This window comes from Ovis canadensis, chromosome 7 (assembly GCF_042477335.2).
Source record: "Ovis canadensis isolate MfBH-ARS-UI-01 breed Bighorn chromosome 7, ARS-UI_OviCan_v2, whole genome shotgun sequence".
In the NCBI taxonomy this organism is placed as follows: Eukaryota; Metazoa; Chordata; class Mammalia; order Artiodactyla; family Bovidae; genus Ovis; species Ovis canadensis.
Window position 1 is genome coordinate 36,831,661 of NC_091251.1, and position 140,187 is coordinate 36,971,847.

General features: G+C 43.1%; 6 protein-coding genes, 9 non-coding genes and 2 pseudogenes across 23 annotated transcripts; 8 read left to right on the forward strand and 9 right to left on the reverse strand.

Annotated features, from left to right (window-relative positions):
* Positions 1–12,663: 12,663 nt before the first annotated feature.
* LOC138443997 (ribonuclease 7-like) lies at positions 12,664–13,179 on the reverse strand (annotated as a pseudogene).
* Positions 13,180–47,258: 34,079 nt separating this feature from the next.
* Positions 47,259–49,093, forward strand: RNASE1 (ribonuclease A family member 1, pancreatic). The gene is made up of 2 exons (XM_069597770.1): positions 47,259–47,548; positions 48,282–49,093. The coding sequence occupies exon 2, from the start codon at positions 48,307–48,309 to the stop codon at positions 48,745–48,747; it is 441 nt and encodes a 146-aa protein (XP_069453871.1). The 5' UTR covers positions 47,259–47,548; positions 48,282–48,306; the 3' UTR covers positions 48,748–49,093.
* Positions 47,897–59,436, reverse strand: RNASE6 (ribonuclease A family member 6). 4 transcript variants are annotated; one of them, XM_069597759.1, is made up of 6 exons: positions 59,166–59,394; positions 58,121–58,581; positions 56,411–56,654; positions 51,934–52,158; positions 51,366–51,790; positions 47,897–48,563 (listed from the first exon to the last, which is right to left on the reverse strand). In XM_069597759.1, the coding sequence occupies exons 2-3, from the start codon at positions 58,574–58,576 to the stop codon at positions 56,463–56,465; spliced, it is 648 nt and encodes a 215-aa protein (XP_069453860.1). In that variant the 5' UTR covers positions 58,577–58,581; positions 59,166–59,394; the 3' UTR covers positions 47,897–48,563; positions 51,366–51,790; positions 51,934–52,158; positions 56,411–56,462. The 4 variants fall into 4 exon arrangements, with proteins under 4 accessions (XP_069453860.1, XP_069453858.1, XP_069453857.1 ...); XM_069597756.1 differs by having other exon boundaries at positions 47,910–48,563; positions 51,366–51,475; positions 59,166–59,436; XM_069597757.1 differs by lacking the exon at positions 51,934–52,158 and having other exon boundaries at positions 47,904–48,563; positions 51,366–51,475; positions 59,166–59,436.
* Positions 59,437–70,019: 10,583 nt separating this feature from the next.
* Positions 70,020–70,900, reverse strand: LOC138444343 (epididymal secretory protein E3-beta-like). The gene has a single exon (XM_069597764.1). The coding sequence runs from the start codon at positions 70,850–70,852 to the stop codon at positions 70,361–70,363; it is 492 nt and encodes a 163-aa protein (XP_069453865.1). The 5' UTR covers positions 70,853–70,900; the 3' UTR covers positions 70,020–70,360.
* Positions 70,901–77,060: 6,160 nt separating this feature from the next.
* RNASE4 (ribonuclease A family member 4) lies at positions 77,061–101,055 on the reverse strand. 3 transcript variants are annotated; one of them, XM_069597769.1, is made up of 3 exons: positions 98,976–99,079; positions 98,760–98,864; positions 77,061–78,288 (listed from the first exon to the last, which is right to left on the reverse strand). In XM_069597769.1, exon 3 carries the CDS (start codon positions 78,269–78,271, stop codon positions 77,828–77,830), a length of 444 nt encoding a protein of 147 aa, XP_069453870.1. In that variant the 5' UTR covers positions 78,272–78,288; positions 98,760–98,864; positions 98,976–99,079; the 3' UTR covers positions 77,061–77,827. The 3 variants fall into 3 exon arrangements, with proteins under 3 accessions (XP_069453870.1, XP_069453869.1, XP_069453868.1); XM_069597768.1 differs by lacking the exons at positions 98,760–98,864; positions 98,976–99,079 and adding an exon at positions 100,974–101,055; XM_069597767.1 differs by lacking the exon at positions 98,760–98,864 and having other exon boundaries at positions 98,976–99,116.
* Positions 81,946–99,112, reverse strand: LOC138444342 (angiogenin-1-like). 3 transcript variants are annotated; one of them, XM_069597762.1, is made up of 3 exons: positions 91,493–91,663; positions 84,517–84,727; positions 81,946–82,561 (listed from the first exon to the last, which is right to left on the reverse strand). In XM_069597762.1, exons 2-3 carry the CDS (start codon positions 84,547–84,549, stop codon positions 82,097–82,099), a joined length of 498 nt encoding a protein of 165 aa, XP_069453863.1. In that variant the 5' UTR covers positions 84,550–84,727; positions 91,493–91,663; the 3' UTR covers positions 81,946–82,096. The 3 variants fall into 3 exon arrangements, with proteins under 3 accessions (XP_069453863.1, XP_069453864.1, XP_069453862.1); XM_069597763.1 differs by lacking the exons at positions 84,517–84,727; positions 91,493–91,663 and adding an exon at positions 98,976–99,112; XM_069597761.1 differs by lacking the exon at positions 91,493–91,663 and having other exon boundaries at positions 84,517–85,840.
* On the reverse strand, positions 86,623–99,024 carry LOC138444344 (angiogenin-2-like). Of its 2 annotated transcripts, none has more exons than XM_069597765.1 (2): positions 98,917–99,024; positions 86,623–87,235 (listed from the first exon to the last, which is right to left on the reverse strand). In XM_069597765.1, exon 2 carries the CDS (start codon positions 87,215–87,217, stop codon positions 86,774–86,776), a length of 444 nt encoding a protein of 147 aa, XP_069453866.1. In that variant the 5' UTR covers positions 87,218–87,235; positions 98,917–99,024; the 3' UTR covers positions 86,623–86,773. The 2 variants fall into 2 exon arrangements, with proteins under 2 accessions (XP_069453866.1, XP_069453867.1); XM_069597766.1 differs by lacking the exon at positions 98,917–99,024 and adding an exon at positions 90,935–91,022.
* On the forward strand, positions 87,489–89,033 carry LOC138443998 (cytochrome b-c1 complex subunit Rieske, mitochondrial pseudogene; annotated as a pseudogene).
* Positions 99,470–99,541, reverse strand: TRNAP-UGG (transfer RNA proline (anticodon UGG)). The gene has a single exon. It is a non-coding gene; the product is annotated as a tRNA-Pro (tRNA).
* On the reverse strand, positions 100,658–100,747 carry TRNAY-GUA (transfer RNA tyrosine (anticodon GUA)). The gene is given in 2 exon segments: positions 100,658–100,693; positions 100,711–100,747. It is a non-coding gene; the product is annotated as a tRNA-Tyr (tRNA).
* An 865-nt stretch (positions 101,056–101,920) lies between the features above and the next one.
* Positions 101,921–101,993, reverse strand: TRNAT-UGU (transfer RNA threonine (anticodon UGU)). The gene has a single exon. It is a non-coding gene; the product is annotated as a tRNA-Thr (tRNA).
* Positions 101,994–122,570: 20,577 nt separating this feature from the next.
* On the forward strand, positions 122,571–122,652 carry TRNAL-UAG (transfer RNA leucine (anticodon UAG)). Its single transcript has one exon. It is a non-coding gene; the product is annotated as a tRNA-Leu (tRNA).
* A 1,544-nt stretch (positions 122,653–124,196) lies between these two features.
* Positions 124,197–124,278, forward strand: TRNAL-AAG (transfer RNA leucine (anticodon AAG)). Its single transcript has one exon. It is a non-coding gene; the product is annotated as a tRNA-Leu (tRNA).
* A 3,184-nt stretch (positions 124,279–127,462) lies between these two features.
* TRNAY-GUA (transfer RNA tyrosine (anticodon GUA)) lies at positions 127,463–127,552 on the forward strand. The gene is given in 2 exon segments: positions 127,463–127,499; positions 127,517–127,552. It is a non-coding gene; the product is annotated as a tRNA-Tyr (tRNA).
* Positions 127,553–128,130: 578 nt separating this feature from the next.
* TRNAY-GUA (transfer RNA tyrosine (anticodon GUA)) lies at positions 128,131–128,220 on the forward strand. Its single transcript is given in 2 exon segments — positions 128,131–128,167; positions 128,185–128,220. It is a non-coding gene; the product is annotated as a tRNA-Tyr (tRNA).
* Positions 128,221–130,890: 2,670 nt separating this feature from the next.
* Positions 130,891–130,981, forward strand: TRNAY-GUA (transfer RNA tyrosine (anticodon GUA)). The gene is given in 2 exon segments: positions 130,891–130,927; positions 130,946–130,981. It is a non-coding gene; the product is annotated as a tRNA-Tyr (tRNA).
* Positions 130,982–132,688: 1,707 nt separating this feature from the next.
* Positions 132,689–132,778, forward strand: TRNAY-GUA (transfer RNA tyrosine (anticodon GUA)). The gene is given in 2 exon segments: positions 132,689–132,725; positions 132,743–132,778. It is a non-coding gene; the product is annotated as a tRNA-Tyr (tRNA).
* The last annotated feature ends 7,409 nt before the right edge of the window (positions 132,779–140,187 follow it).

The following is a 140,187-nucleotide window of genomic DNA, read 5'->3' on the forward strand; positions in this document are numbered from 1 at the left end:
TTCCTGCCCCTGTTTCCTTCCTCCCTCCTCATGTGTGTTTTCCCTCCTCTCCTCTCTGTCTGCCCACAACTGCTATGACCACACTCCCTAAACCTAGGGCTCTGTCCCTCTCACCCTGCAACCTAGTCCTCTTTGGATTCATTCTGCCCCTCATGCCTCCCATTCCTTGCTCCATCTCTTCTCCCTCACATCGATCCTTCTGTGTCCCAGAGTCCCTGTGTCCCTACTTATTTCTCTGCATTTCATCCCATCCATGACTCCATCCCCATCTCCTCCATAGCCTCATTTTGTGCCCCCAGCCCCTAGCATCTCTCTCCTCTCTCCCCCGTGTGTCCTCATCCCTCCACATTTAGTCCCTCTTTTGTCCACCTTGTCACTCACCTGAGGGTACTCTTTTCTGATCAGAACCCATACCTTCTCTGTCTTCTCTCCTCACCCATGTTCCACTGTAGGCCTCACCTTGTCAATGAGTCCTCCTGTTGCAATGCCAGCTCAGTGGGACACAGCTTCCCTCCACTGGGCTTCAGATCTCTGAAGGCCTCCTCTCACCATGAACTTCTTAACAGCTGGCCTGGCCTGTGGTTGCCTTTATTTGGGTGTGGGCTGGGGAGCAGCCCTGGATCAGGAAATGAGTCAGGTTCATGCCTTTCCACTTACATATTCCAAGTGAGTGGATACCTATGGAGCTAGTATGCCTGCCTAAACATCTTCAGCAATGAGGAAGCTTGAATCCTCACACTCAAAGAATAGATTTGGCCCTAGCCACAAGATTTTAACAAGTCTGTTAAAACACCTTGCCTAAGTGTCTACACTAAATGAGAATGGTCATTTATCATCTCCTATACACCTCTCTGGTTCTGATTCTGGGAAGAGCCATCATTGTGGTGATAAAGATTGCTTTTTTCTGACCTGGGATACAGATGCAATAACCTAGAAGGTTACTTTGGATGGCTTCTTGTCATCAAGAATGAGTGATGGGAGAGGGATGATGACACAAGGCAGAGAGTGATGTGGCAGCTGAGTTGACCGTTGGAGATGCTGTGTTCATGTCTGGGAAGAGACATGCAGTCTGCTGAGACAAGAAATGTTCATTGCTCATGGCCGGTATGACTCCAGCCTTGCAGTATCCCAAGCCCTCCTTCTATTACTCCAAGGCTGTTGGAAGAATGAGATCATATCATGCCACTCTTTTTTAAGCTGAAGTCAGTGGTTTCTTTTGAGCCCTGAAAATTTCCAAACCCAGGATCTCCATGCAATAGCTTGAGTCAACAGATCCACCCGGAGGAGTAAATCCTTCAGTGATTTCTCTGGAGAAGATGCTTACGTGCAGCTGCTCTGTGTAGGATTACCAAGAACAAGAATGAATGACCATATGGAGGGTGGAAGGAATGGAAATTGTTATATATCTAGGCCTGGAAAAGTAGCTGATATAAAGGAAGTCAGGAGCACCAGACTCAAGGACAGACGTACAAATCTGATGACAAGCCACCTCCGTTCTATTCTGAATGAAGTCCTGCAAAAGATTTGAACAGTTCTCAAGCAATCACTTGAATGCTGCTCCTGACCACAGTGTGCGAAGAGTTTTCCCTTCCTGTTCCTCACTGATTCCTGAGTGCAGCTCTGTGATGGAGGGAGAGTAGGGGCTGTCATTGTCTGTCCCCTTTTCTGTCAGTCTACATTTCCAGATTCTAGAGCCTGTGCCCCTTCCTGACCCAAATGTGAGTGAGCCACTGTATTCTCATATCTCTCTCTTTCCCACAAATCTCAGACATGAAGGAGGGGATACGCTTCTAGAGCAGAATGTAAGCGCATTAAAGAAGGGCACAACAGACACACAGAGCCTTGTGGGTAATTCTGTGAAGTTTATTTTGTCTGCACCGGGAGTTTCAGCAGGTGGTGCTCATTGTAAAGAACTTTCCTGCCAGTGCAGGAGACTGTAAGAAACGTGGGTTCAATCCCCGAGAGGAAGGCATGGCAGCCCAGCCCAGTATTCTTGATGGGAAATCCCATGGACAGAGGAGCCTGGTGGGCTACAGTCCATAGGGTCACAAAAAGTTGGGCAGGACTGAAGTGACTTAGCATGCATGTAGGGAGCTTCATTAAAAAATTTTTAAAAAAATTTTTAATTGGAGGATAATTGATTTACAATATTGTGTTGGTTTCTGTCATGTATCAACATGAATCACCCAGCTGAGCCAAACTTAAGGGAGGCTGGGGGCTTGTGCAGTGAAGACTGATGCTGATAGCCAGGGTGGATGGTAGAACTGGACCATGGTTGTAACTGTGGGCCTTGGCCAATGAGCATAGCCCATAGTGCTAACTCAGAGCTTAGATGGTCTCATGCAAGTGAACTAGAATTGGTGTTGTGGTATTGTCCTGTGATCTCGTGCAACAGTGAAGATCGTGTGACCACAGGACAAGGTGACCGCAGACTCTGTGTCTGTGTCTGACCATTGGGCAGTTCGTATAATGAATACAGTGCCTTTCCTATGAGACTGCAGGAGGTTACAGGCATTTGAACTGAGCTACTATGACAATTCATCCCAAGTAATGTAGGAAAGGTTACATTTTTGATGGTACAAATATGAACTACATGAGCAAGCACTGTGTGGAGAAAAGTACTTCATCCTTTGCATACCATCCTGTAACACTGCAGCGTTGCATTGAGGGTCAGTTCAGTCCAGTTGCTCAATCATGTCCAACTCTTTGTGATCCCATGGACTGCAGCATGCCAGGCTTCCCTTCACCATCTCCCGGAGCTTGCTCAAACTCATGTCCATTGAGTCAGTGATGCCATCTAACTATCTCATCCTCTGGTGTCCCCTTCTCCTCCTGCCTTGAATCTTTCCCAACATTAGAGTCTTTTCTAATGAGTCAGTTCTTCGCATCAGGTGGCCAAAGTATTGGAGCTTCAATTTCAGCATCATTTTGTACATATACAAAATATATGTATACTACTACTACTACTAAGTCACTTCAGTCGTGTCCGACTCTGTGCGACCCCATAGATGGCAGCCCACCAAGCTCCCCCGTCCCTGGGATTCTCAAGGCAAGAAGACTGGAGTGGGTTGCCATTTCCTTCTTCAATGTATGAAAGTGAAAAGCGAAAGTAAAGTTGCTCAGTTGTGTCCGACCCTCAGCGACTTCATGGACTGCAGCCTTCCAGGCTCCTCCGCCCATGGGATTTTCCAGGCAAGAGTACTGGAGTGGGGTGCCATTGCCTTCTCCAAAATATATGTCTATGTATAGCTGATTCATTTTGCTGTATAGTAGAAACTAGTACAACATTATAAAGCAACTACACTCCAATAAAAGTTAATTTAAAAAAAAAGAGAAAGCAAGCCAGGAATCCTGCTGTATAGGAACCATGTTTCCTGTGAAAAGAGGGGTATATTCTGCATCCCAGCAACTAATAACACACTCCCTCCTTGCTCACCCAGCAGGCTGTCACTGTGGTTCTAGCTCCTTTTCCCTCTGCTCCCCAAAGTCTGTCCTGTGTCCTGGGCACTAGCTTCAGCTCTAGAGCTCCTTGTCTTACCCAGTATCTCTGCTGTGACTCCTGTCACAGCAAACTGATCCAGCTAGTGGTCCTGGGGCTCAGGGGCAGCTGGTCTACCCCCATCCTTGGGACTGGAGATATAGAGCAGTCCCTGTGGGTGGGGCCAGCAGAAGCACGAGGGTTCTAAGACCTGAAGAAACCCGCAGACTGGCACTGGGCCCACTTATGCAATGAGCCTCTTTGTTTCATCAACTGCCAATCTGCATGTACTCAGGGACACACCACAGTTGCTTCTCTTGTAGCAAATCTAATTCCAGGTTCCTGTGCAGGGCACAGCTCTGCCACTGGATCTGGACTTCTTAAATGAAAAGTATCACTGGCTGCAGAATGGCCTTAGATTTTATAACTCAGCTTGGGGGAAACGCACTGAAAGACTCAAGTACATGAAGACAGGCTCAGTACACAAAGCAAATAGAGTTAGAGAGGTTTGTTTGCACAAGAGTAACCCAGGGCAATGGCACCCCACTCCAGTACTCTTGCCTGGAAAATCCCATGGATGGAGGAGTCTGGTGGGCTGCAGTCCACGGGATCGCTGAGGGTCGAATATGACTGAGCGACTTCACTTTGACTTTTCACTTTCATGCATTGGAGAAGGAAATGGCAACCCACTCCAGTGTTCTTGCCTGGAGAATCCCATGGAAGCAGAGCCTGGTGGGCTGCTGTCTATGGGGTTGCATAGAGTCGGACACGACTGAAGCGACTTAGCAGCAACCCAGGTCTTCTTTCGCTTTAGTGATCATCCTGGTTCCCTCTCATGCCAACGTTCTTTATCTCCTCACCTCCCTGTGCTGGAAACTTGAATTCTGAGATTCTCATTGCTCAAAATCTTATAAGTAATCCAAGAAGTTTGTGACGCATAGATGAGTTTTTGTTATTGTTATTGTCATATTTTTATGCTTTCCATGCATTAAATTCACTTTCTCTTGTTTTCACCCTGGCCTGCTTACTGCAATCACTTCCTGTGAAGTAGCATAGTCTAAAAACACCCAGAGGAAAGTCTGTAAAATCTGTCAGGACTTTTCCATTGTGATATATTTTTTCTTTTTAATTTTGAAAAAAAAAAAAAAAAGAATTTACACAACAGTTGAAAGGAGAGTCTATGAGCTGTTTTTTCTTGAACTAACTGAGACAAATGAAGATGGATGCCCACCACTTCCTTCCTAGGTTTCCCTCATAGCTCAGTTGGTAAAGAATCCACCTGCAATGTAGGGGAGCCCAGTTCGATTCCTGGGTTGGGAAGATCCCCTGGAGAAGGAAAAGGCTATCACGTCAGTATTCTTGGACTTCCCTTGTGGCTCAGCTGGTAAAGAACTCACCCACAATGCAGGAGACCTGGGTTTGATTCCTGGGTTGGGAAGATCCCCTGGAGAAGGGAAAGGCTACCCACTCCAGTATTCTGGCCTGGAGAATTCCATGGACTATACAGTATGATAGAATCAGACACAACCGAGCGACTTTCACTTCACCTTCACCTCACCTCCTTCCTCTCCCTTCCACTTGCCAAATATAGCAATGTGTATTTTGTACAAACAAGGGCATTCTCCTACTTCATCACGATCATCAAATAGCCATCAAAATCAGGAAATGATCCTTGGTTCATGACTACCTCTAATCTTCAGAGGCACAGTCACATTTTGCCAATTTCCTCGATAGTGTCCTTCAGAGCAAAAAATTTCCATTTAGAATAATCTGCTGCTTTTAGTTGTATGTCTATTTTTCTTCAACCTGGAGCAGTGCCTCAGTCTTTTCTTGACTCTGGTGATTTTGATAGTTATTTTGAAGCTATACCTCTCTATGTGGGTTTGTCTGGTGTATCCTCATGACTAAATTCAACATGTGTGTCTTTGATAGAAATGTCAAAATGTTGCCCTGTTATTCGTATTGTACCTTGTTAGGTGGCACTTGACATTTAGACATTTGCCCTGTTAAATATGTGATTCGCTTTGATCATTTATTAAGGTAGTATCTGCCAGGCTTCTACATATAGTGACTATTTTCCCTTTTGTGATTAGTAAGTGTTGGGGGAGACAGTACTTTGAAACTATGTCAATATCCTGTTCTTCATCAAACTTTCAACTTATTCATTTATTTATTGTACAAGTGTAGCCTCATGGTTTCTCACTTTTTTAGTAGTTTATATTATCTATTATTTTCATTATTTATTTTGATGCTCAAATTGTCACAGATTTGGCCATTGGGAGCCCCTTAAACTGACTTCTGTGTCCTTTTGACATATCTCCATCATTCTTTGGGTACTTCCTTGCTGTTTTTGGCACAAAATATTCTAGTCTCCTCTTTTGTGCTCCGTGTCCTCGCCCTGGGGTCAGCCATTTCTTCAGAAAGCCCTTTCTCCAAGGTTCTTTTAAGGATAGTTATGGTATTTAAGCCAAATTCTGGCTAAAAGCTAAGAATGCTTGTCACTCTTGGGGTGTTGCTATTCCCAGACTCTTTGAATGAGCAGATAGAGGGACTTTATGAATGTAAGTTCACACGCAGATTTACCTCTCCATTTTATATCAGCATTGAAAATTATGACTAGGCATTGTCTGTTCAAGTTTCAATCCACCACACAAGTTTCCTTCTAGTTTCTTGTCCTCTACATTAGGAACGCTCATTCCTAAATGAGAAAACTGGGTCAGATTTTTCTTTAAATAATTGTGTATTCCTAAAGAGTTCCAGAAAGTGTCACAGTGGCATGAGGATTGTTTTGAGCTGAAGACATTTGGGAATTAATTGGCAAGCACAGGACAGTGCTTTCTCTGTACTCCCCTTATATCTCCGAATATACTGAAGGCATTTAATTTTATCATAGCAAGATAGGAAATTGTGTGAAAATACACAGAATCCACTTCCTGCTGATCTGTGATGGGAATTCAGTAGGGTAAGGATAGGGGGGTGGGTGTAGCTGAGAACTTTCCCCTCTGTGTGTATCTGTATTTCTGGACTAATGTATGTGAATGATTTGTTCTACAGTCAGTGTTTAGTTGCTAAGTCATGTCCAACACTTTTGCAACCACATAGACTGTAGCTCACCAGGCTACTCCCTCCATGGGATTTCCCCTGTGAGAACATTGGAGACGGTAACCATTTCCTTCTCCAGGGTATCTTCCTGACCCAGGGATCAAACCTGCCTCTCCTGAGTTAGCAGGCAGATTCTTTACCACCGAGCAAACCAGGTAGAACTGAAGGCACTTGGTGAATAGATTCATAAAAGCAACTTTGGCGCTGTGAAAAGCATAAAAGTCTTAAGAAAATAGATTTGATATTGAGATCTTACAGTGTCTTTCTTCCTGGGAAATATAAGTGGATTTTTAGAAGAAGAAATACTTACAAAGAAAACAATTTTTAACTGAGGGAGATCTTAGATACCATCTTTCTACACTCTTTCATTTCTCAGAAAATAATACTAAGGACCATAGAGATGACACCACTTAGCCATAGTCACCGCAGGGTCCAGCAAGGGAACTCTGCTGGCCCAGCTGGTAGAGGGAGTTGGAGTTCCGTGATCACATACTTTCCCTCATAAACATGTATGCCAAGTGTGAGATACCCTCTCTTATTTGTAGAAAATACCCAGAGCCCTGCTGATGTCTGCCTTTCTAGCTCCCTTAGGAGAAATAGAATTACATTGAAACACAAAAGCAGTTGAATTTGGGGCAGACCCTGGAAAATGAGCGAGATTAAGAATTAGCCCTTCTGGAGAAGTGAAACACTCAGGTCAGGGAATGATTACAGGCTGGATCCGATTGCAATGAGGGAAGGCATCAGGACTGTTTAATTCAAAGTTCAAAGAAGGTCAGCCAATAGGTCAAGACACTGAACTTAGTGACCCCATAATAGACCTCACTTAAGTAAATGTGAGACTTATCCCCTAAACTCGATAAAGCTGACTCTCTTCACCTTAGATGCCGGCATGACTTCCCAACTCACGTGGTTTGTCTCTTGACAATACCCCCTACCTAAATAATATCTCCCACCACAGGGCACAGCAGGAAGAGCTGGAAGGCTCGAAGAAGGGGATTATTTCACGATGAGAGACTGTAGCTATCTGGGAGTCCATTCCGAGAACGGGTTCCCCGCCCACGGCACGCTGGGCAGCACAGTGCAGTGAGAACCCTGCCCTGGGAGTCGGGGACCTGAGACTGGAGCTGAGCTGATGTTCCAGCTGCCTAGACGCACCCTTCCGACCTTGGGACCACTGTGGCCCTCAGTCTACTTGGGTGTATGAAGCTTGTGTGCAGTTCATCCTTGAGTTCAGGGTAACTGTCTATATCTTTTATGAGTTGAAGTGTTTTCTGTGGCACCAAGAGACTTCTACCCCAGCCTGCATTTTATTTTTGTGCCATCACCTGCCTTCTCCAGGCCACATGGAAAAATTTGCCCTTTTCTAAACACACAGTGCAGAGAAGGCAATGGCACCCCACTCCAGTACTCTTGCCTGGCAAATCCCACGGATGGAGGAGGCTGGAAGGCTGCAGTCCATGGGGTCGCTGAGGGTCGGACACGACTGAGCGACTTCACTTTCACTTTTCACTTTCACGCATTGGAGAAGGAAATGGCAACCCACTCCAGCGTTCTTGCCTGGAGAATCCCAGGGACGGGGGGCGGCGGCGGGGGGGGGGGACGGGGGGGGCCGGGGGGGCCTGGTGGGCTGCCGTCTATGGGGTCACACAGAGTCAGACACGACTGAAGTGACTTAGCAGCAGCAACAGCAGCAGCAAACACACGGTGCTTTGCTGAATGTGTCTAGTATCTCTTGCTGGCCTTTTTTCTGAATTGCCCTTGCTCTACTCTTAATGATGGGGTGGGAACCCCATTTATGCTTAAACGTGTTCCCCAGGGAACTCTGCTCTTGAACCTTCCCTGATTCCCCCTCACTCCACCCTATTCCTCTTGTTGCTTTTTGATAACTCCACCCTCATCTCTCCTGGAGTTCTTCTCAAGGTCTGGTTTGTATTATGATTTGAGGGGCTGCTTCTGTTTGGGAGAATTCTCAGCACTTGGGTCTTAAATAAAAGTCCATGATTTAGTTGCTTAGCCCCTCTGAGGAGAAGACAAGTATGTGGCTCTGGGGGAGAGTGCAGATCTGACATTCCTAGAGTCCTCAGGTGCCCTGCCCTCCTCTCTTACCAGCTGTTTTCTTTCACACAGGTGTCCTGATCAACAATTAATGCCCCTGTGATAAGCCACCAGAAGAACTGGCACAAGTGGCTATCCCTGATATGAAAGGTGGGGTCACTGGGGCTTGCTCTAGGAGAGAAGCAGGGCCAGGAAGGGGAGGACTTTCCTAAAATAGTTGAAACCCAAAGACCACTGAAGAACCCAGGTTAATTAGATAATTAGATAAGCAGATCTTCTTCAATCAGGAACAGCAGAAACCTGTCTTTCTTTTCTCAGATACCCTGGGCAATGTCTTACCTCGTTTTAAGAAGACCAGGACTGGAAACTGGAGGGGGAAAGGACATATGGAGGATGTGTGTGTCCTTGGGCTGAGGAAACACTGATAATGTGGAGAGGCTGGGATGTGGAAGCGGGAAATGGGGGCCCAGCCCTGTGTGCACCCAAGTCCAGACTATGGACTGCACCTGGCAGGTCACAGGGGAGTCAGAGCCACCCTCTGGGAAAGGGCAGCCTGTGCTCAGGTGTTGGAACCCCTCCCCCTTTTATCTTTTGAGTGCACCTCGTGTCTTGTGGATCTTAGCTCCCAGACCAAGAATGAAACGTTGACTCTTGGCAGTGATAAGACAGAGTTCTAACCATTGGTCCACCAGGGAATTCTGGGAACCCCTTTCTTTCTCAGTTTGTGCTGCTCGGTGTATGAGGGTGGGATGGACAGGAAGAGGCATGGGAAGTCTTGCAAAATGGGGATCATCAACAGGAACCTGCACAGCCTTGAAAGCCATTTGTCCTCTTATAATTGATTTGTCATGAGAGGTGAAGTGTTGGGATGTCAGCAGGAAGTGGAAATTGGGAGAAGACTGTACAGTGTTTCCCCGGGGAAGGGCCTGCTCAGTAAAAGCTGATAAATGCATAGATTTGTGACAGGCTTGACGGGCCACTTGGGCTGTTTCACTCCTAGGGAACTCCCAAATTACCTCCATCCACGATGACCTCTGTCTCCACGGAGTTGACTTCAGAGGACCCAGAACCCAGAGCCCCACTCCTGAAGAGGTGCCAGGAAAACTGTATAACCTGGGAGGGGGGCAAGTGCGCTACCTGAGAGGAGAGTGTGGGGGTGTGGCTGGGCCTGGCCACAGCCTCTCTAAGGAGGTTCTTTGGGGCCTGGGGCCCAGTGGTGTGGTAAAGTAGTTCTAACCTTCCTGGGTTAGAACTGCCTCTGAATTTAAGGGGATTTCAGGGGTTAATTTCCAAGCACTCTGCAAAGGGAACAAACATGAACTTCCCTTCACTTTCTCACTTGGGCCTGGGATCAGCCAGTTGCTGATGTGGCTTCACGATGTGATGTGGTCTCAGGAGCCTGCCTTGAACACACCACCCCTCACAAGCATGAAGACTGGGGCCCTGGATAGTTCAGTCATGTTTGGTGACAGGAAGAGTGTGGATATTGCAAAGAGTGGTAGGAACCCTGACACTGCACAGTCCCTTCTCCAGGAGGATAAGCTCGGAATCCCAAGGGCTTGGGTATGTCAGTCATATTCAAACTTTTTGAGACTCAGGACACCATCCCCTTGCTTCTCATTTGCCTGCAATTGGATGTCCTCTGCAACATCATCCCCTTTACACTCAGGCTTATCATCAGTCTTCTTGGAGAGATGTCAGAGTGTCAGAAACTCTATACCTCTATTCAGGAAAAAAAAAAAAAAGATCCATGAAGATCCATGTATATCCACTCTGGTCAAATGAAGTTGTTTAATACAAAGATCAAAGTCTTATTCTGTGTTTGGAAATTAGGCTTAATTCAGTTTTACTGGGCTTCAGATGGTTTTGGATTCTTAAGGAGGAAGGTAAAAGAAGAGAAAAGCCAGGAGCTTCTGCATAGCGATGTGGAAGAGATAAGCAGGGGAGGAAGCTCAGAGAGGGAGGCTGAGATCTGGAGACAGAGGAAGGAACTTCTTTGAGGAAATCGTATTCCTGTCCCTCCTATGCCCTTACATATTCTCCTCTTGCTTAAATGTTTGAGAATCAACTCTTAAGCGTTCATGTCCAAACACTTTCAGTGTCTGAGTCCGAATGGAGGGAAGGGAAAGGAAGAGTTCCCAAAGGATGAGATCTTAAGCTGGAGATCCCTGACTCTGCCTCTCTGCCTGTGGCCTCTTGCCCAGTTCTTCACTCTGACCTGTCACATGGGGTCGCACAGAGTCGCACATGACTGAAGCGACTAAGCAGCAGCAGCAGAGCTGAGGAAGAGACCTAGTTTAGGAACAAGAATAGCTCTTTGCATAAATCCCACAGACTCATTTTCCAGTTCTTCTCCTCACCCCCTGCCTTGTCATCCTGCCATGAGAAAACGGGTTAGGGGAGAGAAGTATGAGGAACAAACCAAGAATCTACACCCCTAAGTTTTTTGGGGATAAGATTCCAGTAAAACAGAAACAAAAATTTGAGAGATCACCATCTTTCTGGAGCTTAGACTACTAATGTATCACCCGAACCCATCCCTGTTCGGGCGCCACTTACTGGGGAGCAGCCCCTGTTGGATCCAGGGTATTCGAAGTGTGGACGGCATTGGAGATGACAGATTTATTTATTTAGAGATATAGGAGATAAGGATTTATTTAAAGATATAGAGAGAGATAGAGAAAGAATGTTGCAGTTTAGAAAATAGAGGAGAGAAAGAGGCTGATGTTCCTTGGTTTACGCAGAAAGCCAATAAAGTCCCAAGACAAGGGACTTACACCGTTCACATAGGCCACAGGTGCCCACTTGAATAGCGGAGGGTGCCTCGCCTTGGGCTCCCTCTCACGTGGGTCTTAGAAGCCTGGGCAGAGAAGTGAACACAGCAAGCCCCTGTGCTCCAAGGGATCAGCCTGAAAAAGAGAGTAAGAGAGAGAAAGAAAGAAAAAGAATTGACATGGGGAGCCAAGCAATGATGAGGCGAGGCCCAATATTTTATTTTTCCAGGGGGCTTATATACCTTAAGCTGGAGAATACATAGAGAATAATGGAAATACAAAGTCATGCAGGGTCAGCAGCTCTGACCCTTATCGAGACCAGGCTTTCTCTCTGCATAGCTATCTGTATACACAGGTCTTAGGTGATTTACATCATCTTCTGGTCAGGAGGCCTATTAGCATTTTATGGCCCTTTTCTGATAAGGGTCCATCAACCAGAAAACTTATTTTCCCTAAAAGTGTTGTTCTTTCCAAAGTCTGGTGCCACTCTCAGAAAGCACTAAATAAAGTTACATTCTTACATAGCAAGGATACAACGATTTATAACAAAGAAAGAGGAGTACAGTGATTTATAACAAAGAGAAAATTCATTAACTCTAAACTCTAGTACTGCTAACATTAAAACTACTATAATCCTATTTCTGCATCCCAATTACATTGATTAATATCCTAACCGGTGCCTAAAAGATAAAGGATATGGAGGACTGGTGGCAATCATTAACTCAACAATGAAACACTTCACCAATATAATTCTTAGCTCTTTAAAAGGCTCTATACCTTTAAGATGTTTTAAGCATCTCATGCCTCTAGTGGTTGGGAGGCTGTAAACAATCACATGCGTGGCTGTAAAAGTTCAGGGAAACCTGTCAGGCAAGTTAGAGAGCCATCAGAGGGGTTTGAGCTGAGACACTCCTTTTATATGCAGGAGACTATTAACTGGAGCTCTAAGTTAACTTTTTCCAGAGAAAGGTGGTCAGGGATAGCCCCCTGTTAATGTCAGAGGAGTTGGTGAAAGTCATGAAATAATAAAACAGACAGATTCTGCTTTTGGGGTGTTCCCTCAAGACCTGACTCGCCCTGCCCACCAGGTCTCTCCACGTGACCTTGTCATGGGTGGGATCTCCCGTGCTGGCTCCTGGCACCCCAGACCCCCACCCTCTCAGAAGAAACTGAGCTAGGAAGGGCCCCAAGAGATGTCACAAGAGAACCAAATGAGCAGAGGAGGAGTGGTCCAGAGGCCTGGAGAGGGAGCTACAGCAGGACCCAAGGCCAAGGAAAGACAGAAATATTAAGGACCTTGTCCAGATGGACACAAACTAGCTTGAATTTCTTAGAGTCCTTTTTCTCAGGAGGCTCATAGGCCACAATATAAGAAGCATTCCTTTCCTCCTTATTGTACTTATTGCACTCTGGTTATCTCTCTGAGGTGAGCTTACACTTGGTCAGGGATACAGGCGTCTGGCTCTGGTGGCAGTTATTACGGCCATTCTTGCAGGCTGTGTTGGGAGTCTGACAACTGGTAGTCACACTGGAGATGGACTCATGCAGGAAGGTGTTGAGGTCTTTGCATAATTTGCAGAATTTGTTGATTTTGCGCATCGAGGCGTTGCAGCCTTGAGGACTGGGCTGCGCATGCTGAGTTTCAAACCACTGAGCTGGGTTCATGTTCCTGGGCCTGGCGCTGACTGGATCCTCAGTCACCCACAGCCCCAGCACCAGGAGCAGCAGCAGAGGGCAGAATCCTGCTCTGGCTGGCGCCATCTCTCTTAGGGGGCACAGTTAGAAGGGAGGAGTGGGGTTTCTGGGGATGGAGAGCAGGAGGTGGAAATTAGCCCTCCCGAACCTGCTCCTTCCAGCTGATCACCGTCTCCCTCCCCCTCTGTCTCCTTCCTCCCTCTGTCTGTGTCTTTCTCCTCCTGTCCTCTCTGTGTGCACACAGCTGCTATGACTCCACCCCGTAAACCTAGGGCTCTGTTCCTCTCCTTCATTCATTCTGTCCCTTATGCCTCCCACTCCTTGCTCCATCTCTTCTCTCTCCGTGTCCCCGAGTCCCTGTGTCCCTATTTGTTTCTCTGTCTTATCGGCTCCATGACTCTATCCCCATCTCCTCCAGATCCCCATCTCCTCCAGAGCCCCATTTTGTGCCCCCAGCATCTTTCTTCTCTCTCCTGTGTGTCATCCCTCCACATTGAGTCCCTTCTTTGTCCACCTTGTCACTCACCTGATGGGTTCTGAGTAGAACCCATCCCTTCCCTGTCTTCTCTCCGCACCCACATCCCATTGCAGGCCTCGCCTCTTCCACAAGTTCCTGTGCTATGGTACCTGCTCCATCGCACACACCTCCCCTCTGCTGGGACTCAGATCTCTGAGGGCCTCTGCTTACTACAAACTTCTTAAGAGCTGGCCTGACCTTTGGTGCTTCTATTTGGGGGCAGGCTGGGGAGCAGCCCTGGATCAGGAAGTATATCAGTTCTGTTCGGTCGCTCAGTTGTCTCTGACTCCTTGCGACCCCATGGACTGCAGCATGCCAGGCCTCCCTGTCCATCACCAACTCTCGGAATTCACTCAGACTCATGTCCAATGAGTTGGTGATGCCATCCAACCATCTCATCCTCTGTCGTCCCCTTCTCCTCCTGCCTTCAATCTTTCTCAGCATCAGGGTCTTTTCAGATGAGTCAGTTCTTCACATCAGGTGGCCAAAGTATTGGAGTTTCAGCTTCAACATCAGTCCTTCCAATGAATATTCAGGACTGATTTCCTTTAGGATTGACTGGTTGGCTCTCCTTGCAGTCTAGGGGACTCTCAAGAGTCTTCTCCAACACCACAATTCTAAAGCATCAATTCTTTGGTGCTCAGCTTTCTTTATAGTCCAACTCTCACATCCATACATGACTACTGGAAAAACCATAGCATTGACTAGATGGACCTTTGTTGGCAAAGTAATGTCTCAGCTTTTTAATATGCTGTCTGGGTTGGTTATAACTTTTCTTCCAAGGAGCAAACATCTTTTAATTTCATGACTGCAGTTACCATCTGCTGTGATTTGGGAGCCCCCCAAAATAAATTCTGTCACTGTTTCCATTGTTTCCCCATCTGTTTGCCATGAAGTGATGGGACCAGATGCCATGATCTTCATTTTCTGAATGTTGAGTTTGAAGCCAACGTTTTCACTCTCCTTTTTCACTTTCATCAAGAGGCTCTTTAGTTCTACTTCACTTTCTGCCATAAGGGTGATGTCACTTGCATATCTGAGGTTATTGATATTTCTCCGGGCAATTTTGATTCCAGCCAGTGCTTCATCCAGCCCAGCATTTATCATGATGTACTCTGCGTATAAGCTAAATAAGCATATAAGTTAAATGCAGTACTTGGATGCAATCTCAAAAATGACAGAAGGTTCTCTTGTTCGTTTTCAAGCCAAAACATTCAATATCAGAGTAATCCGTGTCTATGCCCTGACCAGTAATGCTGAAGAAGCTGAAGTTGAATGGTTCTATGAAGACCTACAAGACCTTCTAGAACTAACACCCCAAAAAGATGTCCTTTTCATTATAGGGGACTGGAATGCAAAGGTAGGAAGTCAAGAAATACCTGGAGTAACAGGCAAATTTGGCCTTGGAGTACAGAATGAAGCAGGGCAAAGGCTAATAGAGTTTTGCCAAGAGAACACACTGGTCATAGCAAACACCCTCTTCCAACAACACAAGAGAAGACTCTACACATGGACATCACCAGACAGTCAATACCAAAATCAGATTGATTATATGCTTGGCAGCCAAAGATGGAGAAGCTCTGTACAGGCAGTAAAAACAAGACTGGGAGCTGACTGTGGCTTAGAACATGAACTCCTTATTGCCGAATTCAGACTTAAATTGAAGACAGTAGGGAAAACCACTAGACCATTCAGGTATGATCTAAATCAAATCCCTTACTATTATACAGTGGGAGTGAGAAATAGATTTAAGGGACTAGATCTGATAGACAGAGTGCCTGAAGAGCTATGGACGCAGGTTCATGACATTGTATAGGAGGCAGGGATCAAGACCATCCTCAAGAAAAGGAAATGCGAAAAGGCAAAATGGTTGTCTGAGGAGGCCTTACAAATACTGTGAAAAGAAGAGAAGCTGAAGGCAAAGGAGAAAAAGAATGATATACCCATTTGAATGCAGAGTTCCAAAGAATAGCAAGGAGAGATGAGGAAGCCTTCCTCAGTGATCAATGCAAAGAAATAGAGGAAGACAACAGAATGGGAAAGACTAGAGATCTCTTCAAGAAAAATAGATATCCCAAGGGAACATTTCATGCAAAGATGGGCACAATAAAGGACAGAAATGGTATGGGCCTAACAGAAGCAGAAAATGTTAAGAAGAGGTGGCAAGAATACACAGAAGAATATACAGAAAGATCTTCGCAATCCAGATAATCACAATTCTGTGATCCCTCACCTAGAGTCAGACATCCTGGAATGCGAAATCAAGTGGGCCTTCGGAAGCATCACTACGAAAAAAGCTAGTGGAGGTGATGGATTTCCAGTTGAGCTATTTCAAATCCTAAAAGATGATGCTGTGAAAGTACTGCACTCAATATGCCAGCAAATTTGGAAAACTCAGCAGTGGCCACAAGACTGGAAAAAGTTAGTTTTCATTCCAATCCCAAAGAAAGGCAAAGCCAAAAATGCTCAAACTACTGCACAACTGCACTCATCTCACACACGAGCAAAATAATGCTCAAAATTCTCCAAGCCAGGCTTCAACAGTACATGAACCGTGACCTTCGAGATATTCAAGCTGGATTTAGAAAAGACATGGGAACCGGAGATCAAATTGCCAACATCCATTCATTGGATCATCAAAAAAGCAAAAGAGTTCCAGAAAAACATCTACTTCTTTATTGACTGTGCCAAAGCCTTTGACGGTGTCGGTGTGGATCACAATAAACTGTGGAAAATTGTGAGAGAGATGGGAACACCAGACCACCTGACCTGCCTCCTGAGAAATCTGTATGCAGGTCAGAAAGCAACAGTTAGAACTGGGCATGGAACAACAGACTGGTTCCAAACTGGGAAAGGGGTACGTCAAGGCTGTATATTGTCACCCTGCTTATTTAAGAGAGATAGAATGAGGTAAAACATAAAAGAGTTGAGTTTGGGGCAGAACCAGGAAAATAGAGAGGGATTAAGGATTAGCCCTTCAGGAGAAGTGAAGCACCCATGATGAGGGGGGTTGAGGGGTGAGAACACTGGCTGGATCAGGTTGCAATGAGGGAAAGCATTAGAACTGTTTAATTAAAGGCTCAAAGCAAGTCAGCCAGTAGGCTGAGAGGTTGAACTGAGTAACCCCATGAAAGACCCCACTTAAGTAAATGTGAGGCTTATACTGTGCTTGATAAGACGGAATCTCTTCACCTTAGATTCCAGCATGTCTTCTGTTTCCATGTGATTTGTCTCTTGACAATAGCTCCCACCTGAATAATATCTCCCACCACAGGGCACAGCAGGAAGAGCTGAAAGGGGGAAATCCAAGGTTAGAAGAAGGGGATTATTTCACGATGAGAGACTGTAGCTGTCTGGGAGTCTATTCCGAGAACGGGTTCCCCGCCCACGGCACACGGGGCAGCACAGTGCAGTGAGAACACTGCCCTGGGAGTCGGGGACCTGAGACTGGAGCTGAGCTGATGTTCTAGCTGCCGAGACGCACCCTTCCGACCTTGGGATCGCTCTGGCCCTCAGTCTACTCGGGTGTATGAAGCTTGTGTGCAGTTCATCCTTGAGTTCAGGGTAACTGTCTATACCTTTTATGAGTTGAAGTGTTTTCCGTGACATCAAGAGACTTCTATCCCAGCCTGCATTTTATTTCTGTGCCATCACCTGCCTTCTCCAGGCCACATGGAGAAATTTGCCCTTTTCTAAACACACGGTGCTTTGCTGAATGTGTCTAGTATCTTTTTCTGGCCTTTTTTCTGAATTGCCCTTCCTCTACTCTTAATGATGGGGTGGGAACCCTATTTATGCTTAGAAGTGTTCCCCAGGGAACTCTTTGCTCTGGAACCTTCCCTGATTCCCCTTTACTCCACCCTATTCCTCTTGTTGCTTTTTGATAACTCCACCCTCATCTCTCCTGGAGTTCTTCTCAAGGTCTGGTTTGTGTTACGACTCGAGAGGCTGCTTCTGTTGGGGAGAATTCTCAGCACTTGGGTCTTAAATAAAAGTCCATGATTTAGTTGCTTAGCTCCTCAGGAGAAGACAAGTATCTGGCTCCGGGGGAGACTGCAGATTTGACATTCCTATGCAGATTTGACATTCCTAGAGCCCTCAGGTGCTCTGCCCTCCTCTCTTACCAGCTGTTTTCTTTCACACAGGCATCCTGGTCAACAGTTAATGCCCCCGTAATAAGCCTTCTTCTGGTGAGAAGAGCTGGCACAAGTGGCTATCCCTGATGTGAGGGGTGAGGACTGGGGCTTGCTCTAAGCAGGAGGAAGGGTCAGGGGCGGGGATGGTGGTGGTCTCTTAAAATGATTGAAATGGAGAGACCACTGAACAACCCACACTAATTAGTTAATTAAATCTCCTCCAATCAGAAACCACAGACACCCAAATCTTTCTTTCCTCAGGCACCCTAGGCAATGTTTGATCTTGCTTCAAGAAGAACCAGGGCTGGGAACTGGAGTGGGAAAGGACGTGTGGAGAATGTGTGTGTCCTTGGGCTGAGGAAACAGTGATAACGTGGAGGCTGGGATGTGGAGGTGAAAGATGGGGGCCCAGCTCTGTGTGCACTGGTGTCCAGACTATGGACTGCACCTGGCGGGTCACAGGGGAGTCAGGGCCACCCTCTGGGAAAGGCAGCCTGTGCTCAGTGTTGGAACCCCTCCCCCTTTGTATCTTTTGACTGCACCTCGTGTCTTATGGAATCTTAGTTCTCTGACCAAGAATGGAACCTTGACTCTTGGCAGTGAAAGGACATTGGTCCACCAGGGAATTCTGGGAACCCCTTTCTTTCCCAGTTTGTGCTGCTGGGTGTATGAGGGTGGGATGGACAGGAAGAGACATGGGAAGTCTTGTAAAATGGGGATCATCAACAGGGACCTGCACAGCCTCGAAAGCTTTTTACCTCTTTGCAGTTGATTTGTCTTGAGAGGTAAAGTGTTGGGGTGTCGGCAGGAGGTGGAAATTAGGAGAAGACTGAACAATGTTTCCCTGGGAAGGGGCTGCTCAGTAAAGGTTCATAAATGCAAAGCTTTGTGACAGGCTTGATGGGCCACTTGGGCTGTTTGACTTCTAGGGAACTCCCAATAGGTTACCTCCATTCACGGTGACCTCCGTCTCCATGGAGTTGGCTTCAGAGAACCCAGAATCCAGAGCCCCACTCCAGAAGAGGAGCCAGGAAAACTGCATAAGCTGGGAGAGGGGCAAGTGCCCTACCTGAGAGGAGACTGTGGGGAGTGTGGGTGGGCCTGGCCACAGCCTCTCTAAGGGTTCCTTGGGGCCTGGTGCCCAGTGGTGTGGTAAAGTAGTTCTAACCTTCCTGAACTGCCTTTGAATTTAAGGGGATTTCAGGGGTTAATTTCCAAGCATTCTGTGAAAGGGACAAATGTGCACTTCTTTTCACTTTCCCATCCAGGCCTAGGATCCACTAGTTACTGATGTAGTCTTGGGAGCCTTCCTTGAACACTCAAGTTGGTCCTCCCATCACCCCTCAGGAGAACGCAGACCAGGGAGATAGATAGCTCAGTCATGCTTGGTGACAGGATTCCTGAGCTTGGAATCCCAAGGGCTTGAGTATGTCAGTCGCGTTCATATCTTCTGGGACTCCAGACACCATCCTCTTGTTTCTCATTTGCCTACAGCTTGATGTCCTTCCCAACATCATCCCCTTCACACTCAGGCTTTTCGTCTTCTTGGAGAGGTTTTAGGATGTCAGGAACTTCATTCCTCTGTTGCAAAAAAGTCCCTCTATATCCACCCTCATCAAATGAGGTTCTTTAATAAGAAGATAAAAATTGTATTCTATGTTTAGAAATTAGGCTTAAAGTATATGCTCAGTATGCTTTCTAAATGGTTTGGGGTTCTTATGGAGGAAGATAAAAGAATAGATAAAGCAGAGAGCTTCTGCACAGAGATGTAGAAGAAATGAGCAGGGGAGGAAGCTCAGGGAGGGAGGCTGAGACCAGGAGACAGAGCATAGCTTTGAGAAAGATGCATCCATGCCCCTCCTGTGCCGCTCAGACCTAGCAAACCTCTTCTCACCTGATTGTTTGAGAATCAGTTCTTAGACATTTATGTTCAAACACTTTCAGTGTCTGAAGCCACAGTGAGGGACAGGAAAGGAAGAGTCCCCAGATGAAGGAATCTTCAGCTGGAGATCCCTGACTCTGCCTCCCTCCCTGCAGCCTCTTGCCCAGTTCTGCTTATGACCTGTCACCACTCGTAGGTCAGCTTTAGACAGTCTGTGGAGTCTCAAGGAGTCAGAGTCGACTGAGCGACTGAACAGCATGCACGGCCTAAATACAGAGTTTCCGGGAAGAGGATCCCGCAGCAGGATGGAGCTCTGTAAAAGACAGGAAGAGCCAGCGCCGGGAGAAGTGCTGCACATTATCTCAGCTTAGCCTCCACCCCGTCCTTTCCATTCTCCACGTAATTAATCGCTAAAAGCTAGTCTTTCATCTCCTGCGCCCACGTGCTCTAGAGGCAGTTCTCCACCACTAGAGAAGCTTGTACACTGCAACAAGAGAAGCCTGTGGGCCACAGTGAGAGAGTCTACACACAGCAATGCAGTTAAAAGCAACCAAGCCAAACCAACCAACAAAAATCTTGTCTTTTATCTCAGGCTTAGAATCGCACGTGGAATTTCTGGATGGAAGAAAATGAATTAAAAGATGTCATCTTGGTGAGGTTAGCCAATTTCCCTCTGGGGGAAATTGGGCATCTGGACTGTAGAGGGAAGCAGCGTGGGTGAGGTCAGGGGCAGCACTGACTTCAGATATATCTGTGGGTCTTCCTTCCTTCTTTTCTCCTCACTGCCCTCTCCTTCCAATCACTGGTCACCTCTTTGTCTGCCTCCACTTTTCCATCTTTTCTCCTTCTAATTATTCTCTGCTTCCTTACTTTCTGCATGTGACAAGGAACTCTGAAATATTAATGAGTGTGTGTGTGTTTGGGGGGCTGTCCTTGAGATTTTACAAACTTTCCTTGTAAAATAAAACCCTCACCCTCTACATACTCCCTTCTTTGCAGTTTTAAAGATCATGTGGAAATGAACAAAACCACTCAGATGGGAACAAGAAGAGCCAATTTATTTAGTTTATTGTAGTCAGAAATCTTGAAACTCCCTTGGACTGCAAGGAGATCCAACCAGTCCATTCTAAAGGAGATCAGTCCTGGGTGTTCTTTGGAGGGACTGATGCTAAAGCTGAAACTCCAGTACTTTGACCACCTCATGCAAAGTGTGATTCATTGGAAAAGACTGATGCTGGGAGGGATTGGGGGTAGGAGGAGACGGGGACGACAGAGGATGAGATGGCTGGATGGCATCACCGACTTGATGGATGTGAGTTTGAGTGAACTCCGGGAGTTGGTGATGGACAGGGAGGCCTGGCATGCTGCAATTCATGGGGTCACAAAGAGCTGGACATGACTGAGTGACTGAACTGAGTCAGAAATCAGCCACTATCCCTTTTATTTGTCAAAGACTCAAGAGCAGGGAAATGGGAAACCTTTATGGTGGAAAAAGAAGTTTTCAGATGTGCCCTAATTGGAGGCTGCTGGCATGGAGCTGAAAGTGGGTTAACTAGAAGCAGGACGACCTACAGTTAGAGATACATATTTGGTTTTTTCCAATAAGCCCTAATATAGGGAAGCAGAGACAAAAATTAGGAAGCTTTAGCTTAGTAATCTAGACACAGCTGTTTGAGGCCAATAGACCATCTATTTTGCTAACTCTAGCAGCTGCTCTTAATGACACTACCTTTGCCCTGGATGGAATATTATTGTTTGGCTTCCTGGACTGGTTTATGATGTAGAGTAGGTTTCCTGGATTTACTGATGCTGATTGTGGATCAGAAGTTTATCTTAAACACAGTCTGGCTGTTGTCTGTTCATGTATTTTGGTCTCTCAGTCCCTCTTTGTGTTCATTCTCTCACTTCCAAGAGGTTGTTCAACTTGTGAAAAGCAAGAATTCCAGATCTTCATTGCTCAGGAACAGTTCTGTTATCTTCACAGTCAACTGTATTGTAAGATCTTCTTGATCTTTCTATTTTTGTAGATGATCATCATGGTGATCATCTGATCAGAGGGGGGCTGCAATAATAGTCTCTCTGAGGAGCTTCAAAACCGGAAAGTCCAGCTGTCCAACCCAGGCCAAGAGACATATTCCATAGGTCACGAAGCTCAATCTTAGACATCCAAATAGCTTTTCTTTAAAGACAATGGAAGGCCTGTTAAATTTGCCTATTTCATTGACAAGTACAACAGGAAGTATTAGTACTGTCCCAGGCATCACCATGACTAGCCAACAAGAAATCTTAAGCAATGTGATTGTCCGTCACTACTCATGCCAATGAGTTGAGACTGACCTCTAATCCATCTAAGGCAAAGGTTAGTGTTATTAACAGCGGCTGCTAGAGTTAGTAATAGGCTTATTATTTTTTAAGATTTTATATTAAAGTGTAGTTAATTTATAATGTGAAAGTTTCAGGTGTACAGCAAAGTTATTCAGTTATACATACACATATATCCTTTTTTTTTTTTCGCTCCGACTTTTTTTTTTTTTTTCATGTCCGACTCTTTGCGACCCCATGGACTGTAGCCCACCAGGCTCCTCTGTCCATGGGATTCTCCAGGCAAGAATACTGGAGTGGGTTGCCATTTCCTTCTCCACATATATCTATTCTTTTTCAGATTCTTTTCCCATATAGGTTATTACAGAGTATTGAATATGGTTTCCAGGCTATACAGTAAGTCCTGGTTGATTACCTATATTATTTATGTATAGTAGTGGATTTTTTAATCCCAACCTTCTAATTTATCCCTTCCCCTAGTAGTAGGTTTCTTAAAGGTTTTCTGTTTGTATGATTCCCACTGATGGGAACACTTTTCTGATTATTCAAATAAAAATGAGCCAGTAACTCACCCAAGTATTAATAATCCAGAATGGTGTCATCTTGGCTTTGTATCTAAGTAGGAATTTGAAGACTATAAATCAGTCTTGGTGACTTATAGAATTACTGACAAGCCTTGTAATACTATTCCTAACGATCATGAGGTGTTAGTCTGAGGCAAACAGGACTAGGAAGTAGTATCCAGGAGAGGTATGCAGAGATCCAGGGAAAAAAGTGCTGTTTATGACATGAGGTTGGAACCAAGGCCTTACATAACATGTTTGAATTTCTACTAGTCTCTTTCAGGTTTGGCTCACCACCCTACAGATTGTTGAGTTCAAATTTAGAATTTTCTAGGGTCTGAACAATAGATTTTATTAACTGAGGGTCTTTTTCTGGGAGAGAGTGCGTGCTGGGTCACTTCAGTTTGTGAAGGACACTAGCAGAGTCACCGGTTGACTTGTTTGGAATCAATTGTTCAAGGGGGTGCAGGTAGAAATGCCGTTGACTGTGATCACCTGTGGCCTTATTTGATGAAACTGGAATTGCTCAGAGGGCTTTATCATGGGAATCTGGTGATTGTTGGTATAGTCAGCCATCAGTAAGACTGAGAACAGTCTTGTGGCTACCACTTGGGATCATCTGAAAATGGCAGTTGAATGAGTATTTCCTTTTCTTTTAAACTTCATTGAGATATAATTAACAAATAAAATTGTAAGATATTTAAAGTTTACATTGTGACAATTTGCTCTATGCAAGCATTGAGAAAGAATTCCTTCCATTGAATGAATTGACATGTATCACCTGATGCATTCATCATTTTAGAATGAGTCTATTCTGACCTAACAATTATAATGTCAGGAAGAAAAGAGAAAAAGGCTCTTTATAGGTGAATGACAATAAGCGATCTATAGAAAATAATATGAATTATAAGCAAGCAGGTAAAAAAAAAACACAAACAAGAATTGGATAGAAGTTTTGGTCCAACATACTGGCTAGAGGCTGTCCACTATCTGTGATCATCTGTTCCAAAGGTCTTAGGCTAGCTGTCTACTTCTGAAGATCAGTGGTTTCTGAAGGATCTCCTAGAATCCTCGGTTTGAGACTTGTACTGAAATAGCCCTCTACTTACATGGAATTCTAAATTGCTTTAGTTGTGAATTGTGAACCTAGTAATTGATTTCCTGTAGTTTTACTGCTGTATTTGTTGTTAACAGTATTTTGATAAGGTCCCTTCCTATGAGGTTCAAGAATAATTTTTCTCTGATGTGTCTTTTAATAGATAAAATCCTCTGATTGAAAATAATGAAGAAATTGTTTAGAAAGATGTTGTGGGAGTGTGGCCTTAATCTGTTGGTGACAGGACTGGGTATATAGCACAAGAGTCCCTCACAATATTTTGCCATATCTGCATATGCTAGGGATGAGTCTAGAATTAGAGGTGAAATTTCAAATGCATGTGCCTGTGTGTGTTAGTCGCTGAGTCATATCCAACTTTATAGGATCTATGGACTTTAGCCCGTGAGGCTCCTCTGTCCATGGGATTCTCCAGGCAAGAATATCAGAGTGGATTGCCATTCCCTTCTCCAGAGGATCTTCCCAACCCAGGGATCAAACCTAGGTCTGCTGCATTGCAGGCAGGTTCTTTACTGTTTGAGCTACAGGGAAGTCCCAACGCATGTGCCTTCCAGTTATCAATTCATAGGGGGATAACCTATGTATTCCTAAGAGAGTGGTCTGTTAGGCCGTAGAGATAGTGGCCAGGAGAAGCTGTGGTCAAGAAAGCTCAAGGGTTTCTGAAAATATTGCTAGTTTTTTTTGGCCACACCTTGTGGCTTACGGAATCTTAGCTCCCAAATCAGGGACTGAACCTGGGCCACCACAGTGAAAGTGCTGGGTCCTAACCATTGCATCGCCAGAGAATTCCCAATGTGCCAATTTTATTTTATTAAAAAATCTTTTTAGTGGGGTATAGATGATTTACAGCATTGTGCTAGCTTCATGTGTACAGCAAAATGAGTCAGTTACACATGTAAATGTATCCACTCCCTTTTAGACTCTTTTCCCATATAAGCCATTACAGAGCATCGAGTAGAGTTCCCTATGCTATACAGCAGGTCCCTGTGAATGTGAAAGTTACTCAGTCATGTCCAACGCTTTGTGACCCCATGGCCTTTACAGTCCATGGAGTTCTCTAGGCTAGAATACTGGAGTGGGTAGCCTTTCCCTTCTCCAGGGGATCTTCCCAATCCAGGGATCAAACCCAGGTCTCCTGCATTGCAGGCAGATTCTTTACCAGCAGAGCCACAAGGGAAGAACACACAGTTGGTCCTTGTTATCTGTTTTATATATAGCAGGGTGTACAAGTCAATACCAACCTTCCAACTTATGTCCTCCCCACCTTACTCCCTGGTAACCATATATATATATGGTTACCAGGGAGTATTTATATTTATTAAATATATATATATATATATATATATATATATATATATTTAAAGTCTGTAACTCTGCTGTTGTTCAGTCGCCAAGTCCTGTCCAACTCTTCGTGACCCCATAGACTGCAGCATGCCTGGCTTCCCTGTCCCTCACCATCTCCCAGAGTTTGCCCAAGTTTATGTCCATTGCATCTGTTACTGTTTTATAAATAAATTCTCTCATACCTTTTTTTAAGATTCCACATATAAGAGATATATCATATGATATTTGTTTTTCTTTGACTTATTTCACTCAGTATGACAATCCATCCACCATAATGGATCCACAATCCATATTGGTCCATCCACCAATATTGCTAATTATAATTTAAGGATGCTGTTAGTCCTTTACAGAGTTTCCAGAAGATTGTGCATGAAAAAAGGACAGCTTTCTTTATTTCTGTTTTTGCTATTATTTATTATTCTGTTTTTTTGTTGCCTTCAGTTTTTGAGTAAGAGGTAACACCATGGAGAGTTCCTTTATAATTGTTCCCATAAAGCTTGTGCCTCAATCACTTGATATTAAAGTCGGGATGCACCTAGAAGAAGACTCTAAATCAAGCAGCTTTTTTAGCAACTGTAAAGCCGTAGCTCTTGGGCAAAGTGAAAGTGGCTCAATCGTGTCCGACTCTTTGCAACCCCACGGACCATAGCCTGCCAGGCTCCTCCGTCCATGGAATTCTCCAGGCCAGAATATTGGAGTGGGTAGTCATTCCCTTCTCCAGGGGATCTTCCTGCCCCAGGAATCAAAACTGGGATCCCCTGCATTGCAGGCAGATTCTTTACCAGCTGAGCTACCAGGGAAGTCCCTTTGGCAAAGATATAATGCTATTAGATACAACTCATCCTGAAAATCTACATAAAATAACTAAAACATTTAAATCCCATGAAGTGTAGAAGTTAGGTGAGTATCTAAAGGTATCCAAAGGGCACTTGAGGCTTTGGTTCATGACCATGTCCAACCTTTACAATTTTCCCAGAATTCCGTTGTTGACAGGTAACAGTGACCCTGTTGGGACTCAGGGCAGGCTGGCACAGAATAGATCAAGGTGAAATATTGATTATTTTGAATTAAAATTACAAAGAAACAGCCAGTGCAAAAAAGAAACTCTGATCCTCTTCTTTGTTTCCCAGAAAGCAGTAAATAAATATCCCTTGCTGTCTAGGAGGCAGAGAGACATCTTTATCCCCAGAGATAAGGAAACCAGGGCTGAGAAGGCTGTAAAACTACCCTTGTTATTTCTTTACTAACCAACTGCCCCAAGCCCAAACTCTGTTCAGATTCTTCACTAAAACTAAGTTTCTTAGCTCTGTCCATTCCTCACCAATTTATTGTGTTTTTTTTATTTTTTTTTTATTTTTTTTTTTAATTTTAAAATCTTTAATTCTTACATGCGTTCCCAAACATGACCCCCCCTCCCACCTCCCTCCCCACAACATCTCTCTGGGTCATCCCCATGTACCAGCCCCAAGCATGCTGCACCCTACGTCAGACATGGACTGGCGATTCAATTCTTACATGATAGTATACATGTTAGAATTCCCATTCTCCCAAATCATCCCACCCTCTCCCTCTCCCTCTGAGACCAAAAGTCCGTTATACCCATCTGTGTCTTTTTTCCTGACTTGCATACAGGGTCGTCATTGCCATCTTCCTAAATTCCATATATATGTGTTAGTATACTGTATTGGTGTTTTTCTTTCTGGCTTACTTCACTCTGTATAATTGGCTCCAGTTTCATCCAGCTCATCAGAACTGATTCAAATGAATTCTTTTTAACGGCTGAGTAATACTCCATTGTGTATATGTACCACAGCTTTCTTATCCATTCATCTGCTGATGGACATCTAGGTTGTTTCCATGTCCTGGCTATTATAAACAGTGCTGCGATGAACATTGGGGTACATGTGTCTCTTTCAATTCTGGTTTCCTCGGTGTGTATGCCCAGAAGTGGGATTGCTGGGTCATAAGGGAGTTCTATTTGCAATTTTTTAAGGAATCTCCACACTGTTCTCCATAGTGGCTGTACTAGTTTGCATTCCCACCAACAGTGTAGGAGGGTTCCCTTTTCTCCACACCCTCTCCAGCATTTATTGCTTGCAGATTTTTGGATCGCAGCCATTCTGACTGGTGTGAAGTGGTACCTCATTGTGGTTTTGATTTGCATTTCTCTAATAATGAGTGATGTTGAGCATCTTTTCATGTGTTTGTTAGCCATCCGTATGTCTTCTTTGGAGAAATGTCTATTTAGTTCTTTGGCCCATTTTTTGATTGGGTCGTTTATTTTTCTGGAGTTGAGCTGCATAAGTTGCTTGTATATTTTTGAGATTAGATGTTTGTCAGTTGCTTCATTTGCTATTATTTTCTCCCATTCCGAAGGCTGTCTTTTCACCTTGCTTATATTTTCCTTTGTTGTGCAGAAGCTTTTAATTTTAATTAGATCCCATTTGTTTATTTTTGCTTTTATTTCCAGAATTCTGGGAGGTGGATCATAGAGGATCCTGCTGTGATTTATTTCTGAGAGTGTTTTGCCTATATTCTCCTCTAGGAGTTTTATAGTTTCTGATCTTACATTTAGATCTTTAATCCATTTTGAGTTTATTTTTGTGTACGGTGTTAGAAAGTGATCTAGTTTCATTCTTTTACAAGTGGTTGACCAGTTTTCCCAGCACCACTTGTTAAAGAGATTGTCTTTACTCCATTGTATATTCTTGCCTCCTTTGTCAAAGATAAGGTGTCCATATGTGTGTGGATTTATCTCTGGGCTTTCTATTTTGTTCCATTGATCTATATGTCTGTCTTTGTGCCAGTACCATACTGTCTTGATGACTGTGGCTTTGTAGTAGAGCCTGAAGTCAGGCAAGTTGATTCCTCCCGTTCCATTCTTCTTTCTCAAGATTGCTTTGGCTATTCGAGGCTTTTTGTATTTCTATACAAATCTTGAAATTATTTGTTCTAGTTCTGTGAAAAATGTGGCTGGTAGCTTGACAGGGATTGCATTGAATTTGTAAATTGCTTTGGGTAGTATACTCATTTTCACTATATTGATTCTTCCGATCCATGAACATGGTATATTTCTCCATCTATTAGTGTCCTCTTTGATTTCTTTCATCAGTGTTTTATAGTTTTCTATATATAGGTCTTTAGTTTCTTTAGGTAGATATATTCCTAAGTATTTTATTCTTTTCGTTGCAATGGTAAATGGAATTGTTTTCTTAATTTCTTTTTCTACTTTCTCATTATTAGTGTATAGGAATGCAAGGGATTTCTGTGTGTTGATTTTATATCCTGCAACTTTACTATATTCATTGATGATCTCTAGTAATTTTCTGGTGGAGTCTTTAGGGTTTTCCATGTAGAGGATCATGTCATCTGCAAACAGTGATAGTTTTACTTCTTCTTTTCCAATTTGGATTCCTTTTATTTCTTTTTCTGCTCTGATTGCTGTGGCCAAAACTTCCAGAACTATGTTGAATAGTAGCGGTGAAAGTGGACACCCTTGTCTTGTTCCTGACTTTAAGGGAAATGCTTTCAATTTTTCACCATTGAGGATAATGTTTGCTGTGGGTTTGTCATATATAGCTTTTATTATGTTGAGGTATGTTCCTTCTATTCCTGCTTTCTGGAGAGTTTTTATCATAAATGGATGTTGAATTTTGTCAAAGGCCTTCTCTGCATCTATTGAGATAATCATATGGTTTTTATTTTTCAATTTGTTAATGTGGTGAATTACATTGATTGATTTGCGGATATTGAAGAATCCTTGCATCCCTGGGATAAAGCCCACTTGGTCATGGTGTATGATCTTTTTAATGTGTTGTTGGATTCTGATTGCTAGAATTTTGTTGAGGATTTTTGCATCTATGTTCATCAGTGATATTGGCCTGTAGTTTTCTTTTTTTGTGACATCTTTGTCAGGTTTTGGTATTAGGGTGATGGTGGCCTCATAGAATGAGTTTGGAAGTTTACCTTCCTCTGCAATTTTCTGGAAGAGTTTGAGTAGGATAGGTGTTAGCTCTTCTCGAAATTTTTGGTAGAATTCAGCTGTGAAGCCGTCTGGACCTGGGCTTTTGTTTGCTGGAAGATTTCTGATTACAGTTTCAATTTCCGTGCTTGTGATGGGTCTGTTAAGGTTTTCTATTTCTTCCTGGTTCAGTTTTGGAAAATTGTACTTTTCTAAGAATTGGTCCATTTCTTCCACGTTGTCCATTTTATTGGCATACAACTGCTGATAGTAGTCTCTTATGATCCTTTGTATTTCTGTGTTGTCTGTTGTGATCTCTCCATTTTCATTTCTAATTTTATTGATTTGATTTTTCTCTCTTTGCTTCTTGATGAGTCTGGCTAATGGTTTGTCAATTTTATTTATCCTTTCAAAGAACCAGCTTTTGGCTTTGTTGATTTTTGCTATGGTCTCTTTTGTTTCTTTTGCATTTATTTCTGCCCTAATTTTTAAGATTTCTTTCCTTCTACTCACTCTGGGGTTCTCCAACTCTTCCTTTTCTAGTTGCTTTAGTTGTAGAGTTAGGTTGTTTATTTGACTTTTTTCTTGTTTCTTGAGGTATGCCTGTATTGCTATGAACTTTCCTCTTAGCACTGCTTTTATAGTGTCCCACAGGTTTTGGGTTGTTGTGTTTTCATTTTCATTAGTTTCTATGCATATTTTGATTTCTTTTTTGATTTCTTCTGTGATTTGTTGGTTATTCAGAAGTGTGTTGTTCAACCTCCATATGTTGGAATTTTTAATAGTTTTTCTCCTGTAATTGAGATCTAACCTTAATGCATTATGGTCAGAAAAGATGCTTGGAATGATTTCGATTTTTTTGAATTTATCAAGTTTAGATTTATGGCCCAGGATGTGATCTATCCTGGAGAAGGTTCCATGAGCACTTGAAAAAAAGGTGAAATTCATTGTTTTGGGGTGAAATGTCCTGTAGATATCAATTAGATCTAACTGATCTAATGTATTATTTAAAGTTTGCGTTTCTTTGTTAATTTTCTGTTTAGTTGATCTGTCCATAGGTGTGAGTGGGGTATTAAAGTCTCCCACTATTATTGTGTTATTGTTGATTTCCCCTTTCATACTTGTTAGCATTTGTCTTACATATTGCGGTGCTCCTATATTAGGTGCATATATATTTATAATTGTTATATCTTCTTCTTGGATTGTTCCTTTGATTATTATGTAGTGGCCTTCTTTGTCTCTTTTCACAGCCTTTGTTTTAAAGTCTATTTTATCGGATATGAGTATTGCCACTCCTGCTTTCTTTTGGTCTCTATTTGCGTGGTATATCTTTTTCCAGCCCTTCACTTTCAGTCTGTATGTGTCCCTTGTTTTGAGGTGGGTCTCTTGTAAGCAGCAAATAGAGGGGTCTTGTTTTTGTATCCATTCGGTCAGTCTTTGTCTTTTGGTTGGGACGTTCAACCCATTTACGTTTAAGGTGATTATTGATAAGTATGATCCCGTTACCATTTACTTTGTTGTTTTGGGTTCGGGTTTATACACCCTTTTTGTGTTTCCTTTCTAGAGAATATCCTTTAGAATTTGTTGGAGAGCTGGTTTGGTGGTGCTGAATTCTCTCAGCTTTTGCTTGTCTGTAAAGCTTTTGATTTCTCCTTCGTATTTGAATGAGATCCTTGCTGGGTACAGTAATCTGGGCTGTAGGTTATTGTCTTTCATCACTTTAAGTATGTCTTGCCATTCTCTCCTGGCCTGAAGAGTTTCTATTGGAAGATCAGCTGTTATCCTTATGGGAATCCCCTGTGTGTTATTTGTTGTTTTTCCCTTGCTGCTTTTAATATTTGTTCTTTGTGTTTGATCTTTGTTAATTTGATTAATATGTGTCTTGGGGTGTTTCGCCTTGGGTTAATCCTATTTGGAACTCTCTGTGTTTCTTGGACTTGAGTGATTATTTCCTTCCCCATTTTAGGGAAGTTTTCAACTATTATCTCCTCAAGGATTTTCTCATGATCTTTCTTTCTGTCTTCTTCTTCTGGGACTCCTATAATTCGAATGTTGGAGCGTTTCATATTGTCCTGGAGGTCTCTGAGATTGTCCTCATTTCTTTTAATTCGTTTTTCTTGTTTCCTCTCTGATTCATTTATTTCTACCATTCTATCTTCTATTTCACTAATCCTATCTTCTGCCTCCGTTATTCTACTATTTGTTGCCTCCAGAGTGTTTCTGATCTCATTTATTGCGTTATTCATTATATTTTGACTCTTTTTTATTTCTTCTAGGTCCTTGTTAAACCTTTCTTGCATCTTCTCAATCTTTGTCTCTAGCCTATTTATCTGTGATTCCATTTTGATTTCAAGATTTTGGATCATTTTCACTATCAATATTCGGAATTCCTTCTCCGGTAGATTCCCTACTTCTTCCTCTTTTGTTTGGTTTGGTGGGCAGCTCTCCTGTTCCTTTACCTGCTGAGTATTCCTCTGTCTCTTCATCTTGGTTATATTGCTGCGTTTGGGGTGGCCTTTTTATATTCTGGTAATTTGTGGAGTTCTCTTTATTATGGAGCTTCCTCACTTTGGGTGGGGTTCTATCAGTGGCTTGTCAAGGTTTCCTGGTTAGGGAGGCTTGTGTTGGAGTTTTGGCGGGTGGAGCTGGGTTTCTTCTCTCTCGAGTGCAGTGGAGTAACCCGTAATGGGTTACAAGACATCAAAGGTTTTGGGATAATATTGAGCTGCCTGTATATTGAGGCTCAGGGGATTGTTTCTGTGTTGCTGGAGAATTTGCGTGGTATGTCTTGTTTTGGAACTTGTTGGCCCTTGGGTGGAGCTTGGTTTTGGTGTAGGTATGAAGGCATTAGATGGGCTCCTATTGCTTAATGTTCCCTGAATTCATGAGTTCTCTAATGTTTTCAGGCTTTGGATTTAAGCCTCCTGCTTCTGGCTTTCAGTTTTATTTTTACAGTAGCCTCTAGACTTCTCCATCTATACAGCACCGATGATAAAACATCTAGGTTAAAGATGAAAAGTTTCTCCACATTGAGGGACACTCAGAGAGGTTCACTGGGTTATAAGGAGAAGAGAAGATGGAGGAGGTAGTTAGAGGTAACTGGAATGAGATGCGGTGAGATCAAAAGAGAAGAGAGCAAACTAGCCAGTAGTCACTTCCTTATGTGCGCTCTATAGTTTGGCCCGCTCAGGGGTATTTACAGAGTTATACGGGGAAGAGGAGAGGGAGGAAGTGGACAGAGGTGACCAGGAGGATCAGAGAGAGGAATGAGTGGGAGAGAGACAAATCCTGCCAGTAACCTGTTCCTTAGGTGTTCCCCACCGTCTGGAACACACAGAGATTCACAGAGTTGGATAGAGGAGAGATGGGGGGGGAAAGAGACAGAGGCCACCTGGTGGAGAAAAAGGAGAGTCCAGAGGAGGAGAGAGTGGTCAAGCCAGTAATCTCGCTCTCAGGTAAACTGGGGTAGTGAAGTTTGGGTTTTTAAATGTACAAAATTGGCAATAAACACCTAAGAGCAAAGATTAAAAATCTAGAGTAGAGTTTGGATTTTCAAAGATACAATATTAAAGAGAAGCAGAAGGAAAAAGGAAGAAAGAAAAAAAAGAATTATTAAAAAACAAACAAACAGACAATAAAAAAAAAAAAAAACCATCAACAACCATCCAAAGACTATATATGGTGTTTGCCTTAAAAAAAAAAAAAAAAAAAGGTCTTTTAAAAAAATTAGTAATAATAGGTTATAGAAATAAAAATTTAAGGAGAAATAGAAGACAACAATTAAAAAAAAAGTTAGAAAAAAAAGCAAAAAAAAAAAAAAAAAGGAGTGCTTTTAAAAATATTAAAATATATATATATATATCTTGCCCTTTCTGGTATTATGGGCCGTGTGGGATCACTTCCAAGGTGGTTCCCTCTGATTAACTTCTTCTGTTTGCTGGTTTTTTAGGATCACTAGTTCAGTCGCGCTGTGGGGAGGGGGGATGCTGCAAACAAATAGCACTGTCGTGTGCACACAGTATCTCTGCTCCGCTTGACCTGTCCTTTCTCGCGGCGCACAAACCGCTCCGGTTCTACGATGCTCAGCTGGGAACCGTCTGGGGCCGGCCCTAGGCTGCGTGCACTTCCCCGGTCCAAGCCGCTCAGGTTCGGCGCTCAGGCAGCCCTCAGAGGCACAGATTCGGCTGGAACTGCGCTTTGTGCCCTTCCCAGGTCCGAGTAGCTCAGGAGTTTGGCGAGCGCGGTCGCCGCGGCTTGTCACCTTTTCTGCCGCTGCTGCTCAGCTTTCTGGGCGGACTGCTGGCGCACCCCGTGAGGCAAATTGTGACTGTCCAGCTCCCCCAGAAGTCTTAGCAAAGGAGCCTGCTTGCAGTTAGGTAAGCAAAGTCTCTCCGGGTCTGCAGTTGCCCCTTTCCAGACCTTACGGCTCTGGCTGCCTGTCCCCGGCGGAGGATGGTCTGCAGCCGGCTTTTTCCGTTACGTCCTTTGTTCTGTGCTCGGTCCTGGCGGGGTCTTATGTTCGAGCTTTTCGCGTGGTAGCTATCCCACAGTCTGATTTGCTAGCCCAGGTTAGGTCGTTCTGGTTGCGCGTGGGGCGTTCCTGCCCGATTCTTACAAAGCTCTGCAGCCCGCGCCTCCCGCGCGTCCCTGCCCTGCCCCCACTTCCCAATGGCGGATGCAGGCGTCTGTGCTGCTTTTCCGCTGGGGGAGTTACTGTTGGGCTTGTAATCTGTTGGTTTTAATTATTTATCTATTTTTCCTTCCTGTTATGTTGCCCTCTGTGTTTCCAAGGTTCGCCACAGACTCGGCAGGGAGAGTGTTTCCTGGTGTTTGGAAACCTCTCTTCTTAAAATTCCCTTCCCAGGACGGGCTTCCCTTCCCGGGACGGAGCTCCCTCCCCACCTCCTTTGTCTCCTTTTTCGTCTTTTATATTTTATCCTACCTGTTTTTGAAGACAAAGGTCTGCTTTTCTGGTTGCCTGATGTCCTCTGCCAGCCTACATAATTTGTTTTGTGAAGTTTGCTCAGCGTTGAAATGTTCTTTTGAGGAATTTGTGAGGGAGAAAGTGATCTTCCCGTCCTATTCCTCCGCCATCTTTCCAGTTCTATTGTGTTTTTTTTTAAATCTCAAAAGTATAAAAGCTACCTGCCTTGGACTCTTCGTAGATCCTACTTCTTCTATTATTAATTAATTAATGTTTATTTTTGGCTGAGCTGGGTCTTAATGGCTACGCACAGGCTTTCTCTAGCTGTAGAGCGGGTGGGGCGGCTGCCCTCTAGCAGCAGTGCTAGAGCATCTCACTGTGGGGGTTTCTCTTACTGCGGAACACGGGCTCTAGGTTCACAGGGCTTCAGTAGTTATAGGTTGTGGTTTTTGCTAAGGCGAGTCTGACACTTTGCAACCCTATGGACTGTGGCGCATCAGGCTCCTCCGTCCTTCACTATCTCCCAAAGGTTGCTCAAATTCATGTCCACTGAGTTGGTGATGCTATGTAATCATCTCATCCTCTGCTGCCCCCTTCTCCTTTTGCCTTCACTCTCTCTCAGCATTGGGTAGGGCACAGGCTCAATTGCCAGGAAGCATGTGGGGTCTTCCAGATGAGGAATTGAACTGGTATCCCCTGCATTGCAAGGTGGATACTTATCAGCTCCTCTTCTATGAGACCTCTATATATACAAAGTAAATCTGTCCCCCTATTCCTGTTAATCTGCATTTAACCTACTTATTAGAATAGCCAAAAGAACTCAAGAGAGGTAGGAGGGACATGTTCCCATCCCTGGCAACTGGCACAATCAACATGATACTTCCCAGACTCCTCTTCCCCGGAGGCTGCTGCAGCTGAGAGATCCTGGGACATCTGACAAAAGCTGGCAGAAAGTGGGATTTCTTATCACAGCAACCTCCTGGATATCTGCCTGCAGGATTAAGTGGAAGGGAAGTAGTGAGAGTCCCTTTTCTCTCTTTCTAAATTTAACTTACCTGGAAAAAATGCTTTCAGGATTAGTTCCCTGGACATAGTGACTCTGGCATTGAGCCTTTTCTTCTCAGAGATGGTCACAGTTTGTCTTTGTCTTTTGTCATTGTCATAAGGAGGAAAGACTATGGGGCAGAACGCTGGCATAGCCCTATAGCCTGGTGTTCAAACTGGCCTCACAGACTGGGAAGTTAATGTTTCTCATCAGACTGGCATTTGTTTGGACAAACTTTGCTGTGGGTCTCCTATGTAAAGACAAGCTGAGATTTTTCCTTTCATCTTTTTCTATATCCTGAGAGCTTGGCTTTGTAACCAATAAGAATATTCTCTGTGGTCTCCACCATCCAAAGAGTACACTTACCAGGGTGCAACTTTGTGGGTCAACCCCATAGCCAGCTCTCAGGGGAGATTTTCAGGAGTCCAAGTCTATAAGGGGTTTCTGTCATCTTAATTTTTGTTGCTTTTTCAGTGTTCAGAACATGCCATTCCAGTAGCACCAGTACCTGGTATCACAGATTAGTGGCTCTGTCACTGGAGGCATTTCACATTCTCCTGGGAAACTAGAGACACCATTTTCACTACACCAGGTGTTACCGCCTGTAGCACTGAAGGCTTTTACTTTCTTAGACTAACTCTAGGAGTGAACTTTCTGGGTCTTATGAAGGCTGCATACTCTATTTTGAGATGAGGCATATGCTTTTGGTAAGCCATGGAAATGCATTGATTTGAGTTGCTATTTAAGATGAAGATCTTATTCATCGATGACCAGATAATGGATCCTTTGAATTGGCTATATTTAAGAGAAAAAAAATTGTTTTATCGAACTCTCTTTCTAAAACCAAATTTTAAAAGTGGATAAAACACAAGCGAAAAAATATATACTGGCTTACCTTGAAGATATTATGGTTTTGTTTCCAGATTATTCCAATAACGTGAATATTGGAATACACTGTCACACGATTTTTTTTTTGTTTCCCAGTACATATAGAAGTTATGTTTATACTGTACTGTTGTCTATTAAGTGTATGAAGCATTATTTCTAAAAAAAAAAAAGTGTATACCTTAATAAAAATACGTTATTGCTAAAAGATGCTAACCATCATTTGAGCCTTCAGCAAGTCATAATATTTTTGCTGGTGGAGGATCTTGCCTTGATAGCTGACTAGGGTGGTGGCTGCTGAAGTTTGATATGTCTTTAGCAATTTCTTAAAATAAGACAACAATGAAGTTTGCAGCATCAAATGACTCTTCCCTTCATGAACAATTTCTCTAGCATGCAGTGTTGTTTGATAGCACTTTACCCACAGTTGAATTTCTTTAAAAATTGGAGTCAGTCCTCTCAAACCACTGCTTTATCAACTATGTTGGTGTGTGTGCGTGCGTGTGTGTGTGTGTGTGTATGTTAGTCGTTCAGTTGTGTCCGATTCTTTGTGACCCCATGGACTGTAGCCCACCAGGGTCCTTTGTCCATGGAATTCTCCAGGCAAGAATACTGGAGTGGGTTGCCATTTCCTTCTCCAGGAGATCTTCTCAACCCAGGAATTGAACCTGGGTCTACTGGATTGCAGGCAGTTTCTTTACCATCTGAGCCACCAGGGAAACTATATTTGTATTATAGTCTAAATCCTTTGTTGTCATTTCAATAATCTTCACAATATCCACCCCAGGAGTAGATTCCATTTCAAGAAAGCACTTCTTTTGCTCACTCATCAGAAAGCAACTCCTCGTTCGTTAAAATTTTCTAATGAAAATGCAGCAATGAAGTCACATCTTCAAGCTCTACTTCTAATTCTGTTTCTGAACTTGGGTGGCCTTGACCAGCAGTGGCTTGAAGCAAGATCTCAGATTCTCAACCAAAGATTGAAACCAGGCCTCAGCAGTGAGAGCACTGAACCCTAATCATTAGACTACAAGTGCCAGCAGATAGTGAGAAGTCCCTGGCTTATCTGCTTTATAGAAATGAATTTCAACAAAGAGATGGAAGATAGTGAAACAGTGAAGTGTTTATTAGGAAAAAAGGTACATGTGAATAGATATACACCGGTAGGGTGGGATAGGGGTGGGGTGGCTCAGAGAAACAGTCTCACCCTTTGGTGGTTTAAATCACTTACAGGGAGTATTTCTTCCTGGTTTCCTCTGGCCAATCATCTTGCTTTGCCTGGCTCTGAGTCTCTCTTGGGTTGCCCCGCAGGCATGGCTTGGTTTCATTGAGTTAGACAAGGCTGTGGTCCTAGTGTGATTAGATTGACTAGATTTCTGTGAGTATGATTTCAGTGTGTCTGCCCTCTGATGCCCTCTTGCAACACCTACCATCTTACGTGGGTTTCTCTTACATTGGGCGTGGGGTATCTCTTCATGGCTGCTCCAGCAAAGCACAGCCGCTGCTCCTTACCTTGGACGAGGGGTATGTCCTTACTGCTGCCCTTCCTGACCTTCAATGTGGGATAGCTCCTCTCGGCCTTCCCGCGCCTATGCAGCAACCGCTCCTTGGTTGCTCCTCCCGGCCGCCGGCCCTGGCCTCGGGTGTGGGTGGCTCCTCCCAGTTGCCACCCCTGGCCTTGGGCTTGGGGTGGCTCCTCAGGGTCACTGCCCCTGGCCTCAGGCCAGAGAATTTGGAAAACTCAGCAGTGGCCACAGGACTGGAAAAGGTCAGTTTTCATTCCAATCCCAAAGAAAGGCAACGCTAAAGAATGCTCAAACTACCGCACAATTGCACTCATCTCACATGCTAGTAAAGTAATGCTCAAAATTCTCCAAGCCAGGCTTCAGCAATATGTGAACCATGAACTCCCTGATGTTCAAGCTGGTTTTAGAAAAGGCAGAGGAACCAGAGATCAAATTGCCAACATCCGCTGGATCATGGAAAAAGCAAGAGAGTTCCAGAAAAACATCTATTTCTGCTTTATTGGCAATGCCAAAGTCTTTGACTGTGTGGATCACAATAAACTGTAGAAAATTCTGAAAGAGATGGGAATACCAGACCACCTAACCTACCTCTTGAGAAATCTGTATGCAGGTCAGTAAGCAACAGTTAGAACTGGACATGGAACAACAGACTGGTTCCAAATAGGAAAAGGTGTACGTCAAGGCTGTATATTGTCACCCTGCTTATTTAACTTCTATGCAGAGTACATCATGAGAAACGCTGGATTGGAAGAAACACAAGCTGGAATCAAGATTGCCAGGAGAAATATCAATAACCTCAGATATGCAGATGACACCACCCTTATAGCAGAAAGTGAAGAGGAAGTAAAAAGCCTCTTGATGAAAGTGAAAGAGGAGAGTGAAAAAGTTGGCTTAAAGCTCAACATTCAGAAAACGAAGATCATGGCAGCTAGTCCCATCACTTCATGGGAAATAGATGGGAAACAGTGGAAACACTGTCAGACTTTATTTTGGGGGCTCCAAAATCACTGCAGATGGTGACTGCAGCCATGAAACTAAAAGATGAATTACTGCTTGGAAGAAAAGTTATGACCAACCTGGATAGCATATTCAAAAGCAGGGATATTACTTTGCCAACTAACGTCCATCTGGTCAAGGCTATGGTTTTTCCTGTGGTCATGTATGGATGTGAGAGTTGGACTGTGAAGAAGGCTGAGTGCCGAAGAATTGATGCTTTTGAACTGTGGTGTTGGAGAAGACTCTTGAGAGTCCCTTGGACTGCAAGGAGATCCAACCAGTCCATTCTGAAGGAGATCAACCCTGGGATTTCTTTGGAGGGAATGATGCTAAAGCTGAAGCTCCAGTACTTTGGCCACCTCATGAGAAGAGTTGACTCATTGGAAAAGACTCTGATGCTGGGAGGGATTGTGGGCAGTAAGAGAAGGGGACGACAGAGGATGGGATGGCTGGATGGCATCACGGACTCAATGGACGTGGGTCTGAGTGAACTCCAGGAGCTGGTGATGGACAGGGAGGCCTGGTGTGCTGCAATTCATGGGGTCTCAAAGAGTTGGACACAACTGAGCGACTGAATTGACTGACTGACTGAGTCTCTCTGTTATAAATTCAGAGTCCTCTCCTGTTTACGCAAATCTCTTAGCCAAGACGGATTTCAGCACAGAGGCCTGTGGGAAGGTTGACACCACCTATTATGCAGTGGTACGCCTTCTTTTTGGCCCCTGAGGAGCCTTTCTGCACATGTGCAGTTGGAAAGTTCTCCTTTACCTCAAGAATGAGAAATACGCAATCTCTTTATCTTTCTCTCTTTTTTTTTCCTTTTGAACTTTTCCTTTTGTGCCAACAAATGTACAGATAGTCAAAGTTTTTTCAATAGTCGTGTATGGACATGAGAGTTGGACCGTAAAGAACACTGAGCATGGAAGACCTGATGCTTTTGAACTGTGGTGTTGGAAAACACTCTTGAGAGTCCCTTGGACTGCAAGGAGATCCAACCAGTCCATCCTAAAGGAAATCAGTCCTGAATATTCATTGGAAGGACTGATGCTGATGCTCCAATACTTTGGCCTCCTGATGCAAAGAGCCAACTCATTGGAAAAGACCTTGATGCTGGGAAAGATTGAAGGCAGGAGGAGATGGGGACGACAGAGGAAGAGATGGTTGGATGGCATCACTGACTCAATGGACATGAGTTTGAGCAAACTGCTGGAGATGGTGAAGGACAGGGAGGCCTGGCGTGTTGCAGTCCATGGGGTTGCAAAGCACTGGACACAACTGAGTAACTGAACAACAACAAATGGAATATACCCGATTAACAATGTTGTGATAGTTTCAGATGAACAGGGAAGGGATTCAGCCATATATATATATACATGTAGCCAAGCTTCCCTTGTAGCTCAGTTGGTAAAAAATCTGCCTGCAATGCAGGAGACCTGGGTTCAATTCCTGGGTCGAGAAGATCCCCTGGAGAAGGAAATGGCAACCTACTCCAGTATTCTTGCCTGGAGAATCCCATGGACAAAGGAGCCTGGCAGACTACAGTCCATGTGGTTGCAAAGAGTTGGACATGACTTTGGGACTAAACCACCAACCATGCATGTATCCATTCTCCCCTAATCCCCCCTCCCAGTTCAGGCTGCTACATAATATTGGGCAAATTGTCATGTGCTATACAGTAGGTCCTTGTTGGTTATCCATTTTAAATATAGGTGTATACGTGACCATCCCAAACTCCCTAATTATCCCTTCCCTCCAGCAACCATAAGTTCCAGGTCTCTTTATCTCTTATCTGGGCAGGACTCAGCTCCTCCTTTCTCCTACCATGATCTTTGCCTTGGAGTATCTGTCCACAAAGGATAGACTTCAGCTACTCAGACTGGTGCCCATCTATCTCAGTTCTTTTGCTATTTTTACCACATCTGTAGTGACTGCCTCCACTAGGAGGGAGTCTTCATCCCCTGAAGTATGTAGGTTAATGAGAGCATATCCTGCTTGATAACCTCCAGTTTCAGTTTTAAGATATGATCTGTCAACAAGTAAAATTAGGTCAGGGTTATCAATAGGAGTCTAGAAATCTGAGATCCAAAAAGTTCTCTGTCTGAGATAAGATGATCATGAGGCTCCCCTTCTTTTGGTCAGAGAAGAAGAGTGGCAGGATTCAGGGTGCTTCAGTGGTGAACAGTATGTGAGATGTGAGAGTAATGGATTCTAATACCTTAGCTGGACTTGCTGGCTGGATATTTATACGAGGGCTCCATGTGGCACCATCTTCCTCACAGCGTGATGATTGGGTCCTAGTGTGGGTGTCCCACAACAGATAGGAAAGCCAGGCAGAAGCTGTCTCACCTGTTATGACCTGGCTTTTTATATATTTATTTTTGAACTTTTTATTTTGTATTGGGTTATAGCCAATTAACAATGTTGTGATATTTGCTGGTGAACAGTGAAGGGACTCAGCCATACATATACATGTATCCATTCTCCCTCAACCCCTACCATCCAGGCTGCCACATAACACTGTGCAGAGTTCCATGTGCTATACAGTAGGTCCTTGTTGGTTTCCCATTTTAAATATAGCCATGTGTTCATGACCTGCCCAAACTCTCTATCTCTTCCCCTCAGCAACCATAAGTTTGTTCTCTAAGTCTGTATCTTTCTGTTTGTAAATAAATTCATTTGTATAATTTCTTTTTAGATTCAATACAGTATTTTTCATTTGACTTACTTCACTCAGTATGACACTCTAAAGCTGAAACTCCAGTACTTTGGCCACCTCATGCAAAGAGTTGACTCATTGGAAAAGACTCTGATGCTGGGAGGGATTGGGAGCAGGAGGAGAAGGGGACGACCAAGGATGAGATGGCTGGATGGCATCACAGACTCGATGGATGTGAGTCTGAGTGAACTCCGGGAGATGGTCATGAACATGGAGGCCTGGCGTGCTGCGATTCATGGGGTTGCAAAGAGTCGGACACAACTGAGCAACTGAACTGAACTGAACTCAGTATGACACTCTCTAGGTCCATCCGTGTTGCTGCAAATGGCATTATTTCATTATTTTTAATGACTAAGAAATATTCCATTGTGTATACATACCACATCTTCTTTATCCATTCCTCTGTTGATGGACATTTAGGTTGCTTCCGTGTCTTGGTTATTGTAAACAGTGCTTCAGTGAACATTGGGGTGTATATATATTTTTGGATCATGTTTTTCTCTGGATATATGCCCTGGGGTGGGATTGCAGGGTCATATAGTAGCTCCAGACTTCTCTGGTAGATCAGATGGTAAAGAATCCACCTGCAATTTGGGAGACCTGGGTTTGATCCCTGGTTTGGGCAGATCCCCTGGAGGAGGGCATGGCAACCCACTCCAGTATTCTTGCCTGGAGAATCCCCATGGACAGAGGAGCCTGGTGAGTTACAGTCCATGGGGTTACAAAGAGTCAGACCCAATGGAGTGACTAAGCACAAGCACAAGCCTGGCAGCTCTATTAATGGTTTTTGATGGTTTCCATAACTTAATTAAAAGCTTAAGCATGGGAATTCCCTTGGTATTTTCAATGCAGGGGCCCAGGTTCAATCCCTAGTCGAGGAACTGGGATACCACAAGTAACTCCACATAGCCAAAGAACAAAACAAAACAAAAACAAAAACAAACAAGCAAATTAAAAAAAAAAAATCCAAGGGTTTGTCCAGATTGCCATACACAAACAGGCAAAATGAAATCTTACTTTGGGATGCCTAGGGGGTAGCCTATTGAAGAACCTTATTTGGGTCACTGAAAGCCTGTTCATATTTCTGCAATTCTGAAATCTTCTTGTTGGACCAACTCCCTGAAATTCTTCTTGCGCTGGAAAAGTGAAACAAGAATGACTTTTCATGCAGCTATGCCCAACACCTTAGTGGGACTCCCCTGGCAAATACAAACCTTCCTGTTGGGCACCTTTAGGGCAGGCCCTGTAACTTATTTCTGTACTTCACTGAGGTTGAATGAATGAATGAGCAAATTCTAAATTGGTTACTGTGAGTAACCAATGAAGATCTGTAGAGTTGATATGAAGGTTATTTTAAACTGAAGATATTTGAGACCCAGCAGATGCAGAAAGAAGCTTTTTCTGAGCTTCCCTTTCAGAATAAAGGCAGAATCTTCTGATAGTAAAGCTGCTATACATCCCTTTAGGGGGGAGTTACACCCAGGAAGAAAACAGATCACTCACACTTGCATTAGACAAACATTAAAACAAATTATTTCCCATCCCATTTATTCCCATAAAAGCTCATTTATCTTTCCTTTTGAAAATCCATTCATTTCTTGTAGAGTCCCTGTTTGCTCCCCTCTGCCCCATTAAGCTGATGTAAAGTATAAACCTTTTCCCTAGCAGTTCAGGAGCCACGTCTACGTTCTTCCATATGCATATGTATAAACTTTGTCATTTCTCTTGTTAATCTTAAGTCATTTTGTCAGTTCATTCACAGGGTTCCTAACTGTACATAAATGAGTACAGGAAAAGTTTTCCCTCCAATACCCCTCAAGATGGTATGAGTACAATCTAAAGACTAAGAGACAAACAAAACCTGGGTGGTGAGTGAATTATGGAATCGGAAACTAAAAGCTCACACTTTACCACATCTTCTTTGGCCCTACTTCCCCTTCCAAATTTAAACACATTAGAAAAGAAGGTTTACTTTACCAAAGATTTCTTGGATTTCATGTGGCAAAACAATTTAAAATTTTTCCCTTAAAGAATTCTGGTGGTCCAGGGGTTAAGAATTCGACTGCCAGTGCAGAGGACGTGAATTCAATCCCTGGGCCAGGAAGAGCACACATGTCTGTGAGCAACTAGGCCCCTAAGCCACTACTGCTGAAGACCATGCACAGAGCCTGTGCTCCATCACAAGAGAAGCCACTGAAATGAGGAACCCCTGCACTGCAATGAAGAGTAGCCCCACTCACTGCAATTAGAGAAAGCCCTCACACAGCGATGAAGACCCAGGGTTGTAAAAAACTGTTTATTTATTTATTTATTTTATTTAAAATCTCTTTAAAAAAATATTCTGTCCTTTCCATCAAGTTTCCTCTCCTCTCTCTTCCTCCTACCTTTCCCTCCCCATGGATTTGAAACTTCCTGCTGTTTTCAGCTCTGGATTTCAGCAAAGCAAAAGCCAGGCAGTTATTGACTCCACCCCCTATAGAAAGCAATTTCAAGATTACCTAGTTTTATTTAAACAGATTCCTTGTGGGAGGTTTTAACTCCACTCTCTGTGAATAATAACAGGATTTCTAAGCACTGTCTGCATCTTACCTGGCCTGTGTACTCAGTAGCGCAATCTTGTCTGACTCTTTGTGACTCTATGACTGTAGCCTGCCAGGCTCCTCTGTCCATGGGATTTCCCAGGCAAGAATACTGAAGTGGGTTGCCATTTCCTCCCCTAGGGATCTTCCTGATCCAGGGACTACACATGTGTCTCCTATGTCTCCTGCACTGGCAGGCAGGTTCTTTACCACTGAGCTATCAGGGAACACTGCTTCTTACCTTATTTTGTCTTAAAAATAAGTCTAAGAGAAATATGTTATTATCACCCCATTTTAGAGATGAGAAAACTTTCCCAGTGCTTAAGGTGATAAACCAGGATTTGGACTTGTTACTGAGTCCAAGCTTGCTCTGTTCACCATATGATAGGACAATATATCTGAGAGACTAGGTGTTGAGACACAGAATACAACTTTGTTAGGGGAGTGTGTAATTTCCTTGGTTATGTCTCACTGCAGCAAAGATTTGAAATGACAGACCAGTGTTACAGCTCGGTTACAGCTTAGTTTTATTCAGCAAGCAAAGGACAGTACACCCTCGAGGTGTGAGGGCAGGCAGACCCCAAAGGAGAGGCCTCAATCTGTCTTGGCTTCCTCCTTTCGTTCATTTGTCTCCTCCCCGCTGAGCCTGCCCCATGTAAATTGGGCTGGCCAAGAATGGGCTGTGTTTGTTTTACCAGTTCTCACTCCAGTCCACAGGTTTTCTTTTGTTTCATTTTTATGAGCTTTTCCCTTTCTTTATCTTTTAGCCACCACCATTTTTGACTCCTTTTTCCTATTCTAACTACCTAACAACAAGAAGATGGCAGACTAACATCTCAAAATAACCATTTTGTTGGGGCCTGGATGCCAGGTTCTTTTATGGATCAGAGATGAGGGGTGAGGTGAGGAAACAAAGTTGAAAGTGAAAGTGTTGGTTGCTCAGTCATGTCTGACTCTTTGTGACCCCATAGACTATAGCCCACAAGGCTCTTCTGTCTGTGGAATTTTCCTGGCAAGAATACTGGAGTGGGTTGCTATTCCTTTCTCCAGGGGATCTTCCCTACACAGGGATGGAACCTGGGTCTCCCACATTGCTGGAAGATTCTTTACTGTCTGAGCCACCAGGGAAGCTAAAGTAGAAAGACCATTGATTTCTTGCAAATACCTTCTAGAATGGCAAGTCCCAGATGGGGATATGCGAGTTTCACTTCCTTATAGACACGAGTGTTAAAGAACCCACCTGCCAATGCAAGAGACATGAGAGACACAGGTTCAATCCTTGGGTTGGGAAGATCCCCTGGACAAAGGCATGGCAACCCACTCCAGTATTCTTGCCTGGAGAGTCCCATGGACAGAGGAGCCTGGTGGGCTACAGACCATAGGTCATAAAGAATTTGACGTGACTGAAGTGACTTAACACAGAGACACAGCCTTTTCACAGGTGGTGTGAAATGGAATATCTCCTGCCATATCAATAAGCAAGGATGCCACAGGTATGTGCAATTCCGGCCACCCCCTCTCCCCAAATATGAATTTCTGAGCCACCCCAGGCAAGCAGCAGGCAAGTGGCACCATTATCTACACAAGGAACTTAAGAATGTCACAGTCCTTCACAGGTGGGCAGGGCCAGGTTATCTTCCTGTGAGCTAAACAAAGGCACTTCAAAGGGTATGACTTCCCTGGTGGCTCAGACAGTAAAGCATCTGCCTACAACTCGAGAGGCCTAGGTTCAATCCCTAGGTTGGGAGGATCTCCTGGAGAAGGAAATGGCAACCCACTCCAGTATTCTTGCCTGGAAAATCCCATGGATGGAGGAGCCTGGTAGACTACAGTCCATGGGGTCACCAAGAGTCGGAAATGACTGAGCGACTTCAATTTAGTTTAAGGGTGTGGGGGTGGGCAGGATTCTCTGAGGCAGGCCTTTATGTATGCTATAATAACAAAAGCAGCAAAAAAAACACAAGGATTAAAGTTACAGAAACAGATCCAGTCCAATATGGAGTCAAAATTAACCCTTCTTGGTTACAGACCGAGACAGTGTAAACCTAGAACCTAGAGATATTTTGATAATTCATGCTCCAGAGGGAGTAAAATTATTCTCCATAACAAAGTAATAACTGTATATGTGTACATATATCTGAGTCGCTTTGCTGTACACCTAAAACTAACACAATATTGTAAATCAACTATACTTTAATGCGAGTAAAAAGTGAAGTCACTCAGTGGTGTCTGACTGTTTGCAACCCCATGGACTATAGTCTACCAGACTCCTCCATCCATGAGATTTTCCAGGGAAGAATACTGGAGTGGGTTGCCATTTCCTTCTCCAGGGGATCTTCCGGACCCAGGGATTGAACCCAGGTCTCCTGCATTGTAGGCAGACACTTTATCATCTGAGCCACCAGGGAAGTCCATACTTTAAAAGTAAAGAAATAAAAACAAAATTGTCTCTCAGCAAATACAGGTTTCTTTCTGGGAGGAAATTCTACTGCTAAGAAATATGATGTTCTCTGTTTCTTCTCTAAAGGGGATTTTGCATTTGGCTTATCTCAAATTCCTCTCCTCCACTCTGGCCTACAGGAGGAGAGATCACTGTAGATAAGAATAGTCACACACTCTCTTTCAATGGCCCAGAAATGTAGATGAGGCCAGAACTGGGTGAGGTCACACAGAGGCTTCCTTTTCCTCCTCTGTGTTCAGGTACTGTCATCTTGTCCAGATCTAGGGAGCCTTCCAGCTAGGGGCAGCTGGACACCTCTCATCTCCTCGCCACCCCCTTCCTCTCGCCACCTCTTCCCCTGCAGATGCTGATGGGAGTCATGAAATTCTGGCCAAAGCGGCTTCAGGATTCCCGGGGAGAGAGAAGACATCTCATGCCTTCCCCTTCCCATGATTACTTGTTATGTGACTTTTGCTAACCTCCTCATGCTTCCCAGGTGGTGCTAGTAGTAAAAGAACCCAACTGCCAGTGCAGGAGATATGAGACATGAGTTTGATCCCTGGGTTGGGAATATACCCTGGAGGAGGGCATGGCAACCCATTCTAGTATTCTAGCCTGGAGAATCCCATGGACTGAGGAGCCTGGCAGGCTATAGCCCATAGGGTTGCAAAGTGAAAAGTGAAGTGAAAGTCATTCAGTCATGTTCGACTGTTTGTGACCCTGGAATTCTCCAGGCCAGAATACTGGAGTGGATAGTATTTCCCTTCTCCACGCATCTTCCCAACCCAGGTCTCCCACATTGCAGGTAGATTCTTTACCAGCTGAGCCACAAGGGAAGCCCAAGAATACTGGAGTGGGTAGCCTATCACTTCTCCAGAGGATCTTCCTGACCCAGAAATTGAACCGGGGTCTCTTGCATTACAGGTGGATTCTTTACCAACTGAGCTATCAGGGTCACAAAGAGTCAGATACAACTGAAGTGACTTAGGACACATGCATAGGCTATTTAGTGTGGAACACGGACTTGGTTGGAGCTTGAGCATCAGTGCTATTGTGGCTTTCTCTGCTGCTTTATAGAGAGAAAAGTTCTTAAAGGCAAAGGCTCACTATCCCCAGCAGCCCCCCAAAGAGGGTGTGCGTGCATGCTCAATTGTGTCTGGACTGTAGCCTGCCAGGCTTCTCTGTCGATGGACTTTCCTAGGCAAGATCTGGAGTGGGTTGGTATTTCCTTCTCCAAAGGATCTTCCCACCTCAGGACAGAACCGGAGTCTGCTGATAAGCAGGCGGATGGCTTACTACTGGGCCAGGTGCCCTGGGCAATTCCCCAACCTTTCCTCACATAACCTTGTTTCCTGTGGAATGAGACCAAGATGCTCCTCCCACCCTTCTTGGAAGCCAAGCCCCCTTTCACTGGTATAAGGTCCACACCTCTGGAAGAGGAGGATTGCAGAAACTGCCTTCTCACTCTCAGACATCAAACTACAGACCCAGGTAAGCAGCCCAAGAAGTGGTCTCAGGAGCTGCTTCTGCCTGAGGGTTTGAGAGGGAGGACCCAGGGTGAGTGAGACTAGCCTGAGAATCGGGCTGGGCAGACAGGGGCAGCGAGCAGAGTTGGGGTCAGGAATGGAGCATGCAACTGCAGAGCCCACGGGGTTGGAGGAGAAGCCTCCAGGTTGGGGGAGGCTTGACTCTCTTGTAGGAATATAATGGTGTCCTTCATGGTGTGGGGTCAGACACAGGATAGGGACTGAGTTTCCCTTGTGCTAGAGGACAACAGGGCTCTGTCAACTGTGGTCTGGATGAATACTGGTGGTTATTTTGGGGGTACAACTTGGCTTATTCAAAATCTGACTTATTTATTTAGTGGTTTATTCAAAAGGATCCCCTAATGAGCTGCATGAGTGCTGGGTACAAAAGTATTTTAATTTCCAAATGTATTTCATATCAAAAGACTTTCTGTAGTCAAAGACAGGACTGATAGGATTTTAGAACATTTTAGGGGTCACCACCCAAAGGGGAGGACGACACCTCTGTAGGGAGTGGGAGTCAAATGTTTGTGGGAAGAGTATACGTGAGTGTCTCCTTACCTAGAAAAGCTGTTAGGAACAGGGACATCTTTCTGGTCGACCGGCAGGGAGACTGTAAGCCAGGGAGGCTGCAGGTGGGAGCTGGGGTTCTCTTTCTAAGGCGATGCTTTTCCTCCTCTCCCCTTTTTCCCTGGCAGGTTTCTCCAGGGGAGAACGGTCATCATGGCTCTGAAGTTCCTGGTCCTGTTGTCACTGTTGGTCCTGGTCGGGGTCCAGCCTTCCCTGGGCAAGGAATCTGCAGCCGCCAAGTTTGAGCGGCAGCACATGGATTCCAGCACTTCCTCTGCCAGCAGCTCCAACTACTGCAACCAGATGATGAAGAGCCGGAACCTGACCCAAGATCGATGCAAGCCAGTGAACACCTTCGTGCATGAGTCCCTGGCCGATGTCCAGGCCGTGTGCTCCCAGAAAAATGTTGCCTGCAAGAATGGGCAGACCAATTGCTACCAGAGCTACTCCACCATGAGCATCACAGACTGCCGTGAGACCGGCAGCTCCAAGTACCCCAACTGTGCCTACAAGACCACCCAGGCAGAGAAACACATCATAGTGGCTTGTGAGGGGAACCCATACGTGCCAGTCCACTTCGATGCTTCAGTGTAGGTCTCCATCTGAGGCCAGAGCAGCAAGACGCACCGCTTCACCACAAAGGCACCTGCCTCTCCCCCCCGCCCCCCACCACCCCGCCGTGTTTCCTTGCCCTGGGGGCAATAGCTCAAGTTAGTTAGGGCTCTTATCTCTGTGCACCTTACCAGAAACACACATACAGGATTCCCTGGCATGAGGGCAATAACTCAAGCTAGTTGAGTCTTCTATCCAACCCACACTTGCTCCCCTGGCCTGCGTCTTGCCCCTGACGGTTTGGGGGGTGAGGAGTGGGTTGTGAGAAGGGACCTGTGTTAACCAAATCACTGCTTCTTTCAATAAAACATGCTTGAAACCACCTGAATTCCTGATGCTGTCCTCACCTGGGTATTTTTTGTGTGCTCTCTTGCCAGGGGTGAGAAGCGTGAATCTGGTTATCTGTGGTGAGAGGGGAATGGAATCCTTAAATGCCACCTCTTTTGACTTTTGGTTTTTACTGCCCTAAGATAATTCCTCTCCTTGTAGTTTCCTTGACACCCAGTATAAACGTGTGGGCGATTTTAGGATCTATAATCTGGGACACTGTCATGCTGGGTGAGCTGACAAGAGAGTGAAGCTCTCATACAAAAATCTCTGGCACAGAAGGAAAGAGCATGTGACCCAGGGGGAGACCCTGTTTGGCCTCAGGAGCAGAGGGAGACTATGAAATTTTGACCTAAGATTTCCATTTTCCTTTTTTTGAGGGAGCTATTACTAAATCAAAAAGATGGTCGTCTCTTACTTGCAAACATGGACTCCTTCATTCAGAAGCTGGAAAGGACCTCAGGGATCACCAAATGTGGGGAGGATTTCAAATAAGTAGATTTCAGCTTGTGGACCAACTCTAATTAGAAGTGCCTGCCTAGAATGTGTACAAAAATGCCTAGACAGTGATATGATGGAACAGTGGTCTCTACCAAAGGCTCCACAGACGTGAGTGTATATGTGCCACCCACTGACCATCCTTACCTAAAGAAAGCCCTGCCTTTTACAGAGGGAAACCTAAATCTTAGAAAGGTTAAGTGACCTGCTCCTGGCAGCTGCTAGTTACTGTCAGATTGAGATCAAACCCTGGGTGTCCTGGCCTTCCTGTCGTTGCCCTTTCTGCTACTGGAGTCTCCTCAAGGTGAAATCCCCCAGTCTCCCTCCTTCACTGAGAGCTGTGGAGTTGCAGCTTTCCCTTCCTGAGCTGCTGGGGGCTCTCACAGGTTCCCAGTGCACTTGGCTGCGAGCCTGCTCCCTTCTCAACAACTCTTTATTATATCCATTGAAAAGATTAGACTCGGCTTTTGTCACCGCTTAATCATTTCATCTGACTTCTTGTTTATGCTTGCATCTGGCTCTAGACAAGGTCATAGAACTAGAGAAAGATCCTTCTGCCAACCAGTTTGAGCAGTTCTGTCATCACGTGTACTACATTTATAAATGGTGGAGTTGATCATGTGTTTTTAGGTAAAATGAATGCTTAACCTTGGGGTCTCTGGGGGATAAGGGCAGATAGCTGATTCAGTGGCAGTAGGGATCTCACTCCTTACAGAGAGGATGGAGGAGGAAATAAAAAGGAAACTTTGTTTCTAGATCTGTTTTCTTTAGATAGAATTTTTCTTAAGTTCTTCTATTGTTTCCAAAACAGCAGTTCCTCTTTTTCCCTCCTCCTAGAGCTGAGAGAAGACTTTAGTGGAGGTTCGAACATTCACTTGGAGATTTGCTGCATCTATTCTGCATGGTCACCAGCTCTGACTACTGCTTCCCTGCAGGTTCTGGGCCAGTGGACCATGTGAGCCTCCATCTGGGGAATAAAGTGATAGGTGGTAACAGATGGTCTGGGTGCAGCCCTGCACAGCCAGGGAAACAGAAGGTGTGGGTGGGGGTGGGTTGGGAAGTGCTCTGAACAGGACACCGAAAGGGAAGCGATCAAGTCTTGTCCTAGAGACATCAGGCAGAGTCAAGGAGAAACAGCAGTTGTTGGGAGACAAATCAGAGATCTCTTTGTGGGGGACCTCCCTGGCAGTCATCAGTTAAGACTCCAGGCTTCTGCTGCAGGAGCCTAGATTCTATCCCTGGTCTAGGAACTAAGATCCCGCATGCCAGGTGGTGCAGCCAAAGAAAAAGGTTTCCCTTCTGTGGGGGAGTCTTGCTACCCCATAAATAAAGGGGTACAAACCTCTTCCAGAAGACTAAGCCAGACAGATTAATCTGAAAACTGAGGTGTTAACATGTGAAGATGGATGGGTATCTGCATCATGACAGAAATGACCATATTTAGTGATTCTTCTAAGAAAAGTTAAGTTAGTTAAGTCGCTCAGTCATGTCCGACTCTTTTGCGTCCCCGTGGACTGTAGCCCACCAGGCTCCTCCGTCCATGGGATTCTCCAGGCAAGAGTACTGGAGTGGGTTGCCATTTCCTTCTCCAGGGGATCTTCCTGACCCAGGGATCGAACCCAGGTCTCCTGCATTAGAGGCAGACGCTTTAACCTCTGAGAAGGATAGTGTTAATTTTCGGAAGATTCTTCAAACCAAACAAGCTCCATGAGTTCTGCATTCTTGGTGCACAGGTAAAATGCCTCCCAGCACACTCCTTGCTCCTGCAGTCTTACCTGTACCGACAGAACCACAGTGTCTTCTGCCTCTTTCCACAGGCTAATTTTCTCCTGCCTCTCTCTGTGGTAAATTTCCCTTCAATTCCAGCAGCCAATAGTCTTCCAGCCTGAAACAGATCAGTCAGCCACACCTTAACTGAGTCCTTCAATGAATGGAGTACAGGACCAGCACGTCAGGTTCTTTCTTTCCAAGCGCTGTCTCATCAGTATTTTGCACTTGAAAACGAAAGGTGGCTCCCAGTCCCCACTCTTGTCTCCTTAGTCTGATTCAGCCTTCCCACTCTTTGCAGAGCAAGTGGGAGCACTAGGGGGTGCTCATCTTCCTGTCTGTGATGAAAGGCACTTCAGTACTGGTTTGGGGAATTGATCACGAATGTGAGACAGCCCTCCATGGGCATGATTCGTGATGCATGGTGGAGGTCCTGGAGAAGGTACAGAATGAGAGTGAACTTCCTGTGGCCTAGACCGTGACACTCCTGCAAGCACTCAGAACTGTCCCAGGAGCTACTTTCTGGGGGACAAATCGCAAGCACGTCTGTAAAGCATTCAGTAAATTCCCACGTACTTTGGGTTTCTCTGTGGCTGTAACAAGCGTAGGTAGGATAGTTTCATCTCACTTCCTCAGTGCCTTTGAAATTTATTCAAGTTGTTGTGTGAATCAATGGTTCATTTCTTTTTATTGCTGTGGATGTTCCACAGCTTATTTATCCATTCACCTGTTGGACATTTGCACTGTTTCCATTCTGGGTGATTATGAAGATAGCTGCTTTGAACATCGAAGTACATATTTCTGTGTGAATTGGTGGAAGAATAAACACATCAATCAATAGGACAGCATAGACAGACCAGAGACATACCCACACAAATACAGTCAAATGATTTTTTAACATTTATCTTTGGCTGTGCTGGGTCTTTACGACTGCGTGCAGGTGAGTGGAAGCCACTCTCTCTCTAGTTGCAGTGTGAGGGCTCCCAGCTGCAGGGCTTCTCTTGTTACAGACTGCTGGCTCTAAGGTGCCGGCCCTCAGTAGCTGCAGCACTCGGGTCCAGCAGTTGCAGCTCACAGGCTATAAAGCAGGGGCTCAGTAGTTGCGGCTCATAGGCTATAAAGCAGGGGCTCAGTAGTTGCGGCACACAGGCTATAAAGCAGGGGCTCAGCAGCTGCGGCACACAGGCTACAAAGCAGGGGCTCAGTAGTTGCGGCACACAGGCTATAAAGCAGGGGCTCAGCAGTTGCGGCTCACAGGCTATAAAGCAGGGGCTCAGCAGTTGCAGCTCACAGGCATAAAGCAGGGGCTCAGCAGTTGCGGCGCACAGGCTATAAAGCAGGGGCTCAGTAGTTGTGGCACACAGGCAGCGGCTTGTAAAGAAACATGTTGAGGAAAGAACTGATTTTTTAAAAAATATCCCGTGTTATATTAATTTTTGAAGGAATTGCAAGACTACATGGAGACTGTAAAAACAGTAAGTACTGGGCACCATACTACTGAGTTTAGGTAAAATACCAGGCTTGCCATAGAGGCTGCCCACCAATCCTGAAAGCCCAAGAAAAGAAGATGGGATTCTGAAAAAGCAGAGCTCTATTTCTTGCGAGAAAAACAAAACAAAACAGATGTTCCTCCTACTCCTGAGTGACCTGATTTTGTTATAAACCTCCAGGTAGTCAACAGAACCCGGGGAAGTGTGCCATCATTTCTGATCTTATTTTCTCATCCTATTTTACCTCTAAGGCTCGTCTATACTTCCTGATACCACATTATAATCCCCTCTGTCTTTCTTCTAATCTCCTGTGCCTTCTTCATTGCCTGTACTGTCCCAGCTTCAAGGCTTCCACCTACCCAAGGTCTGACAGAGCAGATCCTTGTGGTGGGTCTAGAACTTAGAAGCTGCTATCTGTGAAATCCCCCAAACCACTGGTAGACACCACAAAACAGTTGTCCTAAGAGTAGGGAACAGGTTAAATTTATGCATTGTATCCTCACTTCAGAAAAGCTGTCAAACTGCATTTAAAGACCTAAACATAAGGATGCCTTAACAGATACAACTTGGTGACTAACCATCTCCACCATCGCTCAGTTCCTTGGGATGCTTACGAAACTTCTTTTTATAATCTCTTTTACAGCTTGAATTGTGTTCTCCCCAAATTTATATGTTTAAAGCCCTACCTTGTTGAAAATGTGAGATGCATTTGAAGTGAAGCGCTTTAAAGAAGCGAATAAATTAAAATGAGCCCTTAGGTGGGCCCTAATCGAGTGTGACTGGTGTCCTTATAATAAGAGGAAATTTGAACACAGAGAGCCACCATGGGTGCCAGACTGCTGTGGCAAGTCACTGTGGTGGGGTGGGGAGAGCAAGACAGGAAGTTGACAGCTGGTGAGAAAGGGGGCTATTTGAGGATTTTTTTAAAGAGGGCTAAAAAAACTTTCCTTGAAGCTTGTAATCATCCAAAAGGAAGATGGAACTACTTTTATGATATACCAGGAATTTCATTAAACCTCTTTTATATGTATGCTTGTGTCTGCATTAGGTCATTCGGGTCTTGAAACTGTTGTAGCCACGTGTTCCGGGAAACACACTCACTCAGAAGGACAATGCAGATAGTGGAGTGCAGTTGATTACACCGGCGGGCCCAAGGCAGAGTCTCCTCTTAGCCAAGGACCCCGACCAGTTTTTGTGGAAACCTTATATACCCTAAGTGTACTTGCTCAAACCCACCTCCCCTAATTCCTTGAAACTAGTCGGGACAAGGTAAAAGAAAGATACAATCAAAGTTAACCCATGATTCGTGTGTCACAAGACTAGATAAACAGTGGATATTTATCAAAAGGCCTGTGGTTGTATCCCGATAAACATAATGGAATTTACCACTTTGTTCTGTTACAGAGATAATTCTCATATTCTTTTAGGCAATTTCAAGTACAAGTCCTGAGGCTCTTTTATCCGGGGAGTCGGGGAGGGCGTCTGGTTTCCCATTGGTATGCCATTTCTATAGACACCAGGCACAAAGTTCAGAGTCCACTGGGAGGGTGACCACGTGTGTAGCGTAATGTTCGCAGCCTGGCCTAAGACGGAGTCCAGCTCTGTCTGTTTCCTCCTTCAAAACCACTCCAAGAACTAGTAATAATCACTTTCTGTTAAACATTCCAGTTTTCTTGTTTTTCTCCACTTAGCTTAAAGATACTATTGACTGGGTCTTTTTCACATTTCTGTACCTGGTGATTTTCAGGGTGTCAGACAGAGTGGAGTTTGGTAGATTCTATAAGTGAAAGTAAGTAGACATAATATCTTATCTTAGTGTCGACTTAAAAATTAGCCACAGCCTGAAAGTAGAGAGTGTTTTACTTGATGCGAATGTTTAGGACCCCTAGCCTGGGAGACAGCATCTCAGTAGCCCTGAGAGACTGCTTGGAGGAGGCAGGAGAGGGAGTCAGGCTATACACAAGTTTGCAACAAAGCAGACAGGCAGTCGGAACATCAAAGATGATTGTTAAATAAGGAAAAGCAGATATCAAGTTAAGGGGTTTAGTGTTCTATGTGTGGGAGGGCTTCCAAGGTGGCGCTAGTGGTAAAGAACCTGCCTGCCAATGACGTTAAGATGTAAGAGACCTGGGTTTGATCTCTGGGTCTGGAAGATCCCTGGAGAAGTAAATGGCAACCCACTCCAGTATTCTTGCCTATAGAATCCAAAGGACAGAGGAGCCTAGCGGGCTGCAGTCTATAGGGTTGCACAGAGTCGAACATGACTTAGCAGCAGCAGCAACCTACGTATGTATGCAAGATTCTGAGATTATTGAAGTCATTCCTTGCATATGCATCTCAGTTATCTGGGGCCAATATCCTGCATTTTTACAGAAATGTTCTCTTCTTGAATTCCCTTAGATCACACTGGAGGGCTATAATCACTGATAACTATGACATCCTTAAGTTCCTCATGTAGGGAGTGGTGCTGCTTGTTGGCATGACTCATAAATTCACATTTAGGGGCCGGAATCTCAGATAGCTGTGGCACTTCTTGCCCACCACATGGCAGGAAATATTTGATTTCATGTTAGTAAATGAGGCGTTGATTATCTGCACAGGTAAGTAACTTCCACAGGTAGTAAATGTTTGTGCTGAAATTGTTTTTTAAATTTTTATTTTGAAATAATTTCAGGTGTACAGAATGGCTGCAAAAATGATACAAAGAATACCTGTATACCACTTGTCTATGTTCTCGAAGCAGTAACATCTTTCCTATTTGCTTTACTGTTGTTGTTTAGTTGCTAACTTGTGTCCAGCGCTTTTGAGACCCCATAGACTGTAGCCCGCCAGCCTCTCTGTCAGTGGGATTTCCCAGGCAGGAATACTGGAGTGAGTTGCCTTTTCCTTCTCCAGGGGATCTTCCCAACCCAGGGATTGAACTTGCGTCTCCTGCATTGGCAGGCGCTTTAGCTTTACCACTGAGCCACCAGGGAGCCTCATTTGCTGTATTAGTCACATATTTATGTACAGATATACAGTTTTTCCTGAATGTTTGAGAATAAGTTATGGACTTGTTGCCCTTTTTCCTAGGAACACTATACATTTCCTAAAAACAAGAACATTCTTTTTACAAGGGTTGAATATAAGTATACTTATCAAAATCAGGAAATTTGCACTGAAACTATACTATTATCTAACCTGCAGACTATATTCAACTTTCATCAACTGCTATCTTTAACAAAAGAAAAAAAAAATTGGTCCTGGAACCAGGCTTGGCCCTGGGATGCCACTAGAGACATGGACTCTAAAACCCCTCGGGGCTTCCTGTCTTTTGAGGCTCATATCTTTGTGGGGCTCCCATATGTACATGTGTAACTAACATTGTTGTTTTCTTCTGCTAATCTGTCTTTTTATTACAGAGGGATCTAGGCCAAGAACCTAGAAGGGTTTGTGGAAAATTATTTTTTCTCCCTTACTCCTAAGACCTAAATTCTTAATCCCAGTCCTTCAGTTTCTAAATCAAATACCTATTCCAGGACACAGCTTCCGCTCAAACAAGGGTGTGGGCAGGTCAGACTCACCAGTGACAGACTGAATGGGCCCTCCCAGAGGACCTGGTCCAGGGCCTGTCCGTCACAGCACTTCCTCCTCACAGCACTTCTGCCTCTGGCACCCACGCATCCTCTGCCGGGGGCATCCTGTACTGAAGGCTGTTGGAGCCTCCCTGGACCCTGCCTCCCAGCTGCCAGGAGCAGCGCAGCACCGACTGCGACCACCAGGAACGCCTCCAGACACGGCTTCCTCCTGCTCCACGACGGCCACGTCCTTCATGATGGGTGATTAGGAAATAAGACACACAAGTCGAAAACGAGGTACAGATGTCATTAGGGTGAACCGCACGCACTTTCTCTTACCAAGCGCTGGAAGCCGAGGTACAAAGGGAAAGAAACCCTATGACACATGATATCATAGCAGGAACTGCGGCAAAAGATCAGGCACCCGCCGGAGTGAGCAGTGTGTCAGGAGCCAGAGTCTAAAGGGTATGATGAGTCTGACCCCTCAAAGGGACAGCTGAATGAATGTCACAACTCCCTTAGGCTGATTAAACCTCTTGTTACAGTAAACAAAGATGTATATGATTGAAAAAGAAAAAATTTGTTCCAAAACCCCAACGGGTAGAACAAAAATGTGTTCAGTCTCCCAGTGCTTCCCCCCTCGCACCCCCTCTCCTCCGTGATCGATACTTTCTCTCTGTTCATTCTAGTGGAGAATGGGAGACTTGACTCTAAGGTTACTGTGGATTATTATCACTATTATTTGTTTATTATTATCATTTTTGGTTGAGCTGGGTCTTTATTGTTGCTCACCAGCTTTTTCTAGCTGCAGTGAGTGGGGGCTACTCCTTGTTGCGGGGAGCGGGTTTCCCGTTGCAGGGGCTTCTCTGGTTTAGTAGCACAGGCTCTAGGCACAGGGGCTTCAGTAGTTGGGGTGCATGGGGTGAGTTGCTCTTCGGCATGTGGAATATTCCCGAACCAGGGATTGAACGCGTATCCTCTGTACCACCAGGGAAGGCCCCTTCAACTATTTATATTTAACACATTATCTGATTAAATATAGAAATAAATAGTTAAGATCTAGGGTGCCTCAGTTACCAGTGTTAGAACCTGTGTATGAAATGCCGTTAGCACTCTGTATCAGTGCCACCTCCAACAAACACAGACAATTATTTCAGGGGAAATATGTAAAGCTATGAGCAGAGTTTGAGGGCATGTTGAATTTTCTTGCTCTTTAATCCCAGAAACACAAGGAAGAGGGACATGGCAGAGGCCCCAGGTTGCTAAATAACCTCAAAGTTTGCCTAGAGCCAAAGTAGTTCTTAGAATGTTGGCAAATGCAGGCCTAGATAGCTCCAGGCTGGCATGACATGAAAGGGATCTCAAACATACTTATACACACACTCATTATAATGCAACCAAAAATGGTTTTATTGCTCTGAACACAATAGAGCAAAAGTTGGCCAAATTCCTAAGGTTAAAAATATGGAGGTCTGGACCCTCCTTTACCCTTTTATCTACTACCTTCCTTCAAAATACAGAGCTCCAAAGCAGAAAAGAATCTGACTTTTTTTTTTTTGTTCCAACTCTGGTCTGGTATCCTCATCACTCTAATTTTTCCAATACTCTCCTTTTTCCTTCTATGGGAACCAGGAAAATCAATAAGAGACAAAAAAAATCAGAGGAGATCATAAGAGAATTTGTGCTGAGCGAGAAGCAAAGTGATCTTTAAACAACCTTATCTAAGTGTACAGGAACCAAATGATAAGGGGGGTCGGTCTTCTGAGGAGGGTCACAGGCAACAATGAAGAACTTGTACTGGGCGTCGTCATGGTAGCGGCAGTCAGGATACCTTCCCGCAATGAGATTGCACTGAGTCAGGTTGACAGGCTTTGGACTCTGGTGACAGTTGTGCCGGCCATTCTTACAGATGATGTTGGGCAAATTACAGACAGCAGTCACATCCTGGAAGAAGTTGTGCAGAAAGGTGTTTTCAGGTTTACAATGCCGAGTGTAGTTATTGACACCACGCATTGCCGTGTTGCATTGGAGAAGCCTTGGCTGTATGTGCTGAATTTCAAACCAGCGAGCCTTGGTGAGACCTTTTGGCACAGCACAAAGTGGGCACACTGACCACCACATTCCCAGCAGCAATAAGAGGAGAGAAGAACGTCCCAGAAGATGTGGCCCCATCTTTTCTGTGCAAGGAGAGAGAAAATAGATCGTAGCAGTAGAAACAATAAGAGAGAAATTATTGCTCATAACCATTCAGATTTTTACTCTGCCTTTTAAGATTTCATAGCTCCTGTTTTTTTTTTTTTTAACCATCTTCTTTTTCACTTGAGTCTCACAATTTTGAAGAAACTAAAGCCCAGTGAGGAGGAATTTGAGGTAAGACAACTTTTACTCTGGTAGATCTTGTTCTCTTTGACCTGCCCTCGTGTGTTTGATGCTGCCCATGTCAGAAACCTTGTCTCTTCCCAGGACTTCCCTGGTGGCCCAGTAGCTAAGACTCTGAGCTCCCAGAGCAGGGGGCCCAGGTTCAATCCTTGGTCCGGAAACTAGATCCCACATGCCACAACTAAAGATCCAGCATGCCGCAATGAAGATCAAAGATCCTGCATGCGGCAACAAAGACCCAACGCAACCAAATAAATAACTAATTTTTATAAAGGAAAAGAAACCTTTTCTCTTGCTTCCTGAAACATTTATGCTCCTTCTATTTGACCTGGATCTCCCAGTTATCTTCACTGCCCACTCTCTCCCCAGCTGTGGGGCTTACCAGGTCTCCACGACGGGGCTCCAGCAGCAGTAGTTAGTCCCAGGACCAGAAGCTTTTGTCTGTTGTTCTCCTCCCAGGCATGCTAGGTCTGCCTGCGTGGGGAAGGATTCTGAACCCTAAGAAAGAGAAACCTAGAGCTTGGAAGATGAATTTCTTGTGGATGAAACACTTAGATTTTCAAACCTGCTGTTTAAAATAGTATCAATTACACTGTAGACATAGGGAGAGTAAGCTTATTTTAAAAACAGTGAGACTCAAAACATGAGGAACTGATCACTTCCTGATATGAAATGGTGTTTCCTTCCTTACTTGAACTTCATTTTTTTTTAATGATTTCAGTTCCTTAGGAGAAAATATACATGAAAATCTGATGTAATAACTGCCACATCCTTGGTATGTGAATTTCAACAACAGACTTGAATGAATTATTCATTTATGTGTATGCTTTTTAGGCCAGCTACTGGGCTACTCTGATTCATAAGCTCATGATAGAGATAGGTTAATGGACTAATACATAATATATTAATAAATATAAGTAGCACTTACAGCTGTGATCAAGGTAACTGTCTGGAGACAGTAGAAAGGAGGTAATTTTGGAAGGCACAACACCTGCTCTGAGTTTCGAGGATTAATTAGAAGTTAGATAAAGAAGATGGCAAGGGCATCCCAAAGAAGAAACTGTGAGAAGAGACCCATACATATGAAGCAGGGCACATTTAGGGTATTTGCCTGTTAAACCTTTTCGTACCTTTTCCTTGGGGCTGCAATATCCTTATTCAGAACCTATTGTCTCATAGAGGACTCACATAAAAGTTTCCTACATGGACTCTTTGCCTTTAGTCTCTTTTGCTTCCAATCCATTCTACATATTACTTCCAGATTAACCTTTCTTGAACATAAATGTAACAGTGAAACACTCTTGCCCAATACTTTGAATGGCTCAAATAATCTTCAGGGTAAAATTTAGTCTGTTTATAGCAAAGTTACAGGATGCAAGGTTAATATACAAAAATTGATTGCTTTTTTATATACCAGCAGTGAACAACTGGGATTTGAAATAAAGACACTAACATTTCCATTAACACCAAAGAAAAATGAAATACTTAGGTGTAAATCTAGTAAAATATGTACAGGATCAATATGAAGAAAACTATAAAACTCTCCCTGGTGGCTCAGACGGTAAAGCATCTGCCTGCACTGCGGGAGACCTGGGTTCGATTCCTGGGTCGGGAAGATCCCCTGGAGAAGGAAATGGCAATCCACTCCAGCACTCTTGCCTGGAAAATCCCATGGACGGAGGAGCCTGATAGGCTACAATCCATGGGGCCGCAAAGAGTCGGAAACGACTGAGCGACTTCATTTCACTTCACTTCACTTCACTTCATAAAACTCTGATGAAATCAAAAGAGGATATAAATAAATGGAGAGATATTCCATGTCCATACTGAAAGAAATCAGAACATGTCATCCCCAAATATGGCTCTTTGACATAAAAATTATTTTGCATTGAAGGCAATTAAGAATCATGAAGTGCAAAACAAGCTTCCCCCTTTCTGTCCAAAGGCAGAAAATAAATTTTCCTTTTACTGGAGAGAGACTGTCATCATCCCAGTGAGGACACCAGTGGAATCTGCAAATGAATCTCAAAAACTATCTTTTTAGTTACTTCTTCACCATTTACTATCCAGTGATAGTATGGTGAAGGGGTATACTATCTCTGGTCCCTGGTATACTATCCAGAGACCAAACCCCTTTGTTCTGTCAATTCTTTACAGAGGTATTGTTTCTTTGTCCAAAGGGTATAAAAGCTTCCTGCTGTGTTCACATATTTGGATTTTCATTTTCTTGTGAATGATCCCATGAGCATGTGAATATTTAATAAAATTTGTATGCTTTTGTTCTATTGGTCTTTGTCAGCTGAATTTTCAGACCCAGCCAAGGAACCTAAGAGTGCTAAGGAAAACTTTCTTCCCATACAATGACATTATGCACTTGCCACAAATGTGTACAGCAAGAACAAATCCTAGTGTAAATTGTGGACTTCAGTCAATAATAATGTATTTTAAAAAATAATTTTATTTATTTATTTGCTGCATCTGGTCTTAGTTGCATCATGCGAACTATTTTGTTGTACATACAGACTTTCTAGTTGTCACGTGTGGGTTCTGTAGTTGCTGCGCCCAGACTCTGGAGTGCACAGGCTCAGGTGTAGGCTTGATTGCTCAGTGGTATGTGGGATCTCAGTTCCTGGACCAGGGATTGAACCTGGGTCCACTGCATGGCAAGGTGGATTCTTAATCACTAGGTCATCAAGGAAGTCCCAGTATTAATGTATTAATACGATTCATCAATTGTTACATAAGCACTACAGTAAAATAAAATGTTAATAATTTTAACATTTGTGAGAAATATCTTTTCCTTCTATGCTTCTAAATTCTCAGCTGGGGTCCCTGTAACAAAAGACAGATTAATAAGATAAAAGCATACAAATTTATTTAGTATAAGGAACATAGGGAGACTTCTAAGGAAATGAAGACCCTAAGAAGTGATTAAACCTAAGCATTTTAATGGTAGGTTTGACAAAAAGTGGGAAGACATGGATAGATGTGAAAGAACAGAGGTACAAGCTAAGTGTAGTAAGAAAGGAGAAACTTCCAAGACCTATCCATCTAGATCAGAGATAAAGATGCTCTTTTCCCCTTAGGCATAGGGAGGGCTCCTCTCTCATGAAGATTTCATGATCTGCTTCAGAAGGTCAGAAAATCCTTCCTGCATTATCTTCCATCTCTCAAATTCCTTCAGCTTGAAATATTCCATAAGCTACTGTGTGCACGCCCAGTCATGTCTGACTCTTTGTGACCCTATGAACTGTAGTCCACCAGGCTCCTCTGTCCATGGAATTTCCCAGGCAAGAATATTAGAGTGGGTGCCTTTTCCTCTTCCAGGGGATCTTCCCCACCTGGGAATAGAATCTGCGTCTCCTACGTCTCCTTCAGTGGCAGGCATATTCTTTACCACTGCACACCTGGGAAGCCCTTAATATGCCAGGGTGCCATATTCAGTAGTGACATGTCCTGAATCTCATCAGATGCTCCCTGTGCAGGAAATGGACCCTGGTGATTGGCTGGGCCCTTCTGCCGGCCCTAAAATTCTAAAGCAAGTTCAGGGCATCTGATAGGGTCTCTATTATCTATGTTTTCTCCATACCCATGCCTCACTGAGAAGGGATTAGGTCCATGGCCTGTTATTTTGTATATTCTATTCTCTAGACCTTTATTTGATTGCTGACTGCAAAAGTAACAGTCTTGAAGCCCTGTCCTAAAATAACAGATCAGTCTTCAATCTAATAGTTACTTATTATAACAATTATCAACCATATTCAGACCTTTAGAACGCTCCTTCTCTCATGGTTGCTGATGTATTTCTGTGTCAGGCATCCAGCCAGTGATGACCAGAACAACGAGTCAGAGGCTGATGCTAGGTGATGAGTTCCAGGTTCCTTTGTGAGGTTTAGTTTTATTGTTTCTGTGGAATTGAATTCCTGACACTCGAGATGGCCTTCAACTCTTAGCTCATTGGTCAATTTGGGCATATGATACAGTTTCTTCTTTGGCCTATTGCTGTATCAGACTATTTCTTGTGATTTCCTTCTTCCTTTTCACATCAGTCATAACGATCTCTATACATTTTCTAAACAAGATGCTTGCTCCTTGGAAGGAAAGCTATGACAAACTTGATATATTAAAAAGCAAAGATATCACTTTGCCCACAAAGGGCCATATAGTCAAAGCTATGGTTTTTCCAGTAGTTATAATATGGATGTGAAAGTTGGACCATAAAAAAGGTTGAGTACCAAAGAATGGAATCTTTTGAGTTGTGGTGCTGGAGAAGACTCTTGGGAGTCCTTTGGACAGCAAGAAGATCAAACCAGTCAATTCTAAAGGAAATTAGCCCTGAATATACATTGGAAGGGCTGATGATGAAGCTGCAGCTCCAATAATTTGGCCACCTGATACAAAGAGCTGACTCATTAGAAAAGACCTTATTGCTAGGAAAAATTGAAGGCAGGAGGAGAAGGGGACGATGAGACAGTTGGATGGTATCACCAACTCAATGGACATGAACTTGGGCAAACTTGGGAGATACTGAAGGACAGGGAAGCCTGACACCCTGCAGTCCATGGTGTCTCAAAGAGTTGGATACAACTTAGCAACTGAATAACAACAATAACAGAAGAGAAAGTTGTCCAAGACTTGGAAATGGACAAAAGAGATCACTGGGAGTCTTTTCATTTAGCACCAGGATTTGTCTAGCAGACCCACAGTGGGTGAACAGACACTGTGAAGGTGTATACCTTTGATTTGCAGAACAGACATAAACTTATAAAATGATAACAGTGCATCATTCCTGTTCATGGTGATGCAAATGAATTTTATCCAGCAAAGAATATACATTTCTGTAAACTAAAGTCACATTTGAACTGGTTTTTGATTGTTACTGACTTCCTTATTGCTGATGAGTTTAATAAATTGGGTTTATTTATGAGCTTATTCAATGACATGAATTTATTATTTAGACTTTCTTGATAGCCACAATTTTAACTTTTAAAAAAATTATTCACACTTCACAGTTTTACAGGTGTTATTTCTTTTTCCTGGACCATCCTTTCCAACCTAGTCTGCTTGGTTGCTTACCCATCTTTCTAGACTGTGCTCAAATATCCTCTCCTCCGAACTTTCCTCTCTCCAGGCCCAGAACTCTTCCAGCCCTAATTGTTCAGACTCTATTAGCACTCATTAGATTCTATTTTCATTGTTAAATTATATTATAATTATACCAAAGTATAATTGAAGTGTAAATTCAGTTAGAAAACATCAAATTTGCTGTCTTGCTCTTTTGCTCTTTGCTCCAGGTCTTCAAAGCAGGGTGGCTTTTACTAACCACACATTTACTTAATAGCTTTCCCTCATTCCTTCTAATTGAGTTAGAATTTCTCTGTGAAGCAAATTGACTTCTAGCTTTGGACTTGTAGCTACTCGTAAAGTTATGTGGGGGGAAACAAGAATACCTGCCTCCCATTTCTCAAATGGAAATTTAGGATTTTTGATGAGTGTCTTAAGATACTTTATTGCTAGGATTCTTCAATATTTGAGGGGAGGATTTGAGGATTATAAAATGCAAAAAGTTCATGAAAGCAAGAAGGGATAGAAATTTTCTCAGAATGCAGAACAAAGGGTGAAGATGTCACAGCAAGCCATCTTTCCCTTTTCCCACCTCATACCTGCTCACCATCAGCAGTATGGATGTGAACTAGAGTGTTTTGTTGGATCAGAAAGAAACTTTTATAAGAGTGTTTATGGGATTATTATAATTTTGATGTGTGTAATATCTTGTGAAAATATCTATCTTTGAACAAGACCATTGAATAATAACTTTGTCCCAGAAAATGCTGACTCCTAAAATATGGGCTATCCCTTGTGACAGACAAAATCTGAAATTTTTCCAGTTAGAGTATCTTTAACATAAATTACTTTGGGACCACTAACCCTACTTTGTAAAATGAGTTTTGAGTAGATTAATAGCATCTTTGATAGTTATGTGCATGTGTGTGGTAATTATATCACAGCCGCTAGACCAATGACTGTAAACGTCTCTGAGAATTTGATGAAAGCCATTGATTTGCTGTCCCCAAATGGAAACATACCAAGAAGAATCCATATAATTTCAGTGGGTTTGTTACTAGGAAGAGCCAGTTTTTGCTCCATGTTGGATCTGCTTCTTCCATTTTAACCTTTGCTTTTTGCTGCTTTTGTTATTATAATCATACTTAATGGTCTGCTCTTCTGCCTGACTGTTCTCAGAGAGACAATCTGACCCTGTCCACCTGTGACTGGCAGAAAAGAAATTAACACTTACCCACCCTGAAGCTGGCCATTCCCGGAAACATTTGCGAGACTTATGACCTTTTTACTTTACTTCCTCACCTTCTCCACACCTCTCTGTTCTATAAAAGAACCAGATATCCCCCCCAACAAGATGGTTATTTTGAGACATTAGTTGGCCATCTTCTCATCCAGCTTGCCTTCTGAATAAAGTCGTATTCCTTGCCTCAACACCTCATCTCTGATTCATTGGCCTATTGTGCAGCAAGCAGATAGACCTTGGACTTGGGAACATAGTTCATGGACTTCTTGAAGTCCCCAGGTTGTAAGAAGCTGTTCTAGAGAACTTGACTCCCTTGACTGCATGGAAACTGGCTTTTCCACCTTCTACCATAATTGCTTAGCACAGCATTTATCACACAGTAGGCATTCTATAAATGCTATTGAATAGATGAATACATGAATGAATGAATAAAGTATGAGAAAAATTTAACCATACAAAGCAGCATATGCTAAATGCCAAATGTATGATGTAAATGGGTTAAGAGGAAGAGGTCATCACAGATTGGAGCCTAGCGGCTTCTCAGCGGCCATGAACTGAACTGGGACATGAACATAGGGCAGATTGTCACCAAGTGGCAAGAAGTGAGAACAAAGTTTCAGTGGCTGGAATGTGTATGGCATATTCCTGGAACTGTAAGTGGCTACATATGACTACTACTAAGAGAACAAGTGAAGTGAGTGATATCAGATGAGCCTAGAAAGGTGGGCACAGGTCAGATTATGAAGACTGTGCACTTGAAACTGAGTAAGACCTTGCAGAATCCTCCGGGTGCAAAAGTCTTTCCGTTTCTTGTTTGCAGAACTTCCCCCTTTCCAAAGAGCAGATGCAGACAGTTACTAATTAGAGAAGTGGGGAAATGGAGAAATGAAGGAAAAGCAGTCAAGACATAAGTCCCTGCACAGCAAGGGAAAGAGAATGCTTTAATAGAGAAAAAAAAGGAAGTTGGAGGGCTATAATAAACAAAGAGTTTATGGCTGTTCATTGGCAGAATCCTTGCCAGGAAAGTCCTGACTAGCCCTGCTAGGCTCTGCTATGCTCACAGGGTGTGAGAGCTCCCTCTTCTGGTCTTCCACTTCTATTTAATTGAGACTGTGTGTGTGTGTGTGTGTGTGTGTGTGTGCGTGTGCGTGTGCGCGCGCGCGCGCTCGCTAAGTCACTTTAGTCTGTCCAACTCTGTGCGATCCTATGGACCAACGCCTGCCAGGTTCCTCTGTCCATGGGATTCTCCAGGCAAAATACTGGAGTGGGTTGCCATGCCCTCCTGTACTGTTTACTAATTTTTTACAACTGTTAATAATTTCTTTTAAATTCATTTTCCTCCTATACTGTTTTGAACCATCATCATTTAACATTTTAATAAAAACAAATTTTAAAGAATTTTAAAAGTGAGGTATTTGTGAAAAATTATTGTAAGAGAGCTGAAAAGACCATCCTAAAGTATGACTCTAGGAAACCAGAATACACCAGTACATTTTAAAGCAGTATTTATCAAGTAAGAAAAACAACATGTTTCCCACATGTAAATTGATCATTGATGAAGATCTATTACCCCCAGAAAACTGAATTCGCCTCTTGGCGGATGTCAGGTGAGTGTAATCTCCTCGGTTCTGTCTTGTCACAACAAAAATTTGTAGTGACGGACATTAAAGCCCTCTGCGTGTCACAGCTCTCAGACAGACCATGGTACAGCTCTCAGCTCTCCAATAGATGGTGTTATAGCCCTCAGACAGATCAGTGTTACCGCTCTGTGTTTTATTTAGAACACAGTTTTATTTAGAAAATAAAAGGAAAATACATCCTCGAGGCATGAGGGCATGCCGACCCAAAAGACACGAAGAGAGAGCCCAGGCCCTTTGGCTCCTCTTTTTACATGTTTTATATGTAAATTGGGCTAGCCAGGATGCTGTTTGTTCTACCTGAGGTCCTCACTCCCATCCTCGGACCTTCCTTTGTTCTATTTTCACAAGCTTTTCCTTCCTTGTATTTTAGCCACCGCCATTCTGGACTCCTGTTTCCTGTTCTAATGACCTAACATGGATGTCAAGCCAAAGGCAAAGATCAGGAGCAGGAAAGATTTATTACTTGCAGCAAGGAGCCTGGTGGGCTACAGTCCATAGGGTAGTAAAGAGTTGGACACAACTGAAGCAACTTAGCACGCACACAGCAAGTTAGGAGCACACCAGAGATTTTTCCCAAAGCAGTCTCCGCAAACAGCAAAAAAGGGGAAGTTTTAAGCTAAGGGTACTTGCATATTATGAAGCGGCTTGAGCAGAGAATTCAGTGTATAACTGGGGAAATGTTGACAGAGTCCAAGCTTTAGTTGACTGAAATCAGGAGGGTCAACAGCATCTTTCTGTCCTGCATCTGGAACTCAGCTTTATCAGATTGTTATGTATGTCCTTTGAAGAGGAACTGAGACACTGTTTTATTGCTGAACAATTACTTCTTGGCTGCTTTCCCTTTGATCCCTTACTTCCCTTAAGATCTTGTGGCCAAGTCTAGACCACAAAATGCCTATGGCTAAAATGGCTTCTCTTATGTTAAGAAAGCCCTTCCTAGTTCTCTTTCTCTGGGGACTCCCTATCCTATCTGCTTATAGAACTACTGTTTAATACTAATCTCTTGTGAATTTGGTTGGTAAAGTTCTTTATCTCCCAGGGTTCTGCTCATTCCCAAGTACACTGAAAAAACTGCAAAGCTGAGGAGCTATTTGGAACATGATGGCCCATCTAGATTCATTGGCCACTCACTGAGGCCCGAGTTCTAGAAAGGTGTTGTTGAGAGGAAAATTTGTTTCCTTTTTCCCTTGTAACTTAACTGGTACAATAATTATATTATATGAGATATCAAGAGGAGAACAAACAAATGTTTAATTACACGTATAGTACATAGCAGAGACCAGGAAAGCTGAGTAACTCACCAAGATGGCTTAAACACCATCTTTAGCTAAAGACAAAAGGAGATGTTGAGGGTGAGGAATCTATGGAAGATGATCAATAAAAACACAGTAAACAAGGATAAGATTGTTTATTATTGCCTTCTCCATCAGTAAGTTTCTAGAATATGAGTCACCCCCACCCACCTTCCTGGTACAGCAGGAAGACACTCTTACAAATGGAGATTTCCCTTTTACCTGTAATTGTCTCTTGTGTGCATTCTAAGTTGCTTCAGTTGTGTCTGACTCTCTGCAACCCTATGGACCATAGTCCACCCGGCTCCTCTGTCCATGGGATTCTCCAGGCTAGAATACTGGAGTGGGTTACCATGCCCTCCTCCAGGGGACCTTCCTGACCCAGGGATTGAACCCATGTCTCTTCTGTTTCCTGCATTGGCAGGCGGGTCTTTTACCACTAGCTCCACCTAGGAAGCCCAAATGTCTCCTACAGAAGAGTTATAAAAGTAACTTCTATTTGGTTTTCAGAATGTCTCTCATATCTGCTGATTCTTCAAAAATAACCAGGCTGAAATGACCCCTATGCCAAAGAGGCATATTTCAGGGTGGACATTTCTGCTTCCTTACTGTGTGCAAACTAATTTAAAATATCAGCTAATTTAAAATTGTTATATTATTGTTGTTCTGTCACTCAGTCATGTCCAGCTCTTTGTGACCCCATGGACTGCAGCACTTCAGGCTTCCCTGTCCTTCACCATCTCCCAGAGCTTGCTCAAACTCATGTCCATTGAGTCAGTGATGCCATCCAACCATCATCCTCTGTCATCCCCTTCTCCTCCTGCCTTCAGTCTTTCTCAGCATCAGGGTCTTCACATCAGGTGGCCAAAGTATTGGAGCTTCAGCTGCAGCATCAGTCCTTCTAATGAATATTCAGAGTTGATTTCCTTTAGAATTGACTGGTTTGAACTTCTTGTAGTCCAAGGGACTTTCAAGAGTTTTCTCCAACACCACAGTTTAAAAGCATCAATTCTTCAGCATTCAGCCTTCTTTGTGGTTCAACTCTCACATTCATATGTGCCCACTAGAAAAACTATAGCTTTAACTAGACAGACCTTTGCCAGCAAAGTAATGTCTCTGCTTTTTAATACGCTGTCTAGGTTTGTCAAGGTATAAAACGTTTATACCTTGGTCTTTTTTCTAGTTGTTTCAAGGTTTGAGTCATTTGTTGATGCTGGAGACTGAATAATAGTGTTTAGTATTTCTCCTTCACATACCTGCCCTGGGCATAATTATATGACATGAACATCTCTCTTACCCTGTGTCTCTATCCTCTATTTAGCAAACAGAACTACCATGGACATTACTTACTTCTGTCTTCAACATTTCCTTCTCCCATATACTTCCTCTTTCCTTCAACAGAGTGTAAGTCTTAAGTCTCACTCTTGAACAGAGTTTCATTTTAAAGTCCTCTAACCTTACAATGGCAACCCACTCCAGCGTTCTTGCCTGGACAATCCCAGGGACGGCGGAGCCTCGTGGGCTGCCATCTATGGGGTCGCACAGAGTCGGACACGACTGAAGTGACTTAGCAGCAGCAGAGAGAGCAGACAATTGCTGGGCACTTGTCATGTTTGTTTTCTCAAAGTTAAAATACCAATCAAAAGATGAGGATGGAAGAAAATCATTGTTGACTGAGCACCTGCTATGTGCCAGGAACATGCTACATATTTTATACCTAATCAGCTTTGGCTACACCCACCAATCTGGGTGGAACTCAACATGTCCCCACCATTAATGCCTAGGTCACGTCTTATCCCCTACTTAAGCGCATAAATAGTTATACATTCATCACACACAGAAACCTATTACACACAGTAGACACACACATATACTTTAAACCTATAAACAGTACACATCACATTTAAGCATAAGCTATATAACACACACTTAAAACACCTCTACTAATCACACAACACATACTCTGTATACATGAATACATGTCATACACATTGGAATGATATAATTTATTTAGGGATGGAAGATCATTCAGTTTGCAAAGGTATAAGGAGAATCAATATCAGGAAAATTCCTGGGATAGTAAAAACAGAGACTCCATATGTGCAGAATTTAAAAAAAAAAAAAAAAAAAAAGAAGAAGAAGAAGAAAATTAGATAGATGAGAGCAGAAGGGTATTCCAGACAGAGAAACAACACAGGCAGTTATGAGAGCAAGAAACCATGTGAAAAATGCTAAGTAGTTGAAAAATGTTGGCCCATAAATTTAAGGGCTCTTGATGTAGGCGGGGCCACCACTTGCAAGCACTGAACACTGAAAGCTGTGGGTGCGGGTGGACTTTCTAGTTGCTGATATCCTTTAATAACCGCATGTCCTCTATGCCGTCAACAAACCCATTCATGCCGCAATGGAATTCAATGTAGCTGTAGCTCTTGTAATCTTTGTAATTGCCTTTGCTGTTCTTCCGGATGCACTTGAGTACCTCGAAGGGATATGGGGCCCATATATATACATTTCTGTAGCTGTCTCTCCAGTTCCTCAGGCATATACGCTCAATTTTGTGCCATAAGATATAGATGAAGATGTGATAGTTCTTGTCTTTTGGAATGCCTCTTTCCCTCATCAGATCATTGCATTTGTACTTGCTGAATTCCCAATTTGTGCTCAGGTGGTGCTGTTTCATAAATTCCCTCCAGGAAAGGTTTTGGCTGTGTACAAGGAGCCCACATAGAGGAAACAGCAGAGCCAACAGAGAGCCTAGGACCTTTAGAGTGGGTGCCATTTCAGTCACCAGGACCACCTGTGGATCCACAGGGAAGAGAGAGGAAAGCATTATCTCACCACTGCCCTAAGAGCTGAGCTCCACCTTAAAATTCCTTTCTCTGTCAGTGTAGGCTGCTGCTAAGTCGCTTCAGTCGTGTCCGACTCTGTGCGACCCCATAGAGGGCAGCCTACCAGGCTCTGCTGTCCCTGGGATTCTCCAGGCAAGAACACTGGAGTGGGTTGCCATTTCCTTCTCCAATGCGTGGAAGTGAAAAGTGAAAGTGAAGTTGCTTAGTTGTGTCCAACCCTCAGCGACCCCATGGACTGCACCTGGACCCAATCTTACCATTTGGTTTCCAGGCTGGAAGATAAGTCTCATTAGATAATAAAGTTTACAAGAAATGACAATATGCTACAGCCTGTCTGAGACAAGAGCAAAGTGGTAAAAAATTAATGAAGTTTATTTTGACAGTTCCAAATACCTCTCGTCTGCCCTCTCTTCTACCTGAACTAAGGAACTTATTTCCCTTTACCTGTTTTGCATCCAGATCAATTCATAGAGGAGTGTATATCCTTAAGAAAATGGGATTTTAAGCTTTATGTTTGTGAATTGCAAAAGGTTGTCACCTTTAAAGGGTATGCAGAAGATGAATAGAGACTTGGGAAATATTTTCTCAGCAGGAGGCTTTGGTTCCCTGAAATCCTAGGCTGCAGCTACACTGACTCTGAAAGATGTTGCTTCCAGGATCTTGTCTTCCTTATGACACTTCCCCAAAGCTTGTGAAACAGGCTATCACTCCTGACTACACACACCCCTTCTCAGAAGACATTTCCCTAATTATTGTCATTATAAATGATCTTGATCTGTTTTTAAGAACGTCATCACAATGAGCTCCAATTTTGAAATATTGTTCTAATGAATCAGGTACCAAGATTTAAATTGCCCTCACAAGAGCTACTCTGTTCAAAATTAGGGCAGAGAGTTGCTTGAAAAAGTCTCCCCCTTAAACTAGCTCTCTGCCCTCATTTACCATGAGGACTATACCTGGCCCTGTGGAATGTCTATCCTAGTTCTCAACTCTGAGCATGATGCCCCAAAATGGGACTAATCATCTGTCCTTCAGACTTGTGAGAGTCTATGAGATACATGCATTGAGAGCATTTGTGAGAATGTCAAGCGCTACATCAAACACACCATAAGGGATAGGTGCCTTCTTTTTTGTGATACCCTGTCCCTGGCTCAAAAGGCCTAAATAGGATGAGAAGACCAGGATTCAAGCTGCTTCAGTGTATAGTTGGCCCTCTGTATCCACCTGTTCTGCACCCAGGGATTCAATAAACCACAACCATAAATTAAAAATATATACAGAAAAAAAATCCTGAAAGTTCTAAAAAGTAACACTTGAATTTGCTTTGTGCTGCCAGCTAATTCCATAGCATTTATATTGTATTTACAGCTATTTACATAAAATTTAAATTGTATTAGGTATGATAAGTAATGTAGAGATGATTAAAATATATAGATTAAATGCAAATGCTATGCCATTTTATATAAGGGACTTGATGCCTGGATTTTGGGACCCTGGGCATGGGGGTCCTGGACCAATGCTCCATAGATATCAAGAGACAATGATATTATGCTCAGGAAGATTGAGGAGGAGCGGGATGGGTGGAAGAGTGGGGAGAGGCTCTAAGAATTGTATCAGTGAGATTAATACGGAATTGAATTCAGGTCGTTGGTACTTACAAGTCGGATCACTGTCTGTTCTTAATCCCACCTTCTTAATTTCCCCTTCCAGCATACCTGGGCCTTTCCCTCTAAGCATCCTCAGCACCAGCCCTTCTAACCATAACTCACCCTATTTAGATCCAACACTCCTGTCACTGGTCGAAGTGGGGATCAGTTTATGGATCTGAAGAGCAGAGAGTGTGTGTCTTTCCCCTTTCCTTAGAGCCAAGAAGTCCCAAAAGTGAAGGAAGGATGGAAGGAATAGCAGTGGGAGGTACTGCACGCTGACTGCTTGGCAGCAGTTGTGGGGAGGGGATAAGACAGACTTCCCATGAGAACCAGTTCCTGCATCTTCTCATCTAGCACAATTGGGTTCACTCTGAGAATAGCCTGGAGCAAAGGAGTCAAACTTCAAAGACTGACCTGTGGGCATTAAGAAATTATAAGGCTCTGGATAACCCCAGAGGGGGATTATCAGGAGACAACCAGAGATTCGGCTCCTAAACTGGTTTCCCAACAAAATTCTAGAAGAAATTCCCTGGATGCTTATGTTCCAGGGGAATTTAAGTGAGGGAAACTACACCTGAAATTGGAAACTTCTGGACTTTCATTGAGAATTGAAAAGTGTCTAGTCAAAGGCACATTTTGCAGATAAAGTGAGATCCTCAAATGTGTTTTCTATTAATATTTTTCTTCAAGGGCTGTTTCTAGCTAAGTCTCCTTGGCTGAATTTCTGACTGGGCCACCTTGTTATCAGAGTATCACGTAGTGTAGCAGAATATAACCCCCAAAGTATGCCTCTGAGGGGAGTAACATTTGCCTCCCCAAAATATGTCTCTTTTGCAGGTGGATTATTTTGAGCTGGAAACAATCAAGGTCCAACAGATTTTGAAAGAACATTTGACCTTCTTCCTAACTACCTAAAAGAGTTATGGACAAAGAATATCACCTACCATTCCAGGAAACAAAGGATGCTGAGGCCATCAAGCCAGCAGTCATTGCAGTAGTTGAATTCAGGATGGAGATAAACAGGCCTAGATAGTTGAGGTGTATATCAGGGAAAGATTTTGGTGAGTCTAGACTCTTGCATCTTTCTGTACAGGAAAAGTGCTAAATTTGTTAAACTTGAGTTGCCTGGTTTTTCTTTAGTTAACAGGAATCTCTTGATGTTCCAACTATTTGTGGCTTTTTTGAGGAAAAGTTCCTATATATCCTGGTTCTTCCCTTACTTCCTTAAAACAGTCCCTCAGAGCTGAGAGGCTGTCTCCCAAGCTTAAGTCCTCAGTAAGTCCACTGCATAAAACATAATTCTCAACTTTTAGATTGTGAATTTTTTTCAGTCAACACAATGTAGAGGACTTATTTCAGGAAGAGAGCTATCACCATGGATAATTACAGCATAATATGAACTAGATGTGTAGACAGGGAGGTCTGTTAAAGTCTGTTAATTTTTTTCTCTGTTCCCATGGTCTCTGCAAGGCTTAACAAATATTTATTGACCAAATGTTTGCTCCTTTCAAATTCTGCTGAATTGCTCCCTTCCCTTTGTAGTCCCCAAATACTATCCCCAACTTTTGCCTTTAGCTAAAAATGTTATTTGAGGTAGCAGCTTAGTCCATTTGTCAATTTTTACTCATCTTTCCTGGGTACCTCCTATGCATATGGGAAATATCCATGTTGTTAAGCTTCTGTTTGTTTTTTGTTAAAAAAATTAATAAATAGAAATCTCATTTAAATGGAGTCAGGAGACCAGAAGGGGAAGCTTTCACACTCTACAAGGATAGCAGAGCCAATGGGAAGAAGAAAGATTGCCTCTTCTGGCTCAGATCTTAAGAGACTGTTGCGATTCGGCCAAAGAAAAGTCACATGCTCTTTGCTTACTGTAGCCCTCTCAACTTCCTTTTCCCCTATATAAAAGAGTTCTCCTCTCCATTTTTGCTGAGGATTTGCATGTGGCTTACCATGGTTGCTTACCCAAACTTGCAATTCTTTGCTGATCCCCAATAAACTTTTTTTTTTTTTGCTGGAAAAAAGCCTGGTGGTCTGATTGTCTTAGGGCAACACTTGCCCTTGTTAATTTATTTTTTATTACAGAGGGAACACAGACAGAACATAGAAGGTAGAGGAAAAATGATTTTTCTTGTCCTAGAGTTAGAATATTTAGTTATATCCAGAACTTATCTTCAAAACTTGTTAGCAGCAATGCCATCTTCTTTCTTCTCTCTTTTTGGCAATGTGGGTTGACTTCAGTTCAGTTCAGTTCAGTTCAGTTGTTCAGTCATGTCTGATTCTTTGCAACCCCATGAACTGTAGTACACGAGGCTTTCCTGTCCATCAACAACTCCCAAAGTTTACTCAAACTCATGTCCATTGAGTTGGTGATGCCACCCAACCATCTCATCCTCTGTCATCCCCTTTTCCTTCTGCCTTCAATCTTCCCCAGCATCAGGGTCTTTTCAAATGAGTCAGTTCTTCACATCAGGTGGCCAAAGTATTGGAGTTTCAGCTTCAGCATCAGTTCTTCCAATGAATATTTAGGACTGATTTCCTCTAGGATGGACTGGTTGGATCACCTTGTGGTCCAAGGGACTCTCAAGAGTCTTCTGCAACACCACAGTTCAAAAGCATCAATTCTTCAGTGCTCAGCTTTCTTTATAGTCCAACTCTCACATCCATACATGACTACTAGAAAAACCATAGCTTTGACTAGACAGACCTTTGTTTGCAAAGTAATGTCTCTGCTTTTTAATATGCTGTTTAGGTTTGTCATAACTTTTCTTCCAAGAAGGGTTGACTTGCAGGATCCCGATTCCTCCACCAAGGATCTAACCCATCCTCCCCACAATGAAAACTCAGAATCCCAACCACCGGACTACCAGGGAATCCCCTTGTTTCTTCTCTTCAAATGGGAAATAAGTCATCAGGGTTAGATGGGAACATGCTGGTATTTACAGAAACCCTGGTGCAATTTAAGCCCTAGCTCATTATTCGCCTGAATAATGGGGAATTGGGCACCAACAGATTGGATAGGGGTTGTCTCAGGGAACATTGTAAATCCAACTACTCTCTAGTTCTTTGGGTGAATGAAGAGGGGGAGTAAAAAGACAAGAATTCTGGGCACCTGGGTATGGAGGACTTGAGAGATGATTCTAAGAAAAGATAAAATGGCCATCATGTTCCCATTCATTTCAAGAGTTCCCAGCACTGATGCCCTAAATCAAGCAGTGGCTCAAGGAGTGTAGGAGCTGGAGGGAGACACTACAAGGGCTCATGTGTGATGCTGCAAACTACAAAAGACCCATTTTATGTCTTCTAATAGCTCTTTTTCTGGGAAAAATCCCAAATTAAATTATTCTAAGAAGTTAAATGAGGGGCAATAGTTTCTCTTCCGGAGAAGGCAATGGCAACCCACTTCAGTACTCTTGCCTGGAAAATCCCATGGACAGAGGAGCCTGGTGGGCTGCAGTCCATGGGGTCGCTAAGAGTCGGATGCGACTGAGCAACTTCACTTTCACTTTTCACTTTCATGCATTGGAGAAGGAAATGGCAACCCACTCCAGTGTTCATGCCTGGAGAATCCCAGGGGCGGCGGAGCTGGGGGGCTGCCGTCTATGGGGTCGCACAAGTCGGACACGACTGACGCGACTTAGCAGCACCAGCAGCAGCTTCTCTTCAGTTTGCAGTTGCTTCACTACCGTTAGCTCAAAATAAAGTGAATGAAAGTGAAGTCGCTCAGTTGTGTCCGACTCTTTGCGACCTCATGGACTGTAGCCTACCAGGCTCCTCCGTCCATGGAATTTTCCAGGCAAGAGTACTGGAGTGGGTTGCCATTTCCTTCTCCAGGGGATCTTCCTGACCCAGGGATTGAACCCAGGTCTCCTGCATTGCAGGCAGACGCTTTACAGTCTGAGCCCCCAGGGAAGCTCAAAATAACCCCCATGCCAAAGCAGCACGTCTTATGAAGGACTCTTCTGAACCCCTAGTTTTTAAAACAGGTGGGCAATATAGCAGTGTATACATAAAATGTGCTAACAGAGTAAATCCTATGGATTCTCACCACACACACACACACACACACCCACACACGCACACACACACGAAAGGGTAATCACGTGAAGTGGTAAATTTGTTAACTTGATTATAGTGATCATCTCAGGATATATATGTAAACCAAATCAAGGTGTACATCTGAAATATAAACAATATATGTCAGCTACAATTCAAATGCTTTCAGTTCAGTCCTTTCACACACACACACACACACTCTCCTTCTTTAGTAGCTAATGTCTTTATACATCTCTGTTCCCCAATTTGTTTCTAAATATTCAAAGGGAGAATGCGTGAGAATTACCTTAAGAGGAATCATTCTCTCTGAAGTGGATGAAACAAAGCTTTCTGTGTCACGGTCACTAATATGATGGGCTTTAGTCTTGACCAGAGTTTATGAAGATATTAAAGTATGTGCATGTTTGTAAATTAGAGAAGAATTAAAAGAGGATAGGAGGAAAAATAATCTCACACACAAGAACACAGTCTTAAATATCTGGAATTGAAATTATCTTATTTTCTTTATTATAAGGAACATATGAAAAATCTTTCAGTCAGGAAGAGTGAAGGAGTCTTAATGATCTAGTACATTTTAATACTCTGACTTACTAGGGTGACTCAGGTTTGGGAAGGGGAAAAGAAAATGCCTTGTATCATTTCTTGATCTTATTAGATTCAAATACAGCTAGTTTGCCACATAATACAGATAGAGCTCTCACGTTGCAGGTATATATTTCCAACTTTTTAATGCTTCTCCCAAGAGCTGACTTTTAGGAATAACAAAAGCCATGTATTAAAACTTTCAAAACTCCTTGTGCTGCAGTGGGAAAAGCAAGTGGGATGAGTAGCTAGTTAAACTAGACTTTTGTCTTAGCTTTTCTACTAACTTTTTGGTCTAAGCAAATCCCTTAACTTTGAGCTTTTGTATACTGTAACACTAGGACCAGCATCCCAAGGGTGCCATGGTATTAGAATGAGATAGCCTAGATGAAAGGACCTTGAAATTTTTGAAGTGCTATGTAATGACTAAATTTCAGATGATAAGATCAAAGATAGCAAAGCTGACCAATATTATAAAAGAAAGCATATTACAGAAGAGCCTAGATTCATTATAAGTTTGTGTCTCATCTTTCTCTGTCATGCAATGTGTATAAAGAAGAAAAAAAGAATCAGGGGAGCTGGCCTGGGACAGCTCAAATGCTTACTCATTACTATTTAAGGAGTAAGTTAAGGGCCAGCTGCTGGGCCATAACCCCTGTTGAGTGGTATCTATTTGTCAAAGTGCACAGGCACTTCCGGGTTACCCTCACAGGCAATGACAACACGTCTGGTGCTGGCCTTGGCCCAGTATCTGCAGTTGGGAGCCCTGGAACTTCCAGTCTCTCTGCAGTCTGTGACCTTCACTACACCCTCATGGCAGTTCATCTGGCCATTCTTGCACTGAATATTGGTGGTGCTGCAGATACTACGGATGTTCCAAAGATCTTCATGAATGAAAGTGTTGAAACGCTTGCACTGATGTGAAGTCATCTTCCGTCTTTGCATCATCAAGTTGCAGTAGCCGTCATTGCCTCCTGTTGTATCAGGGTCCATGTGTTGCCTCAGGAATCGTTGGTACATGCGATCCTGGCCATAGGAGGGCTGCACCAGCCCCAGCCCCAGCAGGGTCAGCAGCAAGAGCAGAAGAAAGGCCTGGGTCCTCTGGAGAGCCATCACTGCCTTGGAGATGCCTAGAGAAGACCAAGGGGCAAGGAAAATCATCCCAGATTCAACAGGAAGTGAGCAAACCCAAAGCAGCAAGGACAATTTTTGGAGCAACAGACAGGCCATTTTTCTAAGGGTTAGACCCAGCTGAGTTCCTAATTTGATACATATGGTTACTACTGTCCTTTGTTTTCAAAGATGCTGCTTCATGATGGTGGATCACACTGTGTGTGATTATAATGCTGATGAAGGACTTGCATCTTATTCCACCTACAGCCTATCCTTAACAATAATGATCAGGATTAAACATAACTATCATTCATTTAAATGCCACCTTCTTAGTTCACAACCACGTTTTGCCTGTGCACAGAAAGACCCAAAGCTCTATGTCACATTGCTGTGTCTGCTGCTGCAGATACGCGATATGGAGTTAGGAGGAGAGGGAACTGAAGGAGTTGTGGGAAGCAGGGTGGCAGGAAGAAATGATGCTCGATTGACTCCTCACCCCAGGACCACTGGATGCAACTTCTGAAGATACACTTAGCACTTGGGTAAGAGCTTCATCACCACAGTGTACTTTGTGTTGTCTGTCCCAAAACGAATTGTGCACAATTCTGTCTCCTTTCTCTCATTTTGCTTCTTTGTGACCAACAACATGGTTTAGCAACACGACTAGCTACAGAGAAAATTTTACTTTTCAAACAAGAGCATGGATGGCCTCAGTCACGGTAACCAACTGATTTAGTAAGCAAGGAAAAATGCTATGAACAGAGTTCAATGCAGACATCAATGGGTGCTTCTCAAAGTTCTACCTACAACAGAAAATAAAATGATCTCCAAATCCTTCCAACACACACTTTTTGGTTAGAGCTTGCCCCAAAGTCTTTCTCCACTGAACACGACGATCTCAGTAAGAACCTCTTTTGATACAGCGGTCCCAAGGACCTAGTTCTGCCACATTAACTGTATGACCTTGGGAAAATTACTTAACCTCTGTCAGTATATTTCCTCAAAAGTAAAATAAGCATAAAGGTAATACCTACCTCTAAGAATGTTGTGAAGAAGGAATGATAAAATCAATGTAACGTGCTTATAATGCCTAGCCTATGCTAAGTGTTCAGTAGGGGGTCAGCAATGATTATTTTTAGCATTTCCATTTTTTCTTGGTTTCCTTTGTTCTCTTCATTCTGCTAAAATAACAACTATACTGAACTGCACATATATAGACATCCTCCCTCTTATACTGTAGAGAACCTATATTCCCAAGACATTTGAAGGCTTTTTTGCACCTGAAATATCTCAGCTACTAGGATTTATGCTGTGTACCTACACAAATGTTTCCTCTCCAAAGTGCATGGAATTTTCTTCCTTGCATGTCACCCTTTTTCAAAGGACTGGACAATTTTGAGTTCTTTTTCTCTTATCCTTGCAAAGTCAGCAAAACATAGTGGAATAGGATTTCAATTTCACAAATGATTGACCTAAGATAAAATGACTTGCCTGTGATTAACACTTCATTCTAAATAGCTTTTTGGTTGTGAGAGAACAGGAGATCAAGAGCAAAAAATACTAGGAAGGGCTGGCTACTCAGCTGCTACCTCCATCAGCAAGTGGAAAAGCGCCCTGTCTCATTGCCACATGATTTCCTTGGAAAGTGTCATTTGTTCTAACACCAGGGCTGAGTACGCGATAATAATGCTCTAAGCAGATGCTCGGAGATGTGAGGTTTAGAAAAAAATTTTATTTATTTATTTAGCTGTAGTTGTGGTGCGGTTCCAGAGCCCACTAATTAGTAGCTGTAGCTTGTGGGCTTAGATGCTCTGGGCCACGTGGGATCTTAGTTACCTGATCAAGGATCAAATCCCCATCTGTTGCATTGCAAGGTGAATCTATTAACCACTGGACCACCAGGGAAATCCCTGGAGATGTGAGTTTTCACAACTATGATGTGATCAATGTAGTAATGGTCCAAGCCATTACTTCCCCATCGAGACCATAGCATTTCCCTGGTGGCTCAGTGGTAAAGAATCCGCCTATAATGCAGGAGATGCTGGTTCAGTCCCTGGGTGGGGAAGATCCCCTGGAGAAGGAAATGGCTATGCATTCCAGAATTCTTCCAGAATTCATAGGATTCCCCAGAAATCCTATGGACAGAGGAGCCTGGAAGGCTATAGTCCATGGGGTTGCAGAAAAGTCGAACACCACTTAGCGACTAAACAACAACAACAATCAGGACCATAAGTGGACAGTATTGTAAAGCAAAATAAAGTTAAAATAAAAAAAGACCATAAGTGGGCAAGAGTCTGCTTGGAAGCCCCCTTTACCTCAACAGATGGTACTGGTTGGAGAACCTGAGAAAGTGTTCTAGCAGTCTACTAAGCACTGGAAATTTCTTGCTTCCTAACGGCTTTTTTTTACTTTATAATAGTAAGACAAATTTTACAAAAGAGTTGTGGAAAATTCTTCTCCCTACTTTGGAGAGAAATGACAATGTTTTCAATTTTGAAATAGATGAAACCATGACCTACTCTTCCATCCTTTCCTCCAGAAATTGAATACTTTCTCTGAGGGCTCTGTGTGGTACCAGGATACTGGCTTCTAACCCAGGTGTTGAGGAAACAGGGCTTTTGGTCCGTTTCAGGACATGCAGGCATCAGGGGAGGCCACCACGGGGAATACTATGACCATGATAGTCATCCATAAGAAGGCAAAAATAATGATGCATAATTGTAGTTTATTAACTACTCTCTAAGTAAGATATCCAGGTATCTGTTGATGAAATTAGGTAACACCAAACTCATAGATTAATAAGCATGTTTTACAAAGACTGTCTGTTAACTTAAGCTTGTATTTACTTGAAGTGAAGTGAAGTGAAGTGCTCAGTCATGTCCAGCTCTTTGTGACCCCATGGACTGTAGCCTACCAGGCTTTTACATCCATGGGATTTTCAAGGCAAGAGTACCAGAGTGGGTTGCCATTTACTTCTTGAAACCATATCAAATTGAAGAATAAAGTATAAGCTTGGAATTTTTCTATGACCTCCCCAAGACCTCAGAGTTGCCAGGCATCAGTTGATAAAGGAAAAGATTAAAGAGAAAATAATGTAGTAATCAATTTTTTGATCTTTATATGAAATAACCATGAGAATATCCTGGGAGTGTTCCATTCAAAGCAATATCAAATTTCTTCCTGCTTAAAGGAAGAGGTGGCTACCTTGAATGGGTTTTGTTATTTATGCAGGATTTCAAATATGTGCATCTGTGTGTGAGAGAGAGAGAGGGAAAGAATGTAATTAATCTATTGGTATTTAGTCCCAAAGGGCTTCCCAGGTGGTGCAGTGTAAAGAATCTGTCTGCCAATGCAGAAGACACAAGAGGTTTGGGTTCAATTCCTGGATTGGGAAGATCCCCTGGAGGAGGAAACGGCAACCCACTCCAGTATTCTTGCCTGGAAAATTTCATGGACAAAGGAGACTGGTGGGCTATAGTTCACAGGATCCCAAAGAATGGAATATGACTGGATGACTAACACACACACCCCTTCACAGACAGGTAAATTTCATCCCCTGAATGCCTGAAAAGGAACTGACTGATAAGGAAAGAGGCATTGCTCTACCATCCAACTCTCTCAGGTGAACAGAGAAAATGCAGAAAGATCAATAGACCAAGAATCAGTGAGAAGACTTTGATTCTTACTGATTTGAGAGACTTTTTATTTATGAAGCATATTGTAAAGCTGAAAAGATCAGCAGCTCATTTTCTGGATTCTTATCAATGAATGTTGCTGCAGTGTAAGGGGAAAATGCAAGGAAGGAAGAGCAGAGCCAGCTCTGGGCTACTGGCGTGGAGCAATAAAGGACTCATCAAAGTGGACGGGCAAGCCATTTTCACAGCCGATAACAATGACTCTGTAGTCTGCTGTGGCTCTGTACCGGCATGGAGGCCGGGGGGAACCTCCTATATGCTTGCAGGTGGTGACCTGGAATTTAGACTTGCTTATTCTGAGATCGCCTCTGTAAGGTTGTCCATTCCTGTTGTCACAGATGGCCTTGATGTTATTACTGTTGCCATGAATAAAGGTGTTGGTGTCTTTGCAAGGTCTGGTCAGGTGTCGCCTTTCCATCATGCTATTACAGTATCTGTCATTCCGGCCCTTTGGGTTGGCATCATAGTGCTTGTTCAGGAAGTCTCTGTATCTGTAGTCATCTTGAGCCAGGGCCAGTGGGGTCAGACCCAGACCCAGCATGAAGACCAAAAACAGAGGGTTCAGGACCATCACCATCTCTTCCAACAAAGGCTCCTGCCAAGGGCAAAAAGAGATGCAGTAGGGCACAGAAGAGCATTGCCAAACTAGGCTAAAAGGACAGGGATTTGTTTTTATGATGGGGTGCCATGAGTCAGGCATCCTCTGTCACTAGGTATATCTTTTTCTTTTCCTTTCCTCAGTGGTCTCATCTGTCTTGTCAATCGATTTCTTTGGAAAGTCAATTTAAAAGTTTCCTGAACACAACTTCCAAATGCAAACACTGTTTCCTATCCCTGAAGATCACTGAAAATTTACATTTCTATCAGTGGTAACATTAAAAAAATCCATTCACATTTAATTCATTTATTGACTGGGTACCAGACACCATGCTAGGTCCTGGAACACAAAGACCGTTAAGACATACCAAGTGCCTCCCTAAAACAGGGTGCAGCACCCACGGGGAGATCAGCCAGAGGGAAGGGATCAGAACACCAATATACAAAGATGAGACAATAAGATATATGCTGAGAGCTATGAAGATGAGGGACTTTCAGGGAACCTTGAGCCCAGGGAAGGGCGATCAGAGAGGATTGTTGACGATGGATCCCAGGGCAAGTCAATCCATCAGTTGCTTGTGAGGAGAGCAGTGAAAGCAGTTTCACCGGGTAGTGAATGGAAGCAGAAGTAGAAGAACTGATTCCCTAAGAAGTAAGTGTTTCATGGCCAAATGTGGAGTTATTACTGTTTAGAAAGAACAGGGACAAGTGTGGAAGGATCTGTATCATACTTGGGAGTGGGTCTGGGGTCAGCTGTTACAGAGAACTGGCGGAAGAGGAATTCAAGCTTACTCTTGAGAGCTTCTTGCACTGGGAACAGTTTGGATTATTCTCAGAGAATATTTTCCCTGAAGGCCTATGTGGACAGTTACACAACAGACAAATGGTATTATCATGTGGTTCAACAAATAAACAACAAAACACTTCAGACCTTTTCATTCAATAAAAGGCTTTATAATTTGCTGTATTGATTTCTTAACATCTTCCTCAAAAGAAGGGAGAGCTGCCATCATCACTCAGGAGCAGTCAACTAAAACTGTAAAGCTCACACATCCCGAGAATGGTGTGGCACAGACACTCAGCACAGCCAGAGAGTAAATACTGTGCTTCTGGCTGAGACATGATTTTAACTCAATGATAGAAAATTAAAAATAGAATCAGACTGGCATAATTTATAACAAAATAGAAAATAAGCTTCTTATGAGCCACTAAGATTTTATTTCTTCTGAAAGTTGAGAACTGGAGTATTGCAAGGTGCCTACTGTTTATAGCAAGTAGTTTCTGACTATACCATCAGTTCTTTGGAGGAAAATTGAAAGAATAGGGCCTTTTTAAAAAACCACCATGGTCCTACTTCACATTTTACCAAACATATGTGAATGTCCTCATGTCTAACAATAAAAAGAACTTTGGAAACTGATTTTTATAACTTGGTTTTTCAAATCGTTTTCCAATGAGTAACTCATCCAATTTATAATTGGCTATGTTTTCTTGTCAATCATCACACATGCTGGAAATTCTTAGACTGGCATAAAAATCTGATCTTCAATTTATTTTTAAATGTGCTATAATCTTTGTGAATCCTAAACTTAAATAGAAGTGGTATAGTGTCATGGATATTGAATTATTAATTTTTATACTGTGCTTTTCTTGTTGTAATCAATAAACATATTTTCATATTAAATATTTTTGTAGCCCTTAAAGAGGCCACGAGTTGTAGCACTAAACCTGTAGTGATGCTAAACAATCCTGGGAGTACAACTGTAGATCTAGAAAGACAAAAGGATTCGGGATTCTGCTGCTTACATGGGAAGGCACGTCATAGGGTGAGCTTTCTAATCAGCATCTGACACTGATCTACCTTGTCTGTTTAATCGCTGTTCAGTCACTCAGTCATGTCTAACTCTTTGCAACCCCATGCACTGCAGCATGCCAGGCTTCCCTGCCCTTTACCATCTCCTGGAGCTTGCTCAAATTCATGTCCATTGAGTTGGTGATGCCATCCAACTGTCTTGTCTTCTGTCGTCTCCTTCTCCTCCTGCCTTCAATCTCCTTGCAGTCCAAGGGACTCTCAAGAGTCTTCTCCAACACCACAGTTCAAAAGCATCAGTTCACTGGTGCTCAGCCTTCTTTATGGTCCCGAGTTCACATCCATACATGACTGCTGGAAAAACCACAGCTTTGACTATACAGACCTTTTTCAACAATGTGATATCTCTGCTTTTTAATATGCTATCTAGGTTTGTCATAGCTTTTCTTTTAAGGAGAAAGTGTGTTTTAATTTCATGGCTGCTGTCATCACACACAGTGATTTTGAGCCCAAGTAAATAAAGTCTGTCACTGTTTCCATTTTTTCTCCATCTATTTGCCATGAACTGATGGGACCAGATGCCATGATCTCAGTTTTCTGAATGTTGAGTTTTAAGCCAGCTTTTTCACTCTCCTTTTTCACCTTCATCAAGAGGTGTTTTAGTTTCTCTTCACTTTCTGCCATTAAAGTGGTATCATCTGCATATCTGAGGTTGTTGTTATTTCTCCCAGCAATCTTGATTCCAGCTTGTGCTTCCTCCAGCCCCGCATTTCACATGATGTACTCTGCATATAAGTTAAATGAGCAGGGTGTCAATATACAGCCTTGACATACTCCTTTCCCCATTTTTGAACCAGTCCATTGTTCCATGTCTGGTTCTGACTGTTGCTTCTTGGCCTGCATACAGGTTTCTCAGGAGGCAGATAAGGTGGTCTGGTATTCCCATCTCTTTCAGAATTTTCCACAGTTTATTGTGGTCCACACAGTCAAAGGCTTTGGTGTAGTCAATGAAGCAGAAGTAGATATTTTTCTGAAATTTCCTTGCTTTTTCTATGATCCAGTGGATGCTGACAATTTGATCTCTGGTATCTCTGCCTTTTCTAAATCCAGCTTGTACATCTGGGAGTTCTCAATTCACGTACTGTTGAAGGCTAGCTTGAAAGATTTTGAGCATTACCTTTCTAGCATGTGAAATGAGCCCAATTGTATAGTAGTTTGAACATTCTTTGGAACTGGCCTTCTTTGACATTGGAGAATGAAAACTGACCTTTTCCTGTCCTGTGGCCACTGCTGAGTTTTCCAAATTTGCTGGCATAATGTGTGCAGTACTTTTATAACATCATCTTTTAGGATTTGAAGTAGCTCAGCTGGAATTCCATCACCTCCGCTAGCTTTGTTCGTAGTGATGCTCCCTAAGGCCCACTTGACTTCACATTCTAGGATGTTTGGCTCTAGGTGAGTGCTCACTCCATCGTGGTTATCTGGGTCATGAAGACCTTTTTTTGTACAGTTCTTCTGTATATTCTTGCCACCTCTTATTAATCTCTTCTGCTTCTGTTAGGTCCATACCATTTCTGTCCTTTATTGTGTCCATCTTTGCATGAAATGTTTCCTTGGTATCTCTAATTTTCTTGAAGAGATCTCTAGTCTTTCCCATTTTATTGTTTTCCTCTATTCCTTTGCATTGTTCACTCAGGAAGGCTTTCTTATCTCTCCTTGCTATTCTTTGGAGATCTGTATTCAGATAGGTATCTCTTTCCTTTTCTCCTTTGCCTTTCGCTTCTCTTCTTTTCTCAGCAATTTGTAAGGCCTCGTCAGACAACCATTTTGCCTTCTTGCATTTCTTTTTCTTTGGGATGGTTTTGGTCTTTATGTCCTGTAAAATGTTACGAACCTCTGTCCATAGCTCTTCAGGCACTCTGTCTACCAGATCTAATTCTGTGTCTACCAGAGCTAATCCTTTGAATTTATTCGTCACTTCTATTGTGTAATCATAAGGGATTTGATTTAAGCTTACATTGCACTTTTCAGTCTCCTGGGTGTGTTTTCTCTATTTTCTTGAAAAAGTTTTCCAGCAATCAATTTAACATCCCAACCTTCACAGAAAGGAAAAGTCTGCCCCCTGTTACCTGAGATGGAAATGACTGATAAGGAAAAAGGCATTGCTCTCCCATTCAACCCTCTCAGAGGGGAGCTGAATAGAGAAAATGGGGGAAGATCAATAGACCAGGGATCAGTGAGGAGACTGATTCTTGCTGATTTCAGGGACTTTTTATTTATGAAGCATATTGTAAAGCATGAAAGAAAAGATCAGCAACTCATGTTCTGGATTCCTAGCAATGCATGTTGCCATAATGAGAGGGGGAAATGCAAGGAAGGAAGAGCAGAGCCAGCTCTGGACTATGGTCTTGGAGGGAGAATGGTCTTCTCAAGGTGGACGGGAAAGCCATGTTCACAGTGAATAACAATGATTCTGCTTGCTGTGAAGGCTCTATACCGGCATGGAGGCCGGGTGGACCCTCCTCTATGTGTGCAGGTGGTGATCTGGAAGGCAGACATGCTTCTTCTAAGACCGTCTCTGTAAGGTTCTCCATTTCTATCATCACAGACAGCCCTAATGTCATCACTGTTGCCATGAACAAAGGTGTTGGTGTCTTTGCAGGGTTTAGTCATGTTTCGTCTCTTCATCATGGTATCACAGTAGCTGTCATCGTGGCCTTTTGGTTTAGGATCATAGTGCTTCCTTAGAAATTCCTTGTACCGATCATTTTGGGCCAGGGTTTGTGGGATCAGGCCCAGATACAGCATGAAAACCAAAAACAGGGGGCTCAAGACCATGACCATGTCTTCCAAAAAAGGCTCCTGCAAAGGGCAAAAGGAGATTAAGTAGGGAACAGAACAGCATCGCCAAATTAGGCTAAAAGGGCAAGGACTTTTCTCTCCGACAAGGTATGATGAGTCAGGTATCCTTCATTACTACTTAGTAACATTCTTTTCCTTTTCTCGTTAGTTTCCTCTGTTTTGGCTATTGATTCCTTTGAAAAATCCATTTAAAAGTCTTCTGAACACAACTCCCGCCTCAGCTGATCTTTTCTATCCCTGAGGATCACTGAAAATGTACCTTTCTATCAGCTGTAACATTACAAAATCCATTCACACTCTTTAATTCAGTTATTAGCTAATTTAATAACAAACACTATATAAGTCCCTACTGGATACCCTGGAAGACAAAGACCATTAAGACACACCAAGTGCCTCCCTAATGCGGGATGTAGCATCCATGGGGAGGGGATGGGAGCACCAGTTTACTGAGATGAGACAGTAAGATAGATGCTGAAAGCTATGAAGGAGAGGGACTTCTATGGAACCTCGAATCCCAGGGCAGGGGCAATCAGAGGATTGTTGAAGACAGATCCCAGGCACTCAGATCAATCCATCAGTTGACTGGGTGGAGAGCAGTTGCACCCTGAGGTGCTGAGGTGAAGGGAAGCAGACCTAATTCCCCAAGAAATAGGTGGTTCATGGCCAAAGGTGGAATTATTATACAAACTACCATACAGTTGTGCTCATTTCACATTCTAGCAAGTTATGCTCAAAATCTTTCAAGCTAGGCTTCAGCAGAATGTGATCCTAGAACTTCCAGATGTACAAGCTGGGTTTCAAAGAAGCAGATGAACCAGAGACCATAACACTCTAATGACAGAAAGTGAAGAGGAACTAAAGAGCCTCTTATTGAACGTGAAAAAGCTAGCTTAAAACTCAACGTCAGGCTCGGGCCCATTCGCGCCCGTCCTATCAGCCACGTCCAGCGGGGTGGCGGGCGCGCTGCGGCCCCTGGTACAGGCCGCGGTGCCCGCCACCTCGGAGTCGCCTGTGCTGGACTTGAAGCTCTCCGTCCTGTGCCGGGAGTCTCTCAGAGGCCAGGCCGCGGGCTGGCCTTCGATCGCTTCCGTGGGCCTCAATGTCCCTGCTTCTGTTCGTTATTCCCATACAGACATCAAAGTGCCTGACTTCTCTGACTATCGTCACTCTGAAGTGTTAGATAGTACAAAGTCTTCAAAAGAGAGCAGTGAGGCTCGGAAAGGTTTTTCCTATTTGATAACTGCAACAACTACTGTGGGTGTTGCATATGCTGCCAAGAATGTCATCTCTCAGTTTGTTTCCAGCATGAGTGCTTCTGCCGATGTGTTGGCCATGTCGAAAATTGAAATCAAGTTATCCGATATTCCAGAGGGGAAGAACATGGCTTTCAAACGGAGAGGCAAACCCCTGTTCGTGCGCCATCGAACCAAGAAGGAAATTGACCAGGAAGCTGCAGTTGAAGTGTCCCAGTTGAGGGACCCACAGCATGACTTAGAACGAGTAAAGAAGCCTGAATGGGTTATCTTGATAGGTGTTTGCACTCATCTTGGTTGTGTAGCCATTGCAAATGCAGGAGATTTTGGTGGTTATTACTACCCTTGCCATGGGTCACACTATGATGCGTCTGGCAGGATCAGGAAGGGGCGTGCGCCTCTCAACCTTGAAGTTCCCTCATATGAGTTCACCAGCGATGATATGCTGATTGTTGGTTAGAGACCTGGACTCAAGTTAAAGGCTTCTTTCAGTCTTCATGTCACCTCAGAAGAATTACTTGAGAACAAGCCTTCTGTGCTTTGAATTAGTTGATTTGAAATATTTAAGAATTGCTAATAATGTGTTCGCAAACATGTAAAGTAAATTGAATTTAATGTTGAATACTTTCAAGCATTTACCTAAAAAAGCCACCATTAAACATTGTTATGCTCAAAAACAAACAAACAAACAAACAAACAAAAAAAAAAAACCCTCAATGTTAAAAAGACTAAGATCATGGCATCTGGTCTCATCACTTTACGCCAAATAGAAGGGGAAAATGTGGAAGTAAGTGACAGATTTTAATTTTTTTGAACTCCAAAATCACTGCAGACAGTGACTGCAGCCATGAAATTAAAAGACACTTGCTTCATCCTCTAGCTCTTACAGAGGACTGCAGGAAGAGGAACTCAAGCTTATTCTTAGGAGCTTCTTGCACTGGGAACAAATAGGATTATTCTCAGAGGATATTTTTCAGTTTCCCTGAGTACATACCTACGCTGATACACCATAGGCAAATGGTATTACCATGCGGTAAAACAAGCAAACAAAATACCTTAGATCTCTTCATCAAATCAAAGGCTTTATAATTTCCTCTATTAATTTCTTAATATCTTCTTCAAAAGAAGAAAGCTGCTATCACCTCTCAAGAGCAGTCAACCCAAACTGTAAAACTCAAACATTTTAGGAATGGTGTGTTACAGACACTCAACATACCCAGAGAGCAAATATTGTGTTTCTTTCTGGGGCACAATTTCAACTCAATGACAGATAATTAAAAATAGAATTAAATAGGCATGCTGCTGCTGCTGCTGCTGCTAAGTCGCTTCAGTCGTGTCCGACTCTGTGCGACCCCATAGACGGCAGCCCACCAGGCTCCACCGTCCCTGGGATTCTGCAGGCAAGAACACTGGATAGAATATAATAAAATAAGTCGCAAATTTCTTACAAGTCACTAAGACTTTATGTCTTCTGAAACGTGAGAACTGAAAGATATTTGTTGTTTGTAGCAGGTAGTTTCTGCTCTACCTTCAGTTCTTTGGAAAAAAAATGTGACAAACAGGGCCTTTTTATAAACCACCATCGTTCTGCTCCACATCTCGCCAAATATATGCGAATGCCCTCACATCCAACAACAAAAATAACTTTCCGCTATAAATTGTAATTTTTACTGTAAATTGATTTTTATAAGTTTTGTTTTTCAAATTGTTTTCCCATGAGTAACGCATTCATTTTATAATTGGCTATGATTTCTTGGCAATTATCACACATGCTGAGAAATTCTTAAATGGGACAAAGATTTGACCTTCAATTTATTTTTAACTGTACTATAATCTTTATGAATTCTAAATTTAAAACTAAACAGTATAGTCATGGACATTAAATTATTTTTATATTGTGCTTTTCTTACGTGTAAATCAATAAACATTTTCATGTTAAATATTTTTATAGCCCTTAAAGAGACCACCAATTATAACACCAAACCTGTAGTGATGCCAAACAGTCCTGGGAGCACAACTGTGACTCTAGAAAGACAAAAGGATTCAGGGTTCCGCTGGTTACATACGAAGGCACGTGAGCCTACATAGGAAGGTTGAGCGAAATGATCTCTCTTTCTAATCAGCATCTGGCATTGATCTACCTTTGTCTGTTTTATCTTTTCTATAGACAAATTTGGTATACTACCAAAGAATTACCAAATTATACCCTAAGATTCTTTGGTCATTCCTCAATACTGAAAGATAGAAATAGCCTCTGAAGTGGTTTCCATTAGGCACATAAGAGTATCATTTATAATAGAATCAGCAAAAGTATTTTGAGGAGGTTAACAAGAAAGTGGTAGACGGCTGGGAGAGTCACGCCTGAAAGAATGACACGCCGTCCTACAGGGCCACTGCTCCGCCACAGCCGCTGGGCTGCCTGCCCCCCTTGCGCCAAGCTCTTTACCTTTTCATGGTGTTTCAGTCTCCTGGGTGTGTTTTCTTTTTCTACTTTTTTGGAAGACACTTTTCTTGAATTGTAATCAGTTAAGTCTCCTGCTCTGCAATGGACAAATATTGCCTTTTAATGTCAAAAGGAGTTGTAGAATGGCAGGCTGTCAAGGTTGGAAGTATCCTTCACTGTGAACAGAGATCCGAATCCCAGAGTCCAAAAATTTAGTAGAACCTGAGCTGGTAGTACCTGAAAGAGTCATTAGGTGGCAGTGATGGATAGGAATGTCGTCTCCCTTGCTTGGCGGTAACAGTGGGTCCCTGTAGGCAGAATCAGTATTGTACAGAGAATATTGCTGATCACAGCAGAGGGTGTGAGCTGGCAGGCCTGGCCACAGTCTCTGTCCAAACAGTCTATGCCTTAGATATTAAGACCAAGGACACCTCACTAGATACAAGTGTCAAAGCAAAAGTCACAAAGCTCAGGATATCACAAATAAAGATTCAGCTGTCATCAGGTTTCATGCCTGCCATTCCCAAACCATTATTCATGGGATCTTAAGCAAACAATTACCTATTCACTTATAAATGTTTCTTGCATCACCACTCAGTCGTTACCGACTCTCTGTGACCGCATGGACAGCAGCTCACCACGATCATCTGTCCACAGCATCATTTCGGCAAGAATACTGGAGTAGGTTGCCATGCCCTCCTCCAGAATAAGTGTTTCCTACTGGCGCATAATCTACAACAGGGCAGAGAGCATATTACCCACTTTGAATCATACTACATGCCTCATATCACACCCGCAATATATATATTTTTTAATGACTGATTTCATTTTCCTCTTCAAACCTAAATTTGCTTATCTATAAAATGAGAGTTGCTCACTGTAAAAGTCTGAAATTCCGTGGTTCTCATTAAGGCATCAGGGAATGTTTCTAGTTTCATAGCAAATGTCCAGTGACCATGGAATTGTAAAGATAAGTTTGTATGGATTTAGTTGGTAGCACAGCCATCAGCTGAAAGAAAGATGATAGGAAGATGTGAGCCCAGTCTCACTGGTATGTATCTTCCCTTAAGGCTCAGGGTATAAGCCCAGCCCTCTTCACCTCTAGTTAAGGTGCTGACCCTACCTCAGGGCTTGGCACCCTAAAAAGGTACTTGTTTGTTGGGAGGTTGAAGGCCTTCATGTTCCAGTCTGGGGAGGTAAAGGAATATCTTTATTTCTGATTTACAAAATTTGCAAAATTCATCCTGTAACAATTCAGCTGAAGTTTGCTTAGACTTATTGTAATTTTGACTCTCTGAGACATCCAGAAACGAAACCCCAACAAACACACTATGGCCACCTCTGTCTAACATCTGCTCCCCCACTTCACACATTGTTTTCAATTCTCACATGTTTGCAATTCGAAACTTCTGGAAACGAGAGGTAAAATGGAATTGGGAAAAAAACAAATAAGAGACAGAATGTTTGTGGCACAGAAGTGAATCTGCCTAGGCAAATGGTACAGAGCCTCACGTTTAGTCAAGGATAGTCAGACTCATTTACATAGATCCTTCTAGACCCAAGCACGTAATTAGCAGTGGAATTTATTTCAAATGTTCTTTAGATTTTTATCCTGTGTCTCAAACCAATCCCTTGGTCTTTATAAAAATTAACATTCTCGTCCTCTCCAACAGGCAATATTTTGTATTCAAGGGAGCCATCAAACTTCATGTACCAGAGAATTACCCCAACCTTTGATCATGAGTAATTACGGTCAGTGCACCTTCTTTTGATCTTGGGATGTGTTCCACTTCACTTTCAAAGAGCACCAAAACTTTCTTTCTTCCTTTTTTGCTGTACCACACAGCTTGTGGGATCCTAGTTCCCTGACAAGGAATTGAACCCATGCCTTTGGCAGTGAAAACACAGCATAGTCCTGCTTGGATTGCTAGGGAAAGCCTCCAAAATTTTCTTAAAGAAGGTAGCAGGGAAGTTTACAAGTAAACAGAGATTGGACTTCCCTGGTGATGCAGTGGCCAAAGCTCTACACTCCCATGCATGGGGCCGGGGCTTGATCCCAGGTCAGGGAACTAGATCCCTCATGCCACAGCTAAGAGTGCCAGTGCCGCAGCTAAAGACCCTGTATGCTGCAACAAGGATTGAAGATCCCTGTGCCACAGCTAACAGCTGGTGCAGCCAAAGAAATAAATAGATATTTAAGAAAAGAAAACTAAGAGCTGAAAATATACTTTCTGTTTCTTTTCTTGTTCAGCATCATACAAAACCTATATTGGGGAGGTAGGGGTGAGATGGGGCTCCAGATACCCTTCAGCAAACAGCTTTCCCCAGGCTTTGGGGATTTCATCACAATTTAGAAATCTGTCCTAGCCCTCCACTTGCTCCCAGTGGCACTAATTTGCCTTTATCTACATATAGGACATCCCCCAAAGAAATCTGTTTTCATTTTAAACTTTGGAATCCAATTCATTTTCTTCTGAGCTTGGGCCCAGAGGCTTTAAAATAGGGGAAAATAGTTTCATTAAAATGGGTGGATGGGTATAGTATATAAACAAAAAACAGACAAAGAAATAAAACAATGGATGACCCAGATGGAAGAATCTTACAAAAATTTGGAAGTTTCCCTCCAACTTCAGAGGGTTCCAGCTATTTGTTCCTTGAGATGGGTTCCAGCCAAGTGAACCTGGAGGTCCCTCCTGGTTCTGATCACACAGTGATCAGATGAACAGGGTGGAGAGACCAGGTCTGAAAATTCCCAACCCTGACAGTGACACACAGCCCAAGGACACCGAGTTTGAACAAACAGTGAGAGTCACTCACCTCTTCCCTGGGCATGATTCGGTCAACTATTAACCCACATTTGGATTACAGATTTGTTCTAGGAGGCAAAGTTTGACAAATGTGGCCTTTTGTCCCTGAGTTGGCTTTTTCTGACATCCCTGGTTTTTACTCCTGCACAAGACAGGACTGAGGTTTCATTGTTCCCATGCTATATCTGGATCCCAAAGATGTTGTTTCTTGGGCCAGCTCCAAAAACTGCCTTGTAGAAGCCTGCAGAGAAGATGGGGTCCCTCAGGAGGATGCTGCTCCACTGTACTTTCTGTTTACCCACAGAATTTGGTCTCATGAACAGGTGCTAAGTAGGTTTTATAGAACCAGGACAGCACTTCCAGAGAAGGTTATGTAACAGCTGTTAGCACCCTGCACCTGGCCTCAACCTCCCATCTATTAACCTTCAGAAATATCCTTATCATATTCCTGGGCTTCTCTTTCCTTTCCTCTTTACCTGTCCACAAACGACTGTGAGTGTCCAATCTTCCGCTATAAAATTGAATAACTCCACCATCAATGCAGGAGAAGACAATCGCAACCCACTCTAGTGTTCTTGCCTGGAGAATCCCAGGGACTGCGGAGCCTGGTAGGCTGCCGTCTATGGGGTTACACAGTCAGACACGACTGAAGTGACTTAGCAGTAGCAACTTTTATTCTAATTGTTTCTCTTTTCACCTTGGTACAATGAGGTGATGAAAACAGAAAATAAGATTTTGAAATAAAAAGAAAATTTTACTGTTTCATTAAAATGCATCTAAATGCTTGCTCAGTATGCCAGCAAATTTGGAAAACTCAGCAGTGGCCACTGGACTGGAAAAGGTCAGTTTTCATACCAATCCCAAAAAAAGGCAATGCCAAAGAATGTTCAAACTACTGCACAATTGCACTCATCTCACAGGCTAGCAAAGTAATGCTCAACATTCTCCAAGCCAGGCTTCACAGAAGGTGAACCGTGAACTTCCAGATGTTCAAGCTGGATTTGGAAAAGGCAGAGGAACCAGAGATCAAATTGCCAACATCCGCTGGATCACTGAAAAAGCAAGAGAGTTCCAGAAAAACATCTACTTCTGCTTTATTGACTATGTCAAAGCCTTTGACTGTGTGGATCACAACAAACTGTGGAAAATTCTGAAAGAGATGGGAATACCAGACCACCTGACCTGCCTCCTGAGAAATCTGTTTGCAGGTCAAGAAGCAACAGTTAGAACTGGACATGGAACAACAGACTGGTTCCAAATCAGGAAAAGAGTATGTCAAGGCTGTATATTGTCACCCTGCTTAATTAACTTCTATGCAGAGTACATCATGTGAAATGTCAGGCTTGATGAAGCACAAGCTGGAATCAAGATTGCTGGGAGAAATATCAATAACCTCAGATATGCAGAAGACACCACCTAATAGCAGAAAATGAGGAGGAACTAAAGAGTCTCCTGATGAAAGTGAAAGAGGAGAGTGAAAAAACTGGCTTAAAACTCAATATTCAGAAAACTAAGATATGGCATCCAGTCCCATCACTTCATAGCAAATAGGTGGAGAAACAAAGGAAGCAGTGAGAAACTTTATTTTCTTGGGCTCCAAAATCACTGCAGATGATGACTGTAGCCACGAAATTAAAAGACGCTTGCTCCTTAGAAGAAAAGCTATGACCAACCTAGATAGCATATTAAAAAGCAGAGACATTACTTTGCCAACAAAGGTCCATCTAGTCAAAGCTATGGTTTTTCCAGTAGTCATGTATGGATGTGAGAGTTGGACTGTGAAGAAAGTTGAGTGCCAAAGAATTGATCCTTTTGTTTGTTTGTTTGTTTGTTTTTTAGAATTGATCCTTTTGAACTGTAGTGTTGGAGAAGATTCTTGAGGGTCCCTTGGACTGCAAGGACGTCAAACCAGTCCATCCTAAAGGAAATCAGGCTTGAATATCCTTTGGAAGGACTGATGCTGAAGCTAAAACTTCAATACTTTAGCCACCTGATGGGAAGAACTGACTCGTTTGAAAAGACCCTGAATCTGGGAAAGATTGAAGGCAGGAGGAGAAGGGGATGACAGAGGATGAGACTGTTGGATGGCATCACCGACACGATAGATATGAGTTTGAGTAAGCTTCAGGAATTGGTGATGGACAGGGAAGCCTGGTGTGCTGCAGGCCATGGGATCTCAAACAGTCGGACACAACCGAGCAACTGAACTGAAATGCTTACTCAAAATACCTACGATGAGAAGCTACAGTTAACCTTCCATATCCACAGGTTCCCCATCCTCAGACTCAACCAACTATGGACTGAAAATATTTGAAAAAAAAAATTCTAGAGAGTTCTAAAAAGCAAAATTTTAAATTCACTGTGTCCCAGCAACTGTTTACATAGTATTTACATTGTTTTAAGTATTATTAGTAATCTAGAGATCATTTAGGAGAAGGCAATGGCACCCCACTCCAGTACTCTTGCCTGGAAAATCCCGTGGATGGAGGAGCCTGGAAGGCTGCAGTCCATGGGGTTGCTAAGAGTCGGACACAACTTAGTGACTTCACTTTCACTTTTCACTTTCATGCACTGGAGAAGGAAATGGCAACCCACTCCAGTGTTCTTGCCTGGAGAATCCCAGGGACGGGGGAGCCTGGTGAGCTGCCGTCTGTGGGGTCGCACAGAGTCGGATACGACTGACGTGACTTAGCAGCAGCAGAGATCATTTAAAGTATAGGGAGGATGTGTGCAAATTATATATTAGTACAAATACTATGTCATTTTATATAAGGGGCTTGAGCATCGGGTTTAGGTTCCTTGGCAAGTCCTGGAACTAATTCCTGTTGAATACTGAAGGACTACCCATAATCTATGATTAATGAATGCTATATCTTTTTTTCAGTAACTTCAACAAATGGGAAGCACCATGGTGGCTCAAACTGCAAAGCGTCTGCCTGCAATGTGTGAGACCCGGTTCAATCCCTTTGTTGGCAAGATTCCCCTGGAGAGGGAAATGGCAATCCACTCCAGTACTTTTGCCTGGAAAATCCCATGGATGGGGGAGCCTGGTAGGCTACAGTTCATGGGGTCGCCAAGAGTCGGACACGACTGAGTGACTTCACTTACCTTACCTTCAACAGATGGGAAGCAATTGCACTGCCAATTGAAAAAAATGCTCGTATATTTAAAAAATGTTCCAACAGCTTGAACTTAAAGCCATCCCCTTTATTTTGAAATGTTTTTCACTCTCTCCTTCAAACCAATAGTTTCCCTGCACAAAGACACAGGAAGCCCGGGTTCTCCTTCTACGGACTTAGTGCTAGTGTACTTTTCCCTTCAGACAGAGCACATAAGTTTAGTTCTGTCCGCAAGGCTAATTATAAAAGTAGGTGATGGAGGGAAGAGATTAATCTACCAATTCCTTCATAACAAAAGATTTTAGGTCTATAAGTGTGAAACTTCTTTAGTAACAGAAGTCAATGGTTAAAGGAGGATGAAGCCCACATGGAAATAAGGATCACTCTTCTACCTCCAGGAAGCAGAAAACACTATTGACTGAGGGAGAATGGGGACAAAGTCCTACTGACCTACCTATATTTCCAAATAAAAACAAACATCAAACATTCAGTTTTCAACAGACTCTGGGTGTTGTGCCCGTTTGCTCTTTCCCAGTTGGAGAAGGAAATGGCAATCCACTCCCGTGTTCTTGCCTGGAGAATCCCAGGAATGGGGGAGCCTGGTGGGCTGCCGTCTATGGGGTCGCACAGAGTCGGACACGACTGAAGCGACTTAGCAGCAGCAGCAGCTCTTTCCCAGGTATTTCAATGTGTTCTGAGAATAGCTGACAGATACTGTTTGCTCAAATACAGATTCAGTAAACACTAAAGAGGGCTTTCACCAGCCTGCTGGGGTCCACTTTCTCAGCCATCTAGTTTATGAATCACGCCGGCAAATGCTTCTAACAGTAACTGGGTGAACCTCTTAGCTTTGACTGCTTATACATTCACATCTGCTCTTTTAACAATAGCCAGAGCCATTCCTCTTTTTCTAGAATGATTTTCCCAAGCCAAACTAATTTGGCTTAAAAGAGGATGTTGAGGGTGGGGAGGGTCAGTTATGGAAAATTACCAGGAAAAGCACGATAAACAAAAGTAGGGTTGTTATGCAACTTAAGTCTTTGCCTTCTCCAGTTGGCAAGAGTTTGTAGAGATTTGGTCATCATCTTCTTCTGGGTACAGCAAGGGAGACATTCTTAGAAATGGAGGTTTCCCTTATAAATGTAAATGTTTCTTGTTACAAAAAGGTAACTCCTACTAGGTTTTCAGGATTTTCTCCTTGTCTACTGTTTTTTAGAAAACAACCAAGTTAAAATAATATGCCAAAGAGACATTTTGGGGTGGCAAATTCTGCTCCCCTACAGCTCACTTGAGATTTCCCCAGGCCCCCAAACACTGTTGAAAATCGCTTTTACTGTCCCTCCTAAATAAGCCTGTGTCGTTATCATTTGGTGTGCTGTCACAGAGTAAGAAAGTTGAGGATCCCAAGGTTCCACTAAGAAAGTTTAGATAAGAGGTTGCTGGCGAAGTGTCTCAAAGAATTTCACAACTCAGGCTGAAGGTGGGTTAAAGGGGAGAAGACAGAGGAGGAAAGGAAAACACGAGTTCCCAAATGTCAGTTATGGTTGCAAAATCTTGACAAGTTATGGTTCGTAAATCTGGCGATCATCCTGTTTTCCTGAGGAAGTGTAGCCCTCCTCGGATTTCCCTTCGGTTCACCAATTCTGCGGTCACGCTTAGAGCCTATGTTCTAGGCAACAGGCGTTTCATGCTGGCGGCTCTACTCAGCTGCAGAGAATAAGCAGCGGAGTAGGAATGTGGGCTGGAAGAGGGCAAGGCAACCCACTCCAGTATTCTTGCCTGGAGAATCCCAGTCAGAGGAGCGGGGTGGGTCACAGTCCGTGGGGTCGCAGAGTCGGACACGACGGAGAGGCTAAGCACAGGAAAGTGGGACCCCTAACTGTAGAAGAACGGAACGTTTACCTTCCTTCCCATTCCTCAGCCCCTCCAGTCCGCAAACGCCTCCCCACAGAGCTCCGTACTGTCTCTGCTGAAAAGGGACTCCCTCGCCCAAATTCCCGGATAAAGCTACCAAAAAAGGAGGAGAGGAGGAGATGAAGGAGCGGGAGTGTGAGCCTACCTCGGCCTCGGAACAAGTCTGCAGAAATGGGCAAGACGGTGGAAACAAGTTTTTCTCACCCGCTTCTTCTTCCCTGCAACGACGACGTCGGGTCGGGAGAAGATGCAGAGAGGTGGAGAAGGGTCGGGGTGCGAGGCTTTTTGTAGTTGGGACAGCGCCCCACTTCCACGAGGCGCTTCCCGCCAGGACCCGCCTCCAAAGCAGGCGTCAGAGCAACCCCCGTTCTAGGCGGAACTGGTGGTTTTCTGCCTGGGCTGAGGTTGCGCTTGGAGGTCCGAGCCCGACGCTCACTGGCCAAGAGGACACGGGCTGAGGGGGCCTGCAGACCCCTGGCCTCTGCTCCAGGGAGCAAGGCTGCCTCTCCCAGGCGTCTGCTGGCGAGAGTCCAGTAAGCCAGGCAGTTTGACCCCGCACACATAACCAGCTCCAGCTACCATATGTTCGATCAGTGTACATCTTTTGTAAAACAGTTCGGAACGCGGGAAAATTTGCACTGAACAGAGCTTTTTTCAGCAATTAGCAAAGGTGGGGTGGAGAGGGGAAAAAAGGAATTGGGCTCGTCCGGGATTTGAACCCGGGACCTCTCGCACCCAAAGCGAGAATCATACCCCTAGACCAACGAGCCACCATAAGAAAAGCGTGCAGAGGTTGTCTCTGCATCTTACTTCTCCGTCAGCAATTGGCTGCCTGGTTGCTCTGAACTTCTATTTTCTGTGTAGACGTTTACCTTTGATTTTGCTTAGCTGTTCATTATGAAGTATCACGTCTGACTCTGACCTCACTTATCCTCCTCCATCCGCGTCCTGGACCCCTCCAGATGCCAGATGGGGTGAGGAGAGGCAGCTTTTCAAGACGTCAGTCCCCGTGTCTGAACTCCAACAAGACCCTCCCTGAGGAGTCTCTTTGAGTTCCAGACTGGAGGGAACCTGGAGAGAACCGAGTTGCAGCCTGAGGGCCCGAGCTGGGGTCGATTGCAAGACTGTAGGGTCCTAAACACCAGGACAGATGCCCAGGATGTGTATCTGTCCGGCTACTTCTACTTCGCGAGAGTGTAAAATCCTGGGGGCAGGAATGACGGGCATCAAAATACGGGTAGCCAGTATTTTGATCTATTGGAGGTGAACCAGTCTGGGGCGTGCTCTCAAAGATCAGACTCCCGAAGTTTCCTTGAATGAGAATCAAATGTTCCATTTCCGCACCTTTGCTTAAGTTATTTCCACAGTTTGAAATTCTCTTTCCCAGTCACATCCCAATTTACGTCTAAGCCTAGTCCTCCTTCCTGCTCCAGCTCAAAAAAAATTTTTTTTGGTTGTTGTTGTTGGAACTAAAAATCTGTTAACAGTTGAATGAATTAAAAGGCTCTCCTCACTGAGTGGACATGTGCGTGTAGTGAATGACGGTCTTAGGGGGTTGTCCCGCAAGTTAGAGCTCTAAGGACCGCAGAATATAATATATATTCAGTACCAACGAGTGGTGTTGGATCTTCAATTTTTGAACCTCAGGCGGCAACCTAAATTCAGTTAGACCATCTAACTCACAGGTTCTTCAGATGGTTGGAAGAGTTAGTGCTCACTTCCCCTTTTCTGAAAACCGTACCCAAGAGGACCATTTTCAAGATAACAAAACCATCTTTGTAACGGGGTAAGGTCTGGAGAAAAACACCCTAGAACACTTAAAACGATGTGAGAAATTGGAGAGCAAGCCTCACCAAATGGTTGCAACCCCCAAAACATTCCTCTTTTCCTTCGAGCCGGAGTCGAACCAGCGACCTAAGGATGTCCATACTTGAAAGCACTACAGTCCTCCGCTCTACCAGCTGAGCTATCGAAGGAAACACAAGTCCGAACTACTTAGAATTTTCTATTGAGAACATTGATAAACAGAGGTTCTGGCACAATAGCCTACTAGCTGCCAGTGTGTGGATACCACGTAGCCGACCATCTTAGGAGAAAGCCCTTCATCCACACTTGTACCGACAACCCCTCTAGAGTTGGATTCTCCTGCTTCAGAGAGGGGCTTTCAAGCAGGCCTAACCTGTGAGCTTTTCCCTGGCGTACCTAGAGCCTGTGGATCTCGAGGCCGCCCCAAACCGTGGCGATCTGCTGGCCTGGTGTCTTCACTTCACGCACTGCCCCGGGCCTCCTGGCCTGACGGTGTGTGTCTAAAGTGGGAGCAGACACCCGGGCATTGGAAAACTAAGGGCTGAGGTGGTGTAACACACAATTCTGATTGCGCAACTGCGAACCAAGAAGGGCGGGCGTTAGAGCTCCGGCCTGGGCCTCCCTTTTCCTCACTTCCCATGCTCGCCTCCATAATCCAGGAGCGTTTGCACAAGAGAGCTGCTTCTCCCTTCCGCTCACAAGTTCACAGACTAGCGGAGGGAGAGGCTGTGACGTATAACGCATGGCTAAGCCCAGGGTTACTATGAGAATTGACTCTTGGAGAAACTATTTTAAGGTTTTCAAAGAGGTAGTCACAGATTCTTTGAGTCAATAATAAATTTAGTGACACGAGTCTCGACCCTAATTTTCCCGCTGAGACACTGAAGTTTTCGAAAACCCAGTGAAACATGGAACCTTGTCGGACAGCCTATATTCTCCCAAACGCTTAATCGCGACAGTGGACGCTGGGGAGAGGACTTGGAGCAGGACTCCAGACCTGCTCAGAGCGGGTGTAAGGCTTCGATCCTCACCGCCCTTGTGTCCCGCCGCGGCACGGGCCGCCCCCACGGCTCTTGCTGTGGTCCAGCAAAGCCAGGGCGTCCTCGGAGCTTGGCAGCACTTGCCGCAGTTTGTAACAGACTGCCACAATCAGGGCGACAAAGCAGCACTTGCCCCCTACTACTGGAAGCTAAAAGTAAGTGTTCTGCTCCGGTGTTTATTTGGGACATCTGGAAACTGGTGGGAAATTATAATTAGCGGAATTTCCGCTGGAGTTCAAGTTACGCGAGAGAGGTGGGTAGCTGGTGAAGGAGATTTTAAAAAGAGTGAAAGAATTGCCCAGTAGGCCCCAGCGAGATTTGAACTCGCGACCCCTGGTTTACAAGACCAGTGCTCTAACCCCTGAGCTATAGGGCCCTGCAAGTGATTGCTGTCCCTTGCTCTCTAAAACAGCTTTTATGCTGGACCTTTATTAAGGTGCCTGTGGGCAAAAAAACCTGGATGTCGTTTCAATCTGTTGTTGCTCAGCCGCTCAGTTGTTTCCGATTCTTTGCAACCCCATGGACTGCAGCAGGCCAGGCTTTCCTGTCCTTCATCATCTCCCTGAGTTCACCTAAACTCATGTCCATTGAGTGATGGTCCATTGGTGATGCCATCCAACCATCTCTCCCCTTCTCCTCCTGCCCTCAATCTTTCCCAGCATCAGGGTCTTTTCCAGTGAATTGGCTCTTTGGATCTGGTGGCCAAAGTATTGGAGCTTCAACTTCAGCATCAGTCCTTCCAATGAATATTCAGGGTTGATTTCCTTTAGGATTGACTGATTTGATCTCCTTAGAGTCCAAGGGACTCTCAAGAGTGTTCTCCAGCACAGTTCAAAAGCATCAGTTCTTCAGTGCTCAGCCTTCCTTATGGTCCAACTCTCACATCCTTGCATGAATACTGGAAAAATCGTACCTTTGCCTATCTGTTCCTTTGCCAGCAAAGTGATGTCTCTGCTTTTTAATACGCTGTATAGGTTTGTCAGAGCTTTTCTTCCAAGGATCAAGAGTCTTTTAATTTCATGGCTGCAGTCACCGTCCATGGTGATTTTGGAGCCCAAGAAAATAGTCTCTCACTGTTTCCATTGTCTCCCCACTTATTTGCCATGAAGTGATGGGACCAGATGCCATAATCTTATTTTTCAGAATGTTGAGTTTTAAGCCAGCTTTTTCACTCTCCTTTTTCACCTTCATCAAGTGGCTCTTTACTTCCTCTTCACTTTCTGCCTTTAGGGTGGTGTCATCTGCATATCTGAGGTTGTTGATATTTTTCCTGGAAATCTTGATTCCAGCTTGTGCTTCAGCCAGTCTGCCATTTCGCGTGATGTACTCTTCATAGAAGTTAAATAAGCAGGGTGACAATATACATACTCTTGACATACCATTTTCCCAGTTTGGAACCAGTCCCTTGTTCTATGTATGGTTCTAACTGTTGCTTCTTGACCTGCATACAGGTTTCTCAGGAGGCAGGTAAGATGGTCTGGTATCTCCTTTAAGAATTTTCCACAGTTTGTTGTGATCCACACAGTCAAAGGCTTTAGCGTAGTCAAAGAAGCAGAAATAGATATTTTTCTGGAGTTCTTTTGTTTTTCCTATGATCCAATGAATGTTGGCAATTTGATCTCTGGTTCCTCTGCCTTTTCTAAATCCAGCTGGTACATCCGGAAGTTCTCAGTGGAAGCCTAGCTTGAAGGATTTTGAGCATTACCTTACTAGCATGTAAAATGAGTGCAATTGTGCAGTAGTTTGAACATTCTTTGGTGTTGCCCTTCTTTGGTACTGGAATGTAAACTGACCTTTTCTTGATCTGTGGCCACTGCTGACTTTTCCAAATTTGCTGACATATTGAATATAGCACTTTAACAGCATCATATTCTAGGATTTGAAATAGCTCAGCTGAAATTCCATGCCCTCCACTAGCTTTGTTTGTAGTGATGCTTCCTAAAGGCCTGCTTAACTTCCCACTCTGGGATGTCTGACTCTAGGTGAGTGATCACACCATCGTGGTTATCTGGGTCATGCAGATCTTTTTTGTATAGTTCTTATCTGTATTCTTGCCACTTCTTCTTAATCTCTTCTGCTTCTGTTAGGTCCACACCACTTCTGTCCTTTATTGTGCCCATCTTTGCATGAAATGTTCCCTTGGTATCTCTAATTTTCTTGAAGAGATCTCTAGCCTTTCCCATTCTATTGTTTCTCTCTATTTCTTTGCATTGTTCACCTAGGAAGGCTTTCTTATCTCTCCTTGCTATTCTTTGGAAATTTGCATTCAGATGGATATATCTTTCCTTTTCACCTTTGCCTTTTACTTCTCTTCTTTTCTCAGCTAAGGCCTCCTCAGACAGCCATTTTGCCTTTTTGCTTTTCTTTTTCTTGGGGATGATTTTGATCACCGCCCCCTGTACAATGTTACAAACCTCTGTCCATAGTTCTTCAGGAGCTGTGTCTATATAAGATCTAATCCCTTGAATCTATTTGTCACTTCCACTGTATAATCATAAGCGATTTGATTTAGGTCACTATTGGAACTCTGTAGTCTCTTGCTGGGGACAGTGCAATATGGGGTCAGTGACAGGAACTACCACTAGCTTAAGAATGCAGAAATTTGCCCAATCCAACATAGTCTAATGCAGTGAAAGTTTTCCACCCTCCACCCTCTGCACATTGTGAAAACCAAGAAGGGAAATTCTACATAGAGGAAATCGTCGACCACAGATCTCTCAGACTAAATTTCGACATCCACATTTGGTTTTCTGTTTGACTTAGGACATGCACCAACCAACCGCTTGCCCCAAGTTCATTAGATTAGCGATTTCTCCACAGCTCAAGTCTTAGTGCCAGAACAGGCATTCGTTAATTCATTCATCCCTTTATTGGATAAACACTGAACTCCAATTCTGTGCTAGGCGGAATGAGACCTCTAGATTTGGTCTTTACTTTGAAGCCAGCGGCACAGTCTTGTGGTATAAAAGAATGTTCGTTTTCATGAAGGAGAACAGTGAGAAGCAGCTGTGCCGACTGTGAGAGAGCGGTAACAGCGCTAAGGTTCACAGACCTGCAGAGTGAGCCATCACAGAGGCAGCCTTCAGGAGGGGATGGAACTTGAACTGCACTTTGAGGGCAAGTTAAGACTTACACAAGTTTGGGGACTGAGTAATCCTTGGTAGAGAAAAAAATTATGAGCAAAGTTGGAGAGAAAGACCTTGGCATTTAAAGTGCCAAGGCAGAACACTGGCTGGGGCAGATGCCAGCCCTTGTGGAAGTGAGGTATTGTAAAATAGGTTAGCAGGAGACTTAGAAAATTCTGGAAGGAAGTTATACCCCTTTAAAAATTGAACAGGGAAATTCACAAGGCATGAATATGAAGATTGGATTGAAGGGGAGAGAAACCAAAGTCAAGGGGACACCAGAGGCTGGCCATGGTACATATTGTCAAACATAAAATGTAGGAGAATTATAGTTATGGGATTGGAAAGGAAGGAATAAATGAGAGAGATACAGGCAAGGGAAAGTCTGCTGAAGGTAGATATGAATGAAGAAGAAATAAGAGACAATAAAGAGGAAAGAAGGATAATTCTCAAATATCATACTTTGAAGAAGCAAAATGACACTGAAAAAAGAAAATCTAAAGGAGAGATGGGTATCTGGAGAAGGCAGAGGGGTGAAGAAATGTTAGAATTTAGGCAGGCTGGATTTGAAGTGGAGATGGAGGATATAGGAATTTATGACAGCTAGGGTACTCTTGTGTCTAGAGTTCTATAGATTGTTAAGTCAAGGTAGGATCAAATTACAGAGGTCATTCATTGAGTCAGAGCCTGTAAGAATTATGTGCTCTTGAAGGAAGAGAGTACAAAGAGAAAACAGCAGACACCTGAAAATAAGCTTTCTGAATAGCCCCGTTGCAGGCCTTTGTCCAGAGAAGGCAATGGCACCCCACTCCAGTACTCTTGCCTGGAAAATCCCATGGATGGAGGAGCCTGGTAGGCTGCAGTCCATGGGGTCGCTGAGGGTCCGACACGACTGAGTGACTTCACTTTCACTTTTCACTTTCCTACATTGGAGAAGGAAATGGCAACCCACTCCAGTGTTCTTGCCTGGAGAATCCCAGGGACGGGGGAGCCTGGTGGGCTGCCGTCTATGGGGTCTCACAGAGTTGGACACGACTGAAGTGACTTAGCAGCAGCAGCAGCAGGCCTTTGTCATATGAGTGTGTCCAACATTTTTTTTTTCCATTCAACATTTTTAAAACATTTTCCTTACTGTTTTGTAATTTCAATATTGTTAGTAAGATTGTCCTAGAAAACTTGCTTTCCCACCTGGCAGCTGAGAGTGAGGATGTGACCTAGCTCCACCTATCAGATGCATCCAGAGAAGATTTCAGTTTAGAGGTGTAAATAATCTTCTTTACTCCTCTAATCCAGGAGTTAATAATTCCACAGGGAAATCCCATATTTGTCCAGTGATGAAGGTGTCAGGTTCTTGGGTTTGGGATTTCTTAAATCGATAGATTGTTGCCTTTCTTCCATTCTGGAAAATTCTCATCCATTATCTTTTTAAGTTTTTTTTTTTTCTCTACTTTTCTTTCTCCATTCATGAAACAAATAAATGTATATTAGACCTTCACATCCTGTCCTTCATCGTTTAACCTCTCTTTCATATTTACTGTCTTTTTGTCTCCATACTCACAATCAACTACTGCTGTATTTAACCAGCTGTTAAATCTACCCACTGAGTCAACTGTAATTATAAATTGTAATTTTCAATTTTAGACGTTTTGCTTCTTTTTCAAAACTGCTAAGCCAAATTCTATAACTTCATATTATTTGCAGATATCTGCCAGCTTTTTAAAAATCTCTTTAAACATAGCAATTATATTGTTTTAATATCTATGATAATCTGTATTATGCTATCTGTTGCTTACAGTTGATTCTTACTCATGTCGAATTGTTTCCTGTGTAACTGTTCATCTTTGAATGTATACTGCTCAATATCTTTGCAAAATTATAAGCAGTGAATTTTGAGGTCAAGATGAAAGTTTCTTCCTGGAACAAAAAAAATTACATAGCTTTTGTTTCTCATATGTTCCTGAACCATTACCAGCCCAAAAGGACTCTAAAAAAGGTTCATGGTCAGACATTGCTTGGGCCTCCAAGATGATGTAAGGCCAAACTGCAAATCAGAGAAAAAGCATACCTGTGGTCCTAGCTTCCCAGTAAAAGTTGAAAGCTGTTCTTTTTATTTTCCCTTTCTAAGCTCAGCTGATTTCTGCTGAGCTCCACAACAGTTACTGTAAATGAAAGGTTAACTTCTTATTCATTCTTATCTTGTGGGCATAGCTCTTTGGGGTCCCAACTTAATATTTGGAAGAGTATCTTAGTGAATTTCCACTTTTGGTGGGTGCTGAAACTTGACATCTGCCCTTCCTTTTTCTCCCACCCAAAGGTGCTGCCAAAACTATAACCCAATTTTGCAGTAATTAGCAAATGTCTTAAGAGCTGCAAAGATTAATGCTTTCCTTACCTCTCAGATTTCATTTTTCCCTTAGATTCTGGCCTATTAGTTTCTTGTTATCATATTAGAACTTTGATGCCTTTACGAAGATTTGGTAAAATCTTATCCAATATTTTTATCATTTTTCCTCAAGGAGGTTGGTCCAATTTAACTAGCCCACAATTACTAGAAAGGAGATTAGAGTGGTAGGAGCTATAACATCAATCGTATTCTACCACATGGACTGAGAAGCAGAGAATGCATTACTCTAGAAAGGGCCTAAGGGAGAGAAAGCACAAAAAAGAAAGCAGTGATAGTAAAAAAAGGAAGCCTGTATACCTTCCAAGTCCCTAGTTATGACTCACTCCAGAGGCCTCACTGTGTTCCCTCTTAGAATCTATGAGACTTCCCTGAATTTTTACAGCAATTTTCCCTTCTATTTTAGGAAAAAATATTTTCAACTTAAAATACTCCTAAATAACACTGAAGGTATTAATACATGTCTCTACATTATAGCTTTTATCTTCTAATATTTGAATCAATATTTATCAAATGGCAGTTTTATGTTGGCCACATATACAGATCTCTGCTCCAGTCCATTTGGTCCACTTATAATTCCCCAAATATAACTCACACCTTTTCCAGTTATGATCATTTGTTTATTATTTCTTCAACTAGAATGATTTTTAATTTCTCCATACCTGTCAAACACTACTTATCCTGGAAAGATTATCTCAGTGTTCTAATTCACAATATCTTTGTTTTTTTACCAAGTAGATTTCATCTCATTTCCCCTCTGAAACCTATGAACCTCTTTCATCTTTGCTATTCCTTCGTCTTTACTCTCTCTCTCAGGATTTTGAACAGGACCCATGTAATGGAGGTGTTCCCTAGCACCCAGAAGTAAGCATCCAGAGTGCCATTACTCATTCAACTACACTCAGGCAGTTATGGAATTATCAGACTGTTCTCTCCTTCCTGAATTTCTTCATCTTATATGATATACTGTTGAAAGAATGCACCCTTTTATTTTTTTAAGCTTCCAGAATTACTTCTAAATTCTGTGTTCCTATCTATGTCTATGTCCACCTTTTGGAAATGCTACAAAAGATACAAAGAAAGAACTGAGTGAGATGGAAAAGAAAAAGGGAAGGAGATTCTACTACACTTAGTTATAAACAGCTTTATCTTGTTTTTAGAATTCAGAGTGTTAGTATACCATCCGTAGTTTTAGTACACTATCAGCAGTATGTGAACCAAGAACTTTCAGATGTACAAGCTGGATTTAGAAAAGGCAGAGGAACCATAAATCAAATTGCTAACATAAGCTGTATCACAGAAAAAGCAAGGGAATTCCAAAAAAAAAAAAAAACCACACACACACAAAACATGTACTTCTGCCTCATTGACTGCTCTAAAGCCTTTGACTGTGTAGAACACAACAAAATGTGGCATATTCTTAATGAGATGGGAATACCAGACCTGCCTTCTGAGAAACCTGTATGCAAGCCAAAATGCAACTGTTAGAACTGGACATGGAATAACAGACTGGTTCCAAACTGGGAAAGGAGTATGTCAAGGCTGTATATTGTCATCCTGTTTATTTAACTTATATGCAGAGTACATCAGGCGAAATGCTGGGCTGGATGAATCACAAGCTGTAATCAAGATTGCTGGGAGAAATATCAACAACCTCAGATATGCAGATGACACCACCCTAATGGCAGAAAGCGAAGAGGAAGTAAAGAGCCTCTTGAGAAATGTGAAAAAGGAGAGTGAAAAAGCTGGTTTAAAACTCAACATTCAAAAAATGAAGGTCATAGCATCTGATCCTATTACTTCAAGGCAGGTAGATGGGGAAAATGTGGAAACTGTCAGATTTCGTTTTCTTGGTCTCCAAAATCAATGTGGATGGTGACTGCAGCCATGAAATTAAAAGACATTTGCTTGGAAGAAGAGCTATGACAAACTTAGAAAGTGTATTAAAAAGCAGAGACACACTTTGCCAACAAAGGTCTGCACAGTGAAAGCTATGGTTTTTCCAGTAGTCATGTATGGATGTGAGAGTTGTACCATTAAGAAGGCTGACCGCCGAAGAATTGATGCTTTCAAACTGGTGCTAGGGAAGACTCTTGAGAGTCCTTTGGGCTGCAAGGAAATCAAACCAGTCAATCCTAAAGAAATGAAACCTGAATATTCATTGGAAGGGCTGGTGCTGAAGCTGAAACTCCAATATTTTGACACTCATTGGAAAAGACCCTGATGCTGGGAAAGATTGAGAGCAGGAAGAGAAGGAGGCAACAGAGGATGAAATGGTTGGATGGCAACACTGACTCAATGGATATGTACAAACTCAATGGATATTGTGCAAACTCAATGGATATTGTGCAAACTCAATGGATATGTGCAAACTCAATGGATATTGTGCAAACTCAGGGAGATAGTGAAGGACAGGGAAGCCTGGCGTGCTGCAGTTCATGGGGTCGCAAAGAGTCAGACAATACTTGGCGACTGAACAACAACAAGCAGTTTTATGCACTGTATTCTCAGCTCCTTGAGGAGAAGGTTGTATGAGTTTCCAAAATACCTAACAAAGTGACCAGCACACAGTGGTATTAATAAATACTTGAAATGGAGAGCAAACTACTACACAGATATGTTCAGAGTAAAGGATATTATTGCCCCCAGAAATCTGGAACCCAATAGATTCTTTTAGTTTCCTCTTCCCGAAATTGTTGGTAAAACAAGCACTGAACATCTCCAAGGGACTTCCAGCTTTCATCTAACTTAAATTCCAGGATACTAGTCTGAATTCAGGGGCCAATTCTCATTTTATATGGTCACTAAACGGTGTACCTAACACCAACAGAGATGAATACCGCCCCCCCCCCCCGGACCCAACACACACACAGCATCCTTACAGGAAAGAGGAGAAGTTACCTAAAAATAAACACATGGCTACCTATTGAGACTGAGAATATATAAGATATTGTTTATAACAAAAGACTGGGTGAAATCCGTTTAACGTGGCATGTGCATTTAGCCCTACTGGGGCAGATTTCCTTTGAAAAATGTCTGATCTTCTTTTTCAGGCTAATTCATAATTTCAGACCCTCAAGCAGACGCACTTTTCAGTGAGAGAAGCCCCACCTAAAAAACTCATTTGCCTAACAGGGCAACCTTTGTTTCCTACACATTTGTTCAGTGGAAAGTATGTCTTCCTGAAGGTCTGGCATCACACATTAGGACTGTGAAGGAAAGTCAGGCATTTCTCAAAGGAAATTTGCCCTAGTAGGGTTGAATACCGGAGAAGGCAATGGCACCCCACTCCAGTACTCTTGCCTGGAAAACCCCATGGATGGAGGAGCCTGGTGGGCTGCCATCTATGGGGTCGCACAGAGTCGGACACGACTGAAGTGACTTAGCAGCAGCAGCCGCAGGGTTGAATACATATGTCAGGAAAACAAGGAACACTTTCAATCTCATTTTATGGAGCTAGTATCATGCAGATACCAACAAAAGACAAAGACACTACAAGAAAGGAATATTACAGGCCACTACCAATGCAAAATGCTAGCAAATTGAATTTAACAGTATATTAGAAGGATCTTCAAAATGACCAGGTAGGATTTATCTCTGGGATGGAGAGATGATTCAACATATGCAAATCAATCAATGTGATAAACTATATTAACAGAAAAAGAAGAGAGCCACATGACCACCTCTGTGCTATGCTTAGTCGCTCAGTCATGTCCGACTCTTGCGACCCCATAGACTGTAGCCTGCGAGGCTCCTCTGTCCATGGGATTCTCCAGGCAAGAATACTGGAGTGGGGTGCCATTTCCTCCTCCAGTCCAACTCTTTAGGACACCATAGACTGTAGCCCTCCAGGCTACTCTGTTCATGGAATTTTCTGGGCAATAATACTGGAGTGGGTTGCCATTCCCTTCTCCATGACCATCTCTAGATGCAAAAAAAGCATTTGCCAAAATTCAACATCCATTCATGATAAAAAAAAAATTCTCTCACTAAAATAGGTATAGAAAGGACTTATCTCGACACAACAAAGGTCATATATGAAAATTCCACAGCTAACACCATAATAAACCTGAAATCTTTCCCTCAGAGATCTGATACGAGGCAAGGATGCCCACTCTCACCGCTTCTATTCAACATAGTACAGGAAGTCCTAGTCAGAGCAATTAGACAAGAAAAAGAAATAAAAAGCATCCAAATTGGAAAGAAGTAAAATCATCTCTGTTTAGAGATGACATGGTCATATATGCCAAAAATCCTAACTACTGAGCAACAACCAAAAAAACCTGTTAGAACTAATAAGTGAACTCAGTATAGTTTCAGGATATAAAGTCAACATGCAAAAATCAGTTGCATTGCTATACACAATAACTATGCAAATAGGAAATTAAGAAAACAATCCCATGCACAACAGCAATAACAACAACAAAATACTTAAGAATAAACTAAAGAGGTGAGAGCTTGAACTTTCTGACCTGTATCAAACTCAAGGACATCACTAGTCAAGTTCAAAACAACATCTGATAGCAAGTTCTAGCTACAAGCTTGTAGTTTCAAAGTGTCCCCCACCCATTTCACAACTGTGTTATCATTTCAAACCCCAATCAATCTTTATGAAATAAGCACCCTTACTTCTTCTAATTCTTGACAAACAACCTATGTAACCCCACGCTTTTTGCCTCTGTAAGCTTTCCTCGTTTTGTAATCCAGTGGGCACAATTCAAGCACTTCTTTGAATTTGTGCCTCCTGGGCTGCTGTCTTAACAAACCCTCAAAAAAGCATTTTTTTTGGTCTCAACCAGGTCTCTGTTCCTGGAATTCTTGGTTAATAAGGAATGAGAAACAAAGAAAAGATAAAGAGGGATCTTATTGTCGGATGATACAAATGTTTTAAACCTTGATTATAGTGATGGTTGTACAACTTGATAAATTTGCTAAAAGAGTCATTGAATTGTACACTTACAAGGATGAATTTAGGTATATAGACCATATCTCAATAAAGTTGTTTTTAAAAAGTATTGATGGGAATAATAGAAAGAAAATAGCTATCAGGAGACTTAATCTCCTTTGTTTCAGAAATTACATTTAACATAAGTGAAACAAATACTGTTGTTAAAAGCAAAAATTGCTAGATTGAGTAAAATTAGGTCTAACTCTATGCTGTTTATAGAAAACATATTTTAAATGTAAATACATATGTTAACAGAAATAATCAATAAACAACAGAAATAAAAAAGAGTTTGATCTGTGCCAAACCAAAGACTATAACCCAGGAGACACAGATTCAATAAGCTCTTGAACTGTGTTGCAGTGGCCTACAAAATGGGAGAAGCTTACATTGGCAAAAACTGCAAAGTTATGTAAGTTGTTTGTCAAGGTTTAGGATTAGATCTGGCAAAAAATAACGGTGTTTGTTTAACAAGGATTGCTGCTGCTACTGCTAAGTCACTTCAGTCGTGTCCGACTCTGTGCGACCCCATAGACGGCAGCCCACCAGGCTCCGCTGTCCCTGGGATTCTCTAGGCAAGAACACTGGAGTGGGTTGCCATTTCCTTCTCCAATGCATGAAAGTGAAAAGTGAAAGCGAAGTCGCTCAGTCGTATCTGACCCTCAGCAACCCCATGGACTGCAGCCTTCTAGGCTCCTCCATCCATGGGATTTTCCAGGCAAGAGTACTGGAGTGGGGTGCCATTGCCTTCTCCATCAGACACTACTGGCCAACCACAAATCTTTCAACTTTGTTCACAAAAAAAAAAAGGAAAAGGATCTTTTCTAAACAGAAATAACATATGTTTTATAGGAACATCCCAAGTTACTTAAACCAGACTTGTTAAAAGCCCTGTTTACTCTTCTCCCACTATTCCATCTTTTCTCCCATTCTCCTGTCCAAGAACTCCTCTATCCAAGATTAGACAGTAAATGGTGTTTTCCCCAGCTTCCCACATGCCTAATGTAGGAATCTCTCTTTTTTTTATCTTTGGCTCACATTTTAACCTTAGATACAACATTATTTCCCTCTTCCTATTTCCTCTTTTCATATTCCAGTTTTTGTCCAGTCATAGAAAACCTCCTCTTCTTTCTTTCTTGTTAAAAATAGTAAAGCTCTAATCACAGCTTCTAAGCAAAGTGTACAAAACATCACACATGCCAAATCCCACTCAGAATTCAAGTCATCCATGAAGGGAGCACAGCTGTAACCTAAGGAAGAGTTTGTTATCAGAACATAAGATCTCTGCGGGCAAGGATTTTGTCTATTTTGTTGGGCCTCCTGCCTGGAAAGTAGAAAATGGCAACCCACTCCAGTATTCTTGCCTGGAAAACTCCATGGACAGAGCAGTCTGGCAGGCTGCAGTCCACGGGGTCACAGAGAGTCAGACAGCACTGAGCACTGAGCACACACACAAGAGCGGGGCAGCCTACAGACTAAATACTTTTAAGTTCTACCAATTTTTTTACTTCTCACTGGGTTGGTAACCTAAAGTAAGTAAAAGTAACAGGAAGCTCCTCATATCTAAATTTTATCTCCCTTACATTCTATCTTTTTAGAGTCACTTTGAGTTTATTTCCTCTTTGTAAGAGACCAAGAAGGGCCATCTGTGTTCAACAGATAATGCCAGTTCGTTAACTCAAGTACTGTTTTAATCTGAAGAAGGAAAAACTCTTTGCTAAGACAAGTTTAAGCACCTATGAGTTATATGAACACTCTTAGATTCTCCTACTCATAAGAATATCTATTAATCATCCCTTTTCAAGGTTAGGAGTACACTTATACATACCTACATCAAGAAAATGCCATTATACATTACTCTCAGTAACATAATACATTAAATGCCATTATACATTAATGCCAACATTATACATAAAATGCCATTATACATTACTCTCAGTAACATTACTCTCAAGCTTTCAAAAATGCTTTGAAATACTTCAGAACGTCACAAATTTATCAAACCTACCTCTCAGGTATGTACTACTTATCAAACAGAATCTATACACCTGGCTTTTTTCTTATATCACAAATTCAATTATACCTAATGACATAACCAAGTTTGTCATTGAAAACTGTGACAAGTTTTCCATGAAAAGGCTTTTCATGTTTTTATACAAATGCACTTTTCACTTACCACCTATTTTGAAGTGAAGGTCATTCTACAGAGATTAAAAACAGAGCCAGACAGACACAGGCCTGACCTTTCCTAAATGACTACCAGTAATTGGCCCCATCTCTCAAAGTGAGACAAGTTCCTTAATATTAAATAGAAGTCTTCCAATGTTTCTCTCTCCTCTAAACCTCAGACCATGTTTTAATAGATCTTTTGTTCAAAAGGATGCAAAGCACATATTCCAACTAGTATTATGTCTCTAAACTTTAAGATCTTTAATTTTCAAGAAATCAATTTAAAGCCAATAAACATAATCTTGATATTTCAACATACTCCAAAAGAAACCTCTGAATCCGTTTTCACATAAGTTTACCATTACACTTACTAAGTCATAAAAGCTTTAAACTGGCAAACTATGCTTTAAATGTTACAAACCAATTAAATGTTTAATTATAAGAAGTTGAATGCTACACTTGACTGTTAAACTACTGGGTTCCAAAGTTAAATAAGTTATTATGAAGAGTACAGAAGGTGTGGTCAGAAGCTAGCTGAAGAAAAAGGAAAAAAACTTGAGAAACTCTGTATCATGACTAAACCATAATTCAGAGCAAAATGTTTGTCTGTTATTACCATTAAGGGTAAAATAAAACACTCTGAAAACTTGAAAAAAAGGGCATAAACAACCATATGTACTTGTTTCCTAGGTTGCTAGATGATATTAAAAACAATCTCAAAATAATCATAAAGTCTGATAAATGAAACTACAGTAGACAGAATACACTTTTGAAAGTTTTGTAATTTTAGCAAGAATTTGTGAAGACTTATATTTATAATACTGATTTGACTACTTGATCAAATCATTCTAAACGGTGGTGGTTTGGGGACAAACCAGAGAAAACGCTGAAAAGTGTAACTCAAGTCAAATATACACAAGGAGGTTAAATCACCTTAGAAATATTTCACTTTAAAAAAGATTTCAAAATGGCTAATCAGAGCTATTAGCATACTTAAGTTAGTTTAAAACACTGAAAGTCATTTTATTGTAAATCAATGTTTTGATGTAAAGAAGTATCACCACCTAAAACAAGAATAAAATAAAATGGATAGTGAACTCCGTATATCTTTTCTTCACCTGTGCTTGTGAGGTCAGCTGCTAGAAGCTGATGACAAGCTCAGCCATTCTATAAATTTTATGACAATTAAAGCAAAAACTATAAAAATCAACACTTCTCAATGTACAATATTTTACCTTGACTGTTAAGTTTGAGTACAGGACAGCAAAATGGATAGTAATCTAGATTACATTTCTGGGGTTTTCTCAATTTCCAGGAATCTTATCTCAAAACCCCAATTAATCAATCCTCCTAATTCGCAATTCTGATAGAATATATGATACATTCTAAAATAAAACTTTAAAGTTGCTAAAATAAATTCAGTATTTAGTTCCAATCCAAATTCTGAAATTAGCTCACTAAGGAAAAATTAAAAGAATCAGTTACAGTGTGAAAAACTTATTGAAAACCCATATTCCTCCGAATCCTCTTACTGCTCCCTGTAATTTTAAATCAAGTATTACTTGAAATTTTTGTAATTCGAAAAACTTGTAACTCTTAGAACTCTGAAACTGTCAGTTTTTTTTCAAGTAATTTCTTCTTAAAATCAGTGAACTATGAAAGTCATATTTCACAAAAAAGTAAAATACTATGAGTTTTATTTTAATAAATTAACTTTATTCATGCTATTAATATCTTATGAAGGACTATTGTAGAGTTAGAATCATATTATTTTATTACTTTCTACGTTAAATGTCAAAAAATATTTCTAAATAATTACACATAGTATACAAATATTCATATAATATAGACAAAATGTGTAACTAACACCAGTGAGTGTGTGTGTGTCTCTGTGTTAAGGGGGAACATTCACTCCCAGTATCATGTGTAGTAAATGTTTACCAATCCACCTACAAGTGCATGTTTGCGGTTCTTCCGTTACAGGCTGATTGCTGCTAGCAGATGCTATTTTGAGAACAGCTGGTGGTGTCTTTGAGTCCCATACTGTTAAAACAAGCAAACAACAACAACAACAAAATTCTAATTCTTAGATTCAGGAACATGTCTGAAACCATATCCACAATGGCCACCCAGCTCCATTTGGAATGCCTAAACCACAGTTACTCCATTTTGACTTAAAAATCAATTCTTTTCTTTAATGGTTAAAGCAGATGTACAACCCATGTTTGACAGGTCATAAGACAGACTGTTCTAGTTAGCATAAAGTTCAAGCCAAATTGTGTATAAGCTAGAATAATGTGCCTATACCTCAATATATGAAATTTTTTCCATCATACAGATATGTTAAAAGTAAAAAATGGAAAAGACATACTATGAAAATTAACAACAAAAAAAAAGCTGATGTAGCTACCTCAGTTCAGTTCAGTTCAGTTCAGTCGCTCAGTCGTGTCTGACTCTTTGAGAGCTCATGAATCGCAGCACGCCAGGCCTCCCTGTCCATCACCAACTCCCGGAGTTCACTCAGACTCACGTCCATCGAGTCAGTAATGCCATCCAGCCATCTCATCCTCTGTCGTCCCCTTCTCCTCCTGCCCTCAATCCCTCCCAGCATCAGAGTCTTTTCCAATGAGTCAACTCTTCGCATGAGGTGGCCAAAGTACTGGAGTTTCAGCTTTAGCATCACTCCTTCCAAAGAACACCCAGGGCTGATCTCCTTCAGAATGGACTGGTTGGATCTCCTTGCAGTCCAAGGGACTCTCAAGAGTCTTCTCCAACACCACAGTTCAAACACATCAATTCTTCGGTGCTCAGCCTTCTTCACAGTCCAACTCTCACATTCGTACATGACCACAGGAGAAACCATAGCCTTGACTAGACGGACCTTAGTCAGCAAAGTAATGTCTCTGCTTTTGAATATGCTATCTAGGTTGGTCATAACTTTTCTTCCAAGGAGTAAGCATCTTTTAATTTCATGGCTGTAGTCACCATCTGCAGTGATTTTGGAGCCCAAAAAAATAAAGTCTGACACTTTCCATTGTTTCCCCATCTATTTCCCATGAAGTGATGGGACCAGATGCCATGATCTTCATTTTCTGAATGTTGAGCTTTAAGTCAAAGATAATAGATTCTTTACGGTGAGAAATACTATATGAGATATTGAGGAATATTTTATTATTAAAGGGTCAATTCTATACAAAGCACAATATTCCTTTTGGTACATCCATAGAATGGACTATTATTTAGCACTAAGACCTATAGGCATGAGCTATCAAGTCATGAAAAGACACGGCAGAAATAGTATGAACTGAATGCCTATGTTTCCCCCAAATTCATATGTTGAAACACTAACCTCCAATGTAATGGTATTTGGAGACGGGTCTTTTGGGGGTACATAGGGTTAGATAACATCATGAAGATGGAGCCCTCATGCTGGGATTAGTGCCCTTCTTAAAAGAGATGCCAAAAAGCTAACTTTCTCTTTCTCTCTCTGTACCATGTGAGGACAAAATGCTTGACTGCAAGCCAGGAAGATAACTTGCATCAGAATCCAACCATCCTAGCACTCTAGACTTCTAGCCTCCATAACTGTGAGTAAATAAAATTCTGTTGTTCAAGTCACCCAATCTGTGGTATTCTGTATGGCAGCCTGAGCTAAGACAAAAAGCTCAAATGCATTTTACTAAGTGAAAGAAGTCCATCGGAAAGGCTGCATATTACATAATTCCAGCTACATAATGTTCTGAGAAAAAGGCAAAACTATGGACACGACAAAATGATCATTGGTTGCTAAGGGTTGTGGGGAGAGAGGGATGAATAGTTAGAGCACAGAAGACTTTTAGGGCAGTGAAACTGTTCTATTTGATACGGTGGATATACGCCATACATTTGTCAGAAACCATAGAACTTATAACACCAAGAGTGATCCCTAATGTAGAGTTTGGGGGAGAAAGGCTCCATGCAAATGTATATGGTTGAGTCCCTTCACTGTTCACCTGAAATTATCACAACATTGTTAACCTACTATACCCAATACAAAATAAAAAATTTAAAAAAAATAGGGTGACCCCAAATGTAAACCATGGCTGGGAGTGACAATGATGTATCAGTGTGATTCATTGCTTGTAACAAATGTACCATTCGACACCACCCTAGTGTAGAATGTTGATGGTGGAGAAGGCTGTGCATGTGTAGGGGCAAGAGGTATAGGGGAACTCTATGCACTTATTCACTTTTGCTGTAGACTTAAAACTTCCCTAAAAATGAATTCTGTTTAAGCTCTCCCACAATAGTCTTATAACACATAGTCAGAGGTAAGAAACAAAAGTAGACAGAACTGAGAGAAGAAATAGAAATAAAAAAAACACAATCATGACTGGATATTTGAACAAATCTCTCTCAGTAAGTGTTAAACAAGTAGACAAAATATTCAGTGAGATCATTGAAAATTTCATGAACACAGTAACCAATATGTGGTATTGAGAGGTAACTGGATAGATTCCTAAAAAACAAATTTTAAATAAAGTTTACTATGCATATGTCAACTAAAAATTGCCACTTGCCCTCTGCCTCTACAAGGATTAAGTCACTAGCTGCTGCAGTCACTGACCTTCAACACATCCTGAAAGGAGCTCAGGGTGGGGATCAGGAATGAGGCACTCTGTGCTCTAGGAAAAACTGGTAGAACAGGGTATCCAGGTAGTTATTTTCAGGAGAAGATTTTATGAGCTCAAATTCTTGGATCTTCTCACATCTGGAAAAGCACTAAAATCATTAACAGAAACATTTTCTCCTTGTGATTAGCAGTAGGCCTCTGCCAAAATGTGTGCTTGGCTGAACATATCCCCCTTCACTCAAATCATATAGAATACTGACTTCCCCTATCCCCTGGTGAAGGGAATGGCAACCCACTCCAGTATTCTTGCCTGGAGAATCCCATGGGCAGAGAAGACTGGCGGGTTATAGTCCATGGGATCACAAAGAGTCAGACACAGCTGAGCGACGCTGCACACTTCACACTTCCCTCCGTCTTCAGAGCAGAGAGCTCCTCAGAGCTCTCTGAGACACTGTCTCCTGAGCTATAGTCTCCCTAGATAAAACTTAACTCACAACTCCCACGTTGTACATTTTGTCAGTCCACACAAACTTCAATCACTCTGCTGACAGAATGGAGGAGTATAGGTTTCGTGTCCTGGCAGACATTCTTAGGTCTGTATGATTCAAAGGAGAATACAGGTATTTTGCACATCACTGGCAAGTGTGTGCACGCCACCTTGTTGAAGCCTGTGAAACTGGCATAATAAAAAGCACATTTGGACTTAGAAGATCAAGGTAGTTGAGATTCCCTGCTCTTGCACCAAGAACCTGCAGGTTCATTGTTCATGGACTTCAGACCTTCTAGATTTCAAATCTCTGAGGTTCTTCCACAGATGAGAAAGACCCCTGGTACTGCGTTTCCAGGATGATCTCATTTGACTAATTTGAACATGTGAAGAGCTGTCCATGTGGCCCAAGAGAGGGTAACGGTGCAAGCATTTCTCCTAGTTTCGCCTGCATACTCACCTGTTATGCCCAGCAAAACAAACACACTTGCCCAGAGACCTCAGAAGATAGCACAATTTGGTTCCATTTTTGTGTAGTTCATCTGAGATCACCAGCGTTTCTAGTCCTGGGCATCCTTGGGTTCACAGTCTATTCATGTCTTAAGGGTCATAATGTGGTCAGTACTGTTCCTTAGTATTGGAAAGAACTTCTCCTTGTCCCTAACAGTTGTCTTTACTATTTTGCCAAGGTTTTCTGCTTTTCCCTCTCGTTTATATCTAAGACTTCTCATTTTTTCCCCCACTGCCACCACACTGAGCACACATCTCTTCCCTGCACATTGCTTTCAAGACATCTCCAGATCTTTATATCTAAGGCTTCTCATTTTTTCCCCCACTGCCACCACAGTGAGCACTATCTCTTCCCTGCACACTGCTTTCAAGACATCTGCAGATCTTTAACTTCTTTAGTTCACCTTCCTCATTTCTGCTAGAATTCAAAAATTCTACAAAACTGATCTCTGCTGCAATCAATGGTTCTCAAAGCATGGTCCCTGGATCAGTAGCATTTGCATCACCTAAAAACCTGTTAGAAATATAAATTCTTAGGCCCTTGGTCTTCTAAATCAGCAATTCCAAGAGCTGAGTCCAACGATTTGTCTTTTTAATAAGCTCTCAGGTGACTATGATGCCTGCTGACATTTGAGAGTCAGTGCTCTGCCGCTGGAGAGATGCCCCTCTCCAGTGATGTCTCTCTCCACAGCAGCAGGGAGCTCTGGCCCCAATATGCCTACCTCTTTAACCCTTGAAAATGCATTGTGGTTCATTGACAGAGATCCCACAGAGGATCTGAGTTAGCAGTCTTGCTCCAATCCCTGCTCCCTTCACTTTTATGTTAAAACTTACTGGATTTCAAGAAGAGATCTCTGTCTCTATGCCCAAATTTCCCCTTTGTATAAGGACACTAGCCATTTTGGATTACTGTTCACATTAATAACTTCATTTTAACTTGGTTACTTCTGTAAATATCTTGTTTCCAAATAAGGTCACATATTGGGGCACTGGGGATTAGGACTTCTATATAACCTTTTGGAGGGACACAATTCCACCTAGAACAAAGACCACAGAATTTTACAGGAGGCTCTGGGAAAATCCCCTTTATATGTCCAGGGAACCCCCAACACCACCATAGGATTAATTTTCTCTTCTCCTGGGGGAAATTAAGAGACAGTGACAAGTGTCTGTTCTTAAGGAAGTAAGCCAGGTCTGGGTGCTTCTTCCCTAACATAGACTGTATATTTGCAAGAGAGAGGGGTGCACAGAACATGAACATATGCAATCTCCCTATTTAAAGCTCTTCGTGGAAATGTGCTCCCCAAATAGCTTTAATGTTATTAAATGGAGGGTGTGATCCGATGTCATCAAGGAGCCACAATTTCTACTTTCTTAGAAGGCAGAAAATTGGCCCAAATATCCCCCAGTCCCACCACCCAGCCTTTTGCTGCCACCTGTTCCCCGACCCCACCACCACCTCCAACAAGTCTAGGCAGTAGTTGTGAAATAATTCTGCTACAGCCACACTAGCGAAAGAGATAGCAGCATCTGGTCGTTCTGTAATTTCCAATTCGTTGTAAGGAAAAGAAGCAAGAGTTCCTTTCCGCATAGGGAACACGGAGACTCAAGTGTGTGGACTCTAAACAGATGCTCAAGCGTTTGGAAAACTGATGTGTGTGGCTACTCTTCTCTGTGTCAAGAGGAGTGACAGTGTAATGCTAACTTTCTCTCTTTCCGACTCAGTTCCCAGGCTCCTCTCCGTAGGCCTGCAGGCTCGGGGTTCTGGGTAGGATGAGGTGCGGGAGCACGCAGAGTACCAGCCTGGCCTCAGAATCATGCCTCAGTCCCTGGAGAAGGGCTTATCTGGCTTCTCCTTCCGCAGTCGCCAGTGGTAATAACCCGGGCATGGCTACAACTGCGCAGGGGAGACAGGACCTCTCTGGGAGACGCAGAAATATATGTTCCAAAGAAAGGGACTGAAGGCTCCCTGGAAGCAGGAACCGATCCAACCTAAAAGACAGCCTTCTCTTGCAACAGGCTGAGTTGGGAAGATTCTGCTTGGGCTGACAACTAGGCAGCGGGCATTGATTGGCGTCGGCTTTTTGGGCTCTAGGCCACTAAGAGCAAAAGGGAACTAGGATACAAGTTTTGTTTCGTTTTGGTTTTTGTTTATTTATGTATGTTAATCCTTTAACGCACGCCCTATCCATGCCTCCTGGAGACTCAAGACTGCTCTCCTAGCTTCAGAATAAAAAAGTATCGAACTCAAAATTTAGCAAAAAATTGAAGTCCAGGCACGCGGAGCTGACAGGGAAAGGCAGCTTTGCTCATTTTTACTCCACCACCATCAGTATCCCCAAGCGATATGGATACTAATCACTTTTTGTCCAATCAACAAGTAGTTTTTGAGCGCTTACTGGACGCAAAGCAGAAGCTGATGTGACCCACCTTCGGGAAGCTGCTTCATTCCACACCCTAAGAGCTGCGCTTCCGGAGCGATACTTGGCTTTGAAGTTATTTCCCTTTTAGTTCCTCGAGTGAGAAAAGCTATTTGGGTTGGGTGGATACAGGTTCGAGTTCTAGTAGAGCAGAGAAGAACTTTCTTAGTGTCCTCTGGTGATATCTAGAATCAAGGTTTGGGATCACAGAGTAGAGGACAACGCTGAAAAACAAGGCAGAAAGGTATAACTAGCAAGTGTAGGGAAATACTAGGTGTGGGTAAGGTAGCGTGGCCGAGCGGTCTAAGGCGCTGGATTTAGGCTCCAGTCTCTCTGGAGGCGTGGGTTCGAATCCCACCGCTGCCAAGGTTTTGTTTCTTGATCGCGTCCTCACTACAGGACCCGGATAAGGACTTGCCAAAGGGATAGCATTTAAGCTGGGGCTTTTTCAAGTTGAGAGAAGAGAGCTGGAGAGCCTTGAAAGTGCACGTGCCCCACAGCGGGCTGCCCCAGGGAGGGGAGCAGGGAGTGAAGTCAGATGGTCTCATCATTTGCTGTTAAGCCAGCAAACTTCGGGCAGTTGCAGAATGTCCCCGTGCACACTTTCTGCGGCTGACTGCCTCCGGGATCCCTACTGTTTCCTACAAGATGATCTCTATTTATCTGCTGCTCTCCTCACTTAAACGGCACCCCCTCCCTCACTCACCCTTTCTCTTTCCTTCCCTTCCAGGCAAGGGTGATAAAGTCAGGCCAGTAAAGAAGATGGGTTAAGCTGGAAGAGAATCATCGAGGGAGGCAATTGCTCCTCAGTTTACCATCTGTGCCACCAGGGAAGCCCCATCAGCTCAGGGAAGTGATTTAATTCCTAGGCTTGAGTCAGCCAAGGAAGAGTACTCTGACCCTACTTAGCACATAGTGTCCTAGGATGAGTTCAAAGTCAGAATTTGAGCTCTTTAAGGAACACTCACTTTCTGACCCTAGAGGGCAGTGCCTTTTCTGCCCAATGTGCACCACCTTCGGTTCCCAAAGGGTGCATTGGGTATGGTTTGGCACCTACTGCACTCAGATTTGAATCCAGGCATCTTCTCTCCCTTAAGCCCTTGAGGAGTCATTGGTTCATTTTAGTAGGTGGTGATGGTCCTGACTGGACTCATCTGACTTGTCACTAGTCAGCTTCTGAAAGTGAAGTGAAAGTGCTAGTTGCTCAGTCCTGTCTATTTGAGACCCCATGGTCTGGAGCCCACCAGGCTCCTCTGTCCCTGGAATTCTCCAGACAAGTGATAGTTTGGACAATTCCATATGAAATTTCCACATGAATCAATCAGCTGATTGTTTTCTAGAGAAAAAAATATAAGAAGCTTCTTTTCTAAAGAAATAATTCAGCAGAGCCACATGTGTGCATTCTTTGATGTCTCAGCTGGTGGAAATAGGGGGAGTTATAGAATTCTGTTGACATCTTTGGGTTGTTGGTTAGATTGCAAATAGGCGCTGGAGCATTTGCAAATGCTCTAAAAACGCCATTGGATGTCATGTTCGTTTGAAGTTAGGATTTTCGTAGTTTTAATTAGCAACAGCCTTCCTTTATCTTTGTAAGAGATTTATGGCAGACTGAGGAAGCCGCAAGGAATAAAACATAGCAACACTGCAGAAGGCCCACAGCCTAGTGTGTGGTACAGATTTAATTCATTCATTACTCATTTATTCATTCACTAAATTCTTCCCCTTCCTGGGTGGAAGATGAAAAATTCAGAGTCAACGAGGCGAGTAAACTTTTGCGATAAGTGCCCTGTGCCCTGAACCCCTTGCTCTTGACGTTTGAAGTTAGGACTTCAAGAACGCTTTGTATAAAGCAAAATTGAGATGTAAAGAAAGTATTATCAGAAAGAGTAGTGAATATGCGCCCAGCACCCGGTAGCGTGGCCGAGCGGTCTAAGGCGCTGGATTAAGGCTCCAGTCTCTTCGGGGGCGTGGGTTCGAATCCCACCGCTGCCATGGAAGGTTTTTGCCAGTTGCAGAAGACTGAGATCTAAAATGAGACAGACACTGCACCTACTGGGTTAGAGGCGAGAAACGGAACTTGTGGGAGCGAGGGCCAGTTAAGACTAGTCAAACCCGTTTTCTGGCGAGAACGTTTTGCTAATTAGTAACGTTTTGATTAGTCTTCAAAAATTGATTTCACCAAGGGCATAGGGGTCATCAGAAACAAGTTTTAAAACCTTAAAACGGAAGCTTTAGGTTCAAACGCAACTCCGGAGGAGGAAGCTCTCACATTCGACAAGGGACTGATAAAAGGGCAGGGGAAAGGGGGATTGGTGTCCTCCCCCTTTTCCCCCCCACATTTTCACAGAGGGAAATTCACCGAGACTTCGCGGGCAGTGTAAAACCGAAATTCAAGAGGCAACTCTTTTGGCAAAAGCGCAGGTTGTAGCCGTTGGGTCCATACTGTCGTCAGAGTACAGCGGTGACTTTAGAGTCAGTTCCTCAGGTCCTGAGCTCTCCATTGGTCTGTTTGCTCTGGGACGCATCTACCTCCCCAAGCCCAAGCCCCGTTTCTGGTCTCCTGATGCAGACTCTGCATCTTTCTCTACCAGGAAGCGAGAAGAACAGGGAGGGTCTGAGGGAGACTGTCTGGAGTGTGACTCAACAAAAAGGCAATGTCCACCGGAGGAGGGAGGTGTTTAAATTCTTGTAGACTTGAATCAAGGATCCTGGACAACTAACTTGGAAAATTATCTCACTGCCCCTACAGCTTGCTTTCAAAAAGTCTGAAAATGTTTTAACCCATAATCTGAACGCCTGTTAGACATTTTCACCTCTTGAATTGTGAATACAGTGAACTTTGAATCTTTGCCCACATTTCAGGGGTCCAGGAGAGTGTATGGATGGAATTTGGTGTCCACTGCAATCCAGGTTGAATTAAAATGTTACACCTTTCTTACTGTCTTTGGAGAGACCCATTTTGCAGGAGAGAGCACCCTTAGGCAAAGGAGAGAACACCTTCAGGAGGTTCTGAAGGGACAAAGATGGTCCATGTCCTTAAAAGAAACATCAAGAGAAGTTTCCAGTTCCTGGCTGAATTCTCAGTCTAAAGGTCTGCATATGATTATTCCTCTTTTGCTTAGAAAACTCACATAACAAAATTGCAGTCTTTGTTTAACATAAACATTGCACCCCTGCACTCACCGAGCTGAACTAGAATGAAGAGAAACCCAGTAAAGTTCAAACGGTCTCAATTTAAATTCATGACAATGATCTCAAGTGCATCTGCATAATAATCTTACTATTTTTCTCAGTCGCTTCACTGTACCATTCTTAAAGGCTAATCTTTCCTTCCTTCTATAGTGTCTTTAAAATAGCAATACCTCAGTATCCATTCTCACTCTCAGCTTTCTATTTCACAAAGGAGACAGAAGCATTCACAGGAGAATGTCAGCATGCACGGTACTACAAGGTACCCATCCACAGGCATCTGAGGACTTTCACTCCTCCTGTTACTGTGGATGACCTAGCTAAGATGCTAGCTAAGACCATCCGCTCTAACTGCACCCTAGAAGCCATCCTTTATTGCTTACCCAAGAACATTCTTTCTAGTAGCTGTATACATGTAAATGGATATACATGGAAAAAATCAATTCATGAATTTTTCAATTAATACTTTTTTTCTGTTTGGAGGCAGTTTTATTTAAAAGAAAGCTGAGCACGATGTAAAGAAAGTTCTCATATATATGCTCTCACTGCTCCTCTTCCAATATTTTCCCTTCTAATGACAAATTGCATTGGTATAATACATTTTGTTACACTTGGTGAACCAATTGTACCATTTTGTTAATAATTAAATCCAGGCATCATCCTAGCAAAATTTCTTTGTTTGCCATTAAAGATTTCTTCAAACCTGGAGAGTAAAAGAGTCTTGCAATGAAAGTCCAAGAGAATCTGAGCATGCCTAATTATAAACACACCCTGGATAACTATCCTGAACTTTCGGAACTCTTCCTTTATTTTCCCACTGGCTTGTCTCAGCCTGCATTTTAGACAAATATCTGTTACCCTATACGCTGCTCTCCTTGCACCCAGAAAGTGTTAGTTTCATCTGTAAGAGCAATGAGTGCTGACACTTGGAGAATTAGGAACAAATACACTGCAAGTTCTGACATAGAGATATAGAAATAGAAATAGAGAAAGACAGAAAAAGAAAAAAAGAGAGAGAGAGAGACCAAAAGCAAGAGAAAGAGACATAGAAACAAGGAAGAAAACAGTGAACAAAAAAGTTACAGAGAAAAATCAGACCAAGAGGGCTAGACAGTCTGCGAGGCAGAAAGAAAAAGAGAAACAAATACAGCAGTTCAAGAAGGGGGAAAGTTTAAGAGAAAAGCACGAACTTAGGGATTAGAAAGGGATCAGAAACACATCTGGTAGTAGGAAGGTGGTGGGGAAAACAAAGAGGACTGAAGCAAGGGAACCGAAAGGTGCAGGGAGTGGGAGATAGACGCTGCAGAAACAGCTACTGACAAAAATTTCGGGTCTGTGGGCAGAAAAGAAGATCCAAGTCCCTAGACTGGCCTCAGCGAGCAGGGCAGAAGAGTATCGACGGGCGTGGTCGTCCCCGCAGAACCGAACGTCACTTTCTCCATCCCTTCCCAGGAAGAGTCATGAGCGAAGAAAGTCAGACTAGGTCTAGGGGAGCAGCGCAGTCCCGGTCTGGAGTGAGTGTTGAGGCGAGGTGAGCACAGAACCTGGGGCGGCAGTTGAGTGGGATGGGGAGAGGAGGTTAGAGGCAGTGATTCTCCTCAAAAGGTCTTCATCGACCCTGCAGGATGCTTTCTTCTGCTTTCCACTCCTCCGCAAGCTCGCCACCAATCAACCCACGCTTCCGTTTGGCTGACGCCCCCTTTACCCTCACCTCTTACAGAGTTTCGGACCTAGGATGGCCGGTATCCCACCACTCCGTGTAGAAAGGAGCAGGGGAGAGAAAATGAGTCAATGAGTGACTGTCCAGGCCCAGACATTCTGAAAATAGCCACCCTGGGTGCCTGACAATCAGGGAGCTGGCGTGTATATCTTTCTTTGACAAGAGGGCTTGCAACTAACCAGAGGCTTGATGTACCCAGGGTCAGCCAGTGTGTTGGCCTCTGTCCTTCCTGCAAAAAGGAAGGACCCGGCATGAGTCCATGTGCACCCTTCGATAGCTCAGCTGGTAGAGCGGAGGACTGTAGGTCTACTGCATGTGGTCATCCTTAGGTCGCTGGTTCAACTCCGGCTCGAAGGAAGTGCCTCACTTGCTTTTGCCTCATCATAAATGCCACCACCTCCTGGCACCTAGTGCCTCTGCCCTGCAAACTGGCCCTTGCCCGTGCACTACAAGAGCACCTTCATTCTCACTGGACAAAGCCAATAAAGCCCTTCCAGAGTCACTTGTCTCTTCCCCAAATCCAAGGACACATGCCCTTCATCCAAAAGCAACCTAAGTAGACTGCCCCGACTCCTTCAGCATCCCAAGTCCTGTAAGCTTTTATTCACGCACCTCTTCCTGGGGAGACAAGTGCCCCCTCTCCCACTACCACTTTGCTCAACAGGGACAGATTCCTGACAAACACGTGTCCGCACAGGAGCTGCCCACGGAAAGCCCTGGAGCCCAACAAGCACTTGGGTCATCTCATAGTTCATGGAAAACCAAGGCATTCTTCTTGAAAATCCTCCCACTCAGTTTCCTAGCGGGTGGGATGGAAGGAGGCGCTTAGAGGTGGTGTTCCTTTGAGGGGCAGTGAGGTTCCTGTTCCTTAGCCCCTTTCATTTTTGCAAAAACAAAGGACCCAGTGCTTGTCAGTGGAGGACATAGACATGTACCCTTCGATAGCTCAGCTGGTAGAGCGGAGGACTGTAGACTTGATAAATGTGGACATCCTTAGGTCGCTGGTCCGATTCCGGATTGAAGGAGGTGCACTGGTTACTTTTGCCTCATCATAAGGGCCACTAGTGAAATGTGTCCACTGACATATGCCCCCCCAGCCCCAAATACCCCTTTTCTCCTGCCTTAGGAGGCTGCCCCAACAAGGCACCCTGTTGACCCCCCCAAGCCCTTTAAACTTTTATTCACCCACCTCTCCCCAGGGACAGCAGCACCTGCTCTGCTAGTACCACTTACTCAACATGGATAGACCCAGCCACACAGTACCTGCCCGCCACAAGCCCTGGAGCCAGACAAGCACTGGGCCATGAAATGGGTCATGGACAGTGAAGGCATTCTTCTTGAAAATCCTCCCATTCAATTTCTCTCTCCTACTCGGCCTAGTCCTAGGGTGGTCCCTTGCTTCTCTCTTCTGTCTAGCCCAATGGCAATCTCTGTGTGTCCTTGTCCATTTCTCCAACTTTCTCTCTGACTCTCTCTCTTTCTCTTTCTCCCTCATTCTCACATTTGTTCTCTCTTTCTGTGTTTCTTTCGAATAATCCATAAATATATAGACATAGGGAGACTGAAAACCTCCATCACTATTCGTTTTATATACTGTGGGACAGGACTGCCACTCTGAGATTTACCAAGCCACTGCCAACTGTACACCTGCATTGAGAGCCACTGGCATTGGCAGCAGCAAAAGACACCAGGGCTCTCAGGATGGGGGAGAAGGCTTGAAGTCATAATGAAAACTTCAGAGGCCCGATTCACGTCTCCTGTCAGAGAACGAGGCTGAGGCCATGGGGAACCTTCAAATTCCTTGAAACTTCACAGCTTTTCTGGTTCCTATAGGAAGCTTTGAGTTCCTTCTGAAAGACTAATGATTGCTCCTACTCTGTACAATGGTGGGAAAAACACGTGCACAGACTCCCCTGCTGCTTCTGATGGAAGACATAGAAATAGAGATGGAGATAAAGACAGAGACAGAGAGAGACCAAGGGTGATTGACTGCAAGCGGAGGGGGAGATAAAGAGAGAGGAGCAGAGTTTGTGAGCAAAAGGAAAGATTTAGAGTTGAGGGAGCCCCGAGAGTAGGAAAAGTGGGGGTGGAGGGGAGGGCAGACAGTGGTGGCTGAAGGCAGCGAGCAGAAGGGGCCAGGGTTTGATGGCTGGATGTGTGGTCTGGAGGGATACACCAACTGTTCTCCTTACACAGATCAGTGGCCTGTGCTTTCTGACCAGCTGGCTTACTTAAGGGCTGGGCCCTAAGGCTACATGGGCTGGGCCTTCCTACCAACCTCCATCCATCCCCACTGAGCCAGGCTGAAGAGGCAGTGGTGGCTGGGGGAGGGTTGTCAAGGCTTGTGGGTGCAGAGAGGAAAGCCAAGGTGTGGCCCTTGCTCTTACCCCTCTGTGGGAAGGAAACTTCTGAAGGTGGGAGATATGTTTGGAAAGCATGGGAAAGAGAACTGTCATGGGAAAGAGTACAATGGTGATGGGCTTGTGACTCTCTGCTGTCCTGGGGCCCAGCTGCTGGCCTCCCCTGACCCCTAAGCCCACAAACTCCTTTTCAGTTCAGGTTCTGCCTCTGCATTCACACTGCGTTTCCCCACACATTTTCCTCTCCAGATGAGCTGCCCCAGGTCTTCCCGTGTCCCACTGCTGACTAAAAGGGGCTGAGCCCAGGGCTGTGGTGTCTCCATGGGGGTGGTGCCACTGCTGCCCCACCTTCAGCAGTGAAAGACCTTCAGGAGAAAGGTTTTATTGCTCTGTGGCCACAAAGAGTCCCCAGCCTCGAATGTGACCTTCTGCAGAGTCCAGAGGGCAGGGACCAAAAAGAGATGCTAAGGCTTTCGTTGGATATGCCCACAGACACCCCTACCTCCTCTTCCTCCCCCTCTCCATGGGAATTGGAGGTTCCCAGGTTTGGGGGAACTAACTTTGATGTTTGGGGGATGTAGCAGGGGCAGGGAGAGGGACTCTAATGACTTGGATACTCTAGGGTGAGCCCTAGTACGGTCAAATCCTCCTATCTGGAGCCTTACAGTGAGCAGTAGGGGACTTCCATGGACATGGCCCTCATCCTCACAGGAGCAGACCTGTGGGTCTTTGGATCAGGGGTGGTCACACAGGCATTGGAGGGCAGGTGGCTTGGGTGTGGCTTGCAACACCTCTGTTCTACCTGTGCTGCGTGGGTGTCCATGCACTGTTGGGGTGGCGAGCCCACACCAGATAGGATCTGAAAGGTTTCCAAGACTCCAAGTGAGGGCAAGAGGTCCAAGTCGGACAGCAGGGTGCTCTGGCTCCTCCCTTCGTCTCCCGCCCAGGAAGCCCACAGAATCTTGAGCTACTTCAGGGAGCAGTCGCCTCTGCTAAAGGAATCCGGGTCTGTGGGCAAAGGAGGGTCACTAAGGCCCCAGACTGGGCTAGCCCAATCAACATCTTTCTGCATCACTTCCCAGGAAGCCTCACTGCATGGAAAAGCAAGACTAGATCTAGGTGGGCACCGAGGCCCCTCTCTGGAGTGAGTAACAGGTAAAGGAGATAAGAACCAGGGATGGGGGTTGGGGATGAGACAGATGGAAAGGGGGAAGGAACACCCATGGAGGCCCATGCTCCTCTTTAAGAAGCAGTGAGGCTCCATTTTCTTGACCGCCTTCATTTCTGCAAAAGGAAAGCCCCAGTACTTGTCAGTGGAAGTACCTGGCCGTGCACCCTTCGATAGCTCAGCTGGTAGAGCGGAGGACTGTAGTATTTCATGAATATAGACATCCTTAGGTCGCTGGTTCGATTCCGGCTCGAAGGAAGTGCTTGGGTTTCTTTTTTTATCCATCACGAAGACCGCTAGCGCCCTCTACCTCTGCCCTGTATATTGGCCTTGGCCCTTTCACTTTCACAGGACAGAGCCCTTCTGAAGCCAATTACCTACCTCTCCTTCCTGAAATCCACGGACAAATGCCCCTCAGCCTAACAACATCCCTTTGCTCCTGCCTTAGCAGGCGAGTTAGCCACCCTCTCAACCTCCCAAACCTTTTAAACTTTTATCCATATATCTCTCCCCAGGGAAAGCTGCACTTGCTCTGCCGCTACCACTTACTCAACATGGGCAGATCCGTGACAGATAAGTGGCCACAGAGGAGCTACCCACCACAAGCCCTGGAGCCTGACAAGCACCCCTGCCATCACATGGGTCAGAGACAACCAAGGCGTTCTTCTTGAAAATCCTCCCATTCAATTTCCCTTTCCTACTTGGCCTGGTCCTAGAATGGTCCATAGCTTTTCTCTTCTGTCTAGCCCAACGACTGTCTCTGTCTCTCTGTCCATCTCTCTCTTTCCAACTTTCTCGTTCTCTAGCTCTCTCTCTTCCTCACTCTCCAGAGAGGGAGAGAAGGTTGCCAGGTCTGGGGGAGCTCGCTTTGATATTTGGGGATGTAACAGAATGAGAGTGTGACCACGGTTGGGAGGGGGACTCTGGTGACTTGGACACTCCGGGGTGAGCCTCGCCATGACCCCATCCTCCTGTCTGGGAACTTACAACGAGCAGTGGCAGACCTTCGAGAACATGGACCTCGTCCTTGCAGGTGAAAACCTGCGCGTATCTGGGTCAGGAGAGGCCACACTGGCACTGGAGGCCGCACTTGGGTGTGGCTTGCCATACTTCTGTGCGACATGAGCTGGGTGGGTGACCAAGCACTGTCGGGGTGGCAGGCTCACACCAGACGGGATCTTAAACATTTGTCCAAGACGCGGAGCAAAGGCAAGAGGTCCAAGCCTGACATTGGGGTGCTCTGGTCCTCCCTTCATCTCCTGTGCCTGTCCAGGAAGCCCTCAGAATCTGGAGCTACATAAGGGAGCAGCCGGCTCTTGCCAAAGAGATATGGGTCTGTGGGCAGAGAAGGGGAGCCAAGTCCCCAGACTGGCAGCAGCATAACCAGGCTTCTGGGTGCCTAAGGGTGTGGTCTCCCCGTCTAGCCCGACATCCGTTCCCCATCACTTCCCACGAAGCCTCACCGTGAGGAAAAGTGATCCCAGCTCGTGGTGGCAACAGGGTCAGGTCAGCACCAGAGGGCAGGTCTGGGTTTGGGTAAGAGCTGGGGGAGACGCTCAGACACTCCTCGAGGGCCCCTCAGCGGATCCTACCTGGGTGGTAGGGATCCTCTGCTTTCCTCCGCGAGCCGGCTCCCACCTCACCTACGCATCCATTTGGGTTTCAGTAACGCCCCTTTCTCCTCACCCTCTTTCCAGTTTTCTGGCCACAGAGGGCTGCTGTCCTGTTCTCTCTGAAGAAAGAGCCCAAGGGAGAGAAAATGAGTCAACAAGTGGCGGGCTGGGCTCAGATTCTGAAAATCGCTTCTCCAGGATGGCTGGCCACCACGGATCCCCGGCGTGTGCACGGCTCTTTGCCAACGGACTTCCAGCCAACCCAGAGTATGTTGTACCCGGAGCCTCTTAAAGCCTTTTGGCTTTTGCCATTTCTCCAAAAAGGAAAGACCCAGCATGGAAACGTGTGTGCCCTTCGATAGCTCAGCTGGTAGAGCGGAGGACTGTAGATACAAAGCATGTAGACATCCTTAGGTCGCTGGTTCGATTCCGGCTCGAAGGAAGTGCAGTTGGTGATTTTGCTCCGTCGTGAAGGCCGCCGCCACCCCCGGGAGCCCAACTGCGCAAATTTACCCTTGCAAAGCAGGTTAACATCTGAACTCTCACAGAACAGGGGCAGGAAAGCCCTTCTGGAGCCACTCTCACGGCGTCCCGTGAACTGGCGCCAAGGAATACATTTGCTTCTTCTCAAGTCCACGGCTTTCAGCGCAAAACAACAGCTCCTGGTCCCCCAACCATCGCTCCCCCTTAAGGGGACAGTACCCCAACCCTCGAGCCCTTTTGCTTGTGCATCTTCTGCCTAGCACAGCGCTGTCTTTGATACCCACATTTCTGAATTCGTTTGCTACAATAGTTTTTTAGGGCGGATGGATTCTTTAGGATTTTCTACATATAAAAATCATAAAATCTCCTAGCAGAGATAGTTTTATTTCTTCCTTTCCAGTTTGGATGCATTATATTGTATGCTGCTGCTACTGCAGCTAAGTCGCTTCAGTCGTGTCCGACTCTGTGCGACCCCATAGACGGCAGCCCGCCAGGCTCCCCCATCCCTGGGATTCTCCAGGCAAGAACACTGGAGTGGGTTGCCATTTCCTTCTCCAGTGCATGAAAGTGAAAAGTGAAAGTGAAGTCGCTCAGTCCTGTCCGACCCTCAGCGACCCCAAGGACCTCAGCCTACCAGGCTCCCCGTCCATGGGATTTTCCAGGCGAGAGTACTGGAGTGGGGTGCCATGGCCTTCTCTGATTATATTGTATAGTATGGTATATACTATATATCATTTTGTTTTGTTTCATATTGTTTTATTCCATTCCATTCTATTTGCCTGAATTCCTTAGCTAGAACTTCCTGTACAATGTTGAATAGTGGTTGTCCACTCTTGTTCCTGAATTTAGGGAGAACATTTTCAATGTTTCACCACTAAGACTGATATTAGCTGCAGATTTTTCATAGGTGTCCTTTATCATATTGAAGACGTTCCCTTGTATTCCTAGTTTGCTGAGTATTCTCATCAGGAAAGGATATCAAGTTTGTCTAATGCTTTTTCTTTACCAATTGGAATGATCATGCGTTTTCCCCCTCTATTTTGTTAACATGGCATATTATATTCATTTTCATATGTTGAACCACTCTTACATTCTTGGGGTATATCCCAATTGGTTTTAGTGTATAATCCTTTTACTATGCTGCTGGATTAGGTTTACTGGTATTTGGTTGAGGATTTTTGTATTTGCATTCATGTGGTACAATGGTGTATCATTTTCTTTTCTTATTATTATTTTTCTTCTAAATTTCATATGAGGCTAGTACTGGCCTCAGAGAACAAGTTTGGAAGCATTCCCTCCTCTGCCTTTTGGAAGAGTTTGAGAAGGATTGGAGTTAATTTTTCTTTAAATGTTTGGTAGAATTCACTAATAAAGCCATCTGATCCTGAATTTTTCTTCGATAGGTTTTCAATTATTTATTTAATTTCTTTATTCGCTATAGATCTGTTCAGATTTTCCATTTTTCAAAGAAACTTTTGAGTGAGTTTTGATAGTTTGCGTGTTTCTAGAAATTTTTCCATTTCATCTCGGTTATCTAATTTGTTGGCATATAGGTGTTAATAGTATTCTCTTACAGTATTTTTTATTTCTATAAGGTCAGTAGTAACATCTCCACTTTAATTCCTGATTTCAGTAATCTGATGGGCTTTTTTGTTTTCTTTTGTTTTTTTCCTTTGTCAGTCAAGCTAAAGATTTGTCTTTTTTTTTTTCACGTTTTCAAAAATCAACTTTTGGTTTTGTTGATTTTGTTTTTTAAAATTATTTTTCATTATCCCTCCTCTAATCTTTATTATTCCTTCCATCTGCTTGCTTTGTTTGTGTTTAGTTTGCTCTTCTTTTTTCTTAAAACTTTTCTTCTTAAACATTTTTTTCAACCTTCAGATTGAAGGTTAGGTTATTGATTTGAGATTTTTTTTTAATGTGCATTTATGGAGAAGGCAATGGCACCCCACTCCAGTACTCTTGCCTGGAAAATCCCATGGACGGAGGAGCCTGGTAGGCTGCAGTCCATGGGGTCGCTGAGAGTTGGACACGACTCAGTGACTTCACTTTCACTTTTCACTTTCATGCATTGGAGAAGGAAATGGCAACCCACTCCAGTGTTCTTGCCTGGAGAATCCCAGGGATGGGGGAGCCTGGTGGGCTCCCGTCTATGGGGTCTCACAGAGTCGGACACGACTGAAGCGACTTAGCAGCAGCAGCAGCAGCAGCATGGCGCTAAATTTCCTTCTGAACATTGCTTTTGCTGCATCCTTTAAGTTTTGGTATGTTGTGACTTTGTTTTCACTGATCTCTAAGTATTTTCTAATTTCTCTTGTGTTAGCTAATTTGACACATTTGTTGCTCAAAACTGTGTGGTTTAAGTTCTTTCTGTTATTGATTTGTAGTTTCATTACATGGAGATCAGAAAAGGCACCTGTGTAATTTCAGCAGCTTAATTTTATTGTGATTAGTTTCGTGGCCCAAAGTCTATCTTGGAGAATGTTCCATCTGTATTTCTGAGGGAGATGTATTCTGTTGTCATTGGGTGGAATGTTCTATGTGTGGTCTCTGAGATCTGCACTGTTAGGTTAGCTTACCGTGTTGAAGTCATCTATTTCCTTATTTATCTTTTGTCTAGTCTCCATTATTTACACTGGGGTCTTGAAGTCTCCAATTATCATTGTAGGGCTGTTCAAATCTTTTTTTCATTTAAAAAATTAGAGGTAGGTTTTCTTATTAACAAGTTTTGCAAGTTCTTAACATAGCTGGATACTATTTTACCTTTGTTAGATATGTGATTTTAATATATATAATTTTCCCAACTTATAATTTGTTTATGCGTTGTCTTAATAGTATTTTTTTTTTTGAGAAAGAAAACTTGTAATTTTGATGAAGTTCAGTTTATCAATTTTTCTTTTATGGACTGTGCTTTTGATTTAGTTTCTATTAAATCTGCCTAAATCAAAGTCACAGAGGTTATATCTTATTTTGTACTTTTAGAAATTATAATTATTTTAGTTTTACATTTAAGTCTATGAATCTTTTTTTACTTAGTTTTTATAAGTCTAAGATGTAGATTAAAGTCCATTTTATCATATGAATATCCAACTGTTCTTTCGATATTTGTTGAAAAGACTATACTTTTTCCGCTGAATTTCCTTTTCTCATTGAAAATCAAGTGGCCATAAATATGTGGGTCTATTTCTGCACCATTCTGTTTCATAGATATTTGTCTGCCTTTATCACTTAACATTTCCCTCATATATTTTCTCTTAGTTCTATGTTCTTTAAGATAGTCTTCAGCCAGTCCTGAAGTACCGGTTTTCTCTAAGGTTGCTTGTCCTGTTTTATCCTTCTTTTCACACTGTGGTTATTATACTCAAGGCCAGATTATACATAGGTATGAGTTAACATATATGAATTAAGGACTACGGAATAATCTCCCATTCATATTTTAGATTTGTATCGTATTTCTTGTCCTTTTTATTCAATTCTATGTGCTATTTTTTCTCCTGTAAGTTCCTCTTATGTAAAATTTGATAATGGAACTCAATCTTGTTTTCCTATGTTATTTACTTACCTTTTAAAATATGAAAAGGGGAAAGAAGAAGGGAGAGAAAAGCAATCTTTAAGAAATTTTATCATAATGAAAAAGACAATCTTCTGTATTCAATATTTTCTTTAAATCCTATCTCCCCATTCTGAACTGTGATTCCATGTGAATAGCTGTGTTTCTATATTGCCTCCACTACTTTTGGGTCAGAAAGCAAGTTGTTTCTGGGAAGCTTGAATTCCTCCTGGAGTTGATAGTTCATTAGAGTTTTACATTTCCTGGCTCAGAGTAGGCCACATGGTATCTGACATTCCCCAGTGGTTGGTTGGCTAATTTTGTGGAAATTGAGTTGCCATCTTTAGGGAAATATTTCTGACATTCATTAATTTTTAACTGCAGACATTTTGTATTTAATCTAAAAACTTTGAGTTTTCTCGAAATATATACCTGATTGTTGCTACATATTTCTGACACTTTTTCATTATGAAAAATTTCAAACATTCTAAAAATAGAGAAAATGGTATAATGAATAATGGTGTAACAAACTCACAGTGCCATGAATTACCAAATCATGGCCATGCTAATTTTATCTATACCTCCACTCATTTCTTTTGGAAGCAAATCCCAAGTATCATATCATTTTGCTATAAATTATTTTCTATACAGTTACCACAACAGGAATTCTACTGATGAGGAAAACTAAAGTCAAAGCGATATTAAAAGATGATTAAAATAGAAGTATAATTCGAGAATATTGAAATTCCATCATTCAACAGAGTTGTCAAGCTAGAGTCTCCTTAGTTTAAATATTTTCCTTCTGTTCTCCATATAATGACAGGGAAAGTTTTCCAGGGTATCTTAAAAGTGAGTAATAAGGTACAGAACAGAGTAAGAAAGTCACAGGTAAAGAATTAAGCATTTTGACATTTGCTTACATATACACAAAACAACAGTAGAAAGTTGTGCAATAAAGTAATGAAAATGGTTAATTAGGGAAGGGATATAGGATGGGTGGAGGGAGGAGGAGAATTAGAACTTTAAAAATCTATACATTGTTGTATTTTTAAGTCATTTGAGTATGTTTTATATTTTTAAAATAAATATGATCTTTTCTTCTAGAATGTACTATCTCATGCAAAAACTAGGATATTCCTATGATCAAGTCAGTTTGAAAGTATTATAACAATACCAAGATCATTGTTAATTGGACAGATAGCTATGTCGTTTTTTAAAAAATTGCCTGACTTTATAGTTAGAGCCTTAAGTTTTATAGTTTAATTAAATGTTAAAAACATATATGGCTTAAGTGTGCTTTACTAGCGCTCAGATTTCATGCGTCTCTCTTCACTTCGACCTGCCTTTCTTGCAGCTCAACAAACAAGAGCCTCAGTTTCTCGTTTAGTTTTGTTCAACTTACCTCAACCAGGTCTACCTGTTTATGATCTCACTATTTCCTCAGAATCTAAAGTGAGGAAACTTCTCATGCCTCATTCATGTTTCCAGTTAGGTATATTCTTTTCTCTAAAAAAGAATATGTCCAGAAGAATGGAATTTAGTCAAACTGAGTCTCAGGGGGACCTCTGTACAACCAATCCTCCATACTCATGGGTTCTGCATCTGGGAACTCAACCAACTGTGGATTTAAAATAATCAGGAAAAAAAAATCCAGAAAGTTTCAAAATGCAAAGCAAATTTGCTATACCAACAACTATTTACATAGCATTTACATTGTGTTGTGTGTGTGTGTGTGTGTGTGTTAGCCACTCAGTTGTGTCTAACTTCTTGCAATCCCATGGACTATAGCCCATCAGGCTCCTCCATCCATGGAATTCTCCAGGCAAGAATACTGGAGAGGGTTGCCATTTCCTACTGCATTACATTGCATTAGGTATTATAAGTAATCTAGAAATGATTTACAGTATAGCTTACCCTTGAACAACATGGGTCTGAACTGAATGAGTCCACTTACTTGTGGATTTTTCCAATAAATATAGTACATTTTTCATTTTACATATCCATAAATTAACTAGCTATGAGAGTAAGTTTCTTTTCTCTTAAAGATCACAATATGTGGAATCAAAATAAATCAAAAGGATTTGAGTACTGATTCTGACCAAACTGTTTCAGGTTTCTGCTCTTGGGTAAGTCATTTATGAATTCCTCTGATTTTGAGGCAGAAATATCAGTATGTGGGTTTTCAGCTACACAGGAACTGGCATTCCTAAACCTCCCTCCCACTGCATTTTTCAAGAGTCAACTTTATATGGAAGATATGTGCAGGTTATATTCAAATACTATTCCATTCTAATCAAGGGGCTTGAACACTCATAGTTTTTTTGATATCCCTAGGGGGTTCTGGAACCGATCTGATGGAGATAATAAGAGACAACTCTACTCTTCTTCCTCTCAGCTTGACTTAACTGGTTTTCATCTCACAATACCAGCTGCTCCTCAAGTCTAGGGGTCAGAGTAGTTTAATTCACTTGTTTATTGAGCACCAAATGTGTTCCAGGCACTATGTTTGGTGGTTGTTATTATACTAAAATATAATTCCTGTCCTACAAGTTCAGAATCTGGCATGAGACACAAATGAGAAAGTAGAGTTCCAATTAGGTATTGAGACTTAGTTTAGCAGAACCAGCCATGGATCAGGTTAGAGAGTGGGCAGGAGGTGGGGTTAAGCTTCTCAGAAAAGAAGCTGATGTGTGTCAGAGTAAACTGAGTTCTAGAACATGAACAGGAATTAGTCAAGTCTTTATTCAAGGACATAAAGTGGACACAGATAGAAAAATGTGAAGAGTGGTTCAGAATTCTGAATAGTGTTTTAGGTATGTGTGTTATTTATTAGAAGATAAGGTCCAAGGCTGGGAGAAGCAGTAAAAGCTGGGGATGATGCAGGAAAGTTTCTCTTATCCCACCCTTGGGGCTACTATTGTTTCCCAACCCAAAGGCCAGGGGAGGGATTCTCAATATCAGTGTAAATCCTCAGGGAGAAAACACAATGCTTCTGTTATTGGGATATAAATATTTCCCATGAGTGCTGTGCAGGAGAAAGACGGATGTTGGCTATGGTCCTCCATAGCTGGTCAAACTCCATTCTTTCTCTCATTACTGTACTGTATTGCCCAGTAGTTTCGCAGCTGCTGGTTTGGGATGAGTGACAGATGAAAGCAGAAGCATTCCCACTCAACCTTTGTTAAGGGTCAGCCCACTCAACCTTTGTTAAGGGTCAGCCTCCTTTTCATCAAGCATGTAGTCTGAGAAACTTGTGTTGAATTGCAAATCTCTCTTGTGTCTTTAAGGAATTATTTTCTCTCTTTCTTATGGCTTTATTTCCTCACCAATTGGATCTCTTTTCTTTAGCAGGCACTGCTGCTAGTTGGGCTCCTAATGTTTGGTTCAGTCAATCCTCATTTTGGGGCATCACCACTGGAAACTCAAGTTTTTTCAATTGGAGGATAATTGCTTTATAGTGTTATGGTGGTCTCTGCTGTATGTGAATTAGTCATAATTATATACAGTATATGTAATATATTATGCATATATTACATATATCCCCTCCCTCTGTCACCCATTCCACCCTTCTAGGTTGTCAGAGTTCCATGCTGGGCTCCATGTGTTATACAACAGCTTCCCGCCAATTATCTATTTTACACATGATCATGTATAGGTGTCATTGCTACTTTCTGCATTTGTCCTAACCTCTCCTTCCTGCTGGAAAAGGAAATGGCAATCCACTCCAGTACTCCTGCCTGGAAAATCCCATACCAGGTTCCTCTGGTAGGTTACAGTCCATGGGGTGGCAAACAGTCGGCCACAACTGAGCAATTTCA

Excerpts from the sequence above, each read along its gene's own strand:
- RNASE1 (XM_069597770.1), top strand. The coding sequence starts at position 48,307 with ATGGCTCTGAAGTTCCTGGTCCTGTTGTCACTGTTGGTCCTGGTCGGG.
- RNASE6 (XM_069597759.1), bottom strand. The coding sequence starts at position 58,576 with ATGGGGCCACATCTTCTGGGACGTTCTTCTCTCCTCTTATTGCTGCTG. Across the intron at positions 56,655-58,120 it reads TTCCTGTACACTTAGATAAG|GACGTGGCCGTCGTGGAGCA; the intron begins GTTGTTTAAAGA and ends CCCATCATGAAG.
- LOC138444343 (XM_069597764.1), bottom strand. The coding sequence starts at position 70,852 with ATGCTTTCCTCTCTCTTCCCTGTGGATCCACAGGTGGTCCTGGTGACT.
- RNASE4 (XM_069597768.1), bottom strand. The coding sequence starts at position 78,271 with ATGGCTCTCCAGAGGACCCAGGCCTTTCTTCTGCTCTTGCTGCTGACC.
- LOC138444342 (XM_069597762.1), bottom strand. The coding sequence starts at position 84,549 with ATGGACATGAATTTGAGCAAGCTCCAGGAGATG. Across the intron at positions 82,562-84,516 it reads TGAGCAAGCTCCAGGAGATG|GAGCCTTTGTTGGAAGAGAT; the intron begins GTAAAGGGCAGG and ends TGCCCTTGGCAG.
- LOC138444344 (XM_069597765.1), bottom strand. The coding sequence starts at position 87,217 with ATGGTCATGGTCTTGAGCCCCCTGTTTTTGGTTTTCATGCTGTATCTG.